At 38.8% G+C, this 120,679-nt stretch overlaps 3 protein-coding genes across 17 annotated transcripts; 2 read left to right on the forward strand and 1 right to left on the reverse strand.

Annotated features, from left to right (window-relative positions):
• Positions 1-14,997: 14,997 nt before the first annotated feature.
• MAP3K1 (mitogen-activated protein kinase kinase kinase 1) lies at positions 14,998-71,923 on the forward strand. Of its 2 annotated transcripts, XM_057402660.1 has the most exons (21): positions 14,998-15,409; positions 15,555-15,794; positions 48,354-48,504; positions 50,890-51,096; positions 52,815-53,015; positions 53,897-54,013; positions 54,568-54,716; positions 57,104-57,225; positions 57,932-58,013; positions 58,138-58,315; positions 59,080-59,370; positions 59,770-59,891; positions 60,935-61,026; positions 61,278-61,467; positions 61,779-63,051; positions 63,937-64,089; positions 65,460-65,622; positions 67,072-67,203; positions 68,219-68,361; positions 68,829-68,960; positions 69,287-71,923. In XM_057402660.1, exons 2-21 carry the CDS (start codon positions 15,787-15,789, stop codon positions 69,434-69,436), a joined length of 4,056 nt encoding a protein of 1,351 aa, XP_057258643.1. In that variant the 5' UTR covers positions 14,998-15,409; positions 15,555-15,786; the 3' UTR covers positions 69,437-71,923. The 2 variants fall into 2 exon arrangements, with proteins under 2 accessions (XP_057258643.1, XP_057258642.1); XM_057402659.1 differs by lacking the exons at positions 14,998-15,409; positions 15,555-15,794 and adding an exon at positions 16,321-16,874.
• A 2,539-nt stretch (positions 71,924-74,462) lies between these two features.
• SETD9 (SET domain containing 9) lies at positions 74,463-83,090 on the forward strand. Of its 4 annotated transcripts, XR_008971366.1 has the most exons (7): positions 74,463-74,578; positions 75,446-75,810; positions 77,636-77,759; positions 78,946-79,061; positions 80,267-80,372; positions 82,220-82,575; positions 82,978-83,090. XR_008971366.1 is itself a non-coding variant. In XM_057402673.1 (6 exons), exons 1-6 carry the CDS (start codon positions 74,493-74,495, stop codon positions 83,063-83,065), a joined length of 885 nt encoding a protein of 294 aa, XP_057258656.1. In that variant the 5' UTR covers positions 74,463-74,492; the 3' UTR covers positions 83,066-83,090. The 4 variants fall into 4 exon arrangements, 3 of the variants coding, with proteins under 3 accessions (XP_057258656.1, XP_057258657.1, XP_057258659.1); XM_057402673.1 differs by lacking the exon at positions 82,220-82,575; XM_057402674.1 differs by lacking the exon at positions 82,978-83,090 and having other exon boundaries at positions 82,220-82,810.
• A 5,276-nt stretch (positions 83,091-88,366) lies between these two features.
• Positions 88,367-109,652, reverse strand: MIER3 (MIER family member 3). Of its 11 annotated transcripts, none has more exons than XM_057402666.1 (13): positions 109,485-109,652; positions 108,696-108,720; positions 106,556-106,683; positions 104,402-104,536; positions 102,843-102,963; positions 100,741-100,826; positions 100,468-100,540; positions 97,813-97,964; positions 97,285-97,366; positions 94,533-94,627; positions 92,676-92,803; positions 92,348-92,493; positions 88,367-92,264 (listed from the first exon to the last, which is right to left on the reverse strand). In XM_057402666.1, exons 1-13 carry the CDS (start codon positions 109,491-109,493, stop codon positions 91,807-91,809), a joined length of 1,638 nt encoding a protein of 545 aa, XP_057258649.1. In that variant the 5' UTR covers positions 109,494-109,652; the 3' UTR covers positions 88,367-91,806. The 11 variants fall into 11 exon arrangements, with proteins under 11 accessions (XP_057258649.1, XP_057258648.1, XP_057258651.1 ...); XM_057402665.1 differs by having other exon boundaries at positions 106,556-106,701; XM_057402668.1 differs by having other exon boundaries at positions 106,556-106,701; positions 108,424-108,720; positions 109,485-109,651.
• Between the last annotated feature and the right edge of the window lie 11,027 nt (positions 109,653-120,679).

Here is a 120,679-nt window from a genome sequence, read left to right on the forward strand (position 1 = left end):
CTTGGATTTTGTCACCTCACAGGGGGCAGATGGAAGAGCTGAGGTGATGACCATGGGCTTAGGTAACTGGGATCATATCACTAAGTCGAAACCCCAAAGGGGAGGTACTGCTGGAAAACACATTATCTGGCTGTTGTAACTGGCCTGACAAGGCCTTTGTCTCATGGCTTCCTAGAGCAAAAGAAAGCATGCTTTGCTGCCAATGCCAGTGTCACAGGCTTGTAGTGGGGCATATTTGTAGCTATCAGTACGTTTATAACAAGGACCTCTCCATCCCTTGCAGTGAGCTGTGCTGGCCATTAGCATCCTGCTGCTGCTACAGGCAAAGGACTTCCTGCCACTACAAAGCAAGGACATACGGTGATTTCTTTGTCTGCAGACATTAAACTGATCATTTTCTCATTCTTTTTATTTACACAGGAAAACATCAGAAGTCACAAACATGAACAATGCTGTGATGACAGTCATCTCTACTGCCTTCTTCAAGGTCTTTGATGTTTCAGTCCCCAATAAATTATTTCTTTTGTTTCATGTCTTTAAGTCAGTAAAACTTTGATCTACATTTAAATGTGTGTAGTCATGGCCTTTATTTACATAGTTCAGATGTTAGGGAAGAAATGATGCTTCCGATCTTGAAGGCTCTGCCACTGGACTATTAAAACTCTGAGCATATGGTCCTTATATGTCTAGCTCACAAAATGCAAGCAGACTCTCTGTTTCTTACCTCTGTTTGCTGGTTATTGTGGTTGGGTAAAATGAGTTTTAGAAGTGGTTTGGATAGAAATAAGGGTGATGTCTCAGCGTCCCACTGCTCTGTGCAGCACAGGATGGGCTGTGTTCAGACCTTTTGTCAGACTCTTTTGGCTTGTTTCTCTTCAGAGGGAAGGGACCTGGCTACTTAACACGCCCCATGTCAGCACACCCTGCTCAGAGTTGCTTTCAAACCCTGCCTACCAAAATGTCCCGTGTGGCAGCCACAGCCAGACATGGCAGACAGAGCTGGGTATGAGTGGGGGGGGGGGGGCAGTCCCTCCCTGGAAAGCATGTCAAGGGTGGATAAGTCTATCCAGAGCTCCAGAAAAACTGCAGATCCCCCAGGCATCCTCCCACCAACTTCTCCGACTGAACTGCACTGGGTCTCAGTCACGCCAGGATCTCCCACAGCTGCGGTCCTGTGCACGCAGGGCATCAATGAGGTTTGAGAATGAGGATGAGAAGTGCTTGTAAGGCCCATCTGACAGAAGATGACTTTGTCAGGGTGGGGACAGCAGCACATATCTACCTGTAGATAACAATACAAGGAGATACTTACAGCTAGTGGACCGAATTGCCATACTAAAGCAGGGTGTGGCTGTACATCAGCTCTGTAGAGACAGAATGTGGTTTTCAATTCAATGGTTCCTTGTTTCTGCCTCCCGTGCTAGAAGCTGCCATCTCTCTGTTGTGCCAGTAGCTGTTGCTGTGGCTGCTACTAAACTGGATATGTTTATGGTCTGAATCAGAAAATAGCAAACAAACCAGAAGGGTGGTCTTTAGAAAAGGTTCTAATTCACCAGGGGGGAAAGCATACCTTGGGATGGCTGACTAGATCATTACTGACAATTTCATTTGCCACTCCCCAGTTGCAGAGATGAATATGAACAAGCTGAATATGAACCAGCATGGTTTACAGCAGAATTTGAAAGCAAACGACACATTATCATTTGCAGTATTTCAGCAGCTCATCTGTCCATGCACAGAGGAGAGTGTCCTGAGACGCCAGCCTCAGCCATGCTGCATATGCTCAGGAGTCAGTGCTCTTGGCAGAATTTGTTGGGGTTTTAAGCAGGGTCATTGCACAACTTTAATTTAGACAAGCCACATAAGAAACAGAATAAACACGACTGTAGGGACAGAAACTTTCGGGATGCTGAGACCAAGCTGCTGGGCTTAGAAGTTTGGTAATACCTTGAATAGATCTGCTCCCAACAGATTAGTCATGTGTAATGGGAATCCAGTTTGGATGCAGAGATAACCCAGATGAGAGTGTAGGATTTGACTATGACACAGCTTGTGATTCAGAAGTCTATAAAAGGAGAATATATGCATTCTGCAGTGCCAGTATTTGGAGGTTTATGCTCTCAAAATTTTCTGGGGTTTATGTGGTGAAAAAAAATAGCTGTGTATAAAAAAAAAAAAAACAACCTAAACTAAGAGAAACTAATAAGAAACATAAGTTTATTCAGTTCAAAATGAAGCAACAAAAGAGCTTTCTTCATACACCAATGCTTTAGGAAAAGTTAGAAATCTATGGAATATTCCTGTAAATTCTTATTTGCAGCAAGTTCTTCCACATGTATATCTTAATTTCCTGTACTGCATTCTTCTTTAAATACACATTGCCAGGAGGCCTGTACATCCTCTTTCCTTCTGAAAGTATTTTAAAGTATCTTTCAGAATATCCAACAAAAATAAGATTGTTGAACGTGAAATTTCACTTAATTTATTGCATATCCATTTTTCTTGATGGATCAAGTCACATCAGATGCATGAGCTGACAATTTGTCAGCTGTTCTTCATTTGATGGTGCTGTGAGAAGTTACATAAAAGGATGACATACGGCGTTTGCAGCAACAAAAATCAGCAGGACCCTTGACATCTTAAAATATGTCTAATATATATCTGTTGATACGTAAATTATTTTATTTTTCAGCAGAAAAAAAAATATATAGGGCTTTGGGTACATCTTCTTAGCATCTTGCTACTTTTCTGTAACTGATAATTTCTAGAGTTGTGAAATAGCCACAACGAACCTATGCCTAGCAAGAACTCCAATGTCCTCATGTTGATATTGTCTGCTTCTGATTTTGTCTTGATTTGTGCATATTTCTTCTAGTAAGATACTGTCCTGTGAAAGAGCTTGGCAGGAGATGCTGAATAAATACCATTATTAAATACCACTTTCACTCTAAACAAAATAACTTCGACAGCTTCGATAAATGTCCCTCCTAATTCTGCTTTACTGTTGCTCCAAAAACATTCAGTTCATCATCAGCTACTCTGGGAGAACTCAGCAATATACAAAGGCTGTTCATGGTTGTACAGTGATATTCAGAAATGTTTGAAGCCAAATATACTTTAGGTATCCCCAAATAAAAAGCCTTGAACATAATTTATTCAAAACCCAATACTTCTACCCAAAGGTTACTACTGCAGTCAGAGTAAAAATTCCCAATGATATAAAGGAAGCCAAAATTTCACTTGTCTCTAAGAGCCTTCCAGAATCTTACAAGTGCAACAGCAATCCACCAGCAGAAGAGTTTCTTCATTTAAAAATCTGGTTTTCTTTTGAATTCAAAATTAACACTCCAAGGGAAAAGTCTGAGGAGAAAAACAAATTAGCTGATATCAACATAAATATTTTGTTCTGATATTTCATTTCAGGTTTGACTGCTAGATGATAAATTTATATACTATAATATGAGATAAAAACTTAAAATGCACAGAAAAAATAAAGTAATTAGAAAACAGCAGACAGGATGTTTATACCTTATCAAAATCCTTACAGGGCTTCTTTACCCAAACAACTCTATGACAAACACTGCTAGAGATGTGATTACATTTCTATGTAGAAAATGGTTCCCGTAAGTGTTTCTGCCTGGCTCTAATTAATAGTAATGCACAGTATACTTGTGAAAATGGTTGCTTCAGATTAGCTATGCCCTACACAGAAGGTAACATGGATGCTTATATTTCTTTTGCTTTGTCTTTTTTCCTTGTGACAAAAGGGAAAGACAAAATGTCTTCCCATTTCTGATAAGGCATTGATAATAAAATGAGTCTGTGGTACCTTTCCCATACTTGGATTTTTCTTGCTAGTTAGTAACCTTTAAGAGCACTGGGCAAAAAGAAATGGCAAAGGTTACAGACCACAATACAGATCACAAAAATTGCTGATCTACATGATTTTTAATTTTTTGTTGCAAAGGAAAAGACAAATCCGAACAGGAGCTAAGTACCATTTCTAACAGGATCTCTTCACTTATAGAACTGGGTTAATGACTGCAACTTATTAATAAAATGCTTCAGCACCGCCTTATACACGAGATTTAGTTTATATGGAAAACTGATTCTTTCCTTGACATAACAGACAGCATACCATAGCAAATCAAGTGTGTTCGTTTTTTGAGATGAAGAATTTCACTAACTTGGCAATTCTACAAGAGTTTATCCATTCTCACGCTTTCTTCTTTTCTCAAGATACTACAGGCCAATCCAAATATAAGATCCATTGCATTAACACCAAGTTTGAAACTGCAAGACTGTAGAAATGTTGTTTGGAAGGACTCTCTTGAGATTATCTAGTCCAACCTCCTGCTCAAAGCAAGACTATTGACAGCATTAAATCAGGTCAGTTGTGGTGGTGTCTAACTAAACCTTGGAAACCTCCAAGGATGGAGATGTCACTACTCCCCTCAGGTTCCAGTGACAGACAAAGAGTGTTTAACAGAAAAAAACATCCACCAGCAGTCCACAACTTGACAGCTCAATGTTAGAACAGCCTTACTGAAAGTATAACCTGAGCTTATGTCTGCATCCTGAAGGCTGGAAGGAAAATAGGATATTGCATTCACTCATTTTTATTGCTTCTTGCTCCTTCTTAAATTAGTTGTGTGCTTACAGTTTGGCTGGTTTATGTTCAGCTATAGCACTGTATTTTGGCTATTAGATGGTTATTTATGATCTCAACATAACTTCAGAGCTAATTTCTGTGGTCTGACTTCAGTGGAAGAAGAGAAGCTCTAGACATTTTACAGGTGATTCTAATATATTTTTGCATAGCAAAAAGTAAATTCTAAGAGATGGACATTCTGTTAGGAGCTAACATTATATAAAACATACTTTAAAGTACAGCAAATAAGACCTATTATTTTGTATTTTTTTTTTAAAGTTGATTATGACTACCATGAAATCACTGGCACACCATTATAAGGTTAGCAGAAATGTGATCCTCAAAGCACATTCATGGCAGGAAAACTTGGAAACCCCATGTGGCTTTGTGGTTGAAACACACTGAATTGGACAGACACAGGTTTTTATTCCCAGCTTTCTACTTGCCCGCATTAGGCAAATCATTTCATCTGTTCCCCATCTGAAAAACAGAGTAAATGGTAGTGACCTACTTTATAAACTTCTTCGAGATCTATTGAATTAAAAAAAAAAAAAAAAAAAGAGAGACTTTGCTGATACAAAATAACAGGCCTTATCTCTGGAAATTACTTAGAGGGGCTCTGAGTCAGCATACAAGAGGATTGCTCTGATTTAAATATGTTCCTTTATAAAGTGATTGAGTTAAATCATTGCAATTTCTGTGGTATAGACAAGACCAAAGAAAAAATCTGAAGCAGTAAGTACAGGGGGAAGGGAATGTATTAATAGGTCAAGCAGTGCAGAGCAAAATTCTCTGAAGCAAGCACTTTATGCACAACCAGTTCTCACCAGCTTTCACCTCGTCCTGCTTTAACTTTGGATCACGCTACAAAAAAAGATCCAGCCCTTTTAACTGAAGATCAACTACACATTGCTCTGTGCTGCAATATAAACCATTCTTGTAACTTTCTGTAGATCATGAAGCCACAGAGCATAATTAAAAAGAGCTAAGGAACAACCTGTGCTTGACATGGACTTCCTAGTATATTTAGAAGCAGAGATGATTCATTCTGGCAGCAGTACAAAGCCTGAGGCGAGGGGGCAGGGGGAGAGGGGGAGAGGGGAGCAGGCTGTAGGGTGCTTAGCCTGAAGGATAGATGGTGTTGTCACTGTCATACTTCCTCATAGTTTTGTCTGGAACAGCTTAAGAGCCTTTTCAGCAGAGCATGCTGAATCAACTCATTCTTGGCCAGCTCAGTTTGCTTTTTGCTGAGTCCAGTGCAGGCAAAGAGGAGGGTGTGACCACCACAGCCTCTTTATTCTGCAGACTTCCTAGCCCATTTGTCATGGTTTCTGCTACCTGGATCTAGTGAAAATTGATCTGTGTCCATTGTCCACTGTGATTTGTGATAGGAGTTGTAATTTTTATGCATGCTCTTAATGTGCAAAAAATCTTTGTAATTTACTACAATGCTTCTATAAGCCCCCTTATCTGATGCATGTTATCAAAAAATTATTAGATCTTAAAAATATTCATGTGGGCTTTTTTGACTGTAACAAGAACAGGGAATAAGTGACATAGAATGCAATGGCTAGATTAATTAATTCAATCCTGGATGACATTCTATTAATTTGTGGGAGAAATGCACATGTTTGCAGCAGACCTTAGATGAGTCTGTAAGGATTCTGGTAAGAGTATTTTGATGCTTGTATCCAAGAGAAACAGTATCTAGCCAATCTACTATTTTAACTGAAATCAATGGCATTTAGACTAAGAAGCACTGTACAGAGCACTAGATCTCTTTCTTCGAAACTTTGTTGCTAAGGCAAAGGGCAAGCCCAAGCCATGACATGGAATCCCCCTAAATCCTTTATCTTTCCACAAGAAGACATGCCTGGCCTAGTAACCAGAGCAGATGTTCTTACGTTCAGGTTAGACCATGAATTTTCAGTTGTTTCACTTGTCTGCTTTAGAATCGCTGTTATACAAATAAAGTCTGGATATTCAGAATTACAGAGTTAAAGGTATGGGGCAATCTTAACACTTTACCTGGCAATGATTGCTTTGCAGTATTAATACAATATGCCACACACCTTTCATTCATTAGACATATAGGAGGATGACACACAGTATTTTCACGTATCTTTGCCTTATTTAGATAAAAATACCTTTCATTTTTTTTAAGAGGCACTTTTAAACATCTCACAGGGACAAGATCCAGAACTTTAAAGTTGGGGTCTGGGCAAGAAAGGACTTTAGGCAGATATTGCCTTGACTGGGCTCAGGGACCTTAACAGGAATAATAATAGCATCCTTTTCCGCCACTGGAGATGAACCACCTGGACCATGACTGTTGCCCTGCAAAAGCTAAGCTGAGATTGCAGTGGAGAAGTGGACAGATTTTGCCTTTTTTTGCTGTAATTTTGGAGTCTCCATATATCATCTCCTAGACCAATGAATGTCAAAATACTTAGACAATCATACGGTAAGCTTGGGCTTATTAGCACGATTTTCATTCATACTTTCCCATCTTCTGCAGCAAGTCTAGAATGCAAGATATCACTGGAATTCAGACCTACGACCTTCTGAATATTCACAATGAACACGCTTTAGAAGCATTATACACTTCAGTCTCAGGACAGCTTTTGTTGTCTTTGGTGTGGTACAATTACTAAAATAAGATGGTTGGAATGCTTTTCCATGTACCAACACAGACTACCAACATCCTCACACAGCTCATGCATCTGACATTAAATCTAGTTTTAGTTATGGTTTCAAACAAATTAATAGACAGGCTTATAAAGCCAGTCTAAGTCTCAGATTATGAATCTTTATTATTCCAAATAACAGTTATTTATTTCATGCTTTGTTGGAGGCAGGCAAAATAGAAACATTTCTACAACTTCGGCTTTCAAGACATCATAAAAACGCACTTCAATTTAGCTTCTCTACTTTTAGTACTTAAAAAAAAAAAAAAATGTAAAGAGGAAGGAGTCAGGAGTTTATGTTACATATATCTCTATCATGCTGTCATTAGTAAGAGTTTTAGAATGAAAAATAAGAACTAAATATAATTTTAAGGAGAAAAAATTGCAAAGAATTTTGCATTTGTTGAATGATTAACACACATGTTCACATGAGTTAGAGAAATGGTTCTATTTTAGACATGAATTAAGTTGCTTTATACCACTCACATTAGGGGAAGTTCTGGGTTTAAAATATAGGATTTCTGTCTCTCTGCAGGCATTTCTAATTGGCCATATTCTTCTTTCACAATTTTCTCAAGTGCTACTTTTCTAATACTCTTCAGCTTCCTTCAAATATTGGATAAATTAGAATGGTGTGCAAATGTGCTGTGATGTTCTCTGATACCCAGACTCATATAGTAGGGTAAATATTACGCCAAATCCTTCAAAATCCGAAAGAGAAGCTTCTTGCGGACAAGTATAGTGCTCCATAGAAGTATGTATCTGACCATTGTGTTAAGATTGAAAATTCCCCTAAACAAAGTTGAGTTTTAGAAACCTGAAGGGATTTTTGGAAATGTGGAAAAGAATCAGGACTCTACTAGTCAGGGAGATAAGAGAGCTATGTACTGATTAGTGATGCAGTGAGTGGCAATCTACTGTATTAAAATTTAATTGGCAGAATAAGAGAATAAAGGATTAACTCGAACTATGAGGCTGTTTTAACATATGAAAAGTACCTTTTCTTAGGGTTTAACGAGTTTAAAGTCTGCCTGTAGCTTAACTGACATGGAGAGCTGGAGAGATGGGCTTTCCTCACACTAAAGATGTTGCTGCAATTACATGAGTTTCCTCACACTTAAAATAAATGTTGCTGTAATTATGTGTAAGAGCTTTCACTGAACTAAACTCAAGTAAATCTAGGTTTTCTGTGAAAAAGAAGGAATATATATTGTCACAATTCTTAGTAAATAGAGGGACTTAGAATATACAAGGGAATGTGGGAGTAACTCAGAAAGGCTGGGCTTTAGGAAATTAAAAATAAGATGAGGTGTTATTTTCTTTATTTAGCTTCTTCACCCTTCACTTTACATTTTGTATCTCTCCATACTTAAAATATACATAAGTATGATGCAGAGGATGAAAGGAGTTATTAGAAAGGGGCCTGCAGTAGTTCTTACTGTAGGCTGAAAGGTATGCTACCACCCTTAAAAGTTTTGTTTGTTCTGGTAAGGATTCTTTGTTCTGGTTAAACAGAGCAAACAGTTACAATCTCAAGACTTCTGTGTCTGAAATTTATTTACATATCTGACTAATATGTAAATGTGTTAATACACATTCTTATCTTGCACAGAAATTTAAAAAAAATTGTTCTTTTCAACATAAAGCAAACAGTTCATGCAGCTTTATGATTAAGATGCTAGGGTCTACATAATTAAGTTAATATAATGAAATTGGTGTTAATATTTGTAAATAAAATTAATTCCAGATGTTCTGTCTAGAGGACAGAAAACTAAGAGCAGTAGCTCAGTAGTGCTCCTTTGTTAAAGAAGTTCAAGGTAAAACCGTGACATGTATTTTTGGACTCATCTGACTTGCACTGTTAGGATCACATACGACAAGCTTGATTAAGGCACTGTCCTTGAAAAGCAGTTGTGCAACTGACTGGAAGTGGTTTGCATGGTTAATTCCTTCATCAGTAAGTGGTCAGTCATGCTCTTTGAGACTTGCAAGCCTTTGGCCAAAATCTGAAAAGTTTTGGCTTAAACCACAAAGAACAAGGAAGATAGGCAATTTATCAAAATATATTATTTGTCCTGCCTTGGCAAGCATTAAATTAATGCCCTCCCCCAGATCCACAGAAACATCATCAGTCAAGGTCATTCTTTGCTTCTCAAGGCCTTCCATAGTGCATGTAAAGTCAGCTCAGTTTTATAGCCTGACAATGTTTTTGGTTACAACAGCAAGATAAAACGAAATCATCAAAATCAAAATTGCAAAATATAAACCCAATCTATTAAAGAATCAGTATATGTATGTTGTCCATATTATAATAGGTTGTCCATATGTTTATAGTAGATACATGTATTTACGTTTCATGCAAATTACGTTTGGCAGTGCGAAAGATGATCAACTAATACAACACCTATTTTCTGTGATTTCAGTATCCAAAAGAAAGATGGCAAATATGCTGAAAGCAGAGGATTTATCTACTGGTGGGATTCATTAGTTTCTACAAACATGAATTTAAATGAACCGGGTGTAGGAAAGGAAGTTATGATATAGGGCAACAGTAGCCCTGATCAGATCTGAAGAAAGGTATGAAATTTGTTTTGCAAAGTTACATTTTATTTCACTGTATTTCTTTTGGAGCCAGTTATTCATGCAATGTAGAGGTAAGTTGTTTGGTTTTAATACTATCCAAATACTAAGACTGAGAAGTTATTTTCTCCAGAATTCTCCAGTGCAATCTTTCTTTTTTCCAGAAACTGCCTTGGAAATATTTTTGTGACTCCTGGGCTCTTACTTACTTCTGTATGCACAGAAGAGAAGACTGTTGAAGCAACACAACATTTAAATTACTTTGTCTGAGGATAGCGAAATGCCTACTGCTCATGTCCACATCATCTGGCTCTGGAGGATGTTTAGTTTAGATCGCAGCTTGGGAAACTGTGATTAACTGTCTTTGGAAATACCTTTTTCAGGAACTGGCATTGGCATGCAAGCGATAAAGTAATGTTGCACCTACTATATTTGCTGGAGAGAATAACTTAAATTTATGAGCTTACTAAAAACATGGTGCAGCCTTTTCTAAAAAGGTGATAAAAAGGTGGGTATAATATAAATCTGACTGTTCGGACATAAAAGATCCCATAGCTATTTTTAAGATCTGTGGACTCCCTGTCATCATTACAGCAAAAAATGCTGTTTGATTCACTTCTGCCACTGTGACAGAAAATTGACAGGCCTGGTATAAAGGGATCACACAATGAGCTAGGCACTAATGTCACTGCTGAGATTCTCTTACTCCTTCTGACATCTGTGAGGGCCTTGGCAGTTCTGTCTGCTGGATTAGGGAAGAGGAACAGCACTGCCACCACTGCTAGCCATCATGAATGAACGCATACAGATAGTATTACTAGAGGGGCAGGGTGGGATGAATAGAAATAAAAAGGAGGGAGAGACTGAGTCAGGCTGGATGCCATTACTGTACCAAGAAATGGTTATTCATATATATACTGGCTCTAGAGAAAGCAAGCAGGATACCCCGTGGAAGTTGCTCTTGCCAGTTCTTTGCCATCTGGTGATTATTTAGGGAGGCAGTTATCCAGAGGTAGCTGTCAAATTGTGTCACTTTTGTCTGCTCCTCTTCTACAGGATTCTCATAAGGCTTGTGTGCTATATGCTGGATATACCAACCACATGAGACTGTCGTTTCACAGCCACAGCCATGCTGAGACACACCAACAAGACTTGGTCTTGTTTACATTTGTTGATGGCTGAATCGTTTGTGCTGTTGTCATGTTACTGTCCTCTAGTAGCTGAAGTTTATTGTTGGTATTGTACGATTCTGCTGCTGGCAAAAGGATGACAGAGCAACTGGCAAGGGAAAAGATTAACTGAAGGGTCTCTGATGAAAGGGAGAAAGTGGTCCTTCTTCCATTGGCCTTTCACAGTCCCTTTCAGTAGGCTGCTGTATTGCCCTCAGAGACAAAAATAAGAGTGAAACTCTTTCATCTGTTACCTTGTAATTTGGAAATCTATAGCTTCCAGTGGAGAAAAGCTTCCACAGTTGGTTAACAGCTGTGCTTGTATCTGTCCCTTTGTCTCACAGAACAGAAGCAATAATAAGCACCATCTGAAAAAGATGTAACAGCCAGTGTTAGTAGTGGGGTAAAGGAAAACTAAGCTATTGCTAGTCTCCTGAGTCTGAAATGGTACAGTTACTTCCCCCTGGGGAGGGAAGAGATAATGGTGCTAACTGCAGATCCAGGCAAGATCTATGTGGTCAGTCAGGAATCTGAAACAGTGTAAGAGAAAGAGCTGAGAGCTGCAATAGTTTTGTTAGCTCTTCGTAAGTGATGTACAAGAAGAGATTTAACAGGTCTTGCTCACTTCATTACTATATTTCCTTTGAGCAAGGTTCACCTGGAAACTTGGTATTAAATCCCTTGTGTCAGGCCTGAGGTAGGTAAATGTATTTGTCACTCAGTTACAGTTGGAGAAAATTGATCCATGAAAGGATGGTGACTTATTCAAGGTCAGAAAAGTCCTTGGTAGCACAGCCAAGAAAAATATTCAAAATAGACACCAAAGTAACAATATCTTAAAGACTGAGGTCACAAAATGAACTGATTTTAGTAGTTAATGAAAGATGTACAAAATGGTGATCAGAAAAAATCAAGCAGCAGATAGATTTCAGCTGTACAAGGACTGCAGTCTAGCTTGATGATTGCTCTGTTCCTTGTCTGCCTTCATATTTAAACTGCAAATTCTTTGTAAACAGATTACCTTTGGGTTTTGGATCATACGGTGGATAGACAAAAAGATTCCCCAGTCCGTAAGTAGATGATACAGGAAGAAAATTGATAACTGTCATGAATGTGACTAGACAGTGCAAGGCTGCTAGAAGAAACATTAGCACTCTTAGTTCTCAAAAAGAAACAGTAAACTGTTATCACATGTTTTGGTAGAAAAAGGAGATTTAAGTGCACCTCTTCTCTTATATAATGTGTCTGACACGTAGGTCATGACACGTTCTTAAGTTTTGTGGATCCAAAATACATTTTTAATAAAAGTTCAGCTCTGTGTGAGGGAAGAAATTTTTAAACACATGTTCCATGGAAATCAATGCTGAAATTAATAGGTAAATCAGTATGAAAAATACTTAGGTAACAGTGAGACTAGATAATTCTCAGTGTCTCTACTAAATCCACAGAATTTCCTGTAACAGATTCTGATTTTACTCTCCTGAAAAGTCATATGTCATCCTGATTTTCTGAGGTGGAATTTCTTCTAAAAGGCATACACTGTGAAGTTAGAACTGGGCATCAGCAAGATGGCAAAGCATTTCTACAAGTGAGACACCAGAAGATTTTCATCAGGTCCTAGGAAAAAAGAATGAAAAGGACCTCAGATTCTATGTCCTAATTTAGCTGTTTGACTTCTCCATTACACACAGGAGTAAACAGGAAAGGATTATGGCTTAGGAGCAAGACTGTTTTCCCTTTCTCATAATGGAAAGAATGAATGGAAGATCAAGGTTGGGATAAGTCTTTCTACACAGAAGTACAAGACTGGGAGGATCTAGTTTGTATGCAGTATTAAAGTACTTTTTGCATGTTTAGTCAAGATCAGAAGCTATGGACTGTGTTATCTCTCATATTTATTCTGCTTGCGGATGATGATGCCTAGGTTATGTATTCAGGGGCATAGCAGATTCCTATCTCTAGCATGTTGAAAATTGTTGGTAATTCATGACACTGTTACAGGTTTTGTGCAACAAGGAAAACCCTTGGCTTGCAAAATCTGAGTATGTTCCCAAACAGAAGTTTCTTTGTGTACAACAGTTGATGTTCCAAATGTTGCATGATGCTAATTTGAGGCCAAAGGCTTCTGTTTCATAACAAACCCTGGGTGCTGCTACTTATGACTTAGGGGAAACAGGCCCTCTGCAAACTGCTAAAAGTCTCATGTTACTCTCCAGAGCTGTACTTTAGTTAGACTGAGAAACAATCTGTGCAAAAGGTAACTGACTGTCTTTCTGAGCTCTTCTGTAAATTTTATGCTTTTTACAAAAAGGTCAACCAACTCACACTGATTAAGCACAGAAGGATTTTTAAGAGCAGATCATAAAAAAACCACAGCTGTCAATCAGCATTTTCCAATACTGACTTCAGAATTTAGTACTTCCATTAAAGTCTCAACATTGTGCATAAAACTACATTGCATACAGGCACTGCAGTACCTAGAATTCTGGAGTGAGGCCTTGCAGGTGTTTTCTTTTTGCTGCTGCACCTGTCCTGGTCAAAGTAGAGTGGAGAAACATCCATCTGAAAGAGTAAGGTGAACTTAAGGTTCATAGGCAAATTGTAACTCATTAGAGTTGGATTTCGGTCAGTAATCAGGGTATAAATAGCCCTTATAAGTCATGCCATGTATTCTTTAATGACTAAATAGCGAGGTTTTTTACACTTTCCATCTTATCCAAAAGCAACTCAAAACTTTGATAGATCTGGCCTTACTCAAAAGGCAAATTCATTCCTTAAAAGGGAAGGTGACAGTACTTGTCTGCGCTTTATTATTTCTTATACTGGTGCCTCCCACTGTCCTTGGAGTTCGTGTTTTGCCCTGTTTAGCTGCTTTCCAGAAAGCATTTCACCTCAGTGCACATGCACATTCCTCAGCACCCATTGCCACCCTGACATTTTGCCTTGAATTTCCCAAGTTTTCTTCTCCTTTAAGCCTTGTTGGAGCCTTGGCACTCTGGGAGAGGTGTCCCATAGGACTTTGTCAGCCTGAAAGGATGTGTATGCACTCTTACCTCCTAGATTTACTTTTATTAGAAGTTTGCTTTTTCTTCTCTGTATCCTTTTCCAGCCACTTGCTATTCAAAGCTATATTCCTCCTCTCTGTGAAAAGTGTTTACTAAATTCATAAAGCTGTTTTCTCTTTAGAGTATTTTTAAAAGCATTGGTTTTGAGGAGTTAGGGGGGGGGGGTGTTTGGTTTGCATTTTTTGTTTGCTTTTTTTTTTCACATTATGGCAGAGAAGAATATTTGAAAAATACATTAGTGTAGTGTTTGTTGGTTTATTTTCCTATATAAGACTAGAGAATCCTGTGTACATGCAGGTTACACTACCAACAATTGGTAATAATTTGGTTTTGTTTCAACCATCTGCTTCAGAATTTGCATGCAACTAATCTCACGCTGCTTTTTCAAAGCACTTACTTTGCTCTCTTCTTCCCTGCATTTAGTAACATACTCAATTTGACAATAAGGCTTGGTTTAGGAATCTTCCAGAAAACTCTAATTTATAGTAGAGGGTTTAAACAAGTGTTAAATACTATCTCTATGAAAATCAGAATTAATTTCTCTTTACATGTGCATCCCTGAGTTGTACATTATAGGAGCATATTTTGATGACCTGCTTATCCCAAAGGCACCCTACTTACAAGATAATAATGACGAAACTTTCTCACAACAACCTTCACTGAGAAACCCTCACATAGGTGGGTACAGTGTGGCATCTTGACAGACCACCTAAGTGACTCATTTAGTGTGACCTTGAGCATACTGACACTATTCTGCAGTTACATCCAGTGAAAAGAGTTTCCTCGGGCTTTTCCTTCTGCAAGTCCAGGGGTAAAGACTTGTTCTAAATTGCCTGTTACACCGTTTAGCAAAGACTCTTAGGTCAGTATCTGAACACGGAGGTAAGGCACGAAAGAATCTGCCTCTGTTAGGAGGCACTTCTCACTCAACTAGTGCTTCAGATCAAAGCAGTGATCCGAGCAAAGCGACCGTGCTAATAATCATTGCCGAAGTGCTTAGTTAATGTTACACTTGGCGTATACATAAGCAAATTCCGAAAAACAAGGAATTTATTCAGCTAACGAGAAGCACTTTGAACTGCGTGACTTCTACGTGCGTGGAGAATCACTCCAGTCCGAAAACAGCCTTGTTAACAGAGTGACATTTCATTTTCCTTCCCTTATCTCAGATTAAATCAGCATTCAAACATGTAGGCTTGTTTAAGGGCAGCAAAACCTTTCTGACAGCAACGCGCTCCACTCTGTTCTTGTAAAACTGTAAGTCCCTTCTCTGCAGCCCGGGGGTTGAAAGCACAACCAGCCCGCTGTGGTCGGGTGGAAATCTAGACCAAGAGTAAATTCTGCTTGGACCTCCCCAAGGTTCTGGTCATGTGATGTCTCCTGCCTTTCTTCTCTCCCCCAGCCTGCTGGGACGCAGCCGCAGCGGTCGGGGTGTGTTATAACCCAAGTTGGATGTGCGTACGTGTAGTTACGGTGTGCTCCGCGGAGATCAGCGCTTCTGAGTAGTTACGGGGATGGAAAAGCGGCCGGGGACGGGTGAAGCGACGCCTGCCAAGTGAGGGCAGCCCCGGGAAGGACACGTGGAGGCTGCAAGCAAGGATGCGCAGTGAATTTCGAGCTAATCCCACAGAGGAATGAGCAGGTAAGCTCGGGCACAGCAGCGACTTCCCGGCGCCGAGGCACCGCGCGTAACTCAAACTGCCTCCTGCCCCATGGCTAGCTCCCTCCCGGAGAGCGCCGCCTGGGGATGTTTTATGGAACGGGGGCACACAGCACACACCAGGGTGCCGCGACGCTGCCCGGAGCCGGCGCCACTTTCGGGAAGGGCTTCCCCGGGCCTCAGCTCCTCACGCGACGGCGGCTGCTCCCCAGAGCCCCAGCCGCTCCCTTGCACGTGGGAAGGGCCCCGTGGGGGCGGGGACGCTCTCCCCGCCCGGCGCCTCCGCCGACTCCCTGGCGCGGCCCGTCCCATCGGTTCGTCTGCGGGTGGCCGGTCCCGGGCTGGCCCTTCCCCTCACGGCCGGGTGCGGCGGTAGCTGGCGCGGCGCCGCTAACCGCCAACACCTGCGCGGGGGCGGGCGGGGCGGGGCGCTGCACCTACAAGAGGCCGGCCCGCCCCTCGCGGCCTGCAGCCACCAATCAGCGGCCGCCTCTCTACGCCGGTTGCGCAGGCAGCGCTGTTTGCGCAGCGGGTCAGAGTGCTGTCTCCCCCCCGGTCTTCGGGAGCCCGATGTGACCCGCCAGAGAAAATGGCGGCGGCGGCTGGGAATCACACGTCGTCGTCGGGTTTACCCTCGGGCGGCGGCGCGGAGGCGGCCGCCGCCGCCTGCGGGAGCCTGAAGGGCGGCGCGGTCGCGGGCAGCGTTGCTGGGAGCGGCGGGGGGCTCTTGCAGGAGGCGGGCGGCGGCTGCCGAGAGCAGCGCTCCGACTGGAGACGGAAGCAGCTGCGCAAAGTGCGGAGCGTGGAGCTGGACCGGCTGCCGGAGGCGCCCCTCTTCCTCGCTACCGCCCCGGCCGCCGCTTCCTCCTCTTCCTCTTCATCTCCGGAGACCCCCGAGACGCTGCTGCTCCACTACCTGCCCGGGCCGCCGCGCTCCAGCCCCGCCAGCCCGGCTACCTCTCCTAGCCGCTGCGCCGAGCTCCTGGAACTGCTGACGGTGGGGAGCCCGGCGGGGACCGACCCCGCCGCGGAGCGGAGGATGGAGCCGTCCCCTCCCGGGAGGTGAGGGAACACTGGGGGGAACTGAAGCGGTGTGCTGGGCTCGACCCTGAGAGGTGGCGGTGACAGCAGTGGTGGCCCGGCTGTTTGTCGGGGAGAACTCGAGGTGGGCTCCGACGTGCCGTTCCCCGCGGCGGGTCGGCTGCAGATCGGCGGGAGCTGCCTGCGGAGAGCAGGGCTGGGGCTCATGGGCAGTCGGTGCGGTGTTGGGGTGACCGCAGTTGTCAGCGGCGGCGGCTGCGCGGAGCCCAGTAGCCGGAGGAGCGGGTCGGGCTGCGGGGCGTCCGAGCCGCGGGGGGTGGCTTGTGGTTTTGCGGGGGGTGCTTTTGTGTTTGACTCCTGCCGGAGTTCCGAAAGGCTTTGAAGTGTGAGTTGGGGTGGTGGCGGGGCCCGGGCCGGATGTGTCGGCTATTGGGTGTCGGGGCGAGCGCAGCCCGTGAGCTCTGCTGCAGCTCCGCCGTGCGGGGCAGGGAGCAGGCTGTGCTCCTGCCTCTTCGGTGCTCACCGGGCACCTGGCCACTGCCTGCAGCTTTCCAGCGGTTCGCTGCACGAAAGTACGGGTTTGTTTTTTGTGTTATTGTTATTATTGAAGGACGTTTCCGAATTCCTAATTATGATTTGTAGCATCGTGATATTGCAGAACTGATTTCTTTATGAACGGGGGGGCGGGTGGGGGCTAGGGGTGGGGAACAGATCCTTTCATATGTCCACTCATTTCTCCAAGAGAAAGTATTTCTGTGGTGGTTTCCTCTAGACTATGCATTCCAGTGAATTAATTTAGTGCATTCGTGTTTGTCGCCCCGATTTGCCTTCTATAAGTATTATTTGTTAAGTCCATTTTCTTGAGGTTTTATAGAACTACTTTTATTCTGCCTATTTGACATGTGTAGAAGTATGCAGGATGAGAGCGAAGTCATGTCCGTGGTGAAGCACTTTAAGTACTTCAGAATACTTTCAGCTTTAACGTGCAGTTGATAGGTCTGGCTGATACATGTGTGGGAAGGCACTGCAGTGGGGATGGTGTAATTTTAATGTGAAGTTGACAGATTCATATGGATTTCTTGTATGGTTTTGTATGATGTGTACTACGTAGTTTAAGAACTTAGTATCAACATCCAAGGACCTGTTTTAAAGCTGCCTTATAGTTTGTGTGCCTAATTGTTTAAACTCCTTAACAAATCTAGTTTCAGCTTGGACACATGACTTGTATATTTTCAGTTGTGCCTTACATCAGGTAAACCTCAAGGATATTTTTTAAAGGTCGACTTATCTTGGGACTACTGTAATAATAACCGTTTTGTAGAATAATGTTCTATTTAAATGAATTCCAAGCAATTTAGATGGATTTGGGTCTATTTTTAGGACAGTATAAAAATACGTAATACAGTGCAGTCATAACAGGTGAGAAATATCTCTGTACTTAGAGGATTAGTGAGAAATCTTGTGGGGGGAGGATAAAGTTTTAATTTTAGTGAATTACTTGTCTTTTTATGACTCTTAGCACTGTCTTTGTCCCTATCAAGTAGGGAAATTATAATGTACTGTATCTCGTATTACAATTGTAACCAGTTTCATGACTTTCAAAAAAAATAAGAATTGGTGTCAGGTTGTGTTTAAAATAAATCGGAGCCTTATGGTGATAGCAAGTGAGAGTTAGGTTTGATATTAGAGGTTCAGGGAGGTCAATGTATGTTGCATTGATGCTAAAACACTTGAGTCTGTCCTTACTAGTCAGTCCCACAGCAGCAGTGACAGAGGAGCTGTGGACTTCTTTACTTTCCCATGGACAGTTTTGCTTACTTTTAAGTACCTGCCTTTGGAGTATGTATACAAGTTAACCTTTCTTCTAAATGTTCTGACATTTTGACTGGGAATGTTAACAACTCATAGAAAATACTAAATGCCAAGTGCTTTTCTGTCTACTATTTTAGTAAGGTAATCTACTTTGAATGTATCGTAAGTACAGTTGAAAGTACATGGCGACATTAATAGTCATTGTTCTTCAGAAATATCCTATACATGCTCGTGTAGAGTAGATTCTGTATGTCATGTTACCAGTAAACAGATGTTAGACAAAGTACTACTTTGTCTGGCTCTATCAAGAATTTAAAACATCTCTGCCCTTATTGTGATATTAATTAACTTGCTCTAGCCAAAGGAGGGAGGTTTAATTTTTCTGTAAATGTATTGCACATTAAATTTCTATGTGCAGCTGTTGGCCAGACATTTATTAAGAAGCAAACTGAAGGGGGCATAATCAAAATATATTATGTGGAGGTTTCCTGATCTGTTTTCAAATACAGTATTCATACTTTCCTGTAGCGATCGACTGTTAAAGATACTGTGCTTGCTCTGAAGTCCCCCTACCAGTCTCCCTGGTATTACAGTTACTTTCCTTTTAAACAGATTTTCTGTTTCTGTTTATGCTGAAAGACCTGCATGAGCCTCAAAATGAACCTAAGAAAGGCAACTGACTCTGCTGTTAAGTTCCAAATATAAATATTACCTTTTTTCTTTACTCCCTCAAGCATTCTGCTTGTTACAGCACACAGCAAATACCTTCACTAAAAGCTGTGAAGGTTGTAAACTATCTTTCTGTATCACTGTAAGGAGGAGGTGGTAGTTTTACTAGTAATTGCAGCTTCAACATAAAGTACTTCAGACCTCTTATTCCATGTCTGTAGTGACAGTATGTTGATTTGGTTTATATTAAAAGATTCAAATAGTGAGATCAGTTATAATTGTAGTATGATTTCTTGTAACTTGAGGGAAATCCATGAAGGCAAAATGCACCCCCTTCTCTGCAGCCTTAACAAAATTCTTTTAAAACATTCAGACCCTGTAAGTGATACTTACTTGTGTCTGAAATTGGTGTAGGTGACTTTACATCTGTAAATACAGGATTAGTTATACTGCCATGACCATGTTTTTATAAAAAATGAAAAGCAGGAAATGCTGCAGTTGATCTCAGCATACAGTAACTCTGTGGTTTATGTGAAAATTGTTTGAATTTGAAAATGTATATGCTAGATATGGCAGATTTATCACAGTTCTGCTGCAAAACAATCTTGACAGATATTTATACTGTATTTTCTGCAGTTGCTGTTTGCTACCTGCTAGAGACACCAAAGACACACAGTGAAACAGGAATTTTGACTGTATGGGCAAGCGTACTATTAAAAACTTATCTGTTTTAGCTCTGCTCATCAATTTGTAGCACCTTTGGTGACTTTCAGAGGAGGGCACAAATGCTTTAGAAGAGCATTGGACTGGGCAGTGGAATGGGAACAGAGAGCATGTACAGTGAAAGTACAGTGTAGCCAAGGTTTGGGTGTTGTTTTGTTTTGTGTTTTTTTTTTTTGTTATTGCACTGAAATGATGATGACTTTGTGTTTTCTAAAATGCAGCTAGGGTAAAAAATGTAGCTTGGTATTGACCTTTGGTATTCCTAGCTAAGGTAAAATATTTTGTGTTTTAACCAAGTCCATAATGCTACATCTTTTTAACTGGCTGCTTAAATAACCCACCAATTTGTCTGCTGGTTATAGCTGTGAGAGAAAATTCACTTCCCACCTCTTCTGTGCTCTGTAGCTTGAGAGTACTTTTGGAGAGGGTCACCCTCTACTGTGTCTGATTTTTATCACTCTTAGTTATTGCAAGTGGTAGGGTTCTGCTTAAATGGTCTGATGTGTTATGGCAGTTTCTTTGTTCCTGTGCAAAGTAAATAGATTGTAACTAACTAATCTGGAGCTTTCTGTCTCATTGGATTTACTGATACTAAAGGTTCAGTCTCCGCTGTCAGTCAGTGGAGTCTAAGTACTGCTCAGTGCAATACCTGTGTGCAGACATGCGCAATTTGTGCCTTACCCAAAGGTCAAACATGTAGAGCTTGAGACTAGAAGATCAGTTTTTCCTTCTGTGTGATAGATTTGAGCTTCATGGGGTCTTTCATTATTGCTGATGCACTTATTTTGAAGTTGGAGTAAAGGTGATGGTGCAGCTTTAGAAAAGCTTATCCTGGTGCAAAAGAGAATGAGGCTGGAGTGGAAATAGGCTGCTGGGGGTGGGGTGGAGTGGCTGTGGGAATGCTGCTTTTGGCTTTCACAGGCTTCCAGTATTGGTGAAACTTGGCTTAAGCTTGTTTAAAATAGAAATTATACTTTGGCACGTAGCTGTTCTTTAAACAAACTTGTAAAGCTTGTTTTCAGCAGCAGTGCTGATAAGAGAATGGATCTGGTTTGAGTTTCTAATGCTAATCTCTATGTTCTTGCAGGAATCTCTGCAAAGACCATAAGGTCATCTTATTTTACTTTCTATCTGCTCTCATTTAAAACTCTAAAATTACTGTTTATTCTTTTGCTGAAGGCAGAATGGACAGAAAGGCTTTAAAAGGGCTTCTGTAAGTTGTGCATAGCTGACTAGGAGAAGATGGTTAAGTTGAAAGTTGCTTTCCGTTGCTTCCCTCTCTACTTATCTTTACCCGGAGGCTGAGTGTGTTGCCTGCAGGATGCTTCCAATTTCCTGTCTCACTGTGCTGCAGAACTGGAGAAACCTGGTCAGTGATGAATAGTCTTGGTTATTTTTTGTCTGAGAGACATGTTTGGGGGCTTTTTGTTATTGTTTGTTTATTTCTTAGTTTGGGGGGGGGGGTGTGTGTATCGTTTTTTCTTGGGTTTTGGTTATTAGCTTTTTTTGGTGGCGGAGTGGCTTGTCTAAGTTTTCTTTTTTGAATCTTGACTGAAAAATGTCCTGAAAAAAGAGCAGTGCTATTTACTTGGTACTTAAGAGCCTTTTGAAATTGGGATTTGTTTACCTTCTGTCTGGAAACGGATGAAGCACTTCTCAAATTTTCCTAATAAAAGCTGATACAGCCATAACTCCCTGTCAGAAAATTGGACACTGCTGAGCAAAATTTATAGTGCTTAGCATCTGATGACTGAAGTTTGAAGGTGTTTGCAAAAAGGGACTTTTTTTTATTTTTTTTTAATGTAAGATGTCATTGAGTATTCCTATTTCTCTGCTGTGAGATTAGGCTGGTAATCAGGTCAGTCTACCTTTGTTTCATACCATCTCCACGTATCGCTTTTGTGTCCCTAAAGCATTAACTATTTACATCATTCATGGAAATATAATGCTGTTTGTTCTCATCTCTGTTATCCTCATATTCTAATTTGTAGTGAAATGGCTGCTAATTTACTTGACAGGTGACTACAAGTCTTTTGTAGTACTTCTCATCAGTAGATTTTTGCACTGCCCTTGATACTGCAGTTCCTTGTAACTTACACAGAGCCACTGTGGAAGGTGGGAGTGCTGGAAAAATGAATGGTGTCTGCTAGAGTACACTGACATCCACCACATCTGACATCTTCTAAGCTCTTTCATCCTTTTCTTGAGCATCCAGTCATCTTGTTTTTGAGCAAACTGTAATTAGTCTTTTCTCAGCTGTCAGCAGTGATGATCAGGTCATTTTGTGAGCTGGTAAGTTAACCCTCAAAGATATGCAACTAGTACTCCTTGTTTCAGCCCATAGATATGCTTTTAATTTCACTAGTTATTTCTCTCAATATCCTCTTAAACCCAGAGGGTTTTTTTTGTATGTCCTGTATGACTATCGTGCTTGTATCTTCAGGATTGTTCTTTTCAGACACTGAAAAGTCTTAGTGTAAATATTTTGGGTGTTGAAGGAAAGAAATAAATCTGTAATTACACCAAATTGAGAAGGTTTGTTTTTTTATTTTTTTTATTTTGTTGTTTTGTTTTTAAATTAATTGTTGCCACCCATTCTACTGCCAATAAATGCCTGCAGGACATTTTCTTAATTTTGTGTTTTCTAAAAGCAGTGATCCAAACCTCAGTGAATAATAGGATTTCCTGATTATGCCCAGGTAATATTTAACTGTTCTGCATCTGGAGAGGCATACAAAATTTGTGGTGAAACTTGTAGTGACCTCCAGTGTGCAGTTCATGTAGAGTTTTTTGAGCTTGTCAGATTAATACACTCTAGCAGGCAAGTGTTTGTTTATTGTTGTGGTTAAGACAACATTCTAATTGCTTTGGATTATGACAGTACCTAAATTTCTGGTTGCTGAATCTGTACTTTGAAAATTCATGTGAGTCAGCGGGTTTTCTCAGTTTGTCAATTTATGTTGGTTTTTTCCTAAGTTCTTCCATACTTTTAGACCATGGAGCTGCTAGGTATGATAATATTCTGTTTGATTTTTTCTCTTGTTGCAAGTTTTAACTTTATCACCATCTATGTAATCAGTATCTTAAATGTTCCCATAAAATACATCTGAAATAAGTTTATTTCACTAAATACTTCTGCAGATGTCTAGCTTATGACTAAAGACTTGTTTGCTTAATATATGAAAATATTGCAGTTATCACTAGCATTGAGGCTCACCGAAGTAGTGATAATGTGTTCTTAAAAATTTTGGAAATGATCTCCCATATTAAAGATATGTATTGCTTACTGATTTTTGTTGGATTATTCCTATAAATAAAACACAGGTGGTGGCTCTTACAGTTGTGTCAAGTTGTTATGCAGTTCAGACTTGAAATGGAGATGTGAACAGCTGGTTTTTAAAAGGAGTGGAGCTGGATAGTATTTCTCTTAGAACTTTACTAAGATGCAGAAGTTTATTTCTAAAAGTTATTTCAGTAATGCCAGCATATAGTTCCAGAACAGGAACTCTTCTGTAAATATAGGATGGGCATTAATTTCTTGGGTTTTTAACTGTCAGTTGTGCATTTATTCTGTAAGCTCAATATGGTAGGTTTCCTGATCTCTGCAGGCGCATCAGATGCCCCAGCCTGTAGGAAGTGCCTGAGCGCTGCAGTCTGTAATAGGTTCTCCATGGTAAGTGTGAAAACTAGGTTTTCCTTACTGCCCAGCAAACACAGCCTGGTTCTTCATGACCTGCCCAGCAGTGGTGGCTGCTGGCTTCTGGCAAGCTCACTATAAGGAGCAGAATGAACTTTTCCTTTGAATCTCCAAGGTTATGGCCAGGATTTTGTGCTGTGGGATGTCCTGCTCCACACAGCTTTGTTCACTCCTTCTTCTAAGATGTTCCTAAAACCAAGTGTTCCACTTTCTTCCCCTGACAGGAATTTGCAACTACATGTTTCTTATCCCTTGCAGAGTCTCTTCTGAGGAAGAGCTGGGGTACATGAAGAAGGGGACTTAGACATGCATATTGGTCTCTGTATGTTTTAAGCCGATATTACAGGAAGAGGGAAGGAAGGGAGCTCCCGCTCCCTCCGGCCTTGTGTATTAGAAGGCATGAAACAAAACTCCTTAAGCCACACAGACCTCTAGCAGAGAGCAATGCAGATAGTTTTTAGGGTTGTTTTAGAACTGTGGTTTACTGAACTGATACAGAGGTGATTGGGTGACTGATCTATTTGGTTTCTCCCACTGTGAAGAGACATTCAGACTGCCCTTTTTTTTCTTTTTGTGGAAAGAAGGCAGATAATCCCCATCAGGAAGCTGAGTAATAAAATTTTTTGGATTAAACTAAGATGTCTTCCATCTGTTCAAAGTTGTAAGGTGCTTTCATCTAAGGATGTGTTCAGTGTTGTAAACCTGCACATACTGAATCCCTCAGCGAGCAGAGTGAGGAGAAATAGTAATGGCTGTCAAAGTGTTTGGCTTGGGTGGTACAGGGCAATTTAGAGTTGCTCCAGTGGGTTACAGTGGTGTCATGTCTGACCATGGCTTTTTGGATTCTGCTGCAGGTCAGCATGCCTCTGTTCACAGTGGTTACTGTTATCAGTCATTTCAGCTGTGTGGTTGATAGTGAAAGATTCAGGTTTTGGAGACAGCTTTTTCTTTGTGTAGTTACTTTAGAGCCAGGTGGGTCCAAGTGACTCACTTGGGAATTGAAAACTGGGGGAAAGAGTTAGAAAGCAGATCAGTAAAATAAACAAATGTGAACAGTTCCCTTGTACAGGCGGTGCTCATCATTTCAGCCCAGAAGAGTTCTCAAGCCAAGCTTTTTTTCTGTCTGCAAAAGAGAATCTTGGGGTTGTAGACTGCCCTCCTAAACTCTGATACAAATTCTCTTCACAGTGGAAGCTGGACTTCCCTTTCTGAAGAGGGGAAAAAAATTGTTGAAAGGGTTTGAGCTGAAAGTTGCCCTGTGAGTTGTCCATGGGAAAGGTCTTGATGACCTTATTCAAATGTTTACTGTCTGTACCTAATACATCAATGGCAGTAACTTTCCTGGGCTGTGGCTCTTGCAATACTCTCTCCTTTTTTTTTTTTTAATATCATTAAAAGTTCGTGTTTCTGTACTCAGGGTATAATTATTCTTGGTCTTGAAATAACATTATTTACATTGAAAACTTTGAAGTATAGATTAGCTCTTTCTAAAGTTATGTGTACTTATGGGAAAAGAGTTACTGTTTCTTCAGTTTTGTCCTTTAAGCTTGTGGTTAAGTTCCAGCATGTTCAGGTACAATAGTAAATCATCTCATCCTGGTAAATATGCTGAAGTGTATAATTCACCTTAGTATCTCAGCAGAAAATTAGTATGCTTTACTGTTTGCTTGTTCAGACTTGCTGAGCTGCATGTTTATGGCAGAATTTTACAGTTCTGCCACTAGTGAGGATGCCCTGCAAAATCAAGTAGGGAAGGACAGTTGCTTCAGCATTTTGAAATCAGCTATGTGTGAATTGTGTTCTAGTATTTTAAAACCAACTGCAAAGGGAATATAGGTCCAATGTAGAACCTTGGGAGGCGAGGCTGCAAGGGAGAGCATATCCAGCACTTCTGGCTTCCTTTCAGCCCATAGGGTGGACCACCAAGTTGCTAAAAAGGGGAAGTAGTGGGAAATGTGCCAGCTTCTACCATGTAGACAAAGTTCCATTGGAGCTTCATCAGAATGGGTCTCTGACTTTTTCTGGACTTGCCATTTTTTTTAAAAGGTTTTTTTTTCTAGGCATTAGTTTAGCTGTATGCATAAGTATTTCCACTGTCTTCAAAGTACTCACATGTGTATAAGTAGTTGAGACCTAAATAATCATAAATAGCTGGGACTTAAACAAAAATACAGGTTTTAATCTTGTGAGTGAGCCTCTAATAAACCCCTTATGCAGTGGTGGAGCCTTTTAGGCTTTTTTGGTATCCTTTATAAGCAGTTAATTTCTTGTGTATATCTCATTTGCAGTATTGGTGCCTTAGACTGAGTAGGTGGAACTATTCCAAATTGGTTTTTGTTCAGAATGTGAATCCCAGTTTAGAGGAAAAACAGAACTTGGTTTACCACTATGCTCACCTTGGAGTTGCATGTCATTTGTAGGGCTCTGAGGGAAGCTTCTCTGCTCACCAGCTCTGAAGCCTCTGGCAGCAGGCAGTAGTAGCATAAAACATGTTGCACTCACAATGACTATGTAAATCCTGTGCATCTTCCAGTCTTTGGGGGGGAAAAAAGAAGGATACAGGGTCTGGTAGTGTAGTATGTCTTACAAACTGCAAGACCTCCTGGTTCAAACAGGATCTCCACATATAAATGCATGTTTGAGTTTACATAGATTTAATACTGTTAGGTTGCTTTTGCCTACACCATGATAATAGTGTTTTGGTACCTGCTAATTTGTGAAATATGTAAAAATGATGAGTTTCTATTGATTCAAAGGATGTAACAGTGAAAATTGGCAAAAATACGGTGTTTTTTTTTTCTCTAATACACCCAGGAACTTTTTAATTATAAATAGCTATACTTAAGGACCCATAAGATTTTCAAAATAATTTGTTTCTTCTGTTACTCCGAAATAATTTATCTTGTTTGTAAGGGGTAGACTAGTGAACAAATTTGCCTTCTCTGGTTGCCACTGGTACAAAACGTACCCTAAGTTTCTGTGATCATAGTACTGCACCGGCCACATGTCTCCCTCATTTACAGTCCACTTTACTTAGTAGGTAAACTGGGTTGGAACAAAGCCAAAAACCACATGGAGGACTGATTTATGCGGTTGCAGCATTTTCAGATCTGAAACATGGTTATCTGCCTAAAAGGTCTGCTGGTTATACTAGTTGGGACCAGCTGTGCTCTGTCTCCCCTCTGTGGGAAGAATGCAGCACATGTTATGGGAGCTGATACCTTAAGGAGGCCAGGCTCTTTAAGTATTCTCAGTTAATCTCTAGGGAAGAAGACACCATTGCCTCTGGATTTCAGAACACTTTCTTGTGCAGCAAATACATTTGTGATTTATTAGAGACACAAAGCAGGCCTGTGGATTTTGCCCTAAAGAAAACTTTAAAACTTTTTTTTTCACTTGAAACCCCAGATAATTAGTATGTAATCATAAATGCAGTCAAAGTTTTCATTGTAGTTATAATTGTGTAAGGTTTTGTCATTTGTCAGTAGAAGTCAGTCTATACAATTTTTCCTCTAGTTTCTTTACAATAACTTTTGGAAAATAAAATATACTATGCAGAACTTGTTCTTCCCTCACCCTTTATTCCCCACCCAAGTTCACTTTAGAGAATCAACATTTCACTTTCTCTTCTGAAGGTCCAGTGTCTGCTTTATTGCATTTCTGAGCCTTATTGTGACAAGGTCTGCCTTTTGATACCTAAAAGGAAATAGGAAATGAGGCAATATGCGTCCTTTCCATGTTCAAATAAATGGCATGTTTTTATAGCTGGGAGGGGATAAAGCTGGCTCTCACAAGGGAAGTGGTTAGTGTAGCTGGTTCTTACCGTGGTGACTTTTGATAAGGATTTGTTGGGTTATTGTATACTTCTTTGCTGTTGCTAAAATAATCTGTAATTACAGGATTTAAAATGTTGGAGTCTTTTAGTTTAACTGTTCCTTCAGAAGCTGCAGATGGGAAGTCAGAATTGAAACCTGCTTATCCATATAGAAGCTGTGTGTAGAAATTTGTGTAGATGCGTGCCTGGCTGGCTAATGCTAAACCCAGACCTATTAAGCAAGTAGATAGGAAGGCTCTCTTTTGAAACTGTTGACCTATCTGCAGTGTTCAAAGAGCTACAGTTTGGGTCCTGTATCTGAATGTTCACCTAGTATTTGTTGCTAGAAATATGACTGAAGCTGACTATGCAAATACCTTTAGTCTTCCAGGGTAGGATTACATGACAGTATGTTCTTCACTGGTCCTGTGCAGTCTGGATTGAAGTTGGCCTTGTTCTAACTCTGTTTCAAAGGTGCGTTTTCCTCTGACATCTCTGTGGACATGGGACTCCAACACCATAGTCATAGGCTGCCTGTCAGTTTAATGTAGCCATTAATTTAACAGGTGACATTAGTCTTTATCTCCTTTTTTACAGCCAGGTCAGTTCCAGTACACAGTGTAAGATTAACTTGTTGAAAAAGGCATTTCCATAAACAGTCCATTAGTAAGACACAAGGGCGTGACTTGTGTCACACATGGACTTTCCCCCAACTGTAGTTCCACTAGTGTTTCCTGGAAGCTATTCTTTATTTCTGAAACTGTATCACATATATGAGACCATAGTGATTTGGAAAGCACTTACACCCCTGTTTAAACAATTATGACTGCTTTCTCTGTTACTGTCCCATTCTTAAGAGGTTGCTTCTGTGATACAGGTCCCCATGGTAAGAAGTAAAATGAGTCTGAAGTCTTTTGTGATCTCAAATGTTTGCTAACTTTTTGAATATTTAATTAAAATTTAATAAGGAGTTTACCTGTGTGTTAGAGAAAAGCTTTTTACTTAGACATTTGTCTTGTAGAGATCTTTCAGAATAGCATTCTTCTCATTGACCTTAAGATCATATTGCAAATGTGTTTCAGTAATATAAGACATCTAAAATGTCTTACAAGTTTCACTACTACTAACATGATCGTGCATTGATTTGACATAAAATTCCTTTTGTAATTTCTCAATATGTGGCAGTGCCGTTAAAGTGGAATGCCTTCCAGAATTGTACTGTGTGTGGATTTTTTCCATCTGTTTTCATTCTTTGCAAGTACATTGCATAGCAGAGTAGAGAAAATGAAATTTGATTACAAATCTCTAATAATTAGACATATTCTGTGATTTCTTACTGTGTCATGTTAACACAAGTTGTTTGTAACTAAGGGTGAAAGTCCATTCAGAAGAGTTGTAACACAGCAGGGTGGTCACAAATGGGGCTGTACACTAGTTGCAGCTGCCATGCTGGTCAGACTGCTTGGCAGGTCACCTGTTTAACTTGTTGCTGCCTTACCTGCTCATATGCTGAAGCAGAGCTGATGAGTAAAAGCTTTCTTGGTAGAACCTCAGGGAACTACTTCAGATTCAGTTGTTACAGAGGAAGTATCTTTCACCCAAAGGAAATCAGTAACAAGGGGGTTAATTTCCCTTCAAGTTGGTTCAGTGAAACCTTGCAATCTCATTTCCCATAGTTTGAGTATTTCACTACTAGAAATTACTAGGTATTACTTTACTGCTTCAAGTCACAGTCTGAGTTTGTTTCCTATATTTTTGTTTGTTAAAAACAAAACAAAACTCGCACACAAAAAAAACAACCCAAACAAAAAAAAGAACACTCTGCTTTGAATCACTACTGATTTGCGCATGGATTCAGATTTTAAATCCTGAAGTAGGTGGTGGAAGTGTGGACAACGTGCAACTTACTGAGATTTCATTTACGACTTTCTGGGAAAAAAAAACTATGACACTTATAGAGGAAAGCTTTATAAGGCAGACTTGACAATTTGATATTTCCAAATAAGAAGAAATGAGCTTGAAGAAAATTAACTCTTCATTTAATTTAGAGTAAGACAGTTGCAGCTGCTTGCAAATAAGTCAGTTTAAAAATTGTGCGTTGGTCTAAGTCAGGTACTAGACCACTAGAGTGAGCCACTAATAACTTGCTTCAGAAGAAAGAAAAAAATGCAAAGTCATTCATATAGACACTCTTTTGAGCTGTGCATGTTTAGATTTTTTACAGTGTGAAGATACTTTAACCTAATTGAGTGTACAGAGAATTACAGGAATCAGTTCAAACAGAAATGAATCGTGCTTCATCAAATTAAAAAAAATCAAAAAAAGGATTAGGTGAGTTGGGCCTCATGTGTATTAAGTACATGCTGATACTTGAATAGGATCACAAACCAAGCCAAAACTCCTAGCAAGCAACTTCTTCATTTGGTTTTTTGTTTGCGGGTTTTTTTTTATATCCAGTTGTATTCTTACTCAATGTTGTCTCATTTTCCTCATGATTAGGCTTTTTTCGAAGTAACTCATATTCCTTATTCAGTGTTCTTTAATATTGGACTTCTAAAACACATTCTAAGTCTTCTGTTCCTGCATTCTAGGTTTATATAGAACTTCCATCTGAATGTTCATACAAAAAAAACAAACCAAGTTACACAAATTTTGATTACATTCGAATAAATAGTTCGGAATTTCTCTTGCTAGTGCTTGCTTTATGTTTTCTGGAGATGAATGCATTTTCTGTTTGCTTTACTGTGCCCTCTTTGATTAGAATTGCTTGTGCAGAAAGTGAATGTTGGGTTTTAAGTACAGCTGAAATGTGGAATTAGGTACTTAATTTTTTTTTTGAAAACCAGATTACTCCTATGGATACTTCCATATGAATTAGGAATTTTTGTAATGTGAAGGCAGGGAGGAGAACCATCCAGAACAGCAGTCACTGGTAACCTTTCACCTTCAGAAATGTGCTGCTGTTGTTTTTCTGAAGCCAGCAATGGGAACAAATTAGCAGAAGAGTATGTTAGCCAGTTTGCTCAAGTGATGTGGTTTATTCTGACTTTTCTTAGGATTGAGTGCACATATTATGCAATGCTATTTGCATTATTAATTTGAAGTTGGAAGCTGTTAGGAGTCGTCTAAGTATAATGCCAGAATTTTACTTTTCTTTTGCTTGAGGTGCTTTTTTAAGTGTTTTTGAAGAGACACTGGTTTGGCCTTTGTCCACCAGTTTGAAAACCAATAAGATTTTTTTTTAAGGTTGTTATTCTAATGGACCAGAATTATTTGTTGCATGAAGAAATTTTCTGTTTGAACAGAAATGCAAGATCTGGTCAATGTTTGTATAACCTTCCCTTAGACCACTGCTAGAAAATTTACTGGAAAAGCTCCAGAAACCAGATTAATATACACTTGAAAGCACAGATTCACTTAGTCCCTTTCTTATTTTAGGACATCATGGTGATCAAAACTACAGTAAAATCTTCAGGAGAAACTAGTAATAGATGGAAGAAAAAAATGCATCAGGAATATATGCATTTGTTTCAGAAATTTCTGTTAAAACTACAGTGCAGAAATACGGGCCCTTTGGACCTGTTGGAAGATAAAATGGTTTCCCAGCCAGCCTCCAAAGTTGTAGTTTGTGTTGGTAGGGATTTGTGTCTGGCAGTGGGATGTGGGAAGAAAAGAGACAGGTCTTGGCATTACTAAAACTCTGGAGCTGGTTCAGCATTGTTATTTATGGCCAGTTCTGGGTTTGCTTTTGTTGTACATGTATATTTCAAGTATTTTCCATTTGTTGTTCTTTACTGTGCTAAACAGTACGATCAAAGTTAAGGAAAAAATATTTCTGTAGTTAGGTTCTGTACTAGAACCTAGATCTTGGGAAGTGGGTTTCTGATTTTGGAATGAATGCTAATTTAAATAAAGATGGTTTTGTAGATGCAAAACCATGTAGATGGCTTTCGAACATAACATTAAAAAAATAAAGCACATTCTTCCTTAATTATACCGATGTCTAGGTGAAATGCTGTTGTTTAAAACCCTTTAAATTTATGTAATATTTTTGAAATGTGTCTACTACCAAGTCAGTCTTGCACTTTTAGTATTTTGGGGATGGTTTCTTAAAGTTTTAAAATTGGAGAAATTGTATAATTATGCAGTTTGCTTTCATCAGAGATACAAAAAGCCTAACCTGCAGTGTAAAATTTTCTATCAGATAAACATTTACATTGTGTCTCATGCATGAGTTAGAAAGGTGTCCTAGATACACGGGGATAAAATCACACACAGTATTTGCTATGAAGTAAGAAGTCTGGAAGCCACTTCTAAAGAATAGAGGTTAAAAAAATAAAAAAAAGTGGGAAACAAATATAAAAACTCCAGGTAACTAAATTGCTTCACACATTGATCAGATTTTTTTGTTGGCAATGCATTAGTGTATGGGCTACTTTACATGCTCAGCTTTATTCTCAGTAAGAACATTGCTTTTAAGCTAATACTGTTACATAGATGTGAACACCTCTTTTTGCTTATTGTGCCCTGGTCTGAAGGGAATATGGTATGCTGTTGTATGGATAAGAGATACCCATGTCCTATGGATGTGTAGGTAGTTTACTCTTTAACGCACTGTGAAATTGGAGCTGGTAAATTGCAAATGGAACAGCCAGCTGCTACTTGCCTAGTAACATCTCTGAAATTAGCTAATGGGTTTTTTTTTGCTGTACTGCTTCCAACTAGATGTATTATATGTGCATGACACAAGATTTCTTTTCCTGTAAAGACAATAATTTTGTAAGAGAAATATTTGCATTTTGTGAACTGTAAAGTGACTCTTCTTAAAGGCAGATCTGAGTTTGTTGCTCCTGATGAACTTTTAAAAATACTGCTGTAAAAGCCAGCTGAGATAAATTGCAGGTGGCAAGTGTCTTGTACTTTTTTAGCTTAACTCATGCAGATGAATCTTTAGTGGATGGTGACTTTGCTGTGGATGAAGTTACATGAAGTAACTAACCAAATGGTTACTGTATAGAATGGGCCCAGCGAGTGCATTCTGCAGTGCAAGGAAACAAAGTCCTGATCTCCCCTGAAATGCTTCCTGTTGTGTTCTTAACAGCTCTGTGGCAGTAAATTGTTTATTACTTAAAACAAGTAGTCTGAGGAGAAGCTGAATTGTGACAGATTGTATAGTGTAGTGAAGTTCAGTTCTATGCTGATCATATCCAGTTTATTTAAGTATTATATATTCTAAATTGAGTCAGCACAGTACTGTGCTGTTCATAACAATTCACTGCAAAAATCATGTAAGACTGTCACATGCGTTTCCCTTTTTATAATTGTTGAAACACTGTATTTCTATGTTGTCCATCCATTCTGGCTCTTTGGGTGTAATGATCCATCAGAAAAGAATCACGTTGTGAAACATGCTGGGATGTTAGAACAGTACTTGAAAATTCTGTTTTCCAGATTTCTGGCTCCCGTTAACTGAGTTTCACAGATTTTTTTTGTGTGTGTGTATGTGTGATACACTAGGAAAGACAAGGGTTTTTCTTAGCCAGATAAAAGAACCTGAAAGCATGCAGCTAACTTCTGCAAAATACCTTTTCATTCTCCACTTCCACAAGGGAAGGAGAACTTACGAAGCTGCCTTTAACTTCTGTTAGTAACTATCTTTGTCTTCATGCTGTTTGTGTTACAGCGAATGTAATTTGAAATTCCTGTCTTTTTGTATTTATGTTTCAGAGAGAGCATGAGACTGTGTTTCTTTCTGAATGTCTGCTCTTGTTCTGTCTAGGCCTTGGGAAGAGATTGCCTATTTTTGTTGATGCCTTGAGGAATTTGAGGATTTTTTGTTTTGTTTATCTTTAATTCTGCTGTCAGCTTTCCTTCATGGTGTGTTAATAAAACACTATCAGCATTGAGGTACGATAATCTCTTCATGTCTGTCTGTTAAATGTCGAAAAAGGGACAGTCATTTTGATAGCTTTGCAAAGCAGGAAATTGCAGACTTCTTACACTTTGTCAGAAACTTCAATGCCTAGAGCAGGAAGAACTGCTGAGATCCATAAGAACATGTTCCAAGATACAGTGTTTCTGTTTTAGCTTCACTGTTTGTGAGGAAATATTTGACTGAACACTTTTTTCTTTTTCTTAATAGTTTGTAGTAATTGATAATTATCTTTGTATTTGTTTAGGTATGACTTGCAAGTCATTTTTCAACAAGCCAAGGTGTGTTTGGACCTTACTTCTAAGAATTCATTGCTAGTTTAGATACCTCGGGGAAAGCCTTCATGAAATGGAATTTTTCTGCCTTCATCTCTTCTGGGCTGTATGTATGTGATAACACTGACAAATCTATTTGTTGAATGTCTGGTTGCATGGCCAGCTTCTTTCAGAGGTTTAACATAAACTGTAGTTGTACAGTTTCTCCTTGTTCCCTCCCCCACACGTCATGTAGGTCATTTGGGATTTTCCATTTGCCAGTTTGATTTGAGTGAAGCTTACTGAGTACATCAAGCATTTTGTGGCAATATCAGATGTCCTAATCTTAAGTACTATTTCTCTTCCTCCTCATCCATCTTTTCCCAAAGGGGGGAGAAGTGTTAAGGAAAGCTAAGATAGATTACATATACTGCTAGGAAATGCTGTCTGTGTAACTCACGGTAATATATATTGGAGTCTGTTGTTCTTTGCATTGGGAGAATTATTTGGGGTTTGTAGTTTAAATGCAGTTGTATGTAGTGCATTTCTTGTGTAAGATTTTTCTAAATATTTAAACAGTGGGATTTCTTGAGTATTCTTGTGTATTAATGACATGTAATTAAGGATATGCAATGTCTTCTACATAGAGAAGGTAAGTATCTTCTTAAGATAAACTTACTCAAAGTAGAAATAAGGAAAGCAAAGCCTGTACTTTGTGTATCAATTAGTTTTCTCAGCACTTGGAAGGGTACCCGAGTACCCTCCTCCTTCTTGACTGCTGCAGGAGCGGATTTGATGATTACAGTTTTTGTTTTTTTTTTATCTTGCCTCAGGATTTCGAAAGAAAGGAGGAAGCTCAAAGTGTGTGTATGTCTTTATGGGAATTCTTTAAGTTATTTTATTTGTAGGCCTTCGATATTTTGGTTTTGTAACAGTGAGTTTTGTTCCCTGACCTACATTAGTACAAAAACTGGCATGTAAATTGAAATAACCAATGTGCATTTGCTGCTAACATAACTTCTGTTAGTTTCAGCTGTTTTTCCCTGAGGTCAGCCCAGCTTTTTTTAAACATCTCTGGTTACTTCATGTGACATACCTTTGGTTTCTAGAGTGCAGACTACCTACAACCCAGCAGAGGAGAGCTTACATCAGATAAGGTCAGTTGGGTATATTCACATAGAATCATCCTCCTCCAATTCCTCCCTGGAGCAACGCATTGCTGGTGAACATGGGGAAGAAGCTAGGGGAAGAGGTTGCTCAGAGGTTGTTCCTGTGGTTTTACTACAGCATGCACAGGCAGTTGCTGTTTGACATAGGATACTGGGCTGGGTGAACTTCTGGTTTGGTCTTGTAGAGATGACAGACTATGTAGCTGGGAGCCGTGTAAATGCACAAGGGTCTGCAGCTGCCTGTAAGCAATAAGCTCTGTTCTTATATTTATCTTTGAGTCACGCTGCTGTGCTTGCTTTCTGTCCTGAAAATATAGTGGTTTATTCCTATCATAAATTGGAAACAAAGGAAGTAGTTATTTTTTGGGATCAACCTATTAAACAGAAAACAAACAAAAAAGTAGTATTTGCTTTCAGAGTGTTAAGCTTTCTAATTCATAGAATAATAGAATGGCTTGGGTTGGAAAGGGCCCTAAGATCATCATTTAGTTCCAGCCCCCCCCCCCCCCATGGGCAGGGACACTTCACACTAGACCATGTTGCCCAAGATGCTGTCAAACCTGGCCTTGAACACTGCCAGGGATGGAGCACTCACAGCTTCCTTGGGCAGCCTGTGCCAGTGCCTCACCACCCTCAAAGCGAAGAACTTCTTCCTTACATCTAACCTAAACTTCCCCTGTTTAAGCCCATCACCCCTTGTCCTTTCGCTACATATCTAATCTCATGGCTGCAGGACATAACCCCAGCTAACTTGCTGAATAAATTCAGGTTGAGGAGCAAACTTCAGATTTTGGGGTCTGTGGTTCCTTCTTCTGCGGCTTCATTTTAATAATAAAACTTTCTTCATCCTATGAAACTCTAGTATCCAGTGTGATAAATCCCACTGCATGTGGGGCATCTCCTCTACTGGAATAACTTTGCCTTCACAGCATGAATACTGTTAAAATGGAGCACCTTACTATTACGATGTTAGAAGACTGACTGAAGCTTGTTCATCAGAAATGCCATTGTGTCTATTTTCTTGGGAAATTGGTGCAAGACCATGTTATGATTGTACTGAGATAAAATCCAGTTAAGCAGTTTTCCATTTTCTTCTTACCAACCTCAAATTTCAGAATGTGTGGTGTTGGTTTTAGTTTTTTTTTGTTGTTTTGTTTGTGGTTTTTTGTTTGTTTTTAAGTCGGAGCTGTATCAGCAGGGAGGAATAGAAATTAATAATTGAGATGGGAGCAGGAACTCCTCAAACTGACATTGCTGCTGAGAAGATGGTATATGGAACTGTTTCAACAGGTTACCTATGCAAGTTAGATAACTTCTGGCCCCTGCTTCCTCTGTAGTGGCATATATAGCTGTTCATTCAGAACCTAGGTATTTAAATTACCTAATGTGTTTCCAGGCTTGTTACCATGCCAGTTCTAATGTTAGTACTTGATCTAAGAATATTCTAGCAGCAAATTCAAGTTTCTTCTTGCATGTAAATATTTTATGGACCTTCTATTATTTTTTAAATACTGTGGTGTTTGTTGTTTTTTTTTAATGCTTAAAAGAATTTTACCCTATGTAACTTAAGTATTTATGGCTGAAATTTAGGTCCATAACTGAGCTGAATAACCTAAAGTACCCACAACAGCTGTAGCTTGGCTTTTCTTTAATTGATACGAAATGGCACTTACAAGAAATTATATTTGGATGTCTTGCTCAAGTAGGTTTGGTTTTAGATGAAAAACTTTTTGCTTTTCATTCCTCACAAATTTTGAAAGCTGCTTAGTAAAGAAACAAAAAAAATGGCAATTTTTTTTTTGTGTTGTCCCTGGAATAAATTTTCAGTAATCATTATGAATCTCCAGTTTTACAAATGTTCTGTATGTGGTTTGGTTTGCCAGCATTCCCTGAGATTCGGTTCAGCTATTATTAAAGACTGTATTACAATGTTCTACTCATTCTGTGGTTCTATAATGTTAAAATATCTCTTGTCATGTACTGCTAGTAGATTGGAAGTGTTTAGATCTTTGTTGCAGACTGCTGTGAGCTGATTAATGTTGCAAAAAAAATGCAGTACTTGTCATTCTGTTTTATGATCTAGTTCAACTCTGGCCTGTAATTTCTTAAAAAAGTCTAATTTCACTTTTGTTGTATGAGTACATCATTTGGAATATTGAAAATATTATTGGAGCATTAAAAATATAATTGTCAGCTTTACTTGGGTTTCAGTTAAAATTCAACATTCCTGTTTAGTTGATTTTGTGTTTTCTGATGAGCTAATTAGAAAAAATGTTGTATCTTGTGTTTATGCATGACAGGATTTAAGAAATGAATTGCAGAGTGTTTTTCTTATCAGCTTAACTTATTTCTTAATGTATTGAACTTTAGGAAGCTGAACTTAACTACTTCCTGACAGCAGTTTTTATTTTGAACAGAGCTACAGAGAAAACAAAGCTTTCCATTGAGGCTTATGTTTGAAATCTGCTGCTTTCATGTGGTAGCTAGCTCTATGCCAACAATATATCATTTCTTAACTGTGCCTCTTTCCTGAAAAGGGGAGCACAGCAGTCCTCATGAGTCTAAATGCATGTCACACACTGCTGTAACTGCATTTTGTCACTAGCACTTGAACTAAATTTAAGGATGGCATTTTTACAGTAGCGTGGTCTCCTGGTCTAACCGCATGTTTGCACACACCACCAAGTGCTGAATTCTGTATTACATCAGTTGCACTGGCAGTGCTAGGCAGTAAGTTGAAAACTGGTGTGCTCTGGGAGTCAAGGGCTGCAATTGTGTTGCATCCCCCTAGAGCAGGTGAGTGTGGCTGTAAGCATGACCGTGTTTCCTGCCTTTTGTTATATTTAAGTTGTCTGCAATACAACACTGCTGGGGCAGTTTAATATAAAGTTTAATATGTTGGCAAATACAGGTAATGGGTAAAACACATCTGTGCATTTAAACAGTGTTCCTGTTAAAAGTTCCCTTGTGCAGGATACATGTGATATGCTTGCAGCAGCATCCTGAGTTGTTCTGCTTTTGAAACTTGACGGAACTACAAAAGTACTGTCCTGTACATAGGGCATTTGTAGCAGGCTATCCACTTAACGTGGATTTCTAGAATGTTAATGTATTTCTGGCAACAGAATTTATAATGAAGTACATTCATTTTATGATCCCTTCATAAATGAGACACTTGTACCGGAGACTGACACAGTTTTAAATGCTTTTCCTGTATTACTTTAACTTCCCCTGCAAGTCCCTTTTTGTAAAAATTAGAGAAAATAAACAGTTTCTGAAGACAGTGGCAGTACATGTGAAACTCTGGTGGTACTTTACTTTACAAAACCAAAGACATGCATGGATAATATGAATAAAATACCTGCTATTCAGGACCAAAGCTTCTATTGAGCCGTTTTACTTAAAACTGCAAAAATGTTTTCAGTTCCACTGCTGCCTGAATCATGCTCACTAATTTCTAATGATCATAGAATCAGCTAGGTTGGAAAAGACCTTTAAGATTATCAAGTCCAGTCATTACCCCAGGACTGTTGTGGTGGTGGTGGTAGTGACGACTAGGAAGCAGAGAAATATAAGCAAAATATTTGTAATATGGCTTTCTCTTACTTCAGAATACTTCAGGATGGGCAATGTTGGTTGGGGTTTTTTGGTTTTTTTTGTTTTTTTTTTTTTTTTAGGGAGCATATTAAGAAATGTAGAAAAACAGTAGTTGGGACAAGGAAGTATTTTCACTTGAGTGTGTTGCTGATGGAATTCTGTGTGAAAGATTTCAAGGGTTAAATGTAGATGAATGATACGCAGCTATGTAAGTTATGCTATTAGTCTCTAAATCTCCTTAGTGATGGAAGACACCTTACCAAAAAAAAGTGGATGTTGATATTTCACTCTTTGTTTCTATGTTCAACAACAGGCACTCCTGAAACAGGGACCCATGTATTTCTCCAGGGTTTATAGCTTAGTTATATTTCACAAGTTCTGTAAAAATTAGCAAGGCTCTTCTATACTAAGGTGTCGTTTTAAAATGAAGAATAGTCTGCAAATCAAGATGTTCGAAAACCATGCTGTGAATTTGGGCTTGGTAAGAAAACATTCTATAGAAAACTTAATTTATTGTTTTAACTTCATTATGGCCTTGCTTCTCATGTGTCGTAGTGAAATGTCATCTTCCAGACGGACGACAGGAGGTTTCTCTTTTGTTTATACAACTTTCTCAAATACGTATCATGCAAAGTTTGAGAAAAATGTGGAAATTCTTTGCATGTGCGTGTAACTAAATGATCAGCCTATCAAAGCTGGTTTTAACAATTTTAATCTTGGCACACTGGATCAAGTTTTCTTTCTATATACCTTAGTTTTGGCTTTTAATAAAGTTGCTGTTATAAACACAAGTACATTCTCTTTTCTGGTCTCAAGGAGGCAGTACCGCTGCTTTCACTTCACTGTAAAGTTCAGATAAGCATCAATATTTCGTGATAGCCTGACCACATGTTTTATATCAGTTTTTTTAAATTAGTGCTTTTGGGTGGGGATGCAGTGATGAAGCAAGGAAACCTTGTCATTGCTGTACATGAATACTTAGGCATTATGAACTTCACATGGGAGTATCCCAGCATTCTTCCCTGTACTGGGAATATTCATGAAAGGGCCTTGCTGTTGTTGTTTTAGATTTCTCAGTGTAGGTTGATTGATAACATCTGAATTCCAGAGAACTGCTCCATTAAATTTTAAGACTTGATTTATGGAGTGTGAACACAATTGTGGACTGCAGATGGATGTTTGAGGGTTGCATTGATGAGCTTCCACGAGTAGTCCACGAAAACTTAGTGTTAGCATTGCACAATGAACGCAATTTTTGTCTTTTGGGCTATGTGAGAGAGCAATTTAAATATCTGAAAGTACAGCTGTGTTAATGTTTGTCTGTTTTTTCTTTGAAGCCATGGACTTAGCAGCTATCTCAGCTGAAACGGTGCTTGAGGGTACTGCACAAATGGTTAATAACCATTTGCTCTCTTGCCCTTCAGGGTCCTTTAGCATGTATGGATTGCATGGCAATTCTTAGACAAATTTTAATTGCATTGCTTGCTGTTTCACAGCTTGGAGTCTTTCTGGCAGTTCTGCTTTGACTAAGTTAATCAAAAAGCCTGAGTGGCCCCAGGCTTATTCTGTAAGCTGCCTTAGAAACTGTAAAAAAGTTAGTCATATTTACTGAAGAAAACTTAATATCACTGGTGTTCAGTGGTAACTGATAACTGGTCAACAACAAACAGGAAATCAGAACCTGTTAGTTTGAATGCTGACAGCCAATTTCTGATGAAATAAAAAAATTAAATAGGCAGATAGTTTAAAGGAAGTATCTAGTATCATGCATTTGTAGTTAAGTATTCTGTTCTATTTCTGATGATTGTCAGTATTAAATATTTAAAACAAGTGCCAAATAAAGCAAAACTCTAATTTTAAGAACATTATTGTAATCCTGTTTAAGTTCCCTTTTCAAGTGCATTCAGTATGTGAGAGAGATTTTTGTCATTGAAAACATGTCTCCTCTGCCTGATGTATAGGTATGTCTCTCTATTAGTCTGCTTCAGATAATTATCTTGCAGATACACTTGGCCTGCATCCCACCGAAAATACCTTTTGTGCTTATTTTATAACCACCGCTGTTGAGTACAGGTCTCTCAATAAGCAAGTAAATGCTTTTTTTTTTAAATCATACTTATTTTGTAGCTTCACCAACATAAGATTACTTCCTCTTCTAAAACAATGGTTGTTTCTTTTTTTTTGTGCTTGTGGGCAAGGATAAATGAAAAAGCTTTCTTACAAGTCACTTTAATGTGATACCTGTCCGTGGCAATAAAGAAGACTACTTGAGTGTGCTGCTCTGATGTTTTTGAAATGAGTGTGTTTGAGATTTTTGACAGTTTCAATTGTTTGACTTTTTACAGTTTTTTTTGAACTCCCTTGTATGTCCACAAAACTTGGGTACCATGGTTGCCTGTGCTTATTCCTGTCCATAAATTCCATGGTTTTCCAACTTTTTTTCCTCCTTCCTGGGTGATCCGTTTCAATCAGACAAAGATGACATTGGTAAATTTACCTGTTCTGATTCAACAGTAGTATATGAAAGTTGGAGTTGTTACAGTTGTAACTCATTTTAGCCAAAACCTGCATAGTTACCTTGGGGAGGAGATCTCGCAGTGGAGTTAGAACTGGAATTACTCTTTGGTTCTGCTGTGCTGCTGATTACAAAGCACAGTGAAAGATTAACTCTCTAGGTAAAGAGAAAACTTTGATTCCTTTTCAACAGCAGTAAGAAATGGTTCATCATTCTGCCAAACATACAGTTGGCATGACTTAGTTTTACTAATTTTAAAATATTATTACTTATTTCCAGTCCATTTTGTGACCTCAAAGTCCTACATGAGTTTAGAGATAGATTTGTTCCCACTGCTATATAGGAACATATACCAGAATGTTCAAATAATGCAATACGGGGAGATTGGTGAATATCAGTGTAGTCTTGGGCTTGTTCTGTAATGTGGGGTTTTTTTTTTTGTCCTGTTGGTCATGTCTTAATCTTTACATACTTCTTAGATACAGGATTGCTTTCAGTGTTCAAAGTGGTGTAGTGGTGTAATCAGTTATATTTTATGAATTTTTACAAAACAATAACTACACAATCTTGATGGAAGGAAAAAGACTTCTTGTACCTGGCAAGCATGGAGATCCTAAAAAGTGCTGTCCTTGAATCAGAAAGTGCTAGTTCATTTAAAAAATAAATGCAAGAAATAAGAAGTAGCCAAAGCATTTTCTGCTGAAAGGCAGAATTGAAGTCGCCATCCCCAGCTTCCGCATATCATTTACTTTATTTGAATACAAAATGATATTTGATTTTTTGCGGAAAAGTGTAATGCTTTTTTTGTGTATTTTATTTTTCACTTACTATTTTTCCTTTAATGATTACTGATCCCAGAGGTCTTGATAACGTGGGGAGTGTGGTCAAACTGGGATGCAGAGAGCTGGTTTGTAGAGCTCTACAAACTGAGCACTACTGTAGCAAGGAGAGAGATGACAGTGCTTGGTGGCCCACAAAACTTGCTGAGGGTTGGCAGTAATCTGGGAAATCAGTGGCATAACAGAAATCTGAAGGTAGTAAAGGCATTTTTTCTTCACTACTCATGTCTATTTAAAGCTTTGCACATTGTCAATGTTACTCGTTCACGAAACTGGACTTAGTAAGACCACATACATCTCAATAGATAAAAAGAAATCGTTTAAGATTGTTTCATAGGGTAATATAAAATATCCAGTTAACCCAATAGCTTTTACTTTTTACATTCCCCCTCAAATACTGTAGAAATGCTCAATACTGCTTCTGTTTGCTGTTGCATATATTGGCATGTTTTGCATAAGCATAATATCTATATGTTTTCATACGCATGTATCTTTTCTAGATGTATGCAATGCTGTTTTTATCTGTTTTGGTGGGGTGCCCATTGTTTGTGAAACTGTGTTTTTCCCAGGTGCTTGCATATGGGAGTTCATTTTGTGCTTAGGAGCCTGCGAGGGAATGGCTAAACTGAAACTCATGTGCAAAACCTTTCTGATCAAATTCTGTTCACATGTAACTTAGTGTCCTTTCTCAAATCACTGATGACAAGCTGAAGCTCTTCTAGGTGATGTCTCTAGTGTTATGCTTTCAGACTGCTATGTGAATATGTTTGCAATTTGTATGTCAATTTTTAAGCAAATACTGAAGATACCCCTTTTCCTTTATCTGGGCTCCTTTTGAAGGAATGTGTACTCACTGCATTTTCACTCTATGTAATTTATAATTAATACCAAGAATTTAATTTCTAAAGAAGCATGTGTTACTATAAATTAAAAACCTAAGTACATTGTTAAAGTGAGATATGAATGCAGCAGAATGTTTTTCCTAAAACAAAATCTCAGAAATACACTGAGGATGATTTAAAAAAAAAGTATATTTTTGTTAAGGAATAGTATGTATACTTACTCTCCTGTAATTGGCTTCCTTGTTTTGTTATCACAGGCCTATATGGTTATTATGCTTGCTATAACATTGATTTTTAAATTATTTTTATTTTTAAACTCAATACTGCCTCCTCATCAGATAAGATTCCTGCTGTTAGTTTCTGTACTATAGATTTTGAAGAAGCTGAAAGAGGACTTACTGAAACTGTAGCCATTTTTAGCCATATGCTTGCAGAAGTTTTGAATGCCTTTTCCTGTCATTTTTTGTCATGCTAGCTTGTTTTATCTTACATAAATAAACATTTGTAATAGTAGCTGCCATTGTTAAAGTGGGTGTAGTTACTGTATGCTTGGCCTGTGGCTAGATTAGTTGACAGATACCACAGGAAGGTCTCCTTGTCGCACAGGGAGATCATGCTCTCCCCATACATGCAGAGCACTTGACAGGACATGTACACATGTACACACTGATGCATTTGAGTTGGTACTGGGAGATTAAACAGCAGAAGGGATGAGAGCCCTAGGAGCTTTTTGCAATACTTGTTTCAGATATCCTGTAACCTTCTTAGGAAACATGAAGAAGAGAAGTCCATTTCATTAACTTTGCAGCAAGCATCTGTTGCAAATACGGGCTAGTATTTATTTGCGTGTTTTGTAGGACTCATTTTCAGTGGCTCTTGAACAGTGCCAAAATCTCAAAGTGTGGCCAGGTTCCTTCAGAATCCAGCCAATGGAAGCAATACAGAGAAGCTGTTTGAGCAGCCAGGGATCAGGTTAGGAAAGCTAAAATCCTGATAGAATTAAATCTGGCCAGGGACGTTAACAGCAATCTGCAGGTACACTGCTGATAAAATGAAGACTAAGGAAAATGTGTGCCCACTCCAGAAGAAAATGGGAGACCTTATTACACAGGATATGGAGAAGGCTGAGGTACTGGGAGAATAAAGAACACTCACTGTAAGAGATCATGTTTGAGATCATCTAAGGAACAATAAGGTCCACAAGTCCATGAGACCTGATGACATGCATCAACAGGTCCTAAAAACTGGTGGAGTAGCTCAGCCACTCTACATCGTGTCTAAGAAGTTTTGGCACTCTGGCACAGTGTGCTGGCTAAAAAAGGGGAAACATAACTCCCATTTTTGCAAATGGAAGAAGACGTGGGGAACTACAGGGTAGTCAGACTCACCTCTGTGCCTGGCATGATTATATAGCAAATCCTTCTGGAAACTATGCTAAGGCATGTGGAAAATGAGGTGATTGGTGACAGCCAACATGGCTTCATTATGGGCAAGTTTGCTGGCCTTCTGCAACAGGGTAACTGTTTGTGAACAAGAGAAGAGTGACTTACATCATTTACCTGGACTTGTGCAAGATTTGACACTCCTGCATGATATCCTTGTCTCTAAACTGAAGAGGATGACTTGGTGGATAAGGAATTAGCTGGATGGTTGTACTGAAAGAGTTAATTCTTCTAATCTCTGTACATCCATCTGAGCTCCTCCCCAGTGTTGACTGTCACCATATATGACATTGGGACTGAGCAGAATATATGATTTCTTGTATATTTGTGCCGTGTTATTCAGTGCTTTTCCACAGAACCCAGGGCTCTTGTTCTGACAACCTGTTGTTAAATGCATTAATTGTTCTGATGGAGCTGCTGTGCAACCACTTGTTCGTGAATATTTTCTGTGGTCACCAATGGTTTGACCACTGCTGATATGCAAGTTACCTTTACCAATGCGCTTCATACAAATGTAAAATAAATAAAAATAATTAAAAAAATAATAAAATGACTCAGCAGCTTACAACTTTTTTTCCTCCCTTTAGGTATTTGTGGATATAGCAGACAGAGCTTTCCTTTTCTTGGTGAATTGACTCTTAGCTGTTTCAGAACTTGCCATTTTCCTGTTTTCCTGCTGCTCATAAAATCTGGTCCAGCTTGGCTACTGAATAAAGCTGCTTGCCCAAATACAATAGCAGAGAAGCAAAGAGCTGTATCTAAACATTAAGAACAGGAAAATTATTTGGAACTATGATTCAGCTTTCCCAAATTGTTATATGCCCTTTGTAAGAATAATACTTGCAGAGAATAAGTATTAAATTTACTGAGCTATTCAGAAGTGAGTCTTGCTTGTGCATTTCATAGTAGTTTGCTAAATAACAAGTGTATTGCATGCCTTGTTTTAAAATATTGAATCATTGATCCATAGAGAGCAAGTTGTTAATGATCTAACTATTCAATTACTCTTTGCAAGTCTTCAGAATTAAGACAGAAACAAAGGGCAATGTTTTGCCTTCTTTATTGCACAAGATGTTCAGTTGATTCTTTCCATGCAGTACGTTAATCTTATTGTAGTTAAGTTTCATAGCTCATGAAGCAAATAGTCCAAAGTGGATAATGCAGTTACTAATGTGCAGACCACTGAGCTTATGCATTAAAAAAAAAGGCAGTTGTCACACTGTTGAGCTTGCTTATTACTTTAGAATTAAAATTTAGGTTCATTTCCTTGGCATTTCTTGACTAGTAATACAGGAGTGATGCTGTTGGTTTGAAACTACTGATGAAAATAATTGAGAAGATCTGTAATGCTGCCCTTTTGGGAGGGTGCAAAGTTTGAAAGTGAAGTTTTATCTGGAATAAAAGGTCACTTCTCTTTTTCTTCTGATTCATGAGAAGCTGAAACATTTGAAAGCAAAATGCTTGCTCCATTGTGAAGCAGGGGTTGGGCTGTTGAGAAACAACAGGCACCGTAGTCAAAGCTAGAGTTTCTCTGAGATTTGGATTTTGGCCTGCTCATTAGTCACTGCTGTTCAAATAAAGCGCCACCTGGCAGTCACTTCAGCACGTCGTTACCTTGATTTATGAATAGGTTTTGCTGTATGAAGATCAGAATGCTCCCTATGCTGCAGGATTAAATCCTCAGTGGAATATACTCCGGATTTATTATTCATGCATTGTTCTGAGGTACAGTGATAGGGAGACTGGCAACCGAGCCATTGTGCATCTTACAGGGAAACTTCAGCTTGCCTGGAATAGATGAGGGGTTTGCTTTAAATTAAATTAATAAGAATTTAAAAAGTGCAGGTTCAGGGACACAAAATAAAGATTTCTTGTAGTATTCAGGAGCTCTTTGCAGTCACAGGGAAATATTTTTTTCCACAGACCTAACAGCATCAGAATAGTCAATAAATATTTTAGCCAAGCTTGAGTTAAAATATGAAGTTTTCTTGAGCACTTCAGAAAACATTCTATAAGAATACATGTAATACTTCTGCAAAAAATATAATCATGGTTTGCTCAGCAAAACCTTTCAGACTTGGTTGGTCTTTCCCACCTGCACAGAGGAAAGGCACAAGAGTTCTTTGTGCAGGCAAGAGTAGATCGGTTTAGCTGTCACATGAGAGGAAGATAGCTGCTTCTGCTTTTTAGAGAACAAGCACAGATTGTGAAGCCTCTACTGTTGTATTACATTGTTCAAGGGCCTCTAAAAGGCCTTTTTTTTTTTTATATCAGTAGGGAAGTTAATCATGGTTATATGAACAAATGAAATACTGTGTCATTCTTTCACTCCTGGGATAGTGTTTTCTGTCTTATACACAAAATACTCGTGCAACTAAGATGGTTCATGTAATGGAATAACTAACATAAAAAAGAGTATATTTAAAACTTGAAGCTGTATAATTTCAGAGCTGTACTGTTCTTTAATGCCAAAATTTTTGTCTTTGAATGGATTTTTTGACTGAGGACAAAATACGAAGTTGACCCTTCTTACACATAAGCTGTTCCCTTATTTTAAACTTTTAAGGCACATTCTCCATTTGAAGTCATCCTGCTGCTATTAAATCTTTGTTTGCCATGAACTATCACTACAGGGTTTTCTTTAATCTCTGTTTCTAGAAAGCAATAGTATGGAATTCGGTGCTGGAACATAAATGTCAGTCAGCACTAGTTTTGAAGTTATGCATTAATACTTAACTGCTGAAAAAAATCTTAGGTGGATTGTGTTTCTCTGTATAAACATTTTAAAGTCTTTAATTGCTGGACAGAGTTCTGAGTGTCTAAGATCAGTTATTAACAGTAGGTTTGGATGCTGCTTGAAAGAAAATATATTTTGTTTACAGTATCCATCTGCTTATTAAGTTTCAGCACTAAACAGGAAGACTTATTTCCTGCCTCAGAATACTTTGTTTCCTTTGTCTTTACAATGAGAGAAAACAAATATAACAGGAATGCTCCTTCTGACCAGGGAAAACTTGTAATTTTTCTAAGTAGGGTTTTGTCATAAGTAAACCGTAGTAATGCATTGCTGATGCAGATAGGAATTGTAATTTCAACATCTTATTGCAGTGAGTGTTACAGGGAGTATGCTGTAGGTCATCATGGCATACATAAATGTAGTTTGAACTGCATAGATAAATGTTGTAGAAGCTAAAGGCTACATGCATGAAATCAGCGGTTGAAACTAGTATTATAGCCTTATCTCCTCCCACTTTGAGTTGTGATTTGATTTTTTCAGATAAAATTTCATTTTGAGACTTGGCTTAATCAACTTGCTTACTTATAAAGACAGCTAACTTCAAGAAGATGGGTGGGGATCATGTGCTGCTGCTTAAGAGTGTGGTTTTCTTGATGATTTAGTAGATAGCTCAACAGAGTCAGGAAATCTTCCAGACTCTTCATATTTTTCAGTGTCTGACAGTGTTTTTTGCTTTTTTGTTGTTGCCAGCAATCACAATGAACTACTTTGCTGTAGTTCAAAAAGCACAAGCCTAAATGGATTACACTTTCATTTTACAGATATGAACTTGCTGTGAATTCTGCTGTAATTATATCTGACTTGAAGAGCTATTGAGTCATCAGTCACTTGGAAAGCAGCTCTCAAGGCCAATAGCCATGAGTTTAAACTTACATACAGTGTATTAGTTTTGAAGTAGTTTTTTAAGGAAAAGTTCATGTACAGGAAGAGGCGCTGTATACATAGTTTCACACTTGTGTACTGTATGAAGGCAAAAAATTTTCACCACTGATTTACACTGATTTTGTAAACTGTTTTAAGGCAGAGACTGCAAGCTTTGAATTGCCAAGGGCTCCACGAACCACCACAATGCTCGTGAAACCTTTGGTGAATTGCATGACATGTAGGGTTATTTTTGTATTGGTTTAGTATTTGCCAAGACTTTCCTTTTTACTGGGTGTCCAAACAGAATATGCATTTTAATGGAATAGCCCTCCAGACAGGTATGCTGCAAATGGCAGACTAGCAAATTATTCTTGAAAGGCTGGCTGCAGTTTGTTGGAAGTAATGTTTTAGCAGCTGCAGTGTAAAGAGAGGGAGAACAGGATGGCACAAAATTTAGGAATGTTATGGTGGTATACTTTAACTAAAATTAATTGTGTGTATGACTTTTGTTGGTTTTATTTTTCTTTGCTGTAGTCGTGACATGGAGAATAAAGAAACCCTCAGGGGGCTGCAAAAGATGGATGACCGCCCAGAAGAGCGCATGATCAGGGAGAAACTCAAGGCAACATGTATGCCAGCCTGGAAGCATGAATGGCTGGAAAGAAGAAGCAGGAGAGGCCCTGTGGTAGGTGGCACTTATGAAATGGCCATATCTGTAACACCTGTTACAAATTAAAATCCTTTAAATTCCTTTCTATTAGAAATCTTGTTTTCTTAACAATTTGCATACTCATAATTATGGTCCTCCTGTTCTTTTTTTTTTTTTTTCAAGTGGTTTCACAGGAAACTGTAGGTGACTTTCTGAAATGTATGCATTTCTTAAGCTGTATCTTTTAGGAAAAAGGCATATAGCTGAGCAGCTGACTTGTGTATTATAAAATACTGGGACAACACTGCCCTCTAATGTCTTTAACAATAGCAGCTCCCGTTCATTAGGTTAAAACCCACGCCTATGTGCAAAACTGCACTATGGTGCTTTATACTCCCTTGATACTCAGAGGTTTCATGACTTCACTTTTCCTTAGTTGGAAAGTGTTAATCTTCTGTGTATTGAAACAGAAATATATGGAATTTTTACTAGAAGGAAAATCAAACTGCAGTCTTACTAGAACCAGGCAAAACCAAACTTGTGTAACCCCTTCACACAAGTCTCAGCTCTGCTAAACTTTGGTTGCCAGAGTATTCAAATAGCCTTTTGGGTAATGCTTTTGAATGAATGGCTCAGAAGTGGTTTTAAGAATTGCAGGTAGATCAAATACAAAACTTACTAACAGAGTAACAATTCTATTTAATATAATGCTCACTAATTAATAGCCATTAGTTATCTGTTGGTGCAGTTGCATTGATTCATGTGATTCCCATATACTGCTTGATGGCAGTGTTAATTTAAAGATAAAAGCATCTGATTCAGTAAAAAAGTGTTTGGGGATAGCTTTTCTAGGACAGAAATAAGAGGGTTCTGTGGTTAACTTTTTGTCATTAGAGAGAACATTGAAAATAGTGCACCAAAAAAACAGTTCCTCAACGGGTCAAATAACAAAACAGTTCTTTAATAATTTTTAAATGCATCTTGGTTACTGCATAACTTGAAGTTGTTTCATTGCTCAGGCCACTTCCCTCTCGTATAACTTGTCCATAGGCACATGAATCTGCATTCTGACCTTCCAGGAATGTGAAAGCGTTACAGGAATCAGTAGGACTTGGAAAAAAAAAAAGAAAAAAACAAACCAAGAGGCCACCCTGCTTTTTATACTTCTCTTTTGTCCTGTTCACTTTCATAATCAGATACCAATCTCTTAAACAGTATAATGCCTTTTTAAAGTAAAATGAGCAGTTCTTGGGTCAAGGCTATAAAAGTGGGTTTTTCTACTCTTAGACAGTGCCTAACTATTATGTCACAACCTCCTCATTGTCCTCTTCTCTGTAGCCTGCTGAAACTGAAATGCATTTCTGGATAGTGGAATAGCTTCGGTTCGATGAGTTAAATACTTCAGTTTAAAATAGCATTTGACCTTGTGGATGCAGTCCAGATCATCAGGTAGAAAGGCACTGAGTCTGTGTATGTCTTTCTCCTTGTACCCCAAGCAGAGGAAGCCCCTTCCATTTTTTGCCTAAACCAGAGATCTCTGGAACTTTTAGGAGAGGTCTGCTCTTAACCTGAGGTGTAACCTGGAGCTTCCTTCCAGCTTTGAGTCAAGCTCTAAGACATGGAAACATTTAGAACTAAAATTACCCTCTATGACTGCTTTTAATTTGATTCCAAGGGCCTTATGCATTGTGTGCGTCTGAGAGGCAGACAGCCGAAAGTTGTCTTGAAATATTCCATACCTCACTGTCAAAGTGCAGTGTTAGTACAACAAAGCACTTTATTGGGAGTGTATGTACTCACTTCTGCTTGAGCATGTATCCACTCTTGTAATGCAGCACTGTGCACAATGGATTAGCTCAGATACCAGATGTGGCATAGCTGTTTTACTTCTATGGCAGGCAGAAAACCCAGGTGTGCTTCTTATAGAGCACGGTACACCTTAATTCTGCTTCAGTGTCTCCAGGTTTAAAGTAGTTTTTATTTTGCAACAAGCGTGCTGAAAAAATAGCAACCATAGTTTTCTCAATTGATACTGTATAAAACAGATCCAATGTTTTGGCTCTTAATAAGCAGGCAATGCCTGTAGAAAACAGTCTTTTGGCTCCAGCTATCAAAATTGGTGAACTGCTGTTCTTTGAGATGTCATGAATGACAATTATGGAAGTACTTTGAGAATCAAATCAGTTGCTGCAACAACTAATGTAAGCAGCACAAACAGAAAAAATTCTCACTTTTTTTTGTTGCATGTAGATTAAAAGATAACCCATATTAGATGTTGATACTAGAATCTAGGAAGTAAGCAGACTTCAGATGTCTGGATAATGTATTAATTACATAATGCTAGCAAAACAACTTTTAATGAATTTTGCTGTAGTGTAAAACAATCAATTTGTAACTCTAACATGTTTTAATTTCTGCAAGGTGGTGAAACCTATCCCTGCTAAAGGAGATGGATCAGACATGAACAAACTCTCTTTAGAACCTCAAGCTGAAGGACAAAGTACTGCTTCTTCACCTACACAGAAAGGAAGACGTAGTCCTTCTCCTAGTAGCTCCTCTTCATCTTCATCTAGAACGGTTAAATCTGAATCACCCGGTGTTAGAAGAAAAAGGGTATCTCCAGTGCCTGTAAGTAGCAAGCTGTGATGTAATTTTCAGTTTGCCTATATTCTGCAATCCTTTGCTTACAGAGGCAATTAATCCTCCTTGTGTAGGGCAAAATGCTGATACAAATGAGTTATGACAGGATATCACTTGAGTGAGATATGCAGAGCGTCTGATGTTACATTTCTCGTGTATGCAATTTTAGTCTCTAAAGTTTGAGGTTTTTGTTACTTCAGTCCTGCTTTAAATTTTTATTTGTAGGAAATAAAAAAATGTAGATACTTAGTCATGAAGATGTGTATTTGCTCTTAACTTGATTTGCACAAGGAGGTGCTAATACTTCGGGGTTTTTCCTGCAGTTTTGCATGTCGGTTCTCCAGGCAGGTATATTCCATCAGGGACAGCATTATTGACTGTATTAAGATTCCTGCAGAAAAGCATTACTGGTATGCTATTTGTGATCCTCTATTCCAGAACTGATCTTTATGTACAGATTAATAAGATTTATGATATATGCTTTGTTAGTAGACTAAACTCTGTTATGGCATTTGAGAAGATCTGGAATAGAATGTCTTGAGCAATAGTAACTGACTTCATTAAAGAAGATCAAGAGTATAATGTTTTGAGTGACAGTGTTTAATGGGTTTCCTTGTTATGAAAATGCTCATCCACAATTAAGCTTCAGTCGACTTGTCTAAAACTTCACAGTGAATTACAGCAAGAATACAGTCTTATTTGCTTTTATTGTCCTGTTGCTCTAAACAAGGTTTCCAAACCAAACTCTGTACTGCCATTCCGCATTCCTCTGAACTGGAAATGAGTATCACAAGTTACAGTACTTCTATTGACAAGAGAAATTGAAAGGGGGGGGGGGGGGCAGAAAACCAACCAGAAGAAAAAAAAACAGAAAATTCAAAACCCCACCAAACTATTTAGACTTTGATCCATATTTACTTGATTGGTTTTCTTTGTTTTACTTTAACCTTTCACATGGAAAACCTTAGAAGTCTAGACTGTCTCTTACTTATCTGATGGACAGTAAGTTTATTATAACTTGTATTGTAAAATAAAATTCAAAGTGGATGTAAATCAAAGCAGAAGAGCTGAAGTTCAACAAAGTCATTAATGCATATTGTAGCATTAGAAAAGTGAAGAATTTAAATGAAAAAAAGTTTAAAAATGTTTAGGCCATTGAATTTTTGATCATGGGCAAATGAAACACAAAAACCATCCTGAGCTGAAAGTTGCTTTAATTGTGCAAAGGAGAGGAAGCTGTGTCCTTTTTCCTTTTCTTTGGAATTTCTTTTGTTCTTCATTGACTGTATGTTCCCTTTTGTAAACTGTAGTCATAGGATTTCCTCATTTCTGAAGTGTGTTAGCATTATAACCTTATATAACAATTTCCTCTATTAAGTCACAAGTCTATGATTATCTTCTGATTGAATTATACTTGATAATTCCATAGTAATATGGTAAGGCAACCGATGAAGGCTTGAAAACAGAAGCAATTTAAAAGACTTCTGTAATAATGAAAAAATTTCAGTTACCAAAAGCTTCAGTTTTCCTTCTGCCCTCAAATTCTGGGCATGGAAGAAAAGAAATCTTTTTATTATCATACAGTCTAAGCAGGTTTTCGTAGTTTCAGGGACCAACAAAACCCAACAAAATATACCCCACCAAATCAGCACCTAATTAAACTTGCTGTAATCCTGGAAATGCTTATGATGGTACTGCATATTTAGTTTCAGACTGGACGAATAACACCACCTCGACGAGCTCCATCTCCAGATGGCTTCTCTCCATACAGCCCTGAGGAAACAAATCGTCGTGTCAACAAAGTTATGCGAGCCAGGCTGTACTTGCTGCAACAGATAGGACCCAACTCTTTCTTAATTGGAGGAGACAGCCCTGACAACAAATACAGAGTGTTTATTGGGCCTCAGGTAGAGAACATCTTTGTGTTGTCTGTAGCTTTTATTAATTTAGACTTTTATGTATTTATTTATTTACTCTTGGAAAACTGTTCAAAACCAAATTAGGTCAAGTTAGTTGCCAACCATGATAATGGCTGTGCAAAGTAATGTTTAAAAGTTGTAATCTGTGCTGATGTAATGATCAGCTTATATTTTGTCAAATACATAGCAAGTATCTTAGTTTTGTCTTAAGTCTGTCTTTAAAGAAAGACTCCAGTCTTTTTCTCCTTCCTAGAAATGGCTTCAAATTATGTCTTAAGTACTTCAGTAAGAATTCGGCCACTTCATTTTCCTAGTTTCTCACTCTGAAACACTTTATTGCATCTGTTCATGGGATATATATAAATGACAAGCACATAACATCATTCCTTTAATATTGTGATAACTTCGTTAATAATACCCAAAGTGAGGTCCTTTTTGTAGACTTTAATAGTACTAATTTGATGCTGCATTAGGGAATATTTAGGGTTCTGAGTAAACAGACGCATCTCATTTAAGTTTGATTGCTGTCATGTTATGGATATATGGAGATTATATGCATAAATTCTTTCCAGTAGGAAGCAAGAACTTCAGTCGGCGTTTAAAAAAAAAAAAGTTGGTTAAAAAAAAAAAAATCAGTTGCAAACTGATGTTGTAATTTTCTGCTTTTCACTGTATATTCCCGAATAATGCTTTAGGAAATATTGTAGGCTGTGTAAGCCATTTATGCCTATATGTGAAATATTTTGCATTAACTTTTTTTTTCTTCTCAGGGCTGGGGGGCAGTATACATTCTGTGATGCATTTGAATGTGTGAAATTATCTATGTAATTATCAATTCAGTAGAGCTTTAGCATATACTTTCTTTGCAGACTTGTAGCTGTGGCCGTGGGACGTTTTGTATTCATCTGCTGTTTGTTATGCTGCGTGTGTTCCAGCTTGAACCCTCAGATCCAATGCTCTGGAGAAAGACACTGAAAAACTTTGAGGTAATCGATTTCTAAAAGATCTAAAGCAGATCTAAAATACACACTCTAGGTAAAAGTCTTTAGGACAGTATCTTAAAAATGCTGAAAGCCATTGCTTTGAAAAGCAATAAGAATGTATGTTTTTAATTATATCTTTAATTCAATCTCAAGAGCTCTCTAAATAGAAAGAAAGTAGCTGAAAATAAGAGACATAACTAAGAGGAACAGTGGAGAGCTGTAGTTTAGTGAGCAATTCAAATTCTGGATTTTCTGCTCAAGTTTGTTTACCTGTCTAACCAATTAGCTGAAAAGTAAACAGAATGAGGGTCTTCAGAAGTAATAGTGTGTATACTTAAAGCTCTTGTTTAGTAAGCAAATAAGTTTTTTCTTGTAAAGTGTCTTCTTTGATCTGTTTGTAAGACTTGTGAAATTCTTGCTGCTGCTACTGCTGCTAATGCATTATTGTGAAGGTGAATAGAAATTTTGTAGCAGTAGTTAAACTTTGGTAATGTTACTTTTAATTACAAGCTATTCATAGCATAAATACAACTGTTGCTATCTCTTTCTGATGTTAGGTTGAGAGTTTGTTCCAGAAATATCACAGTAGGCGTAGCTCGAGGATCAAAGCTCCATCTCGTAACACCATCCAGAAGTTTGTCTCACGCATGTCAAATTCTCATACATTGTCATCATCTAGTACTTCTACATCTAGTTCAGAAAACAGGTTAGTATTTTTCTAAAGGAATTAAAAGCTTTATTCTGTAATTTTCTTTGAATTTTGGAGGTTTAGAGTCACCTGCATTCTTTTCTGTTGAAAGCTGCTTTCATTTCAAGCCATGCTAAGTCTCTGTATTTGCAAACAATTGACTCAAGCATGCGTTAGTCACTGTGGGACCAAGTGGGCATATTTGCTTTAAACCCCTGTTTGAAAAATGTTAGGTAGAGCTGTAGAAAGTGTTTAGTTTTGTTTGGGGTTTTTTCGATTTTTTTTTTTTTTTTTTTTTCTTTTTTGGACCTTTTATGAATTTGGAAAACAAACTTCTGAAATGTAAGTGCATATATTAACCTTGGAAACCTATTTGTGTGCATTTGTTCAAATACAGCACTTGTGCAGAAGTTGAGAAATGAAGAAACAGGATTTTTCTTTTTCTCTTACCCCACTTTGGAGAATGCTTGTGTCTGTGATAGTATGCTGCAAAATTTTTGGGCAAATGCACTCTGTTTGTGTAAACATATAAAATACAGGTTTACTTACATTTTTATATATGTATATATAAAAAAAATCATCACCTAAAATGGGTGGTTACATTATTTTGAGAGCTGTTAATCTATTAATTTTTTTAAAGTTGATATAATATTAAGCAGTGCCTTATTTATCAATGTTAAGTGAAGTTTGATTCTTCAGTTATTTTTCCCCTGACTCCTTCTAGAGTGCTTTTGCATATTCTTTTCCTTGATTTTGAAAAGATAATGGTTAATTTTTAAACAAGTGAGCTGTCCATTCATTGCTGGGTGAGCTAAACAACCTCTAGAATTGTCAAACTATAGAAGGCAACCTAAATTGTGTCTTGAGTAAAGTGAAGCATAATTTAAGGAGTACATTGATAGGTTACTTTGTGATAATAAGCTTATAGTTAGATTAATATATTCAGACAGGTTTATAATCCTGATGTACAGATTGAGACCTTCATTTCCTATCATCTTTTATTTATTTTTCCAGCTTGCTCAATTGTGTCAGCGTAAAAAAAAAAATTGCATAAACAAAGCAGTTAAATATGTAGTTTCCTCTGGAGCTACTTATCTGTCAAGCCAGTTCCTTTAAAAAAGGAACGTTTTTAAATTTTATTTTATAGAATTGGCTTCATTGGACTGTGAACTTCACTACAATAGTTCTCATTTTTACAGGATGAAAGATTTTTCAGCTGTTTCACAGTACAGCTGATATTAGTTCCTAGCATTACTGGTTCCATGAGATAAGTTACTGTTTTGTGCAAGTCTAATCTTGCATGATGTAAGTATGTGAGCATCAGCTTCGAGATAAGAGTTTGCTCTGTTCTTGTAATTATTGTGACTTGCAAATATCTTTGGTTTATTGCTAATTCTTCAAAAACAAGGTTTAATTTAATACTTGTCTTTCTATACTTGCTGTGGAAATGAGTTTGTAAGATTATTTTTGTGGATTTTTCAAGGCAAAAAGCATCAACCATTTGCAAGGATGTAGAAGTAAATATACGTGTATAGAAATTAGGCATGAACAAATTAATTTAAAAATACATCAGGTATGGGGTTCCAGCCGACTTCTGGACACTCACAAACTATAACTTAAATTTTTGCTGTGAATAGTAAGCTTTGTACATTTAAACAATATTACTGAAGATTTAAATCTGTGTTTTTCTCTATGTGTTGTTTAAATTCAGAATAATTTTTCTAAGTCTTTTGTGATATGTACTTAAAAATTAAGGTGAGGATGAACAAAGTGGAAGCAAGTGTAAAGTAGAAATTTTTTTTAAAACAAGCTACATGTGATGTGTGTTCACATGTATCTGTTGCATCTGTTTCTGCTAGTGGCAGAGAATTATTGAGGGGCTGTTAACTTCTGGTAATTTTTTGTGTATTATGTAAGTTTGTTAAATAGTATTTACAGTTTCCTGTAATGGGCTAAAAACTACCTTGTGACTCAATACTGTGAAAGGATTGTGATAAAAAAAAATGTGGGTAGCTTTCAAAATAGAAAACAATCAAGTTTTTTTCGAAACCAGATGATGAGTGAAAAAGTAAAGGTCGGTTCATTTTAAGAAGAAACCTTAGAGGAAAAAAGAAAGTGCCCAGCACTGGGCCTTTCAATCTGATTGGTATCTGACCTAGTTTGAAGAGATGTCATGGGTTTTATGACTTTCCCTTTCATTTTAACAAAGTGTTGTCTGTACGCAGTGCTTCTAAAGTTTGATGGCTTAATTATTCAGACCAAGGTTCAGCAGTATGATTTGTAAATAACTGTAGTTATTCATAAGTGACTTTTTCAAAGCTGGAAGTTGTTTTTTTTTTCACTGTTACAGGATGTTCTGAATTCTGATACACCACTTTTACAATCACAAATATCTATTTTTGTAGCATGAAGGATGAAGAAGAACAGATGTGCCCCATTTGTTTGTTAGGCATGCTGGATGAAGAAAGCCTAACTGTGTGTGAAGATGGCTGCAGGAACAAATTACACCACCACTGCATGTCAATATGTACGTTGTCATCTTTGTCTGAAGTTCTGGTGACTCTAAATGTGCAAAAGTTTTACAACTTAGTGTGTTTTCATTGTTTTTTTTGTTTAAGTCAAAAAAAAAAAAAAACCAAACCTGCTCATAAGTCATGACTGGTATTTCTATGTGAGAGTTTGGTATCATCGAGGTTCTGTTGATATTCCTTACTTAATCAGCTATTCACAAATAAAATATGTAATTTGATGCTTTGAGAAAGAAGTTAACTGCAGGGCTAGAGGTTTGAGCCTCTTTCGCCTGAGTGAAAAGACTATGTCCAGTTTTGAGCAATGTTAGGAATAGATTTTTAGATTTATAGATTATATAGTGAATTACGAAGTATGCTTACATGCTACATTAAGTATATGAATACTTACATTTTGCTTTAACAAAAAAAAAATCCATCTCCTGTATTTTAATACTTTTTAAAAAATTGCCTATATTTGAGGTTCAAAAGGAAATGCATTTCAGTTCATAACTTTAAATGTTAATTGTAGTGATAAACTGAAGCATTCCTTCGTGCAAAAAAAGTGTAAATGCCTGTATTTATCAGGCTGCTGCAAATGGCTCAGTTCAGAAGTGTCTATGCTGAAACTAACATTCTTCAGTAAAACTTTAAACCAGAAGATGGCGTTACTGTTTCTATACACTGTAGAACAGAAGTATGCATTATCCTGTTGCTGTGTTTCAGGGGCAGAAGAATGCAGAAGAAACAGAGAGCCACTTATTTGTCCTCTTTGCAGATCTAAATGGAGATCTCATGATTTCTATAGGTAAGGATTTAGTCTGTGTATAACAAACTGTTTCTGGATCCTAAGCTGATGTTCCCAAACGTGTTGAAGTATTTACTTCAGTATGTTTAATTTGTTAATCCACATCATTTGTTGTGCTCTGTAGTCATGAATTGCCAAGCCCTGTGGATTCTTCTGTTCTCCGTATGGTTCAGCAACAAACTCAGCAGCAGTCTACAGCTGGATCACAGAGAAGAACCCAAGATAGCAGTTTCAACCTTACTCATTATGGAGTCCAGCAGGTCCCTTCTGCCTATAAAGATTTAGCTGAGCCATGGATTCAGGTAATCTTACTTTATATAAAAAGCTTCAAATGTAAAAACTGATTTTTGACTGGTTTTGCCAGATTCATCATAGCAATTCAGAAATTTTATTCTAAATCCTATCAGCTTTGTAGTTTATTGGAAAGCATTATATTTAATGTGCATAAGAGGAGAAGGTTTTCCAGTCTTGTTTAACTGGAGTTTCAGTTTTGGACTTCATCTCAGGCCCCAAATGAAGGGTCCATGTAATAAAATGTAGTATTCTAATTTTGCCTGTGCAAGTGTGACATCAATACAAAGCTGGCATTTGTTGTTACTCAAGTTGTGCTACAAGAGCTGAATGACATTCTAGTTAACATCTTCTAGAGGTGGGTTCAGCAGAGCAGGGGGTCACACACTTAAAAGTGGGAGAACTTGTATTGCCTTTATTTCTGCTGTTGTTTTTGTCCAGTGTAGCTGCATTGTTAATATCTGTGTCTAGAAACAAACTCCATAGTGCGTAATTAAAATTCAGAGTGAATGAAACCATGCAGTCATCCCCTTCCTTCTCTTAAGAAAGTTTTTGAAGAACCAATAACTTACCATTTATGACGTTTCTTTTCTGTCACAGAATCTTTTTTTTAAGACACTGTACCTTCTTACACATTTTTATTGTCAGGCTTCTTGAGGTGTGTGTTTGTTTTTCACCAGAAACATTTGTTTGTTGTTCTTGATTTCTCTTCTTGGGTACTTAAGTTGCAGTATCACTCAGTTTGACTTCTGCAATGTTGCTTGTTCCTTGGCAGGTATTTGGGATGGAGTTAGTTGGCTGTTTGTTTTCTCGGAACTGGAATATACGAGAGATGGCACTTAGACGTCTTTCCCATGATGTTAGTGGTGCTCTATTACTGGCTAATGGTGAAAGCACAGGAAATTCTGGAAGTAGCAATGGAAACAACACAAGTGCTGGAGCTCTGGGAGCAGCTAGTGGGTCATCTCAGACCAGTATCTCAGGAGATGTGGTGGTGGAATCCTGCTGCAGTGTGCTGTCCATGGTCTGTGCTGACCCTGTCTACAAAGTGTATGTTGCTGCTTTAGTAAGTAGTTGTTTTCTTGTTGTATCCTAGTAGGGGAGGGAAAGGGAGGTGATGGATGAAGTCAGGAACCCTAGTAATCATTGTCGGGCACCACTGATAACTTTTAACCATCATCTGAAATTGGGATGACCAGAATCCTCAGCAAAATTATGTAACTCCACTGGCCAAGTAAAAGGAAATGCTTACTGCAGTGCTAACTTTAACAGTACTTGTATGACTAGGTTCTTTCCAGTCTCAAAAGATACATGACTACTCTTAACAGTGAACATGTAGTAAGCTGTTTATCATTTGAATGTTTCACTGGTATTTTGAATGCAATTTATATAAAACTATTTAAAACTCTTTAAAAATATGTACCTGATTTAATTTCCTGGGTATTGTTTTTTTCCTTCCTCTTAGAAAACTCTGAGAGCCATGCTGGTGTATACTCCCTGTCATACTTTGGCAGAGAGGACTAAACTACAGCGACTTCTCAAGCCAGTTGTAGAGACAATATTAGTTAAATGTGCTGATGCCAACAGGTATGATGTCTTACAAACTTCACATTCCTTTTGGATTGTTACTGAAATGTCTTCAAGCTTCATTTATGCAATTTATGTGGAACTAGGAGACCATTTGTAGTTGGGGATGAAATGTGAGAATTGTAAGTATAAATATATCATGTTAAAGTCTGAGTGCTACCAGCAAACATTTGGCTTTAAATATGCAGGTTTTGAAGGCACCTCACTGTACTTTTCTAAAACTTACAGATCTTAGATGATACTTTCATAAGGCATTTTTCTCCCTTAAAGTAAAGGAAGATGTTAGGTGCAGTCAGGAACCATCCCCTCCATCTCAGATGATATTGTTTTGGTTTAATGCGCCTTTAAGCAGTCAGCAAGTACCCTTCAGCAAGTACCAGTCATGTGTTTCCTACTTCAGCAAAAGCTGTTGCACATCTGTGCCATGAAGTGTTAATGTAACACTTCTACTTTTTTTTTTTTTTCACAATGTGATATTAGGAGATAACTGTTGTGAGTAAATGCCCTTGGCATTTCTAGCTTGAGTAGTCCTTGTCTTCCTGTCCTTAGCTAAACAGTTTGATTTGCTGCACCAACCATTTCTTCTTTACATGTGCTGTAAGATAGATGCAGAAGTCCACCAGCTTGATTTTGTGTCTGTTTAGGTTTGGTTCCTAAGCAGCATTTCATCTGATACTGTAGCTAGAGATGCTCAGGCAATAGTCTAGCAATAGAATATCTAAAGTTAAGGGAATAAGTGAAATCAGACTGCTCCTGGATGCCTGTTTTTGCAAGAGGAAGAGTTCCTACTTGTTTTTTTGTTTATTAGTGATAGACATTACACTTCTGGAAGTATCCTTGTAAAAAATCCTACAACTATTGGTAGGTTACAGATGGGATTATAGATGGGATTATACAGATTATAGAAATCATTAGGAATAAAGTGATGTGAAATTCTTTTCCACACACAATTCTAAGCTAATGATTATTGTAATATAATTGTTAGACTGTTTTTCTCTGAAAGCATCTACTAAGAGAGTTACTTTTATTTTAATTTCTTATAGTCGAACAAGTCAACTTTCAGTCTCAACACTATTGGAGATGTGTAAAGGCCAAGCAGGCGAGCTGGCAGTTGGGAGAGAAATACTTAAATCTGGTAATAATAGCTTTTCATATATAAATGAATTATAATTATAGCTATAAGCAAATATACAGAAGTGTTTTAAATTTAATACAGGATTTATTCAGTATCAGCATGACAAAGAGAATAATATTTCAGCAATTTGGGAGGGGAATAGTTTGGGCACACAATGTGTATTTCTGTACAGTACAGTCCTGATATTTATTTAACCAAGATATTTGATTGTGAACATATCTAATCCTTAATTTATCAACTTTATTTTGTAGGATCCATTGGTATAGGTGGTGTTGATTATGTCTTAACTTGTATTCTTGGAACCCAAACGGAAAGTAGCAACTGGCAAGCACTACTGGGGCGACTCTGTCTAATAGACAGACTTCTGTTGGAATTTCCTGGTGAATTTTATCCCCACATTGTCTGTGGAGATGTTCTGCAGGCTGATACTGTAGTAGACAGGTACTTGCTTACACTATGTGACTATTACTCTTTGTAGTTGAATGTGTTGTTAGTGACTTCTTAAAAAAAAAACAGCTGTTCCAAGTCCTGTAAACAAATAGTATATGTTTATATGCAAAAGTGTCCTTACTGTAGAGAGTATATGGTTGCCTTTTTTTAAAACTTCTGACCTGTGAATCAGTTTTGAAGCACCAGTGTAGCAATAAGTCTCCTTTCTGCTAAATAGCTAAATAAGTTCTCTTGAAATGGCTTTCTTGGCGCTAATTAACTCAAACATACTGGTTTATGAAACACCTCTTTTCATTTTTTAGGTATAAGAAACTTCTTTCCCTCTTGACTTTCGCCTTGCAGTCAATTGACAATTCCCACTCAATGGTTGGTAAACTATCACGGAGAGTATTTTTGAGTGCAGCAAGAATGGTGGCAAGAGTGCCCCATGTTTTTGTAAAGCTGTTAGAAATGTTGAGTGTGACAAGCTCCACTCATTATGCAAGGATGCGCCGACGTCTCATGGCAATAGCAGATGAAATGGAAATTGCAGAAGCCATCCAGCTAGGCATGGAAGACATGCACTCTGGGGAATGCCAACATGAAGACTTTTTGCAGCCACCTGTACCAGATAACTCTCCAGAAGCCACAGAAAGTAATACTCCTAACAATACTGTCCAGTTATCAGGGAAAAGTGGGAAAGGGTTAAGCGATAAAAAAATGAGTGCAAGTCCAGAGGATGTTTCTGAGATGCTGGCTGGCCTTGCTGTGGGACTTCCTGTTTCATCAGCAACCACTGAGCAACCAAAGCCAGCCATTCAAACAAAAGGAAAAACCCCCAGTCAGTGTTTGAACTCCTCTCCCTCATCCAGTCATCCCCAGTCAGTATTCCCAACACTTCTGTCTCCTTCAAACCCATCTGTACCAGCTGGCACTGTAACAGATGTCTCTAAACTCAGAACTCCAGGATTTGTGCCCTGCAAAATCCCCTCACCTTCTCCTCAAACACAGCGGAAACTTTCTCTCCAGTTTCAAAGAAGCTATTGTGAAAATAAAGAATCAGAGAAGCTCTCTCCAGTTTTTACCCAAGCCAGGCCATTGCCATCCAGTCACATACGCAGGCCAAAGCCATCACGGCCCACCCCAGGTGATGTGAACAAGCAGGGAGAAACCTTAAAAAAGAGTATGACACTTGATCTGAATGATATTTCACAGTGTGATGGCAATAGTAATAGTAGCAGTGCAGTTATACCAAGTGAAGAGACGGTGTTTACACCAGTAGATGAAAAATGTCGATTGGATGTTAATGCAGAGCTCAATTCTAGTATTGAGGACTTGCTTGAGGCCTCCATGCCAAGTGATGGCACAGTTACATTCAAGTCTGAAGTTGCAGTTCTTTCTCCTGAGAGGGCAGAAAATGATGATACTTACAAAGATGATGTAAGTCATAATCAGAAATGCAAAGAAAAGATGGAAGCTGAAGAGGAGGAAGCTTTAGCTATTGCCATGGCAATGTCAGCCTCTCAAGATGCTCTGCCAGTAATCCCCCAACTACAGGTCGAAAATGGTGAAGATATCATAATAATTCAGCAGGATGTAAGTATACGCATGGGAATTTAGCATAAGTCATAATTGAGATTCACTGAATTTATAAAGTAGGGCTGTTTTGTTTCTAAAGTTACACAACACACAAAGGTGCTCAATACCTTCTCATAACAGTTAGGATATAAACATGTTGCCAGTTGAGGGTGCTGACAAGACTTCTTTCATGTTATTAACAAGGTCAGAGAGGTTATTTGGAAGAGAATATACCAGCCTTTCAAAAGGCAGAAAAATAGAAACTGGGAAATCAGAAAATAAGAGCAAAGTTTTTAAGTAGAACTGTGCTGAATCTTAATGCTGATCTACTTTGAAGGCAGCTGTATAAAAGCAAACAAGTTTCTGAAAGAAAAGGTAGAGTTGGAAGAGATTTTGTTGTCAGTGCACCTTGAGAGAGAAGATGCAAGATCCTTTAGGAGTCAGAAAAAACATTCTTGTTTGTAAATATACAAAAGCCTAAGAAATAAAAATCAAGAAGTATTTTATTTGTGATCCTTTGAATGATTTAACAATATGTGAAGCATAAAATGGGGGAAGTAAGTAAAAGAAACAACATTATTTTGGTTCTGCTTACTATAAGGGCTGATGAAAACCTTAACTAGATGTGAGATCAGGAATGAAAAAGAGGTCTTGCTTCCAGTTGTGTCATTAAATCTTGCCTTTCTTCTTTGGATAGTAACGTAGAGGCAGCTGTGTTCTTGCATACAGTAGAAGTACGTGGACTACAGAATACACTGGTGTTCTGATCTCAGCTAAAAGTATATGACCTGCAGAACACAGAACTGTAGGGGAGAAGCATAAGAGCTTGGATATTTCATGACATTCCAGGATGTCTACATTTTAGGTGCATGCTGGTAAATTGATTTCAAATTTAATTTGCAGACACCAGAAACCCTGCCTGGACATACCAAAGCAAAACACCATTACAGAGAAGATTCAGAATGGCTTAAAGGTCAGCAAATTGGTCTTGGAGCTTTCTCTTCCTGTTACCAAGCTCAAGATGTAGGAACAGGGACATTAATGGCTGTAAAACAGGTAAGTATTTCAAATACTCCACTTTCCTGAATATATTGTGCTTGTTTTTCTTCAATATTTCTTTGGAATATTAAAGCTCTCTGCTCTCACAGACTTCTTGTATTCCTTGCTTCCTATGCTCCCTGTTATTTTCTCGCATAACAAAATCTTTACATGCATATTAACATAACATTTTCAGGTTTTTACTTCTCCTTAAACTGAAAGCAAACAAACAAAAACGGCTGTACTTTTTTATATGCACACTTTTTTCATAATTCTTCAAAAGCATTTTTATTAATTCCATAAATGAGTGACAGGAATGCAGCCCAGATTTCCCGATTCCAAATAAATTCCATATATGCAAGGTAGCTATTAAAAGTAGTTTCCCCTTACTTGTTAAGTTGCTTTTTGTTTGTTGGTTTGTTTTTTTTTTTCCAGAAAATAGTTTCAGCAGAGGAAATGTAGCTTAATGTTTTTTTCCACTGATCTAACGGCAGACTTTAAGGCAACTGTTTTTAATACTTAAATGAATAAACACAGAATTATGACTGTGAAGAGGCTCAAATACACATTCTTCACTCAAGATTCTTGGAAGGTTCTAGGTGTGAGTAAATCTTTGACACTTAAGGTGCCCTAGGTCTAAGTCAGTGATGCCGACACAGAGAATCTTAGTCCTAACATTTCAGTCTAGAATTGATAAGAAACTTAGTTAGGGAATTCAGCAATTTCAAGACATTAGTCAAGGAAAAAATCTGCTGTCAGCTATTCAAGCTTTGAAACTCTCTTGTTTGTGAAAGAGTAGGACTGTCCATGTAGTTGTTTGGGTTTCTCCTAGAGATACAGAGTTGATTCTGGTGCCCAGATGACATTCTCTGCAGCATATTGTTGTTTCAGATTTAATACGGGTCAGAGCTGGGATTGGCTCCAGTTCCATTACATGACTTCTGATCTGTTTCCCTCACCACCATCGCACCCCCACTGAATTTCTGGGATAAAAGACTTAGTTATGAAATAGCTAGTGTGGCATTAAAATCATAAAATTCTGACAAATAACATTGTCATAATCACATTTTGATCCTTATCGTTCTTCCTTTTCTTCAACATCTGGAATTTTTTTTTCCTAGTTGATGCAGAGGAGAGTGAAGAGGGAAATTTCCTCACTCCATTCTTGGAGATATTTTTGTTAATATTTTCCCAGAAGATCACTCTTAATTTTCTGTGACTGTCTCACATGGAGATACATTCAGCTGAAGAAGCTTGAGATAAAAGAATACTTGCTTTTTACAGATAGTGAAAAGGGACAGAAAACCATCCATTCTTGTTACTGTAATGAAGGGGGGTTTACAAGACTGGTAAATTATATAAGTCTGAATACCTGTGTTTCAAAACAGGTGACGTATGTCAGGAACACATCATCTGAGCAAGAAGAGGTAGTTGAAGCACTAAGAGAAGAAATAAGAATGATGAGTCATCTGAACCATCCTAACATCATTCGAATGTTGGGTGCTACATGTGAGAAGAGCAACTATAACCTCTTTATTGAATGGATGGCAGGTAAACAACTACTGTGCCAAAGAAAATGAAGATATTGGTTGAGTGTAGAACTATGTAATTTCATACTGCGTTTTGCATCATTTCAGTTTGCAAATTCGTATCTTCATTGCTCTTGGTAACCAGTATAAAAGTCTACTTACAGAACAGCTTAAGTGGTCATAGCAACACTCTCACTGGTGCATCCTTTTTGTTTTAGATTTGGAATTTTCCATACCTAATCTGTGATGCAGTTAAAGCAGTAGGAAGCCCTGAACAAAAGTTCTACTTTTTCCTCACTTTCTAAATTCAAATGGCGAATTAGAAACTTTGCATTGAAACAGGCTGCCCAGGGCAGTGGTAGAATCACTGTCCCTGGAAGTGTTCAAAAGCCATGTAGTGTTTAGTGACATGGTTTAGTGGTAGACTTGGCAGTCCTAGGGTAATGGTTGGATTTGATGATCCTAAAGGTCTCTTCTAGCCTGGCTGATTCTATGATTCTAAACTGTTGAATTTTTGGTGCATTTTTTCTATAAAGTTTGGAATACCTGTCACTTGTTTTTGTCCCAAGTGTTTTCATAAGAATTGTCTGAGGTAACAAGCCAAAGACATTTAAGAACTTAAAGTAATTTAGTAATAAGTAGTAGTAGTATTATTATATTATATATATAATAATATATTATTATAAGGAAAAACATGTTAAAATCTCTAGTTGTTTAGTATCAAATACTAAAATCTTTTCATTATTGTAGAAGCAGGGATAAGAAAGTCTGGGTTTTTTTTTTTTTAACTAATTTTGTGATGATGTTATATGTCCAGTTTGCCAAGACTATATTTGGTGTTATATATGCTGTTATTTCTTACAAAAGAAAGCATTGCCCCTTAACTTACATTCTTTGGCAGAAACCACTTAGCAATACCTAAGTGCTAACAAGCAAGGCCCAAGTATGTGTTATTACAAGAAGTAGTGCAGAAAATATTTTCTCAAAACTAAGGGTGGTTTTTTTTGAGTATAATTTTCCTGACATAATATTTAAATAATAAAATACCTCATTCAAGCCTAACTTCTCTTAGAATACTTTGAGAGGCACAATGGAAATAACAAATCTTGAGGATTTATATACCAGCTGGGGGAGAAGAGGGGTAAGAGGTAGATAATACTTTTTCTTGCTTTTCTGCTTGCTTCTGTATGCTAGTACTTGGACAGAAACAGAAGTAAATTAAGATCCTCAGAGGGAGTGCTTGCTGGAGGCACTTATCTGTTGCCCCGAAGAAAGCTGCTGTTAATGCAAAATATGGATAAATATGTGTCTTTGTGTACAGTTCCAGTTAGAAAGTAATTAAGTGTATTACTTTCTGCCTATAAAACTTATGTGTTGGGGGAGGAAATATAAGTTAGTTCCAATATCAGGAAGCAGTGCTGCATTCTACTAATAAAAAAATGTAAGTGATCATAAAATGTTCTATTTCTAGGGGGCTCAGTTGCTCATTTGTTAAGTAAATATGGAGCCTTCAAAGAATCGGTTATTATTAATTACACAGAACAACTGCTACGTGGCCTTTCTTACCTCCATGAGAACCAGATAATCCATAGAGATGTTAAAGGTAAGAATTACCTGGAATGTCTTTTCAAATGATATATTCAGAAAGCAGCAACCTGGAATGTCTTTTAAAAGGGATATTCGGAAAGCAGCATCTATTTTGGATTGAGAACTATTGCTTCTTTCAATATCATCTTAGGAGTGCTATTTCTCTTGTGTTCTCTGATCATTCTTAAGAATCTTCAATTACTGAAATTAATCAGAATGTTCATAGCATGATTGGGGATATTTGCTACTTGTGCTGATATAGGAAAAAATGGTTTTCTGAATTGGTTCAAATAAAATATTAAGTTGCCATGTAGCTTTGAAGATTGCTAGTTTAACATAAATGTTTACACTGAAATAATAGTAAAATCTGTGAACAAACCAAGATAAAGGGGTCAGGTTTCCAATGTATAGGAATACTGTGACTTTTTTTCATCCTAATTGAACATAAATACGGTTGTATTGTGTTTGGACAAAATGTTGACTTGACTGGGAAATACCAGTCTTACTAAACTTTTTCCTTTAATGTCACCAACTGTCCATGAACTGGTGAGATACCCAGATAAGTAGCAAGGTAGCTGTGGCAAATATTTGTCTTTTAGTATTTGTTCTTGAAATAGGAAAACTTTTAATTCACTAATTCTCTTCAAAACAACCCAAAGTTGCTTAAGGATGAAATAAGTCTAAATTTCAAAGGCAGCTGCAGACAATGAAAACCTTCAGGGTTTTCGGTTGCCATTTTCTTTCATTATTGTGTCTCCAGGCATTGCTCCAAAATCCTGTGTTTGTCCTGCTTTGAAAGTTTTACTGCTTCTCTAAATCTCTTGACAGCCTCAAGCTGTGTGCAGTATCATTCAGGCATAACAGAAAGCTGACATTATTAGACTTTGTGCTTGATTTTTAGATTTTCTTGATACTGGGGGTGGAGAACATCAACCGATGCAGTTTTGAAACAGAGAGTGGAAGAGTGTCTGTTCATCCTTCTGCCTTTAACAGAAAGCCAACTAGCAATATTTTTATTATACTGTTGACAGGTGCCAATTTGCTAATTGACAGCACAGGTCATAGATTAAGAATTGCCGATTTTGGAGCTGCAGCCAGGTTGGCATCAAAAGGAACTGGTGCTGGAGAGTTTCAGGGACAGTTGTTGGGAACTATTGCATTTATGGCACCAGAGGTAAGAAACCAGTTTTGGAAGTTACTTCAAAAACTTTGTTTAATCTCTTTGAGCTAATTCATACAGCCAAATAACAGAAAATTGCTATAAGTGCTTTGAATACATGTTAAATGAACTTGTTAGAAAGAATGATTCCAACATGGAAGTAATGACATTTCTTTCTTGCTGTCAAAGTTGGTTTAATTAGTTTGTTACAAGATGAATCTAAGTATTGTCACTAAAGCCCAAACGACCATTTGGTCAAAAGCTAAATATTACAAGGTACTTATGTTTTTCCCCTGATCAGGCATTTTATTTAGTAGCTCTCTGCAGCTGTATAGATCTTACAATATTTACATCACTGATCACTGTATCAACCTGAAATGTCAATCAGAGTGCACTTAGCTGATGATATCAGGGGGTTTTACATCTCTATTACTTACAGAGTTAAGCAGATAATCTGAGCTTTGGTCTGTCTGTCTGTTCAGGTTCTGAGAGGCCAGCAGTATGGTAGGAGCTGTGATGTATGGAGTGTTGGCTGTGTTGTTATAGAAATGGCATGTGCTAAACCTCCCTGGAATGCAGAGAAACACTCCAATCATCTTGCTCTGATATTCAAGGTGAGGTATTTTGTTGCTACCAATATGCTACAAAAGATGCTGACTAATTTAATAAACAGCAGTACGAATTACACAAAAGTATGCTAGTAGGGGTTGTTGCAATAGCTCTTCTTTGTATTGGAGCTGTTTATACAAAATCAATACTAATACCAGTGCTTTTTTTTTATTAAAGCAGTAATGACCTTCAGATGGCAGTAAAAAATATGCTAAGGGGAGATAAGCTCATAAATACAACTTGCCATCTGAAAATTATAAGCCTGTGGAATGTTTTGGGGGTAGGAGAGGGTGCTTGAGTGACTTCTAAAAGTTATTTTCCCTTTGTTCAGATTGCTAGTGCAACTACAGCTCCATCAATCCCTACACATCTGTCTCCTGGCTTGAAAGATGTGACTCTTCGGTGTTTAGAGCTTCAACCTCAGGACAGACCCCCATCAAGGGAGCTGCTGAAACACCCAGTCTTCCGTACTACATGGTAGCTACTTACGTACAAGGCTGACATACTGAAGAAGATGCTACTGTATATACAATAACTGTCTCACAGTGCAGTTAAGCACAGCAACTTGTGTTACTCTGCTGGCCTTAATAATAGATACATCAAGGACTTAAGTCCAGTAGAGGACCCTATCTAAGTATGTGATTGACAAATCAAGATCTTTACCTAAGCTCAGTATGCAATGTTTCACAACTTGTGCAAAGATTTGTAAACTGTGCCTTTTTCAAATATCTGGCTTTTTGTGAACACAAAAGCATTTTTCCTTAAATCTGCATGATTATTTAGCAGATAAGTGACTTTTATTTTATTTGGAGCACTTTTTCAGCAATATTAGTAGCTGAGGGGCTCAAGATCTACTTTAATATAGCAATCGCTGTTCTATTTTACATCAGTAGATGTAAGCAGAGGGCTCTGCAATTAATCAGTTTTCAGAACTGGTTAAAAGGAAGTTCTGTATTTGTCCCTTTCAATTATACAAAGTTCTCTGAGTAACAAATCCAAACATTGATGGATACTTTAAAAACATTTTGCCTTCCTTCAAGTACGGTCAAACAGTTATGGGTCACTGTGCATTTACTGCTGGCCATGTAATTTCTTTTGAAATTAGTTTGTTTTCATTGTTTTTTTAACTGTGAGATAAAGGGGATATTTTAAAATAGTCTTTAGAAAAAGATGCAAGCTGTGTCATGGAACATCATTGTGACACAAGAGTTTTAAAAACAGATTTGCTGGAAATCTGGAATAAAATACCACCTTCAACAAGGTAGTGTTGAAGGTTCTGATAGTAAAGGTTATTTAAATAAATAGTTTAGTCTGAACCATGCTAAAAGTTGCTGAGCCTTTTTATATAGCAGCTTCTTCTGGCAAATCATGTAGAGAAGTTTCATGTCAAAGGCTCTAAACCCAGCTCCCGTTAAAATTTATGGGAGGCTTTGTCCTGTACTTCAGTGGGAGCAGGTGCAAACTATGAGCAAATCTCATTCTTTGTGTAACAAAGCTGAGGTCACATTCTCTACTGATAATAAGTTTTACCTGCTGTTTTCCTTCTGCCGTACATCATCTATTTACTGTAGCCATTAGTGATAATTTAATTTGAAAATGTTAAAAATATTACCACAAGAAAGGTATTTATTTTAACAAGAAACAAACTTGGACTTGAAAAGCAAGATAAAGTAAAATGTGAAGTAAAGCTTCACCTCTAGTGCAAAACTTGTGGGTTTTAGCAGGTGTTTTTTTAAAAACAGGTTTTTAAAATTATTTTAAAGGCAGGCTTTTAGATTCTGATGCATGTAATTCTGAAGGAAAATGGCAGCTTTTCTTTTGCTTTTATTAAAGGGGATCTTTTTAAATCAGATACTGATTGTGTTTAATCCTTTTGGAGAAAAATACTGTTTGTCTTCTAACTCTTCAGAAGCCAGTTGGATTGTTGGACTGAAATAGAATTGGTTATTTCAAAGACTCAGGACAAACTAAATAAGCTATAGTACCTTAAAAATGTACAACACAAATTGGAAGTAAAACATCTTTAAGATAAGTTTACAGAAATGATAGTGCTCATACTAATAAAGAAAAAGCGGTGTCATTAGTTGTGAATGTGTTTCTTTTGGAAATTTTACATTCCTTTGTTTTGGAAGATTGGTGGACTTTGAAGAGTTAAAAAGATACTATTGAAATGTGAAGTTTGGTAGCTCTGTTTTGTACTTGACTTTTTTGTTTTTTTGACCACTTTAGAATTTCTCATTCTAGTAAAAGATTGTTTCCAAGTCTTTCTTATGTGCAAGCTTTAAAGGATGCACTCTTGCCAATTCATGTACTGGAAGATCAGTTGTCAGATTAATACTGTTTCTGACAGAAATGTAAACTGTATAAACTGATGAACCTCAGCTAATCAGTATTACTTTGTAGATCACCATGCCTACCACATTTCAAACTCAAACTGCCTCTTGGTGTCCAAATGCATTTGTTTGAGTTTGTTTGCATTTCCCCTGGCTTGCTGGTAATTGTGGTGTTTTTAAAATGCAGATGTGATGTAATATTCTTATTTTCTTTGGATCAAAGCTGGACTGAAAATTGTATCGTGTAATTATTTTTTCGTGTTCTTAATGTTATTTGGTACTTAAGTTGTAAATAACGTCTACTGCTGTTTATTCCAGTTTCTACTACCTCAGGTGTCCTATAGAGTTTCTTCTACCAAAGTTCACTTTCACAATGAAACTATATTTGCTATGTGACTGATTCCTAAGACTTCCAGGGCTTAAGGGCTAACTTCTATTAGCACCTTACTGTGCAAGCAAATTTTACAGAGATCTCTGGGTTAAGAAATTTGGCTTCATTGTATCCTTTGTTATTTTAAATATATCAAGATATTTTAATTAAAAATTTTTACCCCATTGAACCAATTTTATATAGTATAATTTGTATGTATTTTGGTGGTCTCTGTCTTTATAGTAAATAAAAGCTTTTGAACAAATCTTGTCCTTTGCTTATTGTAAACACATTCAGTTTACTGATGTGAATAAAATTTCTGGTACACTTCACTGTTTAAACACAATTTTCATACACAGTATTAGTTTCTAATATTAAATTGCATTACCATTAAATCTAACATTAACTCTAACATTAACTCTAACATTAACTCTAACATTAACTCTAACATTAACTCTAACATTAACTCTAACATTAACTCTAACATTAACTCTAACATTAACTCTAACATTAACTCTAACATTAACTCTAATATTAACTCTAACATTAACTCTAATATTAATTCTAATATTAAATCTAATATTAAATCTAACATCAAATTATTAATTATTATTGGCTGATATATCTCAGTTTTACCAAAGAATGCTTGACTAAAGGGCAGGAACAAGCACTAATTTTTTTTAATACTGATAAATGTGTGAATTTCTCTTACGAAACACTGTAGCTATGAACCTTGCTTGCTTATTCCTTAGATAAAACATGAAATGCCTAAATTTTGCATTGCTGCAAATGTAGCTGTTAATTACCAAGTCAGGTGAGCTGATCTGGTTAGATCAGTTCTGGAGCCATTGAGGTGGGAAGTCAGTCTGCTGTTTCATGTTTTCAGTGAAATGATGCTTTTCCTTGTGATTTAAGTAGCAAACATAAGCCTTTCCTTATTCAGACCATCTGAATACATATTGCAAAGCTAGAGCTTGTTTCAGTTGCTTGTCTTAGGTTGTTTTTTTGGTTGGCTTGGTTTTGTTGTTTGTTTTTTTTTTGTGGTGGGGGTGTTAATTTTTAAAATTAATCCATTTTTAATAGTGAAAAATCCAGTGTTCTGTAGCCTTTTTTGTGAGGACTAAATTCTACATCTCATGAGACCCCACCTGCAGTACTGTGTCCAGCTTGGGGGGGCCCAACACAAGAGGGACATGGACCTGTTGGAGCAAGTCCAAAGGAGGCCATGAAGATGCTCAGGTGGCTGGAGCACCTCCTCTATAGAAACAGGCTGAGAGAGGTGGGCTTGTTCAGCCTGGAAAAGAGAAGGCTCTGGGGAGACCTCAGAGCAGCTTCCAGTGCCTAAACGGGCCTACAAGAAATTTGGAGAGGGACTTTTTACAAGTAATGACAAGTCAATGGGGGAATGGCTTTAAGCTGGGATAGGGGAGATTCAGATTAGAAATTGGAAATTCTTTACTGTGAGGGTGCTGAGGAGCTGTCACAGGGTGCCCAGAAAAGCACCCAGCAAAGTTCAAGTGTTCAAGGCCAGGGTGGATGGTGCTTGGAGCAACCTGGTCTACTGGAAGGCATCCCTGCCGAGGGCAGGGGGTGTGGAACTGGGTGAGCTTTAAGGTCCTTTCAACCCAAACCATTCTATGCTTCCATGATCACTCTTTTTACAGTCTCCCTTATTTATGTGACTTTCTCCAAATAGAAATGAATGTATCAATTCACCAGCAAAACATGGCAACAGAAATCTTCTAATACCTGGTTTTTAAAATCAGAAAAATCTCCTAACTGAAATACCAAGAAGGAAAATGTGTAATAAGGATTAAATATAAATTGAGTCTAGTGTATCTTCCTTTATTTGATTTACTACAGAACTGAATCTTTACAGTACTGTGTGGTAATTGCAGTGTTGCAGTCTCCTTTTTAGGAACAAGGAATGGCAGAGATCACTGTCCCAGCAGTCAACTGTAAATGTCAAAGACACCTACTTAGAGAAACAAGCGTCTTCATTTGCAAAGGGCATGTTCAGTTCTTCTGAAGGCAAGTAGTAAATTAGGCCCACTTTGGTTTTTCTGGTGGGAGTAACATTACATTCAGTGTTCCTCACAAGCTGAAGTCTGATAGTGTCTCAGCTTCACAAGCTCTTGTTGAAAGGTTCCAGAGCATGTTGGGGTGTCATGATGACCATGTATTTCCTCATCACCATCTGAGTGGGAAGCTTGGATGTGTGGCTCCTCTGACCTGATTTCCACCTCCCTTACTAAAGTTTCTCCCATTGCTTAGTGTTCCTTGCTGCGCTGAATCACGAATGTGAAAGGCTTTTTAAGAACCACACTGTGCGCGTACGGCGCACGCTGCCCCACTATGGCACGCAGCTGCTGGAATGCGCAAGTTGCGAATCCTGACTTTTCTCCCCTGTTATTACGAGGGAAGCCCAGCAGGTGGCAGGGAAGCCTGATGAGTCAGCGGCTACCCCGTTTCCCTTTATTTCCTTCAATTATTTCAGTTTGCAATGTATCACCGCTTGGCTCCTTTTCTGCGCCAGTGCCCCACCTCCCTCTCAGCGGAGGACTTCTTCACCCTACTCTAACTCGACCCTCTTTTAACGCGTAATTAACAACCCCGTAACGGCACCTCGCCGGCCCACGCGCGGAGCCCGGGGCCTGCCCGGCTCCTCCGAACCACGCCAGCCGTTGGACCTAAAAGACCAATGGTAGCTCCGTACGCACAGAGGGCACCGCCCGTCCGGCGAGGTGATTGGTTGGGCCGTTCTCGCGGGCGCGGTGGCCATGGCGGCCGTGAGGGAGCAGAGGTGAGGGGAGTTGTGCCGCTCGTCTCCTGCCATGCTGCGAGGCCTGCGGCGGCGGTGGGACTCCTACAAGTACCGCTTCGTGCCCTGGCTGGCCCTCAACCTCCGCCGCAAGCGCAGGTGAGGCGGAGGAGAGGGTCCTGAGCGCCGCAGGGTAGCGGGGAGGTCTGTCCCGCCGTCCTTTCTGCCTTCCGGCGGCGTGAAGTGGAGACAGCCACGGCTGGTGGGTTTCCCGCAGGGTGTTTCGGCCTGGAGTAGCTCTTGGAGCAGGGTGGGAGCTTTCCTCAGGGGGCGAGGAGCTGCTGTGGCCGAGACCACGCTTGCAGCATGAGCTGAGGAGCTGCCTGGTGTCTTCCACCGGGGGTTTTGCGAGTGGCTCCTCCTTGTGTGTCACTGCACTGGCCTAAAACTCTTAACGCTGGCATACTTCGAAGTGGTAGTTAATGTTAAATCTAGGCAGATAGTTTTTTGTTTGGGGGTTGTGTGTGTGTGTTTTATGTAGGGGCTTTTTTATGTGTTTTTGCCTAAAATTCTAATACTGGGATACTTTGAAGTGGTATTCAATGTTAAACCTAGGTAGATAAGGTTTTTTGGTTTGTTTTGTGTGTTCTCTTTTTAAGCATGAAAGTAGTGCTTGAAGTTGACTGCACCATTGTTATATGTAGCATAAATCAGTCTCCCTAGTCAGCATAATGTTTGTCCTCACTTCATTTGAAGTGTAATGAGCCGTACGTAAACTTAGGTAATCACATATATTTTGGTTTTGGTATGCCTGTCATTAACAGCTCAGTTTAACCTACTTGTCTTGCTGCAAATACACAGATGATGATTTTATAGTAGTCTGGGCATGAAAGAATATTTTTTAGAGTTTTTGTTTGTTTAAACCAACAGTGCATATAAGCTTCTGCTGTGAAATCGCTCTTCTATATTTTATTTAAGATAAATGTAACTTTAAAATACCATTTTTTTTCCTTTTTTCTCTTACAGGACGCTCCGATATGTTCCTGAAAGCTCCCAAGACAAGATTATCTCTGATGAAGATGTCTTTGAAACACTACTGAAAATATTCAAAGCTCTGTTCATAAATGACTTCAGTAGACAAGCACATATTTTGGCCTTTCTTCCAGAAATCAAACATAAATACCTGGAGTTACTGACTGCGGAGCAGAAGCTATCAAAAGTACACTCATGTAACCATCTAAATCAACATGTGTTTAGTCCAGAGGAAGTTCTGTTTAATACACTAGGGTTCGTGGTTAGCCGGGACCGAAGTTCCCTGGTGTCTGCTGGAAGTGGAGTCTTTGTTACCAGAGGTTTTGTACCAAAGGGGACGGTTGTATCTATGTATCCTGGTAATGCAGCATTCTTATTTCTGGTTGCGTTAGATGTGATTTCTAACCATCTGATTATAGAATGCCAAAGCGCCGCACTAGTTTTTATTTCACAGCTTTAATTTTTGTCATCCCTTAACAAAATCACAAGTTACAGTGAATGAAAATATACCTGTGTAAGCTAACTTTCGTTTGGAAATGAGCTAGGCAATATGGAGGGGGGATAATTTTGTTTATTAAAAAAAAAGACCAAACAGAAACAAAACAAAAACCCAAACAGGTTTCAGTACTCAAAGTTTGATTTTTTGGCTGCTAGAAAAGTTGTTCCACATTTTTGAAACACAGATGCAGGGGAGCAGTTTCAAGTGGATGAATGATACAGTTTAATTCTTGAGGGCTACTGTTGAATAGGGATCTGAGAATGAGGTTTTGAGATACCCACACAGATCAGCAGACATGACTATAAACTTTTTCAAGCACAAAAATGCAAATTGGAGAATGAAAGTAAAACCTTTATTTAGCAGAACTGTCTTAGAATCATAGAATCATAGAATCGTTAGGGTTGGAAAGGACCTTAAGATCATCTAGTTCCAACCCCCCTGTCTTCCATGAAGTATACTTGGAAAATCGGCATTTTTCTGTTCCTCCTCCTTATTGGACCTGTATTTGTTTACATTTAAAAAAATTGTAATTCTGCCAGGATGGTCAAGCTAAGACAGCTCTGCTGAAGTGCTTTGGGTTTGTTTCTGCTTCATCTGTCAATAGAATTGTCTTTTGCATGTGGTCCCTCACTTCTGCCAGTGTTGCCAGTCAAGACCAGTTGAAGCACTGGGCAGCAGAGCATGTTTTTGCCATGGCAAAGCAGGAGCGTGGCCATTACCACTGACTAGTAAACCGACTAATGATCAAATGACAATCACGGAATGAGCCTGCCACCTTTCAATTTTCTTCAAATTTCAGGCACATGATAAATGTGAGATTAGGTTTATTGAGAGTCCCCAGTAATAGCTCATGTAGCAACACAGGATGAGCTGCTGCCATGCTTTCCTTCTTCAGGGGCATGAAGGAAGCTGCAGGGTTGCTGACTGGGGGAAGGACCCTGTGGAGAGAACAGGTCAGTGCTCTCCTGCTTGTTTGGCATCAAGTGCAGCCTGCTGGCGAGGCCTTCACCTAGCTCCTTGTGAGATAGCAGTGAAGGATTTCTGCAAAGGGTTGTAGAAGATGCAGTGGGTGTGAGAGATGTAAGACTGCAATATCATGAAAACTTGCAAGCTAGTCTGCAGTCACTTCTCTTTGCTTGGCACCCAGGGCAGGTTAAATTCTGTCTTGAGAAATGCTCTGCTGAAATAACTTGTCTGTTCTTGGTTTATCATTTCTCTCTGCTGTTCCACACAAACTCCCCAGTCTGGGTGGTGGAGGGGGGTGTTTCAGGTTTTTCGCTGTCTGTGTGTGTGCTTCTCAAAGACTCCTGACGCAGGAGTAACAATGCAGCTGCACTTTCCTAAACAAACTTCACTTCATGTTTTCCTCTACAAAGCAGACCAGCTGGCTATGATGTTTTATCTACCTCTCACACTGATTCTGGACAAAGATCGTTTTCACGATTTCCTTCAGTGGCTTTTCTCTTTGGAATATCTCAGCTCATGTAGGGTTGCATGTTTTTGCATCCCACAAAATGGGTCTAAAAGCTTGTAGGTTACAAGTGTTAATGTTATTAATTAAGAGAGGAATTCTATCCCCTCTGTCTCCTTTGAATTTCTGCATGGATGGGAGTGCATGAAACCATAAGCCCATTCTGACAATTAACTTACTTTCTTCTGAAATAACCATATCTGTCTTGCAACAGGTACAGTATACAGAAAGCATGAGCCCATCTTTTTCCAGTCCCTTGGCAATCCCTTTATTTTCAGGTGCATAGATGGTGTCCTTATTGATGGGAATGATAAAGGACTATCAAGATCAGTGTACAGGTAAGCAGTCAAAAGAAATGGGGCAATGCCACTCAACTGATTTCAAATAGTGGTACTAATAGTCTCAGTTCGCTTTTTTGTATGCTAAATCGAGTTATATTTGAGTATCATCTATCTATATGCACCAGGGTGGGATCCTTTATGTACTCCTTGTGTCTTCATCTGTAATACGAGTGAAAGGTGTCTTGATGTACAAAAACTTCCCTGTAAAGAAAATAGTTTTAATAGGAACAGGATGTAGCATAAAAAATTTTAAATGCTTCTGAGCTGTTACTCAAATCTGCTTAGTGTATAAAAAAAAAAAAACAAAACCCAAACTAAAAGGCCTCTATGTGCACCTGCTAATACCACAAAGGTGACTGGTACCTCTGGCACTGTCTACAGGTGAACAGCATTTAGGAATGGATCAGTAACTCTTACAATAATGATAATCATTTTTATCTCACATTGGAAGGGGACCCATAAGGACCATCAGGTCCAATTCACTGCACCTTGCAGGACTACCTAAAACTAAACCATATGACCAAAAGCATTGTCCAGGCACTCCTTAAACTCTGACATGGTTGGTGCTGTGACTGTTTCTCTGGGGAGCCTGTTCCAGTGATGGACCACCTCTCAATGAGGAACCCTTTCCTAATGTCCAGTCTGGATTCCCCTGACCCAGCTGGCCTGGACTGTTTTAGCTTACCTGGAAGTATAATTTGTAGCAAGTTGTGTTCAAATATGACATGAAAAATAAAATTAATAACAAGCAAAATGATCTAAAATAATACCTAATTTGAATAGTGATACCTAACTAATACCAGATTTTAATTCCAGGAATGTGTTTGAAGTCAATACTGTAATGATCCTTCACATTTTAGTGGTGGATGAGATGTGTTGACACTTCTGAAATGGTAACTTTTGATGCTGATTTCTGGAACTGCATGTCGTGCTCTCGTACTGGTTCTTCCACCAGAGTCTGAAAGACACCACACACTCGTGGGAGGTATAAATGTACTTTGAAAGTATCAGCGAGGTGCTGATCCGTGCACACACACACACATACATCCCTAGTGCTTTCCTGTCTCCCAGGTGGATTGGACAGCCATGGCTTTGCTTGGTGATCATGGCCATTTCTGCAGTAGGAAGTACAGGTAACCTTAAGTGAAGGAGGGATTCCTGTTAAGGCTGTTGATCATTACAGGTCTTGCTGCAGAAGAGACCAGCTTGGCCCGTTTCAGATGAGCGATGAGAGCTGGCTCACAGCTGCCCCTCAGAACCCACTGGCAGTGGGACAGTATGTCAACAACTGCTCACACGGTGAGTTGCCCGGAGAATTTTCCTGTTTGTGTTTATGGATATAAATTATTTTGGAAGTGATACAGAGAATCAGATGCTGGGCACAGTAGTGCTGTTTAAAACAAGGCAAACACTTAATGGGATAAAAAGTTTTTGAGATCTTTTGTGGCAGCTGGGTGTTAGAATCCTTCAGTGCAGCAATGCTTCAAATATTCTTGTGCTTTTCTCACCAACTGCCCCAGTCTCCATCCTGGTATGTAGAATTAAAGGCACACATCCCAAAATGCGAGATGGTGGGAAAGGGTATCTGGCAAAGGACAGTATAGCTGAGGCAGCACACAGAGTTACAGATCAAATTACCATACGCAAAGTGACATATACAGTAAGATTCTGTCACTGCTTAGTTTGAACTATAAAACTTCTTTTAGACTTCATTATGTTTATGTGCAAAATCTAGGAAACTGTTGGTATGGTCTAGCTGTTGGGCATGAAGGAAACTCTTCACTTACTCTATCTCATGCAGTATGTGTTGGTCTTAAAGGTCTGGGGGAATAAAGAACTCATGGGAATGGTTGTGATTCAGAAGATTGAACTGCTAGCATACCTTCTACTTCTAAGTGCCTTTCAGAGCCTCCATTACACTAAAAATACCCTGCCTCCAGGCAGCATCCAGAAGGGTTGCCGGAGTAGCAAGTCAGGTATGCTAGGAAACTGGTATGGAAACAAAGGCAATCTCATCAAGCTGTTTTTCTCAGGCTTAATGTCCATGTAAGGAAAATTCTCTTCTTCCTGCTGGGCAGATGGTGACCTTTATCCCTGGCTTTATTTATGACATATTCTGCCACCAGGAATTATTTTTTTAAGATTTTTCTTTTTTCACCTATGAAAGCAGATGTTGTATATTAACAACATTTAGCAGTGCAGAGAGCTACCCCTGGTGCTGCGCAAAATTATGCCCCTTCATCCGCATGTTGATAATCAGGTAACCTGTTGAATGCAGTAAGGATGAATTAAAGCTCTTATAGTTGGTTGTGCATATCTTGTGTTAGTTCAAAGTAGGACTTCAGAGGGGTGTAGTAGCTCCCAACAGAGGCATGGTTTTCAGGCTTGGTGAAGCATCTGGTGCTTTTGCAGCAGTACATTTGATGGTTTTACACATCTTTAAACCCTGTCTGAGATTTTTCTCAGTATCACAGAGACCTTTTTTCTTTTTTTCTTGTTTCTAGAAAAAGCAGCCAACGTGTGTTATCAGGAGTTTGATGTGCCAGCATATTTTCCAATAGAACTGAAACAGTATCTTCCAAACATTGTCTACAGCCACGACATAGAGAGGTTAGCTGTAAAATCAAAGAGCTCATAGATTTGTGTGATACAAAACATACTGCATGTGTAAAAAAGACAAACTTTGTTGAAGAATAATGTTATTCCGTATGAAAATGAGTTACACGAAGTGTGCACCTCTATGAAAAGACGTAGCTCTTTGAGTATACTAATTTTAAGTGATTTATGAGACTATTTGGTTTTGTTCCTTTTTCCACATCTTTACAAATGAGATCAGAATAGCTCTGAAGACATGTTTTTACAGGCAGTGGTTACACTGTAGTGTGACTCTTCTGAATCCAGTGAGGCACTAGTTATATTTTGCTTGTGTCATAATGCCAAGGTTTTTGAGTATGTATTTCAAATGCAGTTAGCAACCCTTGACCAATCAAAGCCCTTCTAAGGTAGTTGAGATGTAGGCTTCTTACACTCCTGTTTTCCATGGCTTCTGCTTATGTGAGAAGTAAGCAGATTAATTTGCAAAAAATACCTCCTCATAGTAATTTGTATTGAGACAAGTGAAATACTCTGCAGTATAAAGGCATGTGACTTGTAGTTACACTGCACAATTACAACATCCTCATTATGACCTGAAAATGCACCTCTTTTAGAAATTAAAACATCTAAAAACCTTTCTAAGATTTCTGTTTGGAAATGTGGGAAAAGCAACAATTAGGTGAATATGTACAAGGAGCAGTGTGGACAACAAGGAGAGATAGTATGCCTGAGTGTCCTGTACTGGGATGTAGTCAATAACTTTGAAGCTGTGACAAAGTAAGTTGTAATGTTGGTGATTAATTTAATACAAAAAAGAAATTGCTTAGAGAGGATGTATAAGGATTTTAAAGCGGATCATCTAGACTTCCTATGTAATTCTGGGGCTATTTTAAAACCCTTGAAATTTGCTTGGAAAAACTTATGGTGCATACTGGAAAACTGGCTTTTCTGAATAAGCTTAGAATTTGTTGAGGCAAGGTTAGACACAAGCAATCTGCAAATAAATAAAAAATGCTAATAAAATTAAAACTGTGAGACTGAACTTTCAGGAAGCCTGAATGTTGTACTTGAAGTGTGAAAGCACATGAGCAGAGCTAAGCTATGGCACCATTTCAGGAAGGGGAAATTTCGCTCTGTTCCTTGGAATCTGTCCAAGAAAATATAGTATTTCAGTCATCAGTTCTCTCAGTGTACACCTGTTAGATGGAACATCCCATCTGCTTCCAGCTGCTTGTTTGATGCTGATATTTACAGTACTGACAACGTAGGTAATCTGGTTTCTAAATCTTTTTCTGTGTTGTAAAAGAGTCCCTAGTACTTATTTACCTTTTTTTGAATGGCCTCACACTGTATTTCTGAGTGGTAGGGGCTGCATGGGTTGATGCTGTTCTTCACTTTCATGTTCCTTGGCATCAGAAGAATGTGCTCTCCTTCCTGGGGTACATACTCTGCTTTAGAGCATGGACATTTACTTAAGAAGTTGGAGGGGTGGGTTCCCAAATCTCTCTAAGAAAACTGTTTGCCAGCCACTGATTTGAGCTTAGGGTTTGTGGAGAATTTGCTCATCACTGTTCAGTTGCAGCAGGTCTCTGATGTAGTTCAGAGAGTGAACTACAGAGAGTGGGTTTAGCCAACTAGCACCTGTAGGTGTGTCTAGAGGAATGATTTCTGCTCCGTCAACCTTGCTGTAGCTTCTGTCTGTGTGTCTTTTTCTGTCTTGACTAATTCTTTTCATTTCTGAATAATTGTGTGAGTTGAAAAGTTATTTGTATACCCACAGAGGCTGTGCTTTTTATTTTATGTTTTGAAATTATATTGTTTTGCTTATACTTGCTATCTGTATTTCAGTGTTGTTTTTCCAGGCTCCCTGGCCTGTGTTATGCATGCATGTCATGGTTTAAGCCCAGCTCATAACTCAGCACCATGCAGCCACTTGCTCATTCCCTCTTTTTCCCCCATTCCTGGGTGGGATGGGAAGGAGAATTGAAAGAATGTAAATCCCACAGATTGAGATAAGAACAGTCCAGTAACTGAAGTATAACATAAAACTACTACTACTATTACTAATAATAAAGAAAAATAATAAGGGAAATAATGAGAGAGAATATAAAACTAAAAGAGGAAAAGAAACCAATAAACACAGGTGATGCACAATACAATTGCTCACCACCCACTGACTGATACCCAGCCCAACCCGAGCAGCGATCTGCCCTTCCAGGTAATTGCCCCCAGTTTACAGACGGGGCATGACATGCTGTGGTATGGAGCACCCCTTTGGTTAGTTTGGGTCAGGGATCCTGACTCTGCTTCCTCCTGCCTTCTTATGCCCCTCCTCACTGCCAGAGCATGAGAGACTGAAAAGTCCTTGATCAGAGTAAACGTTATTTAGCAGCAGCTAAAACATTGGTGAGTTATCAGCATTGTTTTCAGACTAAAGCCAAAACACAACACTGTGCCAGTTACTGGGAGGGAGAAAAAAATGACTGTTACAGTTGAACCCAGGACAATATTACTCCCAGAAGTAATCCAGAGACATTGTTTTAGCTCCTTGCCATGGAAAGTTAAAAAAAAATAAAAAGGGAAATAAAATAATTCATTTTTTGCTTTTCCTTTCTTATAGCCTCCTGCGGTGCATTGTGCTTGTCACTCTCAGAGACATCAAGCAAGGAGAAGAGCTTTTTTCCAATTACTACACTGTTGTCAGCTGAATTAATAAATTCAAAACTGTAGAAATCTGTGTCATTAAAATAGTTACTGGGTGGGTACTTCAAGCTTCATGAGCATTTCTACATAATGCAAGGCTGTAGTTTTACCATGTAGGAAGCAAGCTGCGGGCTTGTAATTCCCTGAAAATACTCCACATTTGATGCAGAGGTGAAGGTGTAACCTTTTACATCATTAGGTTCTCGGCTGTCTCCTGTTGTGGACGTTATTGCTTATTGGTGTTCAAACTGTCCAACAATAGCTCATAAAATAAAAACCTAGGTTCTGGGCACATCAGTTAATCTGGTTTGCACAGTTGTCTGTAACTGTGGCTCAGTTTTACTGTTTTGCCATTTCACTTCTTGTGGACATGGTAAAAATTACCACCCTCTCATGAACTATTCCTTGGAAAATCCTCATAGTTCATGGTAATTACTAGTTCTTGTTCTGGCTTTCTTGGAGTTGGTCCCTTTGGTATCTGCTTCCTTTTAGAACGTATTTGTTGTCCACATTTTTTATGAAGCCAGTTTTGGAGCAGTGCTGATGGGCACTTCAGGTGTGCCTGTCAGGTATGTGTGTGTGTAACCTGAGGCCTGTCCTGTCCGAGATTCGGTGGTTCAGTGAAAGGTTCCTGTCATGTGGCAGCTTTTGCAGCTTTTATTCTCAAAGAGAGAGGACGTCATGTGCCACGTAGCTGGCGGAAATAATGCTAACCAAGTGTGATGTGTATGTTTGAATGAGTTACTGTCATAAACAGAGCCTGCCGTTCCTACGTTAATTCTTGCTACTATCTGCAAACTGCCTTCAGAAAGTAAACAAGAGACAGCTTGCCAGTGTTTCAGTCTGGCTAAACAGCTTGGGAAAGGAAACTTATCCCATCATTTACTGTAAAACTCCAAGCAAGTATCCCAGTGAATGAATATGTGGTTGGCATAAGTTCATGAGAAAGAAGGGGTGGGAAGCGGTGTGCTGTGATGTCATCTGGCAGTGTTTGAGGCAGCCGGGGTCCCGGATTAGCTGCAGAAGTCTCCTGTTCAGAATGCAAAGCTTTTCAGTGTCAGTGTTAGTTGGTCTCCTTCCAAGCCTGAACCTTGTCTTTCATATTCATCTGGAAGCCCTTCCACCCATATTCATCTGGAAGCTCTTCCAGCCCTTTCAGGAAGCTTTAAATAGAGCTGTGAGAGAGCAGTGTGTGGCTCAGACTTTTATGGGGATGCTGGGGACAACTTCTGGTGACAGTCCTTGTGTCTTCACTTGCATGGTGGCAGATGAGAGCAGGCATTTTTCTGCAGTCTACTGAAGGGGATGCTCATCCTCTGCCTGAGGTTGCCTTCTCTCCGGAGAGATTTTCTCCCCAGCGCTCCTGGTGGGAGTCCCTGGGCATCTCCCAGCCACTGAAGAGGGGGCTTGTACTCAGGGTGCCTGCGTCAGCAAGTCGGGGTTGATGGGTAGTTAGGGGACGCTGGTCTTAGCATCCCAGAAAGGCAAGTGCTATTGGTGATCCCCAGGCTGAGATGCTGTCAGGAGAGGACGTGAATTACCTCAGCTTGTTTGCACCTTTAAATGTCTGAGTTTGAAAGCATACTCCTGTCTGACAGCTGTGGAGGTTAGGTTTACAGCTCTGTCACTGAGAAAGGTTTGCTTTACAGCACTTGCTGCCTCTTGCATGTGGATGGCATGCAGTTGTGGGGGACTGCAGTGCTCAAGTGCAGGATGCCTGTCACTGACAGGGTACCTGGGACTGCCTTCTCCTCTCTGAAGTCCTGAAACCTGGCAGCCTGCTTCAGGGACTGCTTAGACACGAGGGAGAGCAGGACCTGGCCTGTAATGGGCCTGATTTCTGTCTGCTGGTGTCTATAGAAGGCCAAAAAGCAGGAGGAGAAGGAGGTGCAGTCAGGTGCTGCTTCTGAGCAACAAGCAGCACAACATGGGGGCTGAGCAGGAGAGAGTAAAATGGAAGAGTAGAAATAATGGTCCCGTAAAGTTCTACAGCCTGTGAAAGGGCTCCAGGTATGTCAGAGCTTCCTTGTCGTCTTCAGCATCCCATGTGTCCCTTAAGGGTGGAGGTCATTCTAATCCCCTCTGTGCCCACTCGTTACTACCAGACACCACCAGTGTCTGAGAGGAGGATGTATTCTGATGTTACATTAGATGCAATTTGCAGTCTGATAATAACCCTGTGAAATTCACAGTGAAACCTTTTTATGATTTATTATTAATAATAAATTATTCTCTCCCAAATATATATTGAATATATAAAATATCTCTCTCAAAAGATGATTTGCCTCGATGATTTCCATTGGAATTCCCTACAAATAGGGGCTTACATGGCTAACTTTGCTTCTACACACCTGTACACTTAGTGCTAGAAGGAGGAAAGAAAAATGGAGCTAAAATTGAAGGTAGTTTCAGTTACTGACACGGCAGATCTATAAAGTCTGCTTCCTGGATGTGCACCCATGTCCATGCTAAATACTGAACTGATTCAGGATAGTGTCTGTGTCTAAATCCATTGCCTCCATGGGGATCTCCAGCTGCCTTGGGCCTGGCTGGGACAGAGCTCCCCTTCCAACAGCATCCCTCGTGGTGCTGAGTGTTAGTACCTGGCAGGGTGCTGGTGCCAGGCAGTGCTCCCAGCACAGCACCCAGGCTGCCTCCCCAGCTCCCCTGCCCCAGTGGGTGGGGGCAGGAAAGAGGTTGGGAGGGGGCAGATCCAGGACGGCTGTCCCAGGCTGACCAAAGGGACATTCCGTAGCATATGATATCATAATCAGCAACAAGAGACCGGAGCAAGCCAGGGGCATTTGTTGTTAAAGTGTTTGCCTTCTGGACCAGCTGCTCCATGTGCAGAGGCCCTGCTTCCCAGGCAGCAGCTGTATGTGCCTGCTGATGCGCAATGGAGAGTAAGTATTTGTGCTTACCTTTGCTTTTCCCTTATTGAACTGCCTTTGTTTGGACTCACGACTTCCTTTCATCCTGCTTTCTTCCCTACTGTCATGCTGAGGAGGGAAGTACTACTGCGCTTCGTGGGCGCCCGGTGTCCAGCGTAAGAGCAAAACTAGGAGTGCATGGGGAAGATGGAAAGGGCCATCACTGCGCAGGGGGTTTAAGACTTACTTTTCTCGTATTTGTCTGACTCCTTCCCCATGTGGTAAGTGTCCTGGTACTCCTGCTGCTGCCAGCAGGGGTGTCCCTGACTGCAAGCACCCAGGTACATCTTGCCAACCAGGGTGGAGGTTGAAAGGCTGAGATGCTTAGCAGAGGGGGCTGAATCCATGTCCCTCCTCAGCAGGAGCCTTTCTGTTGCATATAAAGGTGATGCTGTGCTTACCTGACAGCCTCTTGCTGCCTGCTGTGCTGCTCTGCATCTTCGCTGTGATAGAGCTGGAGCTCCCCCAGCGACACAGGAGACAGAGTCAGTCACTGCAGCTAAGGGGAGCGATGCGCTGCTGCAGCAGAGGTGTGCAGCACCGAAGCAGAGAAGCCGGTGGGGTTTAGCACGATGCTGCAGGGCGGTATGGCAGCAGAAGAACGTATTCATCCTGGCCTCCTGCCACAGCAGGGACCAAGGTTTGCTGGGAGCAATAAATGACTTTTCCCAGCAGAGGGAAGAGAAATCCAGGGACTGGTAAAAAGTGTTTTTTAGCAAACGCATTACTAGTGTTTATGGTTCCAGTCTTTGTTGCCATGTGTTCTGTGGACAAAACGAGGCCTTGGGCATCCGACATCCATAAGGTGCCATAAGGACTTCAGGGGCTGCTCATCTTTTTAGTGGCAGAAGTGGATGTGACCTTGTTACCTGGCACTGAAGAAGTTAAGGTTCTGCGATGTGTGTGAAAGCTTAAGAATCTCCATTTTTAGGAAACAATGGTTCCTGAGCTAAATTTTGAAAGGCTGAGCAAACCAGGAGGTAATTGTGCCTCTACAGGAACCGGATTCATTGTAACATTAAAAATGGCACCTCCTGAGAGACCCTTGCCTCCAAAGACCCCTGCTCTTGTAACATACACAGTGAAAAAACTATGAACTGTGTCTTTAAAGGCCAAGACAGAATGTAGTAGTGATTGTAGCTACAGACTGTACATAAGCAGAAGACAGTGTTTTTTGCTGTTTAACAAATGGAAGAGGGCAGCTGGCAGGCTGAGGGTCTGCTGCCTTTGTGGAACTAACACATAGCACCTTACTTTGCACAAACAGGAATCAGTCTCTCTTGTGTGTGAGCCTGGCTCATTGCACAGCAGATGAACCATCCCACATCCGGGACATCCTCACATTAGTTTAATGGAAATGCAAGTTTCCATTGGGCTGGGGGAAAGAGTTTACATTATATATACACATACACTAATTAAAACCATTTTTAAGACACCAGCATCACACAGCTAACAATTAGAATCATAGAACTGCATCAGAACAGGGATGAGATGGGGCCAGTCATTATGATTTGTTCTAGCAACACTGATCTTTACTCTGAACAACCAGAGGAAGGGAGGTGCAGCTTGTCACTAGAGTTTTGGATGGGTGTTGTCTTTTGCACCTCTACCAACCACCACTACAGACACTTGTCTTGCATCTTCTCACAGGGGGAAGTAAAGGTCATTATGTTTCTTGGCAAATTAGAACTTTCTCTGTTCGGGATGGTAACAGCTTGCATCCTATCTAATTAAAAAAAAAAAAAAAAAAAAAAAATACCCATTTCTTTGCCCGAGGCTTTGTTATACCAGAAACAAGCAGAAACAAGCACACTGGACCTAGGAAAGTAAGAGTCTTTGACAGCATTGGCATGCAAGATCCTAGAAGTAATACGGTGCTTTTCAGGGTCCAAGGTTAGCGTTCATTTTCTTGAGAAAAAGGAAAATCAGGACAAAAAGCATTTGAAATAGTTTAACTTTGGCATAAACGCCTAAACCATGTGGAATTGTTATATCCTCACCTGTAATCCAGCCTGATGCAGACTTAAGGATTTGGGCAAGTTTTCTTACCCTAGAGAACAAGAATGCAGGTCCCCCATTGGCTCACCATGCACTCTGAATGCTGGGTTACAGGGCTGGGATGTGTTACTCTAAGATGTTCAAGTCCCATCTATGATTTTGCTATACTTAAGCCACGACGTTTTCACATCTGAGGGAAATCATTACTTACCGTTTTACCTGCACTGCATTTTTCACTCTATGTACACTGGGTAGCGTGGCAGCGTGCACTTTAGTGGTACCTAGAGTTCTTAAAGTGCATTCAGAGTTACTGCTAACTATCTCTGAAAATCAGGTAGCAAATACAGTGCAGATGCATGAAAAGTTTCACAAGCAAAGAAAGGTTTCCAGACATTTATTTCTGGAACTGTACACCAGGTATTAAAGTACAACAAATACAAAATAAGGCTCAAAAAAATCAGTGTTTATGTACAAATATTAAAACCAATGCAACAATAGCGACTTCCTCTTGAACATCTGATACTAAAACATGTTCCGATTGTCACTAGACTTGTTGTTACGCACAGGGTATGTACTTTGAACTGCGAATAACTAGAATCTCTGTTTTATCAGGAGGGCTTTAACCATTCCTACTGTATTTTACAACTGCTAGCATCTTCCTCCTTCAATGAAAAATAGAAATAAAAAAAATAGTAACCTTGTCATTACTTTATAAATTACTGTATTTAGTTTCCCTGTCTGTAGACAATGTGCTTGTAATGCTGGGCAAATAGTGTCCCTGTTGGTCAGTTTATCCATTAGTTTACATTCAAAGTTGAAACGCTCACTATAGACTTTGGTTAAATTAAGTAGTATCGCTATGTTCTACTTGATCTGAAGTTTTCCTATGTTTTTGACCCTCAGTTTTAAAAAATTAAAAACAGGAAACAATTGCACACTTCATTGACCTAATCGTACACAATTTAGTATTCTTCTAACAGTATTGTACATCCTTCAAGTAAATTCAGCGGCTTGACCATGACAAGAGGAAAACTAAACATTTAAAAACCTATTATGAGGAGACGTATGACTTATCAAAGCAAAAGTATTGCTATAATCACAGCACCAGTTACACTTCTAAATGAATCAGCTACTCTCTTCAGGTTCCCTGTACATAAAAAGGATACATCTACCAACACTGCAATTGCCCCTTATGCATTTTTTGGTTTGTCTGTAGGAAGAACAGAGTGTCAAAGGACAAAGAATTCATCACAGTTTGTTATAAGAATTGTGCTTCACCATCTAGGGACCAAGGCAATGTAATTTCTTCGTATGGTTGCAATTTAGTTATATTCATGCTGACTTTCGAAACACAATTCTTTTAATAAACAGTAACAAGTTCTCCATTTAAATGTTTAAACTGAGAGAAAAATAAGTAAGTCCAGCTTTTAAAAGAAAATTTCAATAAATAGTTATTTTACATGGATAAAGTCATAGTGGTACAAATTTATGAATGTCACATCAAGCATGCACAAAAATGTTACTATACATGGAAGTAGTCAGAAAATATTGAAATAGATATCTAAAAAGATATGAAGAATTTACATATTTACAAAATCTTGCAAATTATTGCCTCATTTTAACAAGGAATTAAAAGTAAACGACACCAGCTAGCTAGCCAACAGGCTAAATATGATCAGCATTTAAAAATCTACTAGACTAGCCGGAATTCATTTTTCTCTCATATCATCTTCTGAATTTTGGTCAAAAGTCTTTATTAAATAACTAAAGTGTCCATTCAACTTGCTGACAACCCAAACCTTAGACAAGCCTCTGTCTACATTAAGAGCCCAGCAATGCATAGATAAACTGAATATATTACTGCATCAGCTAATGAGAATGGGCATGTTCATTTAAGTGCAACTGGTATAAGCATTCAGTCATCTTTGTATAATGATTTCTGTACAGACCAGCCACTCACTGTAAACCCATAGATAAACTTGAATGTATAACAATGGAAGATCATGGCCAGTATTTTACAAAATTACATAAAATGTGCTGATTCATAAAGAAAAGAAACCAGGTACAAAGTTCAGCACAAAATGCAGCAAGAAGCTGACAACTTGGCTAAAAATGTCAAGAGTACAACACAGGGCCAAGGCTACCCGTTATTTACTGTGTACTTAACTAAAGTTACCTATTTCAGATGTGTAAGTTAAGAACTGATTACAGAATCTTCTCTACTTTTGTCCACTGTGCTAAACTAATTTGTTTTTAATATGGTAAATGTGCTATTGCATGAACACTTCAAAGCAATCTTCATTACAATGCCGTAAAGAGAACTCCACATGCTGCATCCCAAACTCAGGATGTCAATGCAGTTCACAGTATGCATAATAAATACCCTCTTCCCTTTCAAATATTTAAGTCACTAGTTTCTAATTACTCAGCATAACCTTGAAGCAACCACTACAAATATCAACAACACAAACTTAATCACTTGAATAATGAAAACAAATCAGTGGCAATTAAATCTGTAATACAAACAGTGCAAAGAAAAAGTACGGAGGAAAAGGGGTTATTCTATTTAAGTGAGGTTCAGATTCTAATTGGAAAACCCTGTAAGTTCTGTGCTACAACATGTTGCAATCCAGTCCTATGTTTGGTTTGACTTCCCTGCAGGAATTAGAACAAGCGTTAGCCAGACAAACTTCCTGGATGGCTAAATTGCACTCAATGTTCAAAATAAAAAATTTATGGAAGTTAAGTAGCTGCTGAGAGACGTTTTTACTTAACTTTTCCTATCTGAGCAATGAAGCGAAGTGCCATTTTTAAGCCAATGACTTTTCTAAACAAATAAATGCAATCCATACTAAAGAAAAACTTTAAAATACATACTTCAAGGTTCTACTATTCCTATCTAAACTAGACAGTCCCTCAAAACTAACACTTTGAACTGCAGTGCTCCAAACAATTTAAGATGTCTTCCAAATGCAGACTGTTTGTTTAGTGGTAAATCCCAAGCTGTGAGGACTATAGCTTTATACACCAACAGCTGTCTTAGGTACATGATCACATTATTCTCCAAGGTTGTGGACAAAACCCACTGAAACACAATATAGCCTAAATAGCATCTGTTTCAGCCAATTTTAAAGTACACAGACAGTTATGGCAGCATTATTACTTCTGTGTAAGGTAGCCATGGCCTGTAGTTTTTTGCAACAGGATTGAAGTGTAGGTCTTCACACTTTACCCATGTTAAGTCCCTTGTGCTAGCTTTCACCAAGATGAACTTGCTGTTTTGTAAACTGAAGTGCTCTAGTTTAGTATCACATGAGAGAAGGTTCCATTTAAAAAACATCCGTGTATGTTTGTGCAGTTTAAATTAAAGAAACCCATCCCTGCCTTTGTGAGAAAAAAAAAAATGCTACATTGAGCAGGGATCAGGATTGGTACCTGTAAACATTGTTATTCCACTGCATCCGTCACAGCAAAAGTAACTTAGACTAAAAAGCCACTCCAATCCAGTCAGAACTTCTGTGCTGGTTTTGAAATGGTGGCCTCCGTCTACAGGCTTTAAAAAAAAAAATGGAAGCAGAGCTTAAAGCTGCACCACAGAGTTCTCCGAGTCCCAAACTCCGCCTAACATCCTATGACATTTCCACATTTATGGACTGAAAAAAGAAATTACTCTTGATAAATCAAGATATAGTTCTATACATACAAAGACATCACTGATGTCAAAGTTCAAACTTCCAGTGAAAGACTAAGCAAACCTGATAGCTCCCATCAAGTTTACTACTGCATAAAGTACCCACTGTTTGTTTAGTTTTCCACAGTCATTCTGAGTGAAGGGCAGCATGTTGGTGAAGAGCATGGGTACTGATAAAACCATTTGTTTCATTTGCAGATAGACTGCTGAAGTCAGCCACTGAAACAGCCATTTTGGCACTGGTAATATGATGTGTGTGGTTCTCCAAGTCTACACCGAGGTTATTTACAGAGACATCATTCATGAAAGATTCTGGGACAGGAATCCCCATTTTCAATCTCTTTGCAGGCCTTTCTGTCTCCTCACTGCACACGTTCACTGGGTTTAGCTCTGAATGATAAAAGCCAGTCTCAAATAAATTAAAACAATCACTTTCACCATTGCTAGGCAAGCTGAGCAATTCTTCTGTTCCAACAGGCACATGATTAACTGGTGCTCGGGGTAAGCTGTCCATAGGAGGAAAGGCATCATCCAGGCAGTTCACATCTGAAGTATGGCAGACTGTAGCTACACTGTTCGTCAATGCTGAAGAGAAGATGAACACAAATGCAGATGAAATAGCTGTTTGCACAGTTACAACAAAAAGTTTTCTTTTTTTCTTGATTTACCTGTCAACTCATTGGCAGTGATAGAGTTCAGAATGCTCAGTTGTTGATCGGGAATGGTTTCTGTTCGACTATTAGATGTTAAGGCTGAAGAATGCACAGCTCCACCAAGGGCTTCTGCTTCATCTACCAAACGATCCATGTAGTCCCTAAAATAAATTTGCATCCATAATGTTATTACTTAATAAGACAACAAAGCCTAAAAATTATGATGGGTTTAATTTCAGCTGCCGTAGCCGCTGCAGCATTACACTGCAATAGCAGAAGGGAAAAAAATATTCCGCATTCATGATTTGTAACAGAAAACACATTCCAAGAATGTTTTACTTACGTAACTCCTGGATGATGGTTATATTTCTTCTTTCCAAATCTTGTTTGCTGAGCAAAGTAGTCATAACGTTCTGACTTCTTCCACATGTAATAGAAAGCCACACACTCAGCAACTGTTCTGGTTCTTACCTAAAAGAAGGCAGGAAGAATTGACAAGATTAACATGAAGACTGACGTTTTGACATCTCCCCCATTCCCATTCCTGCAATATCATTAGTTTTATTGTTCTAGTATCTGGAACAAACTAATTAAATCAGGAGACTTCAAACAGATTAATAGCATTGCATAGTATTACATGTGTTCTACTGTACACATTACTAACTTTTTAAAAACTAGACTGAAACTGTATCTACATCTGAAGCATATATATATATAAATAAATACATATAACAATTTTTTTAAACTTTTAAGATGCAAAAAGCTGAGCAGATCAATGACCTAAGAGAAGTGAAGCGGAAAAGATTTGGGTACTTATGCCTTTTAGGAAAAGTGGAGGGTTTTAAAAATAAATATTCAAACAACAAAATAAAACTGTAATCTGGTTGAGTATGTACAAAGGACTCAAAAAACTCATTTTGATCTATGTTAACTCTCTGTCTCCCCAAAATGCAGATAGCTATGTGAAGTCAGTTTCTTGGAGAAAACGTAATTCCTTCTACCTGCATTCTTACAAACTATATCCATTTTTAGATGCAGAAACATTTCACATCATGATCAGCCCACAGCTCCAGTTTAAGTTTTACAACTGTAATATACAGCTCTATCCAGATAAGTCTGGCCGTAAACTATACTTGAGCTTCATCAAACTTAGAGAAACATCAGAGGGAAACCCAAAATGCCTTGGGTGTAAGTAGTAAACCTTGCTAGTGAGGGCACAACCATATGAGGCAGGGTAGGAAATGAACAGATATCCTTATGCCTAGTACATGAACTCCCAGTGAACACTGCTTTGCAGCTGGGTCCCACAACTTTCCCTAAACATTCTGGTATTTCACCTACTTGAAAAGAAAACCACTGCAGATTTCTAGGACAAATCCTGCTTCCTCCTGGCAGATACATCAACACATGTACTTTCCTGCATGTTGGAAAAAGCATTTTTAAATTGTTTCTTTGCATATCTGATGAATTGCTGTCTATTGGCAAGGTCCATTTAAAATCTGAACAACCCAAACATTATCTAGGATGGGCTGAACCAGGTATTGAGCAGGACTGTTGCTGAATAGCAACCACCACCCTAGAAAGTTCACCTGAAATACAACAAAAACACCAGACTTCTGAAGAAAAAAAACCTTCAAAGTGGTATCAAAGCATAAAGGAGACAGACAGAAGATCTGGAAAGAGCTCTTGCTTTTTGACCGCAAAAAAATTATCCCTATTCTGCAGGCACAGAGGAGTCAATCAGAAGCAGTCCAGAGCAAGATTAGAACTCCTTCACTGGCAAGAAAAGAGTACCAATGGAAGACTACGCTTCCTGAGAACACAAATAGCTAAAGCTTGTTTCTGTAAACTACACCTTCCTCATGACAAAAGTAAGTTAAGATGCAACTTCCCCTCCCACAGCTATAGTATTGAAATACTGTACTTCTAGGTGAGCACACATTTAAAGTAACTTATAACACAAATGAAAAAATGGATGCAACATCAATGTGTCACTTTCAAAGCTGATACATTTACTCATCTTGGAATGCCTAGTTTTTCCAATGGCATCTAAGAAAAAATCAGCACAAAAGTTCCAAGCTGGTTTTAATATACTGGTTCTAATTTCAGTCTTCTTCATGGCTTCTGACAAACGTGTTGTTTTTACAGATTTTCAGCATTATATCACATACCAATTCTTCCGTTTAACTAAAATACTAACCTTGTTTTTCTGTATAAGATGAAAATCTTTTCCATAAATCCTAAGTGCGTCTTCAAAGCTTCTGCATTCTTCTTCTGTCCATGCTGTCATCTCTTCTAGACAATTTCAAAAGTAGCATGATAAACTCACCAAGCTTTTACAAAGAATAAAACATTTGTCGCTAATGGAAGAGTACCCAAATGCATGTTAAAAAAACTCAATAGTTCAGTTATTTAGATCTATGTTCTTTTCTCTATGGTACAGATATCCTACCTGAACTCTAACTTTTGTTATAAAGACTCATAGACGAGTTTGATTTCTAAGATCTTTTATCGTTAAGGGCAAAGGACATTCAAAAGATTTATTATTTAATGTCTGTCATCGAAACACGAAGTTTGATAACATCACCAAGGTATAAGTGAGATAAATTGTCTGAATATTCCTTCTCACATAAGATACAAAGAACAGTGGTTGCTGGAAAAAAAAAAGTGAAGAAACAACCTGTTGCAATGGATGCCCCTGCTCCGATTCAGGCACCACCAACATGAAGGCCTGAGATCAGGCCTGCTGTGAAAACCTGTAAGAGCTGTGCTAGGCTGCATCTTCTCAGGAGCTAAAGAGTCTAGGCCACGTCTTACCAAGAGCCTGAGCTGGGACTAGACAAAACTAAAACTGCTACAGCTGCACAAAAAAATAAAGGAGGGGTTGACTATGAGTAGTCTGCTTTACACTGTAAGTACCTGTAGCCTCTGAAAGCCCACTGAACTCTCCTGTACAGCAGCAGGCTGCAAAGACATGACCTCCACTACAGCAGGGAATGGACATCTCTCAAGATGACCCTTCAGGGCTGAGACACCACTTACCCAGCACCTGACAGCTGTAATAAGGTAAACTGTATTTTACCTAAAGCCTGAAAGTATATTATATACTAGAGATATATATTTATATTAGCCTATAGCTTAATTATTAGAAGTGTAGTAAGTAGAGTTTGACCACTGCCCAATTACTGACTATTGTTAAATTATTGTTAAATCATCATTTAATTATTATTCAATTATTGCTTAATTGTAACTTGATAATTTAATAATTTAAATTTAGTTAATCCCGTAACAATGACATTTAATAATTTACCTATGACAAAAACTGGTGTAGTTGTCAGGATGGCACTGACTACTTACAGAGGCATAGAGATAACCCTCCACTGAAATTTTCAGATGACATGGATGTGTGAAAAGCAGGACAATTGAAGTAAGGTAAAATAACAAGAGGGAAAGAGAGAAACTGAAAGATGAGAAAGAGAAGGTGATAATAATACACAAGATATTGAAAGCATATTTAGTAGCTGCGTATCAGCATAAGGAATGCGGTGAAGAAATGAGACCGTTACAAGATGAGGCTGAAAAAAGAAAGTGTCAAGAAATGTTGTTACCTCTGTGAATAGACCAACTGCTTTAACAACTTGGGGAGGAGACAGAAAGAAACATGAAGGCAGAGGACAAACTAGAACTCAGGATAATCTGGGCCACCCAGATTATTCAGATCTTGTAAAATTCCCAGATCTTGTGAAACTCATTAGCTAATCATTTCGCCAGAAGATAGTGACAGAGAGATCAGAATTCAGTGTAGCCCTTTACTGAAACAAGTATATGCTGGGCCTCAAGGAGGCAAGTGGAGAAATACAATAAAGACCACTCTGTGGGACCCCCTTCAACTGGCCGATCTGCACAAAAAATATGTGTGGAAGTCTGGTGAAAGCAAGACTGAGTATCTTCAGCATGTCCCCTTAATTGGGGGAGACTGTATTACTTTAGATCATTATGGCTTTTGTGGACCAGGAGTGCGCTTGACTAAGGGATTATCCCCAGCACTGAACCACACTCTATTACATGCTGAGTATCATATCGGTCGGGAGGCACAGACCCTCAGGATAGAGGGGAGCCCACTGCTATACCAGTAAGATTAAGTGAACTTTCTACTGCTGTAGACTACAAAAGCAGTCTGCCTTCAGGCTATGAATGACAATGCAAATAGTGATTATCCTATCTCTGTCCCTGCAGATACACCACTTGTTTCACGTGGGATAGAGTTAATTTTCTTTCTAGTAGCTGGCACAGTGCTGTGTTTTGGCTTTAGTCTGAAAACAATGCTGGTAACACACCAATGTTTTAGTTGCTGCTCAGAAGCACTCTGAAAAAGGACTCTTTCATTTCCCATGCTCTGCCAGTAAGGCAGGGGACAGGAAGCCGGGAGGAAGCAGACACAGGACACCTGACCCAAACTAGCCAAAGGGGTGTTCCATACCACAGCACGTCATGTCCGGTTACCCAGAAGGGCTAGATTGCTGCTTGCGTTGGGCTGGGTATCAGTTGGTGGGTGGTGAGCAATTGTACTGTACATTACTTGTGTTTATTGGGTTTTTGTCCCTTCCCTTTTTAATTCCATATTCCCTCCCCTTGTTACTTCCCTTATCATTGCTATTGTTAGTAGTAGTTTATACTTTACTGTATATATCATACTCTAGTCATGGACTGTTTATATCTCACCCCATGGGAGTTAACATTCAACTTCTATGCAAGTTACAAACTTCTCTAGCAGGAACTTCCAACTGGCCAACAGTCAGGTTATACCTAATCAGTGCTAAAGACATCATGGAAAGGGATATGCTCATCAATCTGATTCTTACTTAAGGTTTTGCCACACAACTTTCTTTTTTTCTATTTTTTTCCATTTTTTCCCAACACACATTTCTGACAACACAGGTCTTCTCTCTTACCCTGAGATGTCTTTCCTTTTGAGCAGTATCTCTCAATTGCTTCTTTAACATTATGGCTACTTTTAAGAAGTTCATGCAGTGCCTATAAAATGGAAAAAGTCTTTAGAAAAAGTCAAAGTTTGCAAATATTAAATCTAGACCAGCAAAACTATCTTTTCAGTGAGCATATCTAATGTAAAAAAGATTTATCTTTATACATGATGAAAATTTCAAAACAACAACCAAAACCATCAAAAAAATGAGACAAGTTTTAATTAAAAAAGAAAAAGTAAAACACTATATGCAATTATTAGAAGAGCTGGATTTGTCAGCAGCATGGCAATCAGAAACATCACAGATCACATCGCTGGCAACATTCAAATACTCCATGCTTAAAATGACAAATAAGATCCTGATCCCAATAACAGCTAATTTAAAAAAAAAAATAAGAAACTGAGTATTGTTGCATGTGTAATACAAGGCAGATAAAGAGAACACATGTTAATTGCAAAGCAATGTGTCACAAATGGAACAAGATATAAAACATACTTGTTCATTGTCCCGTGTATGTAGTCCTTCGGGAATTCTGCCAATCATTTTTTCATTTCCTGTTCTTAAGGAAGTTTCAAAAAGGTATTCTTTAACTTTACTTTCTGAGATCACACCAGGTTTCCAAAGTAAATGGTCTTCATTTTCATAGGCTGTTGAAACAGAAACCCATTAACACCAGATGTGACATTTTTAAGGCTATAGCATTAAAAGCTATTTCACAAAGATACAGAACAGGAACACAAAAGTAACCAAATCAAGCATCATCATGCTACTTTTAAATTGCAGCTCACTTTTTCCCTAAAAGCCTCAGTTAAGAAACAGTGTGACATGGCAAAGAGATTCAGGCTCCATAAGGATAAGGGATGGAACTATTGAGACAAGGAGTCTACAGAAGAGCAGCCTGCTGACAGCTACATGATTCAAGTCTAATTATGTGTATATATTCATCATCTTCATGTAAACAAACTAGCCAAACCATTCACAGTTGTATTCAGCTGTTTTCAAAAATTATAGTTCTATAGTTTACAGTAAAAGAGTACAGGATATCATTTTAGTATTTCAAGTGTTATTTGTAAAAAAAAAAAAAAAAGGAAAAAAAATACCAAAGAGGCTAACTGGTCAATTTCAACTAGAATTTGCCAAAAATTACTTAAGAGAATGGAAATCTAGGTCTGAATGTGGTAATCTGTTCTTCCATTCACTAACAACTGAATGCTGTTAAGAACTTGTATGTTGCATACTTGACAAGCAACCAGGATGTACAGTCCTCCTTCACATTATGTTGAAACCAAGTATGCACCTCTTAAAACAGCTTATTTGAAAGACAATATACTGGAAATACGCTAGAGGTGGCCTGAACCTTTGCTGGCCTTTGCATATGTTTCAATTCTAGATTAAACTATAAATCCTTTACTCTGATCAACAGATGTGGTTAACATTGCACACAATGTTTCACACACACACAAGTATAATGGTTGTTACAGTAGAAAAGATGAAGATTCTTAATTTTCATAAAACTGCAAGAAATAGTATTAAGGTAAGGTGAGGAATAAAATTACATCTCTGAAAATTCTCTTACGGCTTAAGAACATGGAAACTTTCAACAGACATGCTACAAGTGTAAGGTTTATAGATGAGCAGCACTGCCTTCTAGCACAATTCTGCTAGCTGGGAATATACAGCAGAAATGTAAGCCCCTGTTTGCAATCACAAGCTCTTCAGAGTACAGAAGAGGCTCTCACAAAATCCTCCACCCCTACAGCCAGGTCCAACCTCTTCAGAACACTGCTTATGCTCATCTTCAACCTCCTTTATCAACCAAGACAGCCCAGCACTTCTAGCTGGGGTCCATGAAGGATAATCTCTAGAGAAGCTCCTCTGTCTCTCTCATTTTGCAGCTACGTCATTGCTCTTGGCCATGCCAGCAGACAAGACTCTCGATGGTTCTCTCTAGCACCAGCTCATTCCAGAGAAAGTTGTCAGATTAACCCCTTCCTGGTCATCCTCTGGTTACTAGCACTTCTCTAGTTCTTGGCTGAGGAGAAGTCAAGACGTATAAACAGTAAAAGGACTATCCAGATAAATCCAGTCTTACTCCTCCATTTCTCACAAACAATAAGCATCATGCTTGAATCTTAGAAAATAGGAGACTTCCCTAGGTCTTAAGCAACACAAGAGATGCTCACTTGCCAATACTTCCGGCTCCATCCATACCCAACATTCTTCTTCTCTACTGCAAAGCATCATTCTTCAAAAAAGCAGCTGGTAATGGTGAAAAGACTTTATATACTACACTAGAATAATATCCCCATGAAATGTTACAGTGCAAACACAAGTAACTTGCAGAAAATTTACAGAAAACAAACAGAATGCCCTTCATTTATTAATATATCCCCCAAATTGTTCTGTAATTTCCCAGCTGTACCACCCATTAGCAAATTTCTTTCATTAGTTGCTTTCTCTATTCCACAGCTGTATGCACTCTACCTTTCTCATAGTAAAGTTTTCTAAAGATACAAAATAGAACTCTTCTTTTTTCTACTCTAGCACAATTGCGGTTTTTAACCTGAATTTGCACTGGAATAATATAACACTTAAAACATCGAATTTTTTAGAAGACAGAAGTACCTACATCTTCTACTCATGCTACGGAAATTTAGTTTATTGCATTGTTTTCTGTATCTATTTTGTAACCCACAGTGTTGTGCCTCCCCCCCCCAAAAAAGTAAAATACTGTTTTGAAGATCTTCAATGTTAACTAAATTACACGCTCGTAGTCCAATTACAATACTCTAATGAAAATATTTCCTTCTTAACCCTGTTTGCTACACTCTTAATAATATTTCAGGGCTAACATTGTAATCCACCTTCCAATGTTTTCTCGAGAATGTCCTTTCAAAACTGAGTTTCGAAAAAGAAATCAAATTTCTGAGATACAATTATGTGACTGTGTTATTACAGTTTTTTTTTAGTGCCTTTTTGTGTGTGTGTGTGGTTTTCTATTGTTCGGGGTTTTGCTCGTTTGGTTTGGGTTTCTTTAAGATCTGTGAGTCTTTAAGCCACCAAATTTATCTTATAAATTTAAAGAACATTTTTTCATCAACTACTATGTATAATCATAAAATAAGAAGTAAAATATTGAGAAGAACTTACCCTTTCCATTATCAGTGTATTTGCCAAGATAAGGTGGAATTTCAGCCTGGTACTGTGAACCAACCATTATTTCCTGAAGATGTAACAAAAGTGAAAAGACAAAAGTATTAACTAAGTATTTTGTGTATGGAATCATTTAAAATGCCATTAACCTGGCATTTGACAGAGAATTCCAGAATTAAGGTAATATTTTAGATATGCACTACAAATCAATGCATTTTTCGTCACAGTAAAGGCTTTTTTAACTTCTTTTTTTTAAGATATAATTATTACCTTTCTCAAATCTTCAGATGAATTACCATTGTCTGCCTCTACATCTTCACCATCTGATTCTTTATCTCCATCACACGTAGTGTTTGCTTCAGACACAAAGAAGTTTGGTTTTAGCTAGCAAGAATTTTCAATTTGAGCACAGAACTACGAGGTATCACTAACTTTTGAAAGGAACACCTGCTTTTATTCTGGGAGACACTTACCATGAATCTATTAACCTACATTTCTATGAAACTAGCATGAAGTCAGAAAGTACTGGTATTTGTATACTGCAGAACTGAAACTTTAATCATCACTGCATCTTAGACAATCTACTTTATTTCTAAAATTCAAAAGGAAATGAGACCATTTTTCTTCATCTGTTTTCTCAATAAAGGCTTCTACCTTACAGAAAAGGTATGATAAAAACAACTTCCATGGCTATGACTTAGCCTCAGGTTAATCACAAAGAAAGTAAAGTTGAAGGCATGTCTTTATAACCTACTAAACCCTTTCATCAGGAGTTTAAATGGGCACTCAAAACATTTAAAAGAAGGTTGCCTAAGCATGGAGTGAAAACACAGGAGAGATATACAAAATGGAATAAGCAAAATCCAGCAAGACTGCTTATTCGTCTTTAATCTCCCCGCCTCCACCCTTCTCCCTCTACCCCCCAAAGAAATACCCGCAGAGCACTCCAAGCAATTCAAATCCATAGAAGAACTCGTATTTTATAATTTGAAACACTTTGGTACCAGGTTCTGAAGTAATTCTATTTTTATAGCTGTATAATCCTAGCACAATGAAATCTACAATTCTGGTATGATTAAAGCTATTTCGTATTCCCTAACTCCAGAAACAACATACTTATAGATAAGGTTGCAATTTTAGCTTCATCACAACTAAACAGAGTCATCAATGTCAGATGGAAATTTAATAAAATAGCCAATATTATATAGTAGACATGTTTATCTTAAAACTTAATGTAATCTTAATGTCTGAGGAACAGACAGAGAAAAAAAGATGAAATTGCCAACAGCAGAAAGGACAACTCCCTCCCTGAAATGGCAGAAATTTGATTTTAAAATGTCCAGCCAAAAGTTTTAATAGAGAAAGTAACACTCTGATAGAAAGCCATGACATCTGAAAACAACAACTGTTTTTTAATCCTCTGTACGATGATGGGCTAGTCATTTTTTCTATAAAGCTGCCACACTTTCAGTCTCATATTAAACAGTTCACAAGCAGTGTTTAAATGGCGGCCAAGTTTGGCCTTTGCTTGATTTAAAAAAAGGGCATGATATTTTTTAATATATTTGTATCTCTCTTCAATAAAAATGTGTTGTATTTAGCATACAATCAGCAGCATACAAGGGGCTACAACTGTTGATGACTGAGGCAGAACATCCCCTTTATTATCTCCCTTCTCTAGAGGAATGAAATACCCCAAAAATAGCGTAAGATACTTGTCAAATTAAAACTGTAAGAATCCTCCACATTGCCCTAGTACACCAGTGAACAAAGAAGCTGCAACAGCAATGAGGACTACTTTGTCCAGGTTGGATAAGTGAACCATTGGTTCTCAGATCTTTCCTGTAATAGCTCCATGGGCAGTGAAATTTTGGTGGTCATGGGTTTATAGGCCCCGTCAAATATAAAACTACTTTGGATCACCCTGTGAAATCCTAGTGGAAAAGTGTTTAATGCGTGAAAGGAAATAACCATAAAGAAACTGCATCCCTGTTCACATACACAGGATGCATGGAGGAGTCGCTGCCTTAAAAGCAGCAGCAAATAATTTAGAAGAGAAACACTGACTTAATAGAATGGGTTACATATTAACGTAATTCACTAACATATTGAAAACCATTAAGGGTATTCCTCAATACCATTAAGTTATTGTATTTGTAGAAAAATTAATTTTACTTGTGCTTTGAGCATAGTACCAAATACAAGTCTTTAAGGTAATACCAAAGACAACAGTCATGTATAACATCCTGCAAAGTACTGTTTCTCAGTTTCCAGTAAAGTCAGCACTACTCTGCAATTCTGATATTTTAAGCTAAGAAGGTGTATACAATGCTAAGACTTTTTTAGTACTATTATAAAATTAGGTCTCCTACATCTTAATGGCCGAGGAAAGAAGTCAGTAGCTTCATGTGAAGTAACTGATGGTGTCAAGTCATCAGCAGAGGACTGTGTTTCTTCATCATCACCTGACAAGAGGTCTTTAGCAATTTCCTCCTGTATCATTAAAATAAAAACACAAAACCTCAGACTGACCATTAAGTATAGACTGGTGAGCATTTAGATACAGCAAATTCTGGGTATCATCAATTAAAATGCTTTACTGTAAGTAAATTTAGCAGACCACATTCCCTTAATTAAAATGATAGTTTGCTCCTCCTAAATCTAAAACTAAATACAGCCATTCATTTCAGAGTTGGACACATGGGTTAATTTTCCCTTAGTCTTCTATTAAAATGAACGCACAAGAAGTAACTTCTGCACGCATAAGATGTTTTTCCAACTGCTTCCAATGAAAAATGCCAGTGGAAACTAACTCAAATATTTGGAATTCTGTCATTCTTTGCATCACAGACAAACTAGAGCTTTAAAATGCTGTTTCCCCTTAAACTCTGGGAAAAAAACAAAACAAAACAAAACAGCCAGGCACTTTTGTAGACTTTTGCTGTGAGGACAGTTACAGGTCACAGTATCTTCCCAAAACACGTACAAAAACTGTTGTTTCTGTATGTTAAAAAAAAAAAAAGAAAAAAAGAAGAGGATATTAAGAAAGAAAAAGCACACTTCCTCCACTAGCAGATGTGTTTGAGCCCCTTTGTATAGAGGGTAGGAAGGGAAGAACTGCGTTAGACAACAAGCCGACTACATTTCTGTAGCCTCAACACAATCATGAATCCTAATGAGAATCAGATGTGCAGAGCCATCATTATACCCTACTTTCTGTGGAGTTCACCGTTACATCATACTCAGAGAGAGGGGAAAAAAAAAAAGAGACATATGCCTATTACCTCCATTCTTTATAATCCAAACTACTAACTGCATATGCTTTATAGCAGAAAATCAGACTAAAATCTCAGAATTCAAAGTTAGCTTGCAAAATCACTAAACCCAAAGTTTCGGTTTTCTACATCAGCAATGCAATATATTCAGTCAGTGCACATAAAAGAATTTCTCGCACTCCCCCAAGTTAAGAACTTTCCAAACAATACGCATTTGAAAGCCACATTCTAAAGCACTCAGGAATGCATTTTCAAGTTATCCACAAATGTTTTGATATTTGGCAAGTGTGTTACAAGCCAGAATTATTATTTTTGGACACTGCAAACATTATTAAAAAAACCCACTTCTATTTAAAAAAAAAAAAAAAAAAAATCCAACCCATTTAAAGTTCTTTGGATGTGTTTTAGGACAACCGATAACTTTCTAATTTCTCATTTTAGTAACAGTGCTAATTAAGTTGCTATGCATTTTTAAGTGTGGTAATAAGAATTAGAATAAAATCCTCAATATCCTTGAAAAAGAATTAATTCAGAGTAAAACTGTACATTAACAAAGATACATAATCTGTAATATCAAGAGACAGTGCAAAATATTTTAAGGTCACTTCTATTTCAGCTTTTAAACCATAATACGTGGGAAAACAGTTCTAACTTACTTTATCTAGAGTCATATCTGGAAGTTCATCTGCAAGTTCACTTGGAGAGCTATCCGCACTGGAACCTGCCATAACTGGAATTGTGGGTTCATAGCCATAGAATGCCAGTAAATCTTCCAACGGCATGTTTCCTTCCTAATACAAGAGGATTTACAAACATATCAACACATTGCCAAATACTTGTAAACAGTTCAGACCTAAAAGGTTAAGCCATTACTCTGAAGAAGTAAAAAAACCCAAAAAACAACAACAAAACCAACAAAAAAACCCAAACAAATGTAACTGAAACCATGAATCTTGATTAGAGATTTAAAGTATTTTCAGGCACAGGACTGAAATTATTCATAACCATGCCTCTTGGCATAAAGGGAAATTCCACCAAGCTACTGAATAAAACTGTTTACCGCATGAAACTAAAGAATAAATATAAAAAACTTCCTCTTATTGAATTTACACTGTAAAGCATGATTTGCCTATATTTCAAGACAGTGGATAACCTAGAATCACTAACAACCCCCCTACAAGAGAGAAAGCCAGAAAAACTTGAAGCTTTCAGTCCTACAGTTACAGCTGCAAGTGTGCAAACCCCTGTAAAAATAAACCAATCTAGCAACTTTAAAGCCCTCCTTTCCATCTCCCACAGAACATACTTTTATCATGATCACTGAGAAGGTAACAGAAGACTAAGTCTTGATTTGTAACTTGTTTTTTCCAAGAGCTTCTGATCAAGTGATTTTAGCAAGCATCATTATACTTGCACCCTAATACAATTAATAAGACAATAAACAGCAAATATTTTTTAAGTTACCTGACTCAAGCCATCAAAATAATAAAAATATTTTCCAATGTTTATACCTTTAAAAGTTATATTACCTTTAAAAAATTCTTGTTGAACTCATACACTGATTAAATTACTTGTTTTCTTTAGTCAGCTAAGGTCTTAGTCCTGTAAAGACTTTTCACAATGGGTAAACGTAAAATCATGTCCAAGTCTTTCCAGGATCGGGACCTAAAGTAATAAAGCGTTTAAGATGAGTGGCTCTCTCTTCTTCCTTCATTATAGAAGCACAAGATAATTTTGTGGAGTAACAACTCCATTTTAACCACCAGACTTGCCAACCTGCTTTGCTATTATAATTGCAAGCTCATAATTAGCAAAAAAATCTAATTGTAAAGGTAGCATGACAGAAAAAAAAACAAACCAACCAACAAAAAACTCCCCCCCAAAAACCAGGAGTATAAAGAATGTCAACTCCATACTTAGAAAATTGTTTTTTACATAGACTATAAAAACACTGCCTCTTATCTGATGCTAAAAATTACTTCCTTGGGGCTCTGTTGACCAAAATCTGCAGTTATGCCGAGTACTGTAAGCGGGTCACTGAACAGTAATGCAAGCAGCATCAGTTTGTGGGTGTTCAGCATACTTTGAAATTTTTAATGCACTGCCACAGATGAACAAGAGGTTTACACAGGAAAAACATGTCATCAAAAATGGTAAAATGGAATAAGGAAAGCCAAGGAGCATGTTTGTCACTTCGTACACCCACCAAATGCCAAACTGATGAAGCTAAGACACAGAACTGCCATTTACATAGCAAATGAATATGATCCATCACACCTAAAGCAGGACTGTTTGTCTGCATATCGGAAAAGCAAAACCTGACCAACAGAATCAAATACAGCTGGCTGGTCACTTAACAGTATGCAAAATGGGCAGTGTCAACTTACATACAACTTATAAAACTTAGAAGTGATATTGGAAGACAGGACTCTAAAACTTCCTTCCATGATTCCCCTACCAAAACAAAAAAGACTACTAAATGAACTTAGAAGTGATGTTAGATGACAGGACTCTAAAAACCTGCTTCTGTGATTCCTCTACCAAAGTGAAAGGACTACTAAATGAAAAGTATGAAGTTAATATAACACTAGTATGAACTTATAACACTAGTATCTAAGCTAAGTTCAGCCTTTTTGTGAAGATGCACTACTACATCCTAACAAGACCTGATTTCCTTTTTTTTAACAAGCTGCAAAGGCATGTTGCAGGAAACTGACTTATACAATACAAACTGAGGAGCAGGCTGAGTTCTTTTCACTAGAAAAATTGTGACATGTATGGACATTTACAAGAAAGCAAGTCACTCTTACCTTTTCTAAATCTTCAATTTCAGTGCTGAAATTTTTGCTTTCTTCCATCATTTCCTCTTCCTCAAGGGTTCGCTCATCATCATAATCATGTACCAGCATTTCAGCAGATGGGTCAAAGTCATGATCCTCTGACGATAAAGAGCCAACTATCAAAAAAACTTAATTTGAGTAATCCTTTTGTTTCTATACCAACATATGAAATTACATCATAAAAAAAAAAGCATGAATTCTCTTACATACAGGGTCAGAGCTCTCAATGGAGTAACTCAAACAAAGTCCTAACTACTTGACAAATTCAGCTGTTTTCAGCTGACCTCTTTCTGTGTTTGTAAGCAATAGGTGCAGTTTTCTCTTTTGCAGTATAGGATACTTGGAAGAAGTACCTAAACTACTGAAACAAAGTTTCACAAAGTAAAATCCCAAATTAGTATTTTACAGAGTAAAAGGTTGCTCAAAATACCCTTGAAATCATCATTAAGGTAAAAAACACACGTCAAGGTTTCAGATGCTGCAAGACCATGATTTACAGAGTCTGATTCTACTCATGTGATGTTTATGGTAATGAGTATAGTTTTTCACTGCTAAACAGGTAAATTAGGTTATGAATTACCTTCTCACCACAGTAGGAAGGTAAATAAAGGGTAAAGATTTGCTTCAGATTTGCATCACATATGTAGCTTTTATTAAAACTAATTCTTAGCACTTGACCTAGAAAGGAAGAATAAATGTAGCAGTTTCAAGAAATACTGAGGAAAATATACTGGAAATGAAGCAATGCTTCCAGTAGTTCACATTAACAAGGCATAGTGACAGCTCTGTGGTCCTTTTCATTACTTAAGAGGATACTTTAAATCATTGAAAAAGTAGTTATTAGGTGTATCTTGCATTTATATGTTAAGTGTATTTTAAGTGTATTTTAATGATAACCTTTCTGTTATAAAGGTTATCATTAGATTCAACAAGTTTTAAAAATGCAAATATTCTGCACCCCAAAGTGGTGATAAAAATTACTAAATTGCAGGGTTGTTTTGCTCTTTAGTGTTAACTTCCTTACAGAGGAAAGAAACAGACTGGGGCACTTCTCTTTCATGTCTGGTTTCCCTTTTGGTTCTTACATTCTACTGCTCTGTTGCAATCCTTAGCTTACAAGCAGCTAAGAAAAAGTTTACTAAGAATTATTTCCATGTAAGAACTTCTGAGGAAGTTCTGCAGGGAGCAGTTACAAATTTTCAATCCTTTCCAAAAAAAATAAAGCAGTATCCCTCTTTGCACCACTTCCAGTCTTGAAAGAGACAGTTCTATACACTAATGCTTCCAAGTCTTAAAGCACCTAACTAATTTTATATCGATTAGGTTAAGTGCTCATTCCTAATATGCAGGTAATTAAAGCAAACTTTTGCTGTTCCCTTAATACTGTGAAAGTTCATATCATACTGCAGAGAAACACTCATGCCTTAACAAATTTATATCTATGTGTGCTCCAGAGTATTGTTTCTAACCCATATTCTAACTCATTTTATGTTTGAGTAACTGAAGTGAAAGCTCTTTTATCTAAAGTCTACGACAGGAATAAAGTCCCAAGTATTCAAAAAACAAGTTCAATAAATTTCGTAATAGTTATAAGAGAAACAACCAATGCAAAAGCAGCTACACAGAAATACAGCCCCCAAATACTATTTTGAGAGTAGCCCTGCTGATGTTAACTATGTGTGCTTGTGTAAAGTATTCCAAAGAAACTTAAGAGCAGTTAAAGGCTTAAAAATTACTTATCACTATGATTCAGAACATCCTGTTATTACTAAGAAGTCAAAAATTTACACAAGCATATAGTTATCAGCAACAAGAGAAGCAGTCTCTCTCTAGGCTACCTGGCTTTACTGAGATGCTGACTTAAAAGTGCAACAAAACGTTGTCCTCATTTTGGGTTCCGAGCAGCCAATTACTAACTGCAACCAGAGTTAAGGGAAGGACTTCACAGTTCACATCTCCTTCTCTCAAATATATCTAGCAGGCGGTTAATTGCGTGGAGATGAAGCGTTAGGAAAGGTACGAAACGATAAATTTGGGAAGAATCAGGAAGGCGAGCGCAGCGTGCGGGCTGCAGGCCGGGTGCCGGAGCAGGAGGTGGGCGAGGACGAACCTGGGCTCGAACTCCCAAAGGAAGCCTGCGGAGAGAAGCGAGAGCAAAGTGAGAACGGGCTCCCACCGGCCGGGCAGCAGACAAGAGTCTTCATTTCATGCTCCCCGCCTCCATCCCCAGAGCTGTCCGCCCTTCCACTGCCGCCCCCCACCATCCCCAGCCCCTTCGTCCCGCCCTGCTGGCCCGTCCATCCCGTTCACCCTCTGCTTTCCCTCCTTCGCTAGCTCGCTCGCCGCCTGCCGCTGTCCTCTCCTCCTTCCCCGCGGGTAAAAGCCCCCAGGAGCTGAGCCCGGCCCGACCGGCGCTACCGATCGCTCCAGCAGTGGCCAGGAGAGACATGACAGGGGCACGCAGCACCGGACCGGCCGCCGCTTCTTCCCCGCTCCCAGCCCGGGGTTTGCTCCTCCTCCCTCCCGCCGGGCTCTTCTCCATCGCCCGAGCTACGGAGCCGCCGCCGGCCCGACCCGCTCCCCCCAGGGCCCTCCGCACCGGTCGCGCCCCCCTCCGCGCCCGGCCCAGGCCTGTCGGCCGCCCCCGGGCTGCGAACCCGGCACCCGCGCTGCGCGGCGCCCGCCGTGCGGCCTAGTCGCGCAGGCTCCCGCTGCCCCGGCGCCGGCGGCTCCACCGTCTGTCCCGCCGCCCTGCAGCCCGGCACGCCTTTCCGCGGCGCCGGGCGGTCCCGGAGGCGCCTTACGGGGATGTCGAGGCGGGCGCGGGGGGTCTGCCGGTGGCGGCGGCCCACGGGGAGCCTGCCGAACTCCGACGCCCCAACCCGCTCTCCCCGCTCACCTCCGCCATATTGGGACGATCGGGCTGAGGAGCAGCGCTGCGCCGAGTGCCCGGATGGGGCCGCTAAGCCAATGGCAGCCGCCGAACCCCAGCCGAAGCCGGCCGGGAGAGAGCGGAGGGGCCGACAGGACCGACCTGGGGCGGAGGAGGCGGCGCCGGCGCAGGGGCAGGGGCAGGGGCCGGGGCAGCGCTGGGACCCCACCTCCGGCGGCGGGGCCGCCTTTCGCCCCGGCCGGAGAGGGCGCTCTGCTCTTCCCGGTCCGCTGCGCGCTGGGCCTGCCCCGCCCGGAGAGGGCGCTCAGCGCCAACCTGTGAGCCCAGGCCACAGCGGCTCGGGCTGGCTTCCGCCCCCCGCACCTGGGGAAGCCTGGGGCGGCGGAGGCTGTTTGCTCTGGGGCGAGGCGAGCGGCAGTCATGCCACCCCAGGGCCGCCCCCGGCCGGCTGGAGCTGAGGCAACTGGGTCATCATGACCGTCTGGGTCAGCGTGTCTGCGTCGTCGCGCTGTGCAGTCCTGTCCTGTCCTGTCCTGTCCCGTCCCGTCCCGTCCCGTCCCGGGCCGAGGGGTGCCCTGCGGGAGCAGTATCAGCTGTGTCACCCGCGCCTCCCTTGGTGTCGAGCCCCTTCTTAGGTGCTGGAGTGGAGGGCGGCTGGTAGTTACACTGACACCGAACATCCTAAGAGTCTGGAGCAGGAAACAAATGTCCAAGCCTTCAAACCGTGCTGTTGTTGTTCGCCTGCTGTGGCTTAAACAGAGAAAGTTCAATTTACTTTACAGTGGGGGTTTTCTATACAAATGTTGAAGCGATTTACATGCAAGTAGTATTTATTCTATTTCTCCATGGGTTTTTGTTTGTTTGTGGTTTTGGGGTGTTTTTTTGTTTTGTTTTTTTTTTTTTTTTTTTGTCCTGGTACACATAAAGGGTGAGTCAGGCAGTTTTAAGCTTCATCCAGGTTTCTTCATCCCAGGCTACAAAGACTTTTAATTTCAGAGTCACATATTTCTGCTTCTGGCCAAAATAGCCTCTGCCATGCTAGCTGTATCAAATACTGCACTGTTGAGGGGGTGCTGTGCATCACAGCAACATTTGTGCTACAGTGCCCCAGACTGCATCCAGCCCCAGGAACCTGGGAGGTTCACAGATGTGTTACAAAGTGAACAGCTTCTTTGGGTGCTTCCAAAGTTGGGCTTGGGGACAGTGTAGAGATCCCAAAATAGTTAGGTACTTAAGCAGTGCAGCTCTATACTGTTTATTTATTCTGCTGGGACCTGTCGCTTTGAGAAAGTGTAAATTAACTTGTGTCATGGGCTGCACTGATGAGTCTAGTCTAATTCCAGTATATAAGCTCTGCATGTACCTTCATACTACACAGCAGCCAACAATGTAGACATACCTGCTCTTGATGTACCTGGGGTAAGGTGCTGACAAATCTCAAAAAAAAAAAATGCTGAAATGCTTTTCTTTTTCAGGAAACTAGTCACGGTCACAAACAACTACAGCAGTACCTCATCCTCTGACTGCTGATCAGTCTTTGCCTTTTCCCAAAGTTGTATACACAGTGTACATTGCATGTGCTCAAAAATTAAGAAGAAATATTTAATCAATTACTTTGACTGATCTGGAATGCCATTATATGTCACTAATGTTCCTTAGAGTCTTTCAGTTTTGTTGCTCCCCACATACACAGAAACCCAGTTTCTATCCCTTTTCCCTTGAAGCCTCAGCTCAGGTAAGGTTCTGATGTATGCGGAACATGTAAGACATACACAAGCCTGTTCATCTTATCAAAATATAGCACAGAAAGTGCAGCAGGAAGAATCACCAGTCCAATACATATTTGCTACTATATATGTTTTGTCAATAGGAATTCTTGCCAATTTGGATGCAAGTAGCTATTTCCTAACTTCTGAAATACTTTACTACTTCAACTGTTCTTCTTGTTCTTCAAAAGTCTTTCAACTGTTACATGTGATCAAGTTTTTCAGTTGTGTGCAATTTTACAGAAAAATTTTCAGTTACTAATTTGCTGCTTAATCTTTTATCAGGTTTAGATCAGATTTAGAATTGAGAAGTTTTATTATGATTCAGACCTCTCTGATAAAATAGTATGAACTTATAGCTCTACCACAGCAGGTCAGAGGGTTTGTTCCAGAGTTGTCATAGAAGTTGCAAAAAGAATTCTGGAAAAACTAGTGCTCAGAGTTGTGGATAGGCTTAAAAAATAAAACCAAACAAACAAAAAAAACCTTACTGGGTTCTAAATCATAACCAAAAATGTCATGAAGCTGATCAGTTACAGATGAGTTTTAAGGTAAGACTGCAGAAGCTCTAGAAGAAAATCTGTTGATCTGTAACGTTTTTTCTCCTTTACCCTTTATGAATAGTGTAATGTCTTTCCGTTCTCCAGTCTTAGGTGTATGGTATCAGAGATACATCCAACAGATATTTGGTGATCAGAGAATATCATAACCATGTTTGAAGTCTTGTCCTATATCTGGGTGTTGTGAATGTTTTGATAATTTTTCACTTCAGTCCACACTTTTCTAGCAAACCTGTTGCCCAAAGCCCTGGAGTAATGGGTCTCAGATAGCCCTTCCTGTAGGCATACTGGCAAAAAGTAAAGCCTACTTGTCCAGGAAATGGAGCTGGTCTTAGATGCTTCAGCTGTATCTCTGCTAGTAAAGTAAGTATGCTCAGGAATGTCTCCTAGACATTGAAAACACCAAAAAGCACAAGGCTGCCCACATCTCTGCTAGCAAAACCTCTGCTTTCTTCAGAGAGTGCCTGTGGCAGATGGACCATCGAACACAGTAACTCCTGAAGAAGGAGGCAGGCTGGTGTGAGAAGTGCATGAAGCATGTGGAGACCATCCTAATAGTCTGATGTGATGGATTACCATATGCCATTGCTATTTAACTTACCAGAAAAGATAAAATCATAAAAGTACAAGTCACCATCTCCTGCCAATCTATATTCTTTGAGCTTTGAGATGGGAGGATGGAAGGAAGCCCATCTGCGTATTAGGCATGTCACTTACCACTCTTAATTACATTGCTCGTTGTGCAGATACTATGGTTTTGAGGATCGTATTTGGAAGAGAATGGATACGCAAAAGAAGTCTTTAAATCCCTAGTGGTGTCTGTATCCCAGTACTTTAATTTTCATCAGTGCAAGTAACACAGCTTTCTGCAGTACTGACTGAATTACTGGCTAACGTAAGGCAGTTTGACTTTTTAAATAGTACTGCTCACTTAACCTCTCATGCCAAGTTTTCAAAAGGAACAGTTTCACATACTACTTTTAGTATTCTGTTGTTTTTTAAAAAAGTATAATTTCTCCCTAGAGAAGCTGGGTGAAAAGTTGTAAGTGATTTACTTCTCATAATAATAATAATTTTATTAACATGCAAACCAGCCTGTTTTTCTCTGAAGCTTATCAGCAGCTGCAGATTTACAGCAAGGAGGTGTTTTACCCAGACATACAGGCAGATAAAGCACATACATATAATGACAGCACTGGCAATTACATAAGAGATGGTGTAATATGAGCATAATAAATATTTTTAATTTAGGGAACCTTTTTGTGGTTTCTTTCATGAATTTAAACAATTTCATTTGTATATAATCATAAATAGTTGTAGCAGGAATGTAGGCAGCCTGACTCTCCTGGTTGTGTTACTCCCTCAGTTCACTTCTACCAGGAGAAGCAGCTTTTCCATGAGCACTTCCTACCAAACCATCCTTAATTGGAATCACCATCTTTGTTTGTGCTGTCATTCAGTCTAAAGTGCCAAGGGGCTTCTACCTAGCCAGTATATTTGTCAGCCTCTTTTATTGCTTGCATAGCATGTACTGTCTTTCTCCCTTTTTTCTAGAGAATGCATCCTCTCGCATCCCATGTGGCTTCTCTGTTTCCTGACTCATCCCCATGCATCTCCTGCCCACTTGGGCGTTTTGAAGATGTGGTCTGAGGAATGCTTGTTACCAGGGACTCACCTTAGGCTGCACCCCGCAGCTCTTATGGTTTTAACACTGAAGGGATGGGATAATGCTGGTGCGAACAGGACAAGCCCCATGCTCCCTGAAGGGCTCAGCTATCCCAGAAAGGGCTCCTTGCTTAAAGAAAGAGGCTTTCTGATTGTCTTCATGCTGAAATGTGACTTCATTTTCAGTATAACTGAAACCAACTGTTAGTTATGTATAGAAAAACAGATGACCAAGAACCTCCTCTGTATGTCTTACTGCTGGGCAAGGAGGAGTGTCGGAGTTTATAATCAATGGGTAGGTGTATGATTAAATTGTAAACAATTAAACGCATGATGAGAGACAATTTCTCCTACGTATAGTATCACACCTCACTAATTTTATAGCATTGACAGATATGTCACATTGTATGAAAGAAAAAAAATCAAGCTTTTTGGTGTCTCTCAAAATATTTTAAGCATATACACAATAGCCACCATAATCAGCAAAATATTTACAGGAAATTTGCTTTTTTTTTTTTTTAGTAAAGAAATGCTATTAGCCATATAGTATAGTGTAATAGGATATCATTGTTTTGGAATGACTGAAAAGGAATGTTTCTTTAAAAGGAAGCCCTATAGTTGTGTTTTGAGGGTGTTTTCCCTATTTCTTTTGAGCCAAGTTAGAATAACTAGGAAGTTTACAGAAAGTATCATCATTGCCTTTCAAAAAGTTCATGAAGATATGCAAGCATTTATACATGACTCTTGCAGATTGTGAAAGCTAAGGCACAGAAAAGTAAAAAACAAAACAAAACAACCCCCCCTGCTCCAAACTCGGCCAAAGGCTAATGCAGGATCTCTGGCAGAAGTGAAAATCAAAACAAGACAATGCTTGAAGCTTGAAGCTATTGCATCATCTTCACAGATTAAAGTTTGTATTTCAAGGATTTCAAATTTATTTTCCACAAATACCAGGAGTTTCTACTAGCAACATACAAAAATGCCACTATGTGAGAGTATCACTTCTGTTGGGTAGGTGTCTGTATAGAGGGACATTTCCAGTTCTGAATGGAGAGCCTCTGAAATTTTTTCAGTGATCTGGAAAACTGCATAACATAGCCCCAGGCAAGTAAGACTGAGAAAGTATTTCGTTTGCTTTTGACCCTATTCACACCCTTTCATACAATTAATTTCCTTGGGTTGCTTTTTTGGTATTTGTTTGTTTGTTTTGGTAGGTTGGTTTGCTTTTGTGTGGTGTTTTGTTTTGTTTTGTTTTGTTTTGTTTCCAAAGTTTCAGATAACAGAACTCTGCTGCCTGGTTTTGTCTACAAAGGGAAAAACAGAGAAAAAGGATCAGCTGAGAAAGAGCTTGATTTTCCTCTTTAATCCTTTGCATTGAATCTTCTTAGAATACTAGAGCTTTGCTGGGGCATTTCAGCTTGGTTTAAAGATATAAGAAACCTGCTAGTCAGAAAGCTGGGTTTAGTCTTTATTGAAAATACTTGTAAGTGAATCTTATTTTGGTCATAAATCCTGCAGGGTTTTTTTTGTGGGTTTTTTTTTTTTTTTTTTATCCTCTCAAAGGCCGATTGAAGGTAGGGAAGTGCAACAGCTGAACCCCCTCTACCAACCATAATAGTTCTTTCTGGGGATCATTACAACAAACTCGGAAGATCTTTGCAGCCCATGTTATACCATATTGTGTTTAGTATTTATGACAAAATCTAGGCTTCTAGCAGTTCTAGGAAACAAATCTAAAAAAAAAGTCTACGTTTGTTTGGTTTGACTTTTTAGAGGAGATGGGGTAGGGAAAGATTATTCTATTAATTAGATAATATAGCTGGGGAAAAAAATAACAAATTTTGCTACGTGCAATTCCTTCATCACATCTGCCTATGTGAAGAAACAAGGCATCTCTTGGCCAGTTTGCAAAGGTGAGCCTCTAGTAACTACACATGCTTCTGGAAAGCATGGTAATGTATACACAGATGGTGGGCAAAACTGGCAGAAAACCTTTACAAAAATGTTTTTTTTTTACACTTTATCTGAATGTGGAAAGTTTCTAAATTAATCTAGACATTAAAAAATCAGAAAAATAAAATGTAAAGTTGGTATCAGTACAGATTTTTTCATATATATGTAAGTGTGGTGTTTTTTTGTTTCGTTTTGTTTGTGGTTTTTTTGTGTGGTTTGTTTGGTTTGGTTTTGGATTTTATTTTTGTATTTTTTTTTCATAAGAAAGAAGGATAAACCAAATAGATTTGGGTATGAAATTAACTTGGACTAAAATGAGATTTGCGCATTTGTGTTCAAGATCCTATCACTGTTCTGGTCCTCCGGTCTCCTTATTTCAAAATTAACGTGCTCTAAGTTCAAAAGATAGCTAGGTTTGTTGTAAGGAAAATACAGGAATTTCATTTTATAAAAGAGTAGAGTAAAGACAAGCATCTTATGAAAAAGTAGTAACTTGGCATTGTATCTTCAGTTCATAATTCCTTCCATTTGTTTCTTTTCATCTAAACTCTTCCTTGTGATTAATAGTTATTCATTTTAGTTCTTTGTGAAATTTAGAACAGCGGGTATTCGGTCGCTGTTGTTTCACTTTCCAGGGTGGAACAGGGCAGAAATTAAGTACATTTAGGATTTGCTTGCATATTATTTTAGATGTGGATAGCATGACTTTATCTTCCAACAGAATAAATATCACACGGACAGCATTCATCTGGGACATATCTGAAGAACAGTTGCACCCTTTTAACCTCAATTCATTAGCTGGATAACTTATATGAAAGGAATACTTCTTAATGGAGATAAACCATTAAAACAGTTTCAAGTAACCCTTGGTTTAATACTGCCCAAAGTTTCTGAAATCCATTCTTGGAGATTTTTTCAGTTACAATATAGGTGAAATGAAGAAGCTGCTCTTTTAAAAGCTTGATTCTTAATAATCTTTTTACCTTCAATTAGTAGAAACAAAAGAATGGCCTCTGAGTTCTTATCCTGGCTTTTCACTAGTGTCACAAAGATACTGATTCTTTTCGGTAGAGGCAGTCATCACTTTTACAGATATAAAATCATCAATTAATTTCAATAATATAGGTCAGATTTTTACTTTCGTGTCATTCAAAGTTAGTATGTACACATGGCTTCAAAATATGAACCGCTACCTACAGCTTTCTTGAAGTCTTTGCCCAGAATGTTACTCCTGTCAAAGTAATTTTAATATTAAAGTTCTTCAGGAAAAAAAATGACTCAACATTATGTTTTATGCTTTAATTTTCAGATCTATTTAGTACTTGTTGCTTGTTATTAAAGTGCATTAGACATGGTAATTATCATGAGATGCTCAGAACTCTTGAAAAAATCAGTAACTACAAGTTATACATCCTACAATGTAAATAATAATGGCCAATTGCTTAATACAATCAAATCCCGTTGTCTTAATTGTGTTGTTAGACCCGCTGAAATCCTGAAGCAATTGCAAAATTTATCCTACCTTCCTTTCCTGGAAGGGATAACATATATGAACAGACAAGCCAGATACTTTATGCTAGTGTTCATTGTGTTACTGCAAGAGATAACGACTATGCATTTTTGTAAAATGCCTCTATTCTTTTAATTTTCCTACTTAAAATACTTCACATTGTGAACACACAGCTTAAAGACATGTAAAACTTCACAATAAGGACTGTTTATTATAACTGTATTTGTACTGAAGAACCCTTACTGAGTCTGGGATCTGGCTGTACAAATACTTCTCTGTTGAGAGAAGCATGTATTAGAATTGGGGTTTTATTATTAAGTTAGCATTTTCTTCCTACTTTTTAAATACAGGACTCACTTTATCAGAAGCTTTCTGGATCAAATCTGCATTAATCAGATTTTAAACCCGTTACATGAAAATTCAATTGTCACACTGGGATTTTAGTACAAGGTCAAGTGTTTTGTACATCCTCATGAGTGACATGAAAATGTGTAATAGTAAGTAATTAAGTATGTACCCATATTTTTTTCTTTAATATTTGCTTAATTAACAATCTTAAGTGTGTAATACACTTGGGTGTCTTGTATCCTATTCCTAGAACAACTAGAAGTCATCATATTTCAAGTGCCTGTCAAAATACATTTTTAAAATACATTTTTAACTTTTGGTCTTGTACTTCATCCTATCATCCAAGCTTGCACAGTAAATGAGTTAATGTTAAATTCATTACACAGTTTTCATACTAAAATGAGTTCTAAAACTTGTATTTAGATATGGATGGTGAGTATCCAATGGGAGGTAAAACGTTTCTGGTTTCATTTCTTATATCTCAGCATTTTCCACACATTTTTGTTTTGTTGTGTTCATTCAATGTTTTCATATGCTGATGTAGACAGTTCCTTACGGAATGAGCTCTCTCTCTTCTGTTAGCTTTTAGTCCATAGTCTGCTCTGCACCAAACAGAACCTTAAATTACATATAGTATTAAAAATACTAAATTTGGATGAAAGTGCTAAATGTGTTTTGCTTCTCTCTTCATCAAACTACACAAACATTCAAAACAAGTAATTTTTAGCTTGTTCTTAAAATATCAGCTATTGTCTAAACTCCAGTTGAGTTACCCTTTGCTTACATCATGATTCATTGAAGGACTGCTAAAAACATGTGCGAACATCTGTGGCAAAAATCTTGGCCTACTTTTCCAAGTATGCCTAACAAAAGAGAACTGTTCACATGGATATACCTTCCTCCCAGATACTAACTTCCAGTGTAAATGTCATTGAATCATAGAAAGGTTTGGGTTGGAAGGGACCTTAGAGATTATCCAGTTCCAACCCTGAGCCGCGGGCAGGGACACCTTCCACTAGCATGGGTTTCTCAAAGCCCTGTCCAACCTGACCTTGAACACTGCCAGGGATGGGACAGCCACAGCTTCTCTGGGCACTCTGTACCAAGGCCTCAGCACCTTCACAGAGAGGAATGTTTTCCTAATGGCTAATCTAAATCTCCCTTCTGTCATCTTAAGCGGGTCACCCTTGTCCTGTCACTACACGCCCTTGTAAAAACTTCATTGTAATCTCCTATAGCATTTTTCCAAAACAGACAGGTTCTGCTAGGCCTAACTAGTTTCAGAAGCTGTTTCTGTTAAGTATCAACCACTTTAATGCTCTCACCCTCTTCTGGGCTCCATATACGTCAGGAAACCCAGGTACAGTTGGGTTCAAAAGAACAAACATGGTTTACAACCAAAAAGTGCTGTAAATACTTCTTTGCAAAATTACTATTCTGACAATCTTCTTACTTCTTCATAACAGATAATGACTATGCTCATACTAGGTTTTCTTCATCATGGAATGGAATATATATAGTTTTATCAGTGTAGTTCAGTAATTCCACACACAAGCAAAACAACATTGTATCTGTAGAAGCACTGTTTTGCTGGTATAAACTTGGTGTGTATCAGAACCAGCTGGTATACTTAGGCCATGCGTGGCAGGAATCCCTTCACAGACAAAATTCACATGTCAGCAGGCTTGCAAATTAATTCCTTTAAGCAAATGCTTGCATGCTAATAATGTCTTGTTGACTTTGATGGAACTGCTTAAGTGCTTGTGACACGTAAACTAAAGTGTGCTACAAGAGGAGAGCTCTTGATTTTAATTCAGTGTGAGGTTTGCCACTGATCTTAATGAGCCAAGGACATCACCTCAGCTATCTGCTGGATCAAACTCTTGCTTTTCATGAAGTGGAAATGGCAGTATACCTTCTTTTATGAAACAATTAGAGATATAAATCAAACCTGTTTCCCATTACTACTTTAAAGTAATTACCCCAATGACTATCACAGCTTTTCCTGTGGTTAGTAACCAAGTAAAATTGGTTAGATGTGGTTATTGTCAACAGAAGGAAATAGAAGGATCTTGCATGAAGCAACACAAACAAAAATTCATTAGGAGGACTGATGTTAAATTGACAATCTACTGCTACTTACTGTGTTTCTCTTTTGATACCCATGGTATATAATAGATTGCAAAGCCAGAAAATGCTCAGAATAGGTGAGCAGTGTGAATTGAAAGGTCATTTCAGATCATTAATACAGCCTTAAATGTGTGTTGTCAAGGTGGCCTGGAAATGCTTTATTGACTCTTTGTTTTCATGTTGCTTCAGGTTCACCTCTGACCTTGTTTTCCTAGAAACTGTTACGCATCCTATTTTAGGATTATACATGTTGCCTTGGGATTTGTATATGACCTCTTTGTTCAAAGCTTTCTTGGTATTACATACGCCTGAATCACACAGCATAAAGCGTCGTGGAGTCCTGAGATGTTTTTGGTAACTTTTCCTGATTGAACAAATCTGTTAGCTTCTAGCTACTATTTCGGCACATGTCTGATATGGGTTCTAAATTACCATTTTGAAAGATATTTTAATAATGAAACCTGAGAGTGTGGGCACTTTTGGTACCATGGTCCTGGTGACTGCATATGGATGTATCAGGCTTGGCTCCTTGGCAAGACTGTGATGGGAACCTACAAGAACACTGCTGCTGTTAGGAATTGGAACTGGGGTTGACTACTCAAGAGTTGAGTGGATGGCAAATGTGACCAACAGCAGCTTCAGAGCTTCTGACGGCCTTTTAAAGATTAAACTCATGCATTTTCTACAATTTTTCTTCAGTTTTTAGTAATTTTTATAGTAAATGTTGCTTTCTAGTAATTTTATCAATTTCAAAAGTGGGTTGACAGCATATATATATATGCCCGTTAAATGCATTTAAAATGCATTTAAAAAATCCAGGGTCAAACGCAGGCTCTAGAAACACTCTCCAGTACCCTTTCTAATGATGCTTAAGCACGATTTCATGTATTTAATTTTTCTCCTAATTGATTGCAAAATAACCTGCCTCGTGCTGGAAATAGGATTTAAAAATCGAAAACGCCTAAAACGTGAATTCACTTATTTCCCAGCCGGCAGAAATCCATCACATTTCTTCCAGAAAAAGGAGCGCAGAAGGACTGCACGCACGTCCAGGGCTTTTCCCGGCTTACGCTTGTAAACTGAAGCCATTCCTTCTGACCGAGTGAAGACGCCCGTTTTGTGCCCTTCGATCAAACGGCGCTCACTGACGCGCTCCCTTCCCCCCCGTCCCCGCTACGCCTGCGAGTCGCGCTTGGCGGGGTCGAGGTTCGGGAGGACTTGGAATCCGCCTACGCCCGCCGCCCTCCCACCCCGCCTCGGGCACAGCGG

The sequence above is a fragment of the Pezoporus wallicus genome, unplaced genomic scaffold (genome assembly GCF_028554395.1).
Source record: "Pezoporus wallicus isolate ANWC-B61680 ecotype Strahan unplaced genomic scaffold, APGP_CSIRO_Pwel_v1 contig_2870, whole genome shotgun sequence".
Lineage (NCBI taxonomy): Eukaryota > Metazoa > Chordata > Aves > Psittaciformes > Psittacidae > Pezoporus > Pezoporus wallicus.

Bases quoted from the DNA above. Each gene is read 5' to 3' on its own strand.
- MAP3K1 (XM_057402659.1), top strand. From the start codon at position 16,402: ATGGCGGCGGCGGCTGGGAATCACACGTCGTCGTCGGGTTTACCCTCG. The intron at 58,316-59,079 runs GTAATCTTACTT...GTTCCTTGGCAG, and splicing joins TAGCTGAGCCATGGATTCAG to GTATTTGGGATGGAGTTAGT. The intron at 68,961-69,286 runs GTGAGGTATTTT...CCCTTTGTTCAG, and splicing joins ATCTTGCTCTGATATTCAAG to ATTGCTAGTGCAACTACAGC.
- MIER3 (XM_057402661.1), bottom strand. From the start codon at position 108,789: ATGAAGACTCTTGTCTGCTGCCCGGCCGGTGGGAGCCCGTTCTCACTT. The intron at 100,541-100,740 runs GTAATAATTATA...TTACATCTTCAG, and splicing joins CATCTGAAGATTTGAGAAAG to GAAATAATGGTTGGTTCACA. The intron at 97,367-97,812 runs GTATGTTTTATA...TCCATTTTATAG, and splicing joins ATACACGGGACAATGAACAA to GCACTGCATGAACTTCTTAA.
- SETD9 (XM_057402673.1), top strand. From the start codon at position 74,493: ATGCTGCGAGGCCTGCGGCGGCGGTGGGACTCCTACAAGTACCGCTTC. The intron at 77,760-78,945 runs GTAAGCAGTCAA...TGATCATTACAG, and splicing joins CTATCAAGATCAGTGTACAG to GTCTTGCTGCAGAAGAGACC. The intron at 80,373-82,977 runs GTTAGCTGTAAA...CCTTTCTTATAG, and splicing joins TACAGCCACGACATAGAGAG to CCTCCTGCGGTGCATTGTGC.